Source organism: Eucyclogobius newberryi, unplaced genomic scaffold, assembly GCF_026437365.1.
Source record: "Eucyclogobius newberryi isolate DKJ021-1_F unplaced genomic scaffold, fEucNew1.0.hap1 SCAF_6, whole genome shotgun sequence".
Classification (NCBI taxonomy): Eukaryota; Metazoa; Chordata; class Actinopteri; order Gobiiformes; family Gobiidae; genus Eucyclogobius; species Eucyclogobius newberryi.
Window position 1 is genome coordinate 36,201,900 of NW_027316278.1, and position 110,344 is coordinate 36,312,243.

A 110,344-nucleotide genomic window follows, 5' to 3' on the forward strand; every position below is an offset into this window, starting at 1 on the left:
ATACACCAAATCCACTCCAGGCCCACACAAACCTTTAAAGGTTTACATTCAGAACATTATTGATGCATTACTGGCTGATCACTCCAAAAAACAAGAAAGGCGCTCAAGACCGGAGGGTGAAATGCCACAGAGACTCACAGAGCGTCATTGGCTTTGTCAAGCAGAGGGACGTCCAGACTGCGCCGTGTGCTCTGACCGCTCTCGTACCAAAGGCAGGCGGCAAACAAAGTACAGGTGCCGTCAGTGTGGCGTTGGCCTCTGTGCGGTTCCATGCAACGAGAGATACCATACGCTAAAAAACTTTAAATGCTGTCATTTGGATATGTAAAAGTGCAGGGTACCTTGACCCTGGATGGACATCTTTTCTGTGATGGCTCTCTCCTTTCTTCACTGCTTTCTCCACAACCTGCCTGGCACCAATGATGGATGTATAAGTTGGAAAAATAAAAAAAATGAAAAAAATACATAATAAATACCGTGTTTGTCATCATTTGGTCAGAACTTGTAATCAGGGCCCGAGTTTGAAGATGTGAGCAAAAGGGGTGAAAATGGGTTAAAATGTGAAAAAACACCAAAATGAGCAAAATGAAATAATCCCCCATCATCAGTGCACAGTTTGCCCCCAGAAAAGCACTCCCCTGGGGCCTGGAGGTGATCTGACCACCAGAATATAGTACCATATACCCCTGCTGGACTTAGAAAAAAAACCGAGCTTCCAGCCAATAGTACACTATACCCGAGGGACTCTGTCGTTTTTCGGCAATAGTACACTATACCCGAGGGACTCTGTCGTTTTTCGGCAATAGTACACTATACCCGAGGGACTCTGTCGTTTTTCGGCAATAGTACACTATACCCGAGGGACTCTGTCGTTTTTCGGCAATAGTACACTATACCCGAGCGACTCTGTCGTTTTTCGGCAATAGTACACTATATACCGTTGGACTTAGTCGTTTTTTGGGCTCGTGGGAATAAGCGTTCAGCTCAAAATTCCCGGGCTAAATCACGCTGCTCCCGAGAAATTCTTACGCTGCTCTCACGCGGAATGTGCAAAATGGTAATGCTGGGAGGGAGGGGCGGGCGGTTTTTGAGAATGACGTTTTTCGCAATCGAAACAGGTACATTTCCTGGTTGTGCGGCTACCGGGCAAGGAGCTCGTTTGACGGGCACACGAGAACCGCGATCGATGGGCCCCGTTCTGGTTTTATCCAGCTTCCAAGGCTCCTTCACAGCCGTAATGTCAAGTCATGGTTCGGAGGTGCGGAGGTGAGCGTCGGATCACGGAGGCTCTGAATGGAGCCCCGCGCTCCGCGCTCCTCCGGGCTCTAAGCGCCGCTCAGACCCGGCATGAGAGGGTCTATTTTCGGCTTGATTTTACCAGACTCCCGGGCACTTCCAGAAGCTTCCTGTTTGCTCTGATTGCTCGGGGCAGAGCACGGTGTCACGCTGACCACGGGCTGTACGCGGAGGTGAGAGCTGGTTGTAAGGCGGATCACGGAGGCTCTGAATGGAGCCCCGCGCTCCGCGCTCCTCCGGGCTCTAAGCGCCGCTCAGACCCGGCATGAGAGGGTCTATTTTCGGCTTGATTTTACCAGACTCCCGGGCACTTCCAGAAGCTTCATGTTTGCTCTGATTGCTCGGGGCAGAGCACGGTGTCACGCTGACCACGGGCTGTACGCGGAGGTGACCCGCTCCGTGATCTTAGCGCCGCCCAGACCCAGGGCCATCCACCCCGCACACGGCCAGACTTTGCCCGGCCAGGGAGCACCTTCTGCGGGTCGGAGGCTCCGGGTCGGAGCCCCTGGAGCCTGGAGCCCTCACCGGGCCCCGAACTCGGCTGCCGGAGGCAGTGCAGTGCCTCATGGATAAAAGGCACCCAGCCGTCCAACTCGTGTGAGGCGGAGCAGGGATCATCCATGAATCAACCATGAAAATGGTACAAATCATGGTTCTATGTATACCAGACAAGGAGCTTGGTCTATTGGCACTCAAGACCCGCCATCGTAGGGCCCCGTTCTGGTTTTATCCAGCGTCGAAGGCTCCTGCGCACTGCGGGTTTGTTTACATTTTGCGGCTGTGGTTTGCTCCGGCTAACCTCACGCCGGACACGTTGGAAGCGAGGCCGAGACAGAGGTCCCACCAGGCGCGGGGCTTCAGTCTGACTGGCTTCCCCCGCGCCTGGCCCCTTGTCTCCGGAGATGGGACCGTCACTCACCCCCGCACTGAAGGACGCGCGGCTTGAAGGATGATGGCTGCGCTTAGCCCCTGTGCCAGGGGCTCTGAGCCAGTCCCCTTCAGCCTCAACGCGTCCGGTGGGAACACAGTCCGGGTCCATTGTCACTCACCCCTGCGCAGAAGGACGCGCGGCTTGGAGGATGATGGCTGCGCTTAGCCCCTGGCACAGGGGCTCTGCACCAGTCCCCTTCAGCCTCAACGCGTCCGGTGGAACAACAGTCCAGGCCCTCTGTCACTCACCCCCGCACTGAAGGACGCGCGGCTTGAAGGATGATGGCTGTGCTTAGCCCCTGTGCCAGGGGCTCTGAGCCAGTCCCCTTCAGCCTCAACGCGTCCGGTGGGAACACAGTCCGGGTCCACTTTCACTCACCCCTGCGCAGAAGGACGCGCGGCTTGGAGGATGATGGCTGCGCTTAGCCCCTGGCACAGGGGCTCTGCACCAGTCCCCTTCAGCCTCAACGCGTCCGGTGGAACAACAGTCCAGGCCCACTGTCACTCACCCCCGCACTGAAGGACGCGCGGCTTGGAGGATGATGGCTGCGCTTAGCCCCTGTTACAGGGGCTCTGCGCCAGTCTCCTTCAGCCTCAACGCGTCCGACGGAACCACAGTCCGAGCCCATTGTCACTCACCCCCGCGCAGCAGGAGGCGCGGCTTGAAGGATGATGGCTGCGCTTAGCCCCTGGGCCCAAGGGCTCTGCGCCAGTCCCCTTCAGCCTCAACGTGTCCGATGGCTCTGCGCGGGGCGGGGGGCAGGGCCGGCGCATATTTTTGGTCCGACTCCGGTCCCTTCCTCGTCTCTGAGTTTGTCAAATGCAGCGCCTGTCCAGGGCTCACTTTGCTATCAACTGGCTGGTCACCGCCATCGTAGGGCCCCGTTCTGGTTTCATCCAGCTTCGAAGGCTCCTGCGCACTGCGGGGTTGTTGGCATTTGTGGTCCTGATTTGCGCTGGCTCACCCTTACGCTGGACACAGCGCCAGATGATATATTTGGTCCGACTCCGGTCCCTTCCTCGTCTCTGAGTTTGTCAAATGCAGCGCCTGTCCAGGGCTCACTTTGCTATCAACTGGCTGGTCACCGCCATCGTAGGGCCCCGTTCTGGTTTCATCCAGCTTCGAAGGCTCCTGCGCACTGCGGGGTTGTTGGCATTTGTGGTCCTGATTTGCGCTGGCTCACCCTTACGCTGGACACAGCGCCAGATGATATATTTGGTCCGACTCCGGTCCCTTCCTCGTCTCTGAGTTTGTCAAATGCAGCGCCTGTCCAGGGCTCACTTTGCTATCAACTGGCTGGTCACCGCCATCGTAGGGCCCCGTTCTGGTTTCATCCAGCTTCGAAGGCTCCTGCGCACTGCGGGGTTGTTGGCATTTGTGGTCCTGATTTGCGCTGGCTCACCCTCACGCTGGACACAGCGCCAGATGATATATTTGGTCCGACTCCGGTCCATTCCTCGTCTCTGAGTTTGTAAAATGCAGCTCCTGTCCAGGGCTCACTTTGCTATCAACTGGCTGGTCACCGCCATCGTAGGGCCCCGTTCTGGTTTCATCCAGCTTCGAAGGCTCCTGCGCACTGCGGGGTTGTTGGCATTTGTGGTCCAGAGCCCCGGCTCTAAATTAAACCTGTTACCCTAGTAGGCCGGCCTCCGGGTCCCCCTCTCTTCTTCGGTTATGGAGTACATTGGGCGCGGGGGCAGCCAGTGGAGGGCAAGGGCCCTGCCTCCAAGTGTGGTGTAGGGGACAGGGGAGCCAGGGCCTTGGGGTCCTGGTGCTTTTTATCTTTTAAAGTGGCTCAGAGTACCAAGGGCACGGACTTCCAGGGGGCTGCACCAAGGGTGTGTAGCTCGTGTTGGGGTGCTTAAGTGTGGGTACCCGGGGACGAAAGGTGGGCCGGGGCCGGCGCGAGCCTCTGTGGTGAGTGCTGGGCCGTTCCCTTGGTACTCCAGTCGGAGTACCAAGGGCACGGACTTCCATGGTATAGTACCAAGGGCACGGACCTCCAGGGGGCTGAAACAAGGGTGTGTAGCCCGTGTGGGGGTGCTTAAGTGTGGGTCCCCGGGTTCGAAGGGAGGGCCTGGTCCCCGGTGGTCATCCCCGGAGTCCCAGAGCCTGCAACCCGGGGAAGAGTGGCCCGTCCCCAGACTGAGTTTGGGGGAATGCGGGGTGGCTCTGGAGGGGCTCCAGGGGTTCCAGGGGGTGCTCAGTGGGGGCCATGCCCAGCCAGAGTGGCCCTTCCCCGGGGTGAGTCTGGAGGAGTGGGGGGTGGCTCTGGAGGTGCTCCGGGGGCTCCAGGGGTTCCAGGGGGTGCTCAGCGGAGGCCATGCCCAGCCAGAGTGGCCCTTCCCCGGGGTGAGTCTGGGGAGAGTGGGGGGTTGCTCTGGAGGTGCTCCGGGGGCTCCAGGGGGTGCTCAGTGGAGGCCATGCCCAGCCAGAGTGGCCCTTCCCCGGGCAGAGTCTGGAGGAGTGGGGGGTGGCTCTGGAGGTGCTCCGGGGGCTCCAGGGGGTGCTCAGTGGAGGCCATGCCCAGCCAGAGTGGCCCTTCCCCGGGCAGAATCTGGGGAGAGTGGGGGGTGGCTCTGGAGGTGCTCCGGGGGCTCCAGGGGTTCCAGGGGGTGCTCAGTGGGGGCCATGCCCAGCCAGAGTGGCCCTTCCCCGGGCATAGTCTGGGGAGAGTGGGGGTGGCTCTGGAGGTGCTCCGGGGGCTCCAGGGGGTGCTCAGTGGAGGCCATGCCCAGCCAGAGTGGCCCTTCCCCGGGCAGAATCTGGGGAGAGTGGGGGGTGGCTCTGGAGGTGCTCCGGGGGCTCCAGGGGTTCCAGGGGGTGCTCAGTGGGGGCCATGCCCAGCCAGAGTGGCCCTTCCCCGGGCATAGTCTGGGGAGAGTGGGGGGTGGCTCTGGAGGTGCTCCGGGGGCTCCAGGGGGTGCTCAGTGGAGGCCATGCCCAGCCAGAGTGGCCCTTCCCCGGGCAGAATCTGGGGAGAGTCGGGGGTGGCTCTGGAGGTGCTCCGGGGGCTCCAGGGGTTCCAGGGGGTGCTCAGCGGAGGCCATGCCCAGCCAGAGTGGCCCTTCCCCGGGGTGAGTCTGGGGAGAGTGGGGGGTGGCTCTGGAGGTGCTCCGGGGGCTCCAGGGGGTGCTCAGTGGAGGCCATGCCCAGCCAGAGTGGCCCTTCCCCGGGCAGAGTCTGGAGGAGTGGGGGGTGGCTCTGGAGGTGCTCCGGGGGCTCCAGGGGTTCCAGGGGGTGCTCAGTGGGGGCCATGCCCAGCCAGAGTGGCCCTTCCCCGGGCAAAGTCTGGAGGAGTGGGGGGTGGCTCTGGAGGGGTTCCAGGGGGTGCTCGGCGGAGGCCATGCCCAGCCAGAGTGGCCCTTCCCCGGGCATAGTCTGGGGAGAGTGGGGGGTGGCTCTGGAGGTGCTCCGGGGGCTCCAGGGGGTGCTCAGTGGAGGCCATGCCCAGCCAGAGTGGCCCTTCCCCGGGGTGAGTCTGGAGGAGTGGGGGGTGGCTCTGGAGGTGCTCCGGGGGCTCCAGGGGTTCCAGGGGGTGCTCAGTGGGGGCCATGCCCAGCCAGAGTGGCCCTTCCCCGGGCAAAGTCTGGTCGTGTGCGGGGTGGATGATCCCTGCTCCGCCTCACGCGAGTTCGAGACCGGCTGGGTGCCCTTTTATCCATGAGGCACTGCACTGCCTCCGGCAGCCGAGTTCGGGGCCCGGTGAGGGCTCCAGGCTCCAGGGGCTCCGACCCGGAGCCTCCGACCCGCAGAAGGTGCTCCCTGGCCGGGCAAAGTCTGGCCGTGTGCGGGGTGGATGATCCCTGCTCCGCCTCACGCGAGTTCGAGACCGGCTGGGTGCCCTTTTATCCATGAGGCACTGCACTGCCTCCGGCAGCCGAGTTCGGGGCCCGGTGAGGGCTCCAGGCTCCAGGGGCTCCGACCCGGAGCCTCCGACCCGCAGAAGGTGCTCCCTGGCCGGGCAAAGTCTGGCCGTGTGCGGGGTGGATGATCCCTGCTCCGCCTCACGCGAGTTCGAGACCGGCTGGGTGCCCTTTTATCCATGAGGCACTGCACTGCCTCCGGCAGCCGAGTTCGGGGCCCGGTGAGGGCTCCAGGCTCCAGGGGCTCCGACCCGGAGCCTCCGACCCGCAGAAGGTGCTCCCTGGCCGGGCAAAGTCTGGCCGTGTGCGGGGTGGATGATCCCTGCTCCGCCTCACGCGAGTTCGAGACCGGCTGGGTGCCCTTTTATCCAAGAATCAACTGGAGTGTGGAGCTTCTACGGGCCTCCAGGGGCACTGCCGACCCAGAGCTGTGCCCCGGCTTCAGTTCTCTGTATCTCAGGAAGTTTTTTATTTATACATTTATTTCATCCATAATCTCTGGCGCCTAAAGGGTTATCAGTCCTTGGGGCTTGGGGCTAGGCTTGGCGTTTGTCAAATATTTATTTATTTTTGTCCACCTTTATTTACAAAAAATACAGAAGATGGCAGCAGATGATAAGGTATTGAAACCAAAAACTCTGTATTCTAACCCTTTAAGCGCCAAAGTCGCAGAAATGCAACTTTACCGTACAAGGAAATTAATGAAATAATAGTAGAAAATGAATCACTTCAGTCATTGGTCGGTTCGGTGCAACTTCCCTTTATTAGCCAGGTATGATCCAGGGCAGATCCGGTAAGGAAAAAAATGGCTGGAGGAAGTACACGTGGCATGCAATTTACAGCAGATTCTGACTCTGAAGGGTATTATCTCCCCGAGAGTGACGATGGATTTCCAAGTGGAGATGAAGGGACTTCGAAACAACGGACAGGTGCAAAGGACAGACGGAGGCGAGGAACCAGTGGAACCAGTGGCTGCAGTAAAACTTGCCCGGTGGATGAGAGCTGGGACATGCTGAGAGAGGTCGAGGTATTTGAGGCATGGATCAAACCTTTTGAAGACCCAGTTGGCTACACAGGAGAGATGGATCTGACGGATGCTAATCCATTTGATATTCTGTCACTCTTTCTGACCGATCAGTTTTGGACTTTCATTACTGATGAGACAAATAGATATGCACATCAGTGTATGGCACCTATGATTCTGAAGCCACATTCAAGATTTCTTGAGTGGTATGATGTATCAGTCACCGAAATGAAAGCTTTCTTCGCTTTGCATCTCTCCATGGGCCTTGTTGAGAAACCTGAAATCGAGGATTACTGGGGAACATTTTGGCTTACACAAACGCCTGGATTTGGAAATGTAATGTCAAGAAACAGATTTGAAATCATTCTTTCGTTCTTTCATTTTGTCAACAATAATGATTATGTGAGAACAGGCGAGCCCGGGCACGATAAACTGTTCAAAGTCCGCCCAATAATAGATTTGATTATTCCCAAATTTGCAGCAGTTTACAGTCCAATCAAGGAGCTTTCTTTAGATGAAATGACAATAGCTTTCAAGGGGAGATCTTCACTAAAATGTTACTCTCCGAATAAACCTGACAAATATGGCTATAGAGTGTATGCCCTGAGTGAAAGCTGTTCAGGGTATGTTTTGCGCTGGTCAATGCACACTGGACAGTACAAAAATAATGCAAGCAACATCAGTGCAACACACGCAGTTGTCCGTGAGTTGGTTTCTCCCTTTACGGGCAAAGGACACGAGATTTACATGGACAGTTACTATACCTCGCCTGTAATTGCAAATGAATTAGCAGATTTGGAAACTGGACTGTGTGGAACGGTAAGGATTACCAGGTTGGGGATGCCAAAATGCCTTGGTAAAAGTGTCTTACAGCTGAAAAAAGGAGATGACCCAGTTTTTTGCAGAAAGGGAAAACTCCTGGCTTGTGCTTGGCACGATACTAAACGTCTCACCATGTTGTCCACAGTCCATGGAAATGATTGTGTTCAGAGGAGGATCCGATCCAAGACAGATGACACTGGCTTCCGTGACATCAAAAGACCTGTATGTGTCGACCAGTACAACGCCTACATGGGTGGAGTGGACACTGCTGACCAGAGGATGAAGACATACCTCTTTCCACACAGGTCCCGGAAATGGTATCATCGCATATTCAATGCCATTATAAGCATAAGTATTGTCAACTCACACATCATATACACCAAATCCACTCCAGGCCCACACAAACCTTTAAAGGTTTACATTCAGAACATTATTGATGCATTACTGGCTGATCACTCCAAAAAACAAGAAAGGCGCTCAAGACCGGAGGGTGAAATGCCACAGAGACTCACAGAGCGTCATTGGCTTTGTCAAGCAGAGGGACGTCCAGACTGCGCCGTGTGCTCTGACCGCTCTCGTACCAAAGGCAGGCGGCAAACAAAGTACAGGTGCCGTCAGTGTGGCGTTGGCCTCTGTGCGGTTCCATGCAACGAGAGATACCATACGCTAAAAAACTTTAAATGCTGTCATTTGGATATGTAAAAGTGCAGGGTACCTTGACCCTGGATGGACATCTTTTCTGTGATGGCTCTCTCCTTTCTTCACTGCTTTCTCCACAACCTGCCTGGCACCAATGATGGATGTATAAGTTGGAAAAATAAAAAAAATGAAAAAAATACATAATAAATACCGTGTTTGTCATCATTTGGTCAGAACTTGTAATCAGGGCCCGAGTTTGAAGATGTGAGCAAAAGGGGTGAAAATGGGTTAAAATGTGAAAAAACACCAAAATGAGCAAAATGAAATAATCCCCCATCATCAGTGCACAGTTTGCCCCCAGAAAAGCACTCCCCTGGGGCCTGGAGGTGATCTGACCACCAGAATATAGTACCATATACCCCTGCTGGACTTAGAAAAAAAACCGAGCTTCCAGCCAATAGTACACTATACCCGAGGGACTCTGTCGTTTTTCGGCAATAGTACACTATACCCGAGGGACTCTGTCGTTTTTCGGCAATAGTACACTATACCCGAGGGACTCTGTCGTTTTTCGGCAATAGTACACTATACCCGAGGGACTCTGTCGTTTTTCGGCAATAGTACACTATACCCGAGGGACTCTGTCGTTTTTCGGCAATAGTACACTATACCCGAGGGACTCTGTCGTTTTTCCGGGCCGTAGTATGAAGTTGTGAGCAAAAGGGGTGAAAATGGGTTAAAATGTGAAAAAACACCAAAATGAGCAAAATGAAATAATCCCCCATCATCAGTGCACTGTTTGCCCCCAGAAAAGCACTCCCCTGGGGCCTGGAGGTGATCTGACCATCAGAGTATAGCACCATATGCCCCTGAGGGACTTAGAGTAAAAACCGAAATAGTACACTATGCCTGAAAAGACTCTGTCGTTTTTCGGCAATAGTACACTATACCCGAGGGACTCTGTCGTTTTTCCGGGCCGTAGTATGAAGTTGTGAGCAAAAGGTGTGAAAATGGGTTAAAATGTGAAAAAACACCAAAATGAGCAAAATGAAATAATCCCCCATCATCAGTGCACTGTTTGCCCCCAGAAAAGCACTCCCCTGGGGCCTGGAGGTGATCTGACCATCATAGTATAGCACCATATGCCCCTGAGGGACTTAGAGTAAAAACCGAAATAGTACACTATACCTGAAAAGACTCTGTCATTTTTCGGCAATAGTACACTATACCCGAGGGACTCTGTCGTTTTTCGGCAATAGTACACTATACCCGAGGGACTCTGTCGTTTTTCGGCAATAGTACACTATACCCGAGGGACTCTGTCGTTTTTCCGGGCCGTAGTATGAAGTTGTGAGCAAAAGGGGTGAAAATGGGTTAAAATGTGAAAAAACACCAAAATGAGCAAAATGAAATAATCCCCCATAATCAGTGCACTGTTTGCCCCCAGAAAAGCACTCCCCTGGGGCCTGGAGGTGATCTGACCATCATAGTATAGCACCATATGCCCCTGAGGGACTTAGAGTAAAAACCCGAAATAGTACACTATGCCTGAAAAGACTCTGTCGTTTTTCGGCAATAGTACACTATACCCGAGGGACTCTGTCGTTTTTCCGGGCCGTAGTATGAAGTTGTGAGCAAAAGGGGTGAAAATGGGTTAAAATGTGAAAAAACACCAAAATGAGCAAAATGAAATAATCCCCCATCATCAGTGCACTGTTTGCCCCCAGAAAAGCACTCCCCTGGGGCCTGGAGGTGATCTGACCATCAGAGTATAGCACCATATGCCCCTGAGGGACTTAGAGTAAAAACCGAAATAGTACACTATACCTGAAAAGACTCTGTCATTTTTCGGCAATAGTACACTATACCCGAGCGACTCTGTCGTTTTTCCGGGCCGTAGTATGAAGTTGTGAGCAAAAGGGGTGAAAATGGGTTAAAATGTGAAAAAACACCAAAATGAGCAAAATGAAATAATCCCCCATCATCACTGCACTGTTTGCCCCCAGAAAAGCACTCCCCTGGGGCCTGGAGGTGATCTGACCATCATAGTATAGCACCATATGCCCCTGAGGGACTTAGAGTAAAAACCGAAATAGTACACTATACCTGAAAAGACTCTGTCATTTTTCGGCAATAGTACACTATACCCGAGCGACTCTGTCGTTTTTCCGGGCCGTAGTATGAAGTTGTGAGCAAAAGGGGTGAAAATGGGTTAAAATGTGAAAAAACACCAAAATGAGCAAAATGAAATAATCCCCCATCATCAGTGCACTGTTTGCCCCCAGAAAAGCACTCCCCTGGGGCCTGGAGGTGATCTGACCATCATAGTATAGCACCATATGCCCCTGAGGGACTTAGAGTAAAAACCGAAATAGTACACTATACCTGAAAAGACTCTGTCATTTTTCGGCAATAGTACACTATACCCGAGCGACTCTGTCGTTTTTCGGCAATAGTACACTATACCCGAGCGACTCTGTCGTTTTTCGGCAATAGTACACTATATACCGTTGGACTTAGTCGTTTTTTGGGCTCGTGGGAATAAGCGTTCAGCTCAAAATTCCCGGGCTAAATCACGCTGCTCCCGAGAAATTCTTACGCTGCTCTCACGCGGAATGTGCAAAATGGTAATGCTGGGAGGGAGGGGCGGGCGGTTTTTGAGAATGACGTTTTTCGCAATCGAAACAGGTACATTTCCTGGTTGTGCGGCTACCGGGCAAGGAGCTCGTTTGACGGGCACACGAGAACCGCGATCGATGGGCCCCGTTCTGGTTTTATCCAGCTTCCAAGGCTCCTTCACAGCCGTAATGTCAAGTCATGGTTCGGAGGTGCGGAGGTGAGCGTCGGATCACGGAGGCTCTGAATGGAGCCCCGCGCTCCGCGCTCCTCCGGGCTCTAAGCGCCGCTCAGACCCGGCATGAGAGGGTCTATTTTCGGCTTGATTTTACCAGACTCCCGGGCACTTCCAGAAGCTTCCTGTTTGCTCTGATTGCTCGGGGCAGAGCACGGTGTCACGCTGACCACGGGCTGTACGCGGAGGTGAGAGCTGGTTGTAAGGCGGATCACGGAGGCTCTGAATGGAGCCCCGCGCTCCTCCGGGCTCTAAGCGCCGCTCAGACCCGGCATGAGAGGGTCTATTTTCGGCTTGATTTTACCAGACTCCCGGGCACTTCCAGAAGCTTCCTGTTTGCTCTGATTGCTCGGGGCAGAGCACGGTGTCACGCTGACCACGGGCTGTACGCGGAGGTGAGAGCTGGTTGTAAGGCGGATCACGGAGGCTCTGAATGGAGCCCCGCGCTCCGCGCTCCTCCGGGCTCTAAGCGCCGCTCAGACCCGGCATGAGAGGGTCTATTTTCGGCTTGATTTTACCAGACTCCCGGGCACTTCCAGAAGCTTCATGTTTGCTCTGATTGCTCGGGGCAGAGCACGGTGTCACGCTGACCACGGGCTGTACGCGGAGGTGACCCGCTCCGTGATCTTAGCGCCGCCCAGACCCAGGGCCATCCACCCCGCACACGGCCAGACTTTGCCCGGCCAGGGAGCACCTTCTGCGGGTCGGAGGCTCCGGGTCGGAGCCCCTGGAGCCTGGAGCCCTCACCGGGCCCCGAACTCGGCTGCCGGAGGCAGTGCAGTGCCTCATGGATAAAAGGCACCCAGCCGTCCAACTCGCATGAGGCGGAGCAGGGATCATCCATGAATCAACCATGAAAATGGTACAAATCATGGTTCTATGTATACCAGACAAGGAGCTTGGTCTATTGGCACTCAAGACCCGCCATCGTAGGGCCCCGTTCTGGTTTTATCCAGCTTCGAAGGCTCCTGCGCACTGCGGGTTTGTTTACATTTTGCGGCTGTGGTTTGCTCCGGCTAACCTCACGCCGGACACGTTGGAAGCGAGGCCGAGACAGAGGTCCCACCAGGCGCGGGGCTTCAGTCTGACTGGCTTCCCCCGCGCCTGGCCCCTTGTCTCCGGAGATGGGACCGTCACTCACCCCCGCACTGAAGGACGCGCGGCTTGAAGGATGATGGCTGCGCTTAGCCCCTGTGCCAGGGGCTCTGAGCCAGTCCCCTTCAGCCTCAACGCGTCCGGTGGGAACACAGTCCGGGTCCACTGTCACTCACCCCTGCGCAGAAGGACGCGCGGCTTGGAGGATGATGGCTGCGCTTAGCCCCTGGCACAGGGGCTCTGCACCAGTCCCCTTCAGCCTCAACGCGTCCGGTGGAACAACAGTCCAGGCCCACTGTCACTCACCCCCGCACTGAAGGACGCGCGGCTTGGAGGATGATGGCTGCGCTTAGCCCCTGTTACAGGGGCTCTGCGCCAGTCTCCTTCAGCCTCAACGCGTCCGACGGAACCACAGTCCGAGCCCATTGTCACTCACCCCCGCGCAGCAGGAGGCGCGGCTTGAAGGATGATGGCTGCGCTTAGCCCCTGGGCCCAAGGGCTCTGCGCCAGTCCCCTTCAGCCTCAACGTGTCCGATGGCTCTGCGCGGGGCGGGGGGCAGGGCCGGCGCATATTTTTGGTCCGACTCCGGTCCCTTCCTCGTCTCTGAGTTTGTCAAATGCAGCGCCTGTCCAGGGCTCACTTTGCTATCAACTGGCTGGTCACCGCCATCGTAGGGCCCCGTTCTGGTTTCATCCAGCTTCGAAGGCTCCTGCGCACTGCGGGGTTGTTGGCATTTGTGGTCCTGATTTGCGCTGGCTCACCCTCACGCTGGACACAGCGCCAGATGATATATTTGGTCCGACTCCGGTCCCTTCCTCGTCTCTGAGTTTGTCAAATGCAGCTCCTGTCCAGGGCTCACTTTGCTATCAACTGGCTGGTCACCGCCATCGTAGGGCCCCGTTCTGGTTTCATCCAGCTTCGAAGGCTCCTGCGCACTGCGGGGTTGTTGGCATTTGTGGTCCAGAGCCCCGGCTCTAAATTAAACCTGTTACCCTAGTAGGCCGGCCTCCGGGTCCCCCTCTCTTCTTCGGTTATGGAGTACATTGGGCGCGGGGGCAGCCAGTGGAGGGCAAGGGCCCTGCCTCCAAGTGTGGTGTAGGGGACAGGGGAGCCAGGGCCTTGGGGTCCTGGTGCTTTTTATCTTTTAAAGTGGCTCAGAGTACCAAGGGCACGGACTTCCAGGGGGCTGCACCAAGGGTGTGTAGCTCGTGTTGGGGTGCGTAAGTGTGGGTACCCGGGGACGAAAGGTGGGCCGGGGCCGGCGCGAGCCTCTGTGGTGAGTGCTGGGCCGTTCCCTTGGTACTCCAGTCGGAGTACCAAGGGCACGGACTTCCATGGTATAGTACCAAGGGCACGGACCTCCAGGGGGCTGAAACAAGGGTGTGTAGCCCGTGTGGGGGTGCTTAAGTGTGGGTCCCCGGGTTCGAAGGGAGGGCCTGGTCCCCGGTGGTCATCCCCGGAGTCCCAGAGCCTGCAACCCGGGGAAGAGTGGCCCGTCCCCAGACTGAGTTTGGGGGAATGCGGGGTGGCTCTGGAGGGGCTCCAGGGGTTCCAGGGGGTGCTCAGTGGGGGCCATGCCCAGCCAGAGTGGCCCTTCCCCGGGGTGAGTCTGGAGGAGTGGGGGGTGGCTCTGGAGGTGCTCCGGGGGCTCCAGGGGTTCCAGGGGGTGCTCAGCGGAGGCCATGCCCAGCCAGAGTGGCCCTTCCCCGGGGTGAGTCTGGGGAGAGTGGGGGGTGGCTCTGGAGGTGCTCCGGGGGCTCCAGGGGGTGCTCAGTGGAGGCCATGCCCAGCCAGAGTGGCCCTTCCCCGGGGTGAGTCTGGAGGAGTGGGGGGTGGCTCTGGAGGTGCTCCGGGGGCTCCAGGGGGTGCTCAGTGGAGGCCATGCCCAGCCAGAGTGGCCCTTCCCCGGGCAGAATCTGGGGAGAGTGGGGGGTGGCTCTGGAGGTGCTCCGGGGGCTCCAGGGGCTCCAGGGGGTGCTCAGTGGAGGCCATGCCCAGCCAGAGTGGCCCTTCCCCGGGCAGAGTCTGGAGGAGTGGGGGGTGGCTCTGGAGGTGCTCCGGGGGCTCCAGGGGGTGCTCAGTGGAGGCCATGCCCAGCCAGAGTGGCCCTTCCCCGGGCAGAATCTGGGGAGAGTGGGGGGTGGCTCTGGAGGTGCTCCGGGGGCTCCAGGGGTTCCAGGGGGTGCTCAGTGGGGGCCATGCCCAGCCAGAGTGGCCCTTCCCCGGGCATAGTCTGGGGAGAGTGGGGGTGGCTCTGGAGGTGCTCCGGGGGCTCCAGGGGGTGCTCAGTGGAGGCCATGCCCAGCCAGAGTGGCCCTTCCCCGGGCAGAATCTGGGGAGAGTGGGGGGTGGCTCTGGAGGTGCTCCGGGGGCTCCAGGGGTTCCAGGGGGTGCTCAGTGGGGGCCATGCCCAGCCAGAGTGGCCCTTCCCCGGGCATAGTCTGGGGAGAGTGGGGGGTGGCTCTGGAGGTGCTCCGGGGGCTCCAGGGGGTGCTCAGTGGAGGCCATGCCCAGCCAGAGTGGCCCTTCCCCGGGCAGAATCTGGGGAGAGTGGGGGGTGGCTCTGGAGGTGCTCCGGGGGCTCCAGGGGTTCCAGGGGGTGCTCAGCGGAGGCCATGCCCAGCCAGAGTGGCCCTTCCCCGGGGTGAGTCTGGGGAGAGTGGGGGGTGGCTCTGGAGGTGCTCCGGGGGCTCCAGGGGGTGCTCAGTGGAGGCCATGCCCAGCCAGAGTGGCCCTTCCCCGGGCAGAGTCTGGAGGAGTGGGGGGTGGCTCTGGAGGTGCTCCGGGGGCTCCAGGGGGTGCTCAGTGGAGGCCATGCCCAGCCAGAGTGGCCCTTCCCCGGGCAGAGTCTGGAGGAGTGGGGGGTGGCTCTGGAGGTGCTCCGGGGGCTCCAGGGGTTCCAGGGGGTGCTCAGTGGGGGCCATGCCCAGCCAGAGTGGCCCTTCCCCGGGCAAAGTCTGGAGGAGTGGGGGGTGGCTCTGGAGGGGTTCCAGGGGGTGCTCGGCGGAGGCCATGCCCAGCCAGAGTGGCCCTTCCCCGGGCATAGTCTGGGGAGAGTGGGGGGTGGCTCTGGAGGTGCTCCGGGGGCTCCAGGGGGTGCTCAGTGGAGGCCATGCCCAGCCAGAGTGGCCCTTCCCCGGGGTGAGTCTGGAGGAGTGGGGGGTGGCTCTGGAGGTGCTCCGGGGGCTCCAGGGGTTCCAGGGGGTGCTCAGTGGGGGCCATGCCCAGCCAGAGTGGCCCTTCCTCGGGCAAAGTCTGGTCGTGTGCGGGGTGGATGATCCCTGCTCCGCCTCACGCGAGTTCGAGACCGGCTGGGTGCCCTTTTATCCATGAGGCACTGCACTGCCTCCGGCAGCCGAGTTCGGGGCCCGGTGAGGGCTCCAGGCTCCAGGGGCTCCGACCCGGAGCCTCCGACCCGCAGAAGGTGCTCCCTGGCCGGGCAAAGTCTGGCCGTGTGCGGGGTGGATGATCCCTGCTCCGCCTCACGCGAGTTCGAGACCGGCTGGGTGCCCTTTTATCCATGAGGCACTGCACTGCCTCCGGCAGCCGAGTTCGGGGCCCGGTGAGGGCTCCAGGCTCCAGGGGCTCCGACCCGGAGCCTCCGACCCGCAGAAGGTGCTCCCTGGCCGGGCAAAGTCTGGCCGTGTGCGGGGTGGATGATCCCTGCTCCGCCTCACGCGAGTTCGAGACCGGCTGGGTGCCCTTTTATCCATGAGGCACTGCACTGCCTCCGGCAGCCGAGTTCGGGGCCCGGTGAGGGCTCCAGGCTCCAGGGGCTCCGACCCGGAGCCTCCGACCCGCAGAAGGTGCTCCCTGGCCGGGCATAGTCTGGCCGTGAGCGGGGTGGATGATCCCTGCTCCGCCTCACGCGAGTTCGAGACCGGCTGGGTGCCCTTTTATCCAAGAATCAACTGGAGTTTGGAGCTTCTACGGGCCTCCAGGGGCACTGCCGACCCAGAGCTGTGCCCCGGCTTCAGTTCTCTGTATCTCAGGAAGTTTTTTATTTATACATTTATTTCATCCATAATCTCTGGCGCCTAAAGGGTTAAATGCCATCTTTTTGTCCTCTTGAGACACGGCTATACAGTTCAAAGGGCAGTCTAAATATTGCTGAAGGACATTGTTGTATTTGGTCTTTTAAGAAATACAAAATCTGTTTACGTAAAGAGCATCAAACTCACAGGGGCATCCGGGTATGAACCGTGGACCCGATAAAAGTACATGCTTCGAGCCGGATTTGAACCAGCGACCTAAGGATTACAGGATTGCAGACTACAGTCCTCCGCTCTTCCAACTGAGCTATCGAAGGTGACAGCACATAACCTAGTGTAAAAAACTATAGCCGTGCCAACCTGTGTCCGTGCTCTTGCCCTTACAGTCTCATGAACGTTTTCATGTAGTGTGAGCCCAGTCTTTGAGGTCATTTCAAGTCACACAGTAGATATAGTAGCTATAGTATATTCCGAGTGTGAAGAGGCTGGGATGAAAATCAGCACCTCCAAAACCGAGGCCATGGTTCTCAACCAGATAAAGGTGGCTTGCCGGGTGGGAAGAGCCAGTATCTATGGGTCAACATTCGGCCATCTCGTGGAAACTGGGCCGTTCCACCAAGGAAGATGCTTAAAGTCCAGAAGGCAGCTGGAGAATGTGGGCATCCTTCTCGCTTTCTCAGCAAGCACTGTAGCATTTGAGCTAATCCTCATCCCTTCTCCTTAGATCCCTTAAGAGCAGCTCAGGGGCTCTGCGTGTAGTCTAAAACTGAGTACCTCTGTTTCACCTGTATGTGGCTGATGTTACTATAACGCTGGACGTTTGCTGGATGTTCCTTGTGTTTTCTCCAAGAAAGAATTTGTGTTCCGTTTCCTGCTCTTTCTCGTGGATGATGTCTCAACATATTTATGGGGTCCATAGACAATGCTCTACCATTTGAACTCATCATGGAAAAAGATGGGAGAGAACTCACAGAAAGGACTGTTTACATTGGCTCATGTGCTCGCACTTACAGAGCCAATGTAAACATACAAAGTATGTTGAAGTAATCAGGGACACGTTAAGTGTCCTGTTGTTTAATGTGCTGAAGCAGTATCAGTATCAACCTTGTGGTACGCTCTTAAATTCTTTGGTGGAGCATAATAACAAGGTACTTATATCGACGAGGATGGGATTCGAACCCACGCGTGCAGAGCACAATGGATTAGCAGTCCATCGCCTTAACCACTCGGCCACCTCGTCAGTGCACATTCCTATATCCTATGGAAACGTGTTGGTGGAAGTAAAATTCCAACCAGACTAATGATTTATCCTTGGGTTTCACTTTCTTCCAAAAGGGTTACAGTAGATACACGAGGGCCATTTCATATTGCTGTGGTGCCCATGCAGCCCTGGCTGGTTACCAAAAGATGTCTGAAATCACAGGAGCTGCGTAATCTCGGTTGAGCCGTCCAAAGTTGGTGTGACTGAGACGAACTGAAGATGTCCTTTGAAAGATGGTCACACAGCTCTGAGACAGTCCCATTCAACAAACTGTACGTAGGAACACAGGTGATCCTTTCTTTGAATTCAAATCTCAAATATTTGTATTATTATTTCTTTTGCTGAGTGAAAACCGAAAGCTCCATTTGGTTTACTCCTGCATGAATACATAATGCCATTACCTTTGGATTTGAAAAACCAAACGATATTCATCTCACCACGTATTTAACATACATAACAAGGCAAGGTAAGGCAAGTTCTGTTGTAGAGCAAAATTCGTCCACAAAGCAATTCAAAGTGTTTTACACAACAGGAAAAGATGCAGTATTGATGAAAGAGTAAAACCGAATGGGCACTTCATTTTTTTATCTTGCATCTTAAAAATACAAATGGCCTACTAGTATAGGATTTTAACTCCCAGATTCTGAAGAAATAGTCACCTTGCATTAAAAAATGTCATTGCAAAGATGTTGCAAAAAATGGCTAAAATCTGCAAACAATGTGGATTTTCTTAAAGAAACCAAGAAAGAGGGCCTAGCACTGTACCAACTGAGCTATCGAAGGTGACAGAGGGGCACTAAGTGTTGAAAGCTACGGCCACAATAAATGTCTTAAATGCCATCTTTTTGTCCTCTTGAGACACGGCTATACAGTTCAAAGGGCAGTCTAAATATTGCTGAAGGACATTGTTGTATTTGGTCTTTTAAGAAATACAAAATCTGTTTACGTAAAGAGCATCAAACTCACAGGGGCATCCGGGTATGAACCGTGGACCCGATAAAAGTACATCCTTCGAGCCGGATTTGAACCAGCGACCTAAGGATTACAGGATTGCAGACTACAGTCCTCCGCTCTTCCAACTGAGCTATCGAAGGTGACAGCACATAACCTAGTGTAAAAAACTATAGCCGTGTATAGCCAACCTGTGTCCGTGCTCTTGCCCTTACAGTCTCATGAACGTTTTCATGTAGTGTGAGCCCAGTCTTTGAGGTCATTTCAAGTCACACAGTAGATATAGTAGCTATAGTATATTCCGAGTGTGAAGAGGCTGGGATGAAAATCAGCACCTCCAAAACCGAGGCCATGGTTCTCAACCAGATAAAGGTGGCTTGCCGGGTGGGAAGAGCCAGTATCTATGGGTCAACATTCGGCCATCTCGTGGAAACTGGGCCGTTCCACCAAGGAAGATGCTTAAAGTCCAGAAGGCAGCTGGAGAATGTGGGCATCCTTCTCGCTTTCTCAGCAAGCACTGTAGCATTTGAGCTAATCCTCATCCCTTCTCCTTAGATCCCTTAAGAGCAGCTCAGGGGCTCTGCGTGTAGTCTAAAACTGAGTACCTCTGTTTCACCTGTATGTGGCTGATGTTACTATAACGCTGGACGTTTGCTGGATGTTCCTTGTGTTTTCTCCAAGAAAGAATTTGTGTTCCGTTTCCTGCTCTTTCTCATGGATGATGTCTCAACATATTTATGGGGTCCATAGACAATGCTCTACCATTTGAACTCATCATGGAAAAAGATGGGAGAGAACTCACAGAAAGGACTGTTTACATTGGCTCATGTGCTCGCACTTACAGAGCCAATGTAAACATACAAAGTATGTTGAAGTAATCAGGGACACGTTAAGTGTCCTGTTGTTTAATGTGCTGAAGCAGTATCAGTATCAACCTTGTGGTACGCTCTTAAATTCTTTGGTGGAGTATAATAACACATTCCTATATCCTATGGAAACGTGTTGGTGGAAGTAAAATTCCAACCAGACTAATGATTTATCCTTGGGTTTCACTTTCTTCCAAAAGGGTTACAGTAGATACACGAGGGCCATTTCATATTGCTGTGGTGCCCATGCAGCCCTGGCTGGTTACCAAAAGATGTCTGAAATCACAGGAGCTGCGTAATCTCGGTTGAGCCGTCCAAAGTTGGTGTGACTGAGACGAACTGAAGATGTCCTTTGAAAGATGGTCACACAGCTCTGAGACAGTCCCATTCAACAAACTGTACGTAGGAACACAGGTGATCCTTTCTTTGAATTCAAATCTCAAATATTTGTATTATTATTTCTTTTGCTGAGTGAAAACCGAAAGCTCCATTTGGTTTACTCCTGCATGAATACATAATGCCATTACCTTTGGATTTGAAAAACCAAACGATATTCATCTCACCACGTATTTAACATACATAACAAGGCAAGGTAAGGCAAGTTCTGTTGTAGAGCAAAATTCGTCCACAAAGCAATTCAAAGTGTTTTACACAACAGGAAAAGATGCAGTATTGATGAAAGAGTAAAACCGAATGGGCACTTCATTTTTTTATCTTGCATCTTAAAAATACAAATGGCCTACTAGTATAGGATTTTAACTCCCAGATTCTGAAGAAATAGTCACCTTGCATTAAAAAATGTCATTGCAAAGATGTTGCAAAAAATGGCTAAAATCTGCAAACAATGTGGATTTTCTTAAAGAAACCAAGAAAGAGGGCCTAGCACTGTACCAACTGAGCTATCGAAGGTGACAGAGGGGCACTAAGTGTTGAAAGCTACGGCCACAATAAATGTCTTAAATGCCATCTTTTTGTCCTCTTGAGACACGGCTATACAGTTCAAAGGGCAGTCTAAATATTGCTGAAGGACATTGTTGTATTTGGTCTTTTAAGAAATACAAAATCTGTTTACGTAAAGAGCATCAAACTCACAGGGGCATCCGGGTATGAACCGTGGACCCGATAAAAGTACATCCTTCGAGCCGGATTTGAACCAGCGACCTAAGGATTACAGGATTGCAGACTACAGTCCTCCGCTCTTCCAACTGAGCTATCGAAGGTGACAGCACATAACCTAGTGTAAAAAACTATAGCCGTGTATAGCCAACCTGTGTCCGTGCTCTTGCCCTTACAGTCTCATGAACGTTTTCATGTAGTGTGAGCCCAGTCTTTGAGGTCATTTCAAGTCACACAGTAGATATAGTAGCTATAGTATATTCCGAGTGTGAAGAGGCTGGGATGAAAATCAGCACCTCCAAAACCGAGGCCATGGTTCTCAACCAGATAAAGGTGGCTTGCCGGGTGGGAAGAGCCAGTATCTATGGGTCAACATTCGGCCATCTCGTGGAAACTGGGCCGTTCCACCAAGGAAGATGCTTAAAGTCCAGAAGGCAGCTGGAGAATGTGGGCATCCTTCTCGCTTTCTCAGCAAGCACTGTAGCATTTGAGCTAATCCTCATCCCTTCTCCTTAGATCCCTTAAGAGCAGCTCAGGGGCTCTGCGTGTAGTCTAAAACTGAGTACCTCTGTTTCACCTGTATGTGGCTGATGTTACTATAACGCTGGACGTTTGCTGGATGTTCCTTGTGTTTTCTCCAAGAAAGAATTTGTGTTCCGTTTCCTGCTCTTTCTCATGGATGATGTCTCAACATATTTATGGGGTCCATAGACAATGCTCTACCATTTGAACTCATCATGGAAAAAGATGGGAGAGAACTCACAGAAAGGACTGTTTACATTGGCTCATGTGCTCGCACTTACAGAGCCAATGTAAACATACAAAGTATGTTGAAGTAATCAGGGACACGTTAAGTGTCCTGTTGTTTAATGTGCTGAAGCAGTATCAGTATCAACCTTGTGGTACGCTCTTAAATTCTTTGGTGGAGTATAATAACACATTCCTATATCCTATGGAAACGTGTTGGTGGAAGTAAAATTCCAACCAGACTAATGATTTATCCTTGGGTTTCACTTTCTTCCAAAAGGGTTACAGTAGATACACGAGGGCCATTTCATATTGCTGTGGTGCCCATGCAGCCCTGGCTGGTTACCAAAAGATGTCTGAAATCACAGGAGCTGCGTAATCTCGGTTGAGCCGTCCAAAGTTGGTGTGACTGAGACGAACTGAAGATGTCCTTTGAAAGATGGTCACACAGCTCTGAGACAGTACCATTCAACAAACTGTACGTAGGAACACAGGTGATCCTTTCTTTGAATTCAAATCTCAAATATTTGTATTATTATTTCTTTTGCTGAGTGAAAACCGAAAGCTCCATTTGGTTTACTCCTGCATGAATACATAATGCCATTACCTTTGGATTTGAAAAACCAAACGATATTCATCTCACCACGTATTTAACATACATAACAAGGCAAGGTAAGGCAAGTTCTGTTGTAGAGCAAAATTCGTCCACAAAGCAATTCAAAGTGTTTTACACAACAGGAAAAGATGCAGTATTGATGAAAGAGTAAAACCGAATGGGCACTTCATTTTTTTATCTTGCATCTTAAAAATACAAATGGCCTACTAGTATAGGATTTTAACTCCCAGATTCTGAAGAAATAGTCACCTTGCATTAAAAAATGTCATTGCAAAGATGTTGCAAAAAATGGCTAAAATCTGCAAACAATGTGGATTTTCTTAAAGAAACCAAGAAAGAGGGCCTAGCACTGTACCAACTGAGCTATCGAAGGTGACAGAGGGGCACTAAGTGTTGAAAGCTACGGCCACAATAAATGTCTTAAATGCCATCTTTTTGTCCTCTTGAGACACGGCTATACAGTTCAAAGGGCAGTCTAAATATTGCTGAAGGACATTGTTGTATTTGGTCTTTTAAGAAATACAAAATCTGTTTACGTAAAGAGCATCAAACTCACAGGGGCATCCGGGTATGAACCGTGGACCCGATAAAAGTACATCCTTCGAGCCGGATTTGAACCAGCGACCTAAGGATTACAGGATTGCAGACTACAGTCCTCCGCTCTTCCAACTGAGCTATCGAAGGTGACAGCACATAATCTAGTGTAAAAAACTATAGCCGTGTATAGCCAACCTGTGTCCGTGCTCTTGCCTTTACAGTCTCATGAACGTTTTCATGTAGTGTGAGCCCAGTCTTTGAGGTCATTTCAAGTCACACAGTAGATATAGTAGCTATAGTATATTCCGAGTGTGAAGAGGCTGGGATGAAAATCAGCACCTCCAAAACCGAGGCCATGGTTCTCAACCAGATAAAGGTGGCTTGCCGGGTGGGAAGAGCCAGTATCTATGGGTCAACATTCGGCCATCTCGTGGAAACTGGGCCGTTCCACCAAAGAAGATGCTTAAAGTCCAGAAGGCAGCTGGAGAATGTGGGCATCCTTCTCGCTTTCTCAGCAAGCACTGTAGCATTTGAGCTAATCCTCATCCCTTCTCCTTAGATCCCTTAAGAGCAGCTCAGGGGCTCTGCGTGTAGTCTAAAACTGAGTACCTCTGTTTCACCTGTATGTGGCTGATGTTACTATAACGCTGGACGTTTGCTGGATGTTCCTTGTGTTTTCTCCAAGAAAGAATTTGTGTTCCGTTTCCTGCTCTTTCTCATGGATGATGTCTCAACATATTTATGGGGTCCATAGACAATGCTCTACCATTTGAACTCATCATGGAAAAAGATGGGAGAGAACTCACAGAAAGGACTGTTTACATTGGCTCATGTGCTCGCACTTACAGAGCCAATGTAAACATACAAAGTATGTTGAAGTAATCAGGGACACGTTAAGTGTCCTGTTGTTTAATGTGCTGAAGCAGTATCAGTATCAACCTTGTGGTACGCCCTTAAATTCTTTGGTGGAGTATAATAACACATTCCTATATCCTATGGAAACGTGTTGGTGGAAGTAAAATTCCAACCAGACTAATGATTTATCCTTGGGTTTCACTTTCTTCCAAAAGGGTTACAGTAGATACACGAGGGCCATTTAATATTGCTGTGGTGCCCATGCAGCCCTGGCTGGTTACCAAAAGATGTCTGAAATCACAGGAGCTGCGTAATCTCGGTTGAGCCGTCCAAAGTTGGTGTGACTGAGACGAACTGAAGATGTCCTTTGAAAGATGGTCACACAGCTCTGAGACAGTCCCATTCAACAAACTGTACGTAGGAACACAGGTGATCCTTTCTTTGAATTCAAATCTCAAATATTTGTATTATTATTTCTTTTGCTGAGTGAAAACCGAAAGCTCCATTTGGTTTACTCCTGCATGAATACATAATGCCATTACCTTTGGATTTGAAAAACCAAACGATATTCATCTCACCACGTATTTAACATACATAACAAGGCAAGGTAAGGCAAGTTCTGTTGTAGAGCAAAATTCGTCCACAAAGCAATTCAAAGTGTTTTACACAACAGGAAAAGATGCAGTATTGATGAAAGAGTAAAACCGAATGGGCACTTCATTTTTTTATCTTGCATCTTAAAAATACAAATGGCCTACTAGTATAGGATTTTAACTCCCAGATTCTGAAGAAATAGTCACCTTGCATTAAAAAATGTCATTGCAAAGATGTTGCAAAAAATGGCTAAAATCTGCAAACAATGTGGATTTTCTTAAAGAAACCAAGAAAGAGGGCCTAGCACTGTACCAACTGAGCTATCGAAGGTGACAGAGGGGCACTAAGTGTTGAAAGCTACGGCCACAATAAATGTCTTAAATGCCATCTTTTTGTCCTCTTGAGACACGGCTATACAGTTCAAAGGGCAGTCTAAATATTGCTGAAGGACATTGTTGTATTTGGTCTTTTAAGAAATACAAAATCTGTTTACGTAAAGAGCATCAAACTCACAGGGGCATCCGGGTATGAACCGTGGACCCGATAAAAGTACATCCTTCGAGCCGGATTTGAACCAGCGACCTAAGGATTACAGGATTGCAGACTACAGTCCTCCGCTCTTCCAACTGAGCTATCGAAGGTGACAGCGCATAACCTAGTGTAAAAAACTATAGCCGTGTATAGCCAACCTGTGTCCGTGCTCTTGCCCTTACAGTCTCATGAACGTTTTCATGTAGTGTGAGCCCAGTCTTTGAGGTCATTTCAAGTCACACAGTAGATATAGTAGCTATAGTATATTCCGAGTGTGAAGAGGCTGGGATGAAAATCAGCACCTCCAAAACCGAGGCCATGGTTCTCAACCAGATAAAGGTGGCTTGCCGGGTGGGAAGAGCCAGTATCTATGGGTCAACATTCGGCCATCTCGTGGAAACTGGGCCGTTCCACCAAGGAAGATGCTTAAAGTCCAGAAGGCAGCTGGAGAATGTGGGCATCCTTCTCGCTTTCTCAGCAAGCACTGTAGCATTTGAGCTAATCCTCATCCCTTCTCCTTAGATCCCTTAAGAGCAGCTCAGGGGCTCTGCGTGTAGTCTAAAACTGAGTACCTCTGTTTCACCTGTATGTGGCTGATGTTACTATAACGCTGGACGTTTGCTGGATGTTCCTTGTGTTTTCTCCAAGAAAGAATTTGTGTTCCGTTTCCTGCTCTTTCTCATGGATGATGTCTCAACATATTTATGGGGTCCATAGACAATGCTCTACCATTTGAACTCATCATGGAAAAAGATGGGAGAGAACTCACAGAAAGGACTGTTTACATTGGCTCATGTGCTCGCACTTACAGAGCCAATGTAAACATACAAAGTATGTTGAAGTAATCAGGGACACGTTAAGTGTCCTGTTGTTTAATGTGCTGAAGCAGTATCAGTATCAACCTTGTGGTACGCTCTTAAATTCTTTGGTGGAGTATAATAACACATTCCTATATCCTATGGAAACGTGTTGGTGGAAGTAAAATTCCAACCAGACTAATGATTTATCCTTGGGTTTCACTTTCTTCCAAAAGGGTTACAGTAGATACACGAGGGCCATTTCATATTGCTGTGGTGCCCATGCAGCCCTGGCTGGTTACCAAAAGATGTCTGAAATCACAGGAGCTGCGTAATCTCGGTTGAGCCGTCCAAAGTTGGTGTGACTGAGACGAACTGAAGATGTCCTTTGAAAGATGGTCACACAGCTCTGAGACAGTCCCATTCAACAAACTGTACGTAGGAACACAGGTGATCCTTTCTTTGAATTCAAATCTCAAATATTTGTATTATTATTTCTTTTGCTGAGTGAAAACCGAAAGCTCCATTTGGTTTACTCCTGCATGAATACATAATGCCATTACCTTTGGATTTGAAAAACCAAACGATATTCATCTCACCACGTATTTAACATACATAACAAGGCAAGGTAAGGCAAGTTCTGTTGTAGAGCAAAATTCGTCCACAAAGCAATTCAAAGTGTTTTACACAACAGGAAAAGATGCAGTATTGATGAAAGAGTAAAACCGAATGGGCACTTCATTTTTTTATCTTGCATCTTAAAAATACAAATGGCCTACTAGTATAGGATTTTAACTCCCAGATTCTGAAGAAATAGTCACCTTGCATTAAAAAATGTCATTGCAAAGATGTTGCAAAAAATGGCTAAAATCTGCAAACAATGTGGATTTTCTTAAAGAAACCAAGAAAGAGGGCCTAGCACTGTACCAACTGAGCTATCGAAGGTGACAGAGGGGCACTAAGTGTTGAAAGCTACGGCCACAATAAATGTCTTAAATGCCATCTTTTTGTCCTCTTGAGACACGGCTATACAGTTCAAAGGGCAGTCTAAATATTGCTGAAGGACATTGTTGTATTTGGTCTTTTAAGAAATACAAAATCTGTTTACGTAAAGAGCATCAAACTCACAGGGGCATCCGGGTATGAACCGTGGACCCGATAAAAGTACATCCTTCGAGCCGGATTTGAACCAGCGACCTAAGGATTACAGGATTGCAGACTACAGTCCTCCGCTCTTCCAACTGAGCTATCGAAGGTGACAGCACATAACCTAGTGTAAAAAACTATAGCCGTGTATAGCCAACCTGTGTCCGTGCTCTTGCCCTTACAGTCTCATGAACGTTTTCATGTAGTGTGAGCCCAGTCTTTGAGGTCATTTCAAGTCACACAGTAGATATAGTAGCTATAGTATATTCCGAGTGTGAAGAGGCTGGGATGAAAATCAGCACCTCCAAAACCGAGGCCATGGTTCTCAACCAGATAAAGGTGGCTTGCCGGGTGGGAAGAGCCAGTATCTATGGGTCAACATTCGGCCATCTCGTGGAAACTGGGCCGTTCCACCAAGGAAGATGCTTAAAGTCCAGAAGGCAGCTGGAGAATGTGGGCATCCTTCTCGCTTTCTCAGCAAGCACTGTAGCATTTGAGCTAATCCTCATCCCTTCTCCTTAGATCCCTTAAGAGCAGCTCAGGGGCTCTGCGTGTAGTCTAAAACTGAGTACCTCTGTTTCACCTGTATGTGGCTGATGTTACTATAACGCTGGACGTTTGCTGGATGTTCCTTGTGTTTTCTCCAAGAAAGAATTTGTGTTCCGTTTCCTGCTCTTTCTCATGGATGATGTCTCAACATATTTATGGGGTCCATAGACAATGCTCTACCATTTGAACTCATCATGGAAAAAGATGGGAGAGAACTCACAGAAAGGACTGTTTACATTGGCTCATGTGCTCGCACTTACAGAGCCAATGTAAACATACAAAGTATGTTGAAGTAATCAGGGACACGTTAAGTGTCCTGTTGTTTAATGTGCTGAAGCAGTATCAGTATCAACCTTGTGGTACGCTCTTAAATTCTTTGGTGGAGTATAATAACACATTCCTATATCCTATGGAAACGTGTTGGTGGAAGTAAAATTCCAACCAGACTAATGATTTATCCTTGGGTTTCACTTTCTTCCAAAAGGGTTACAGTAGATACACGAGGGCCATTTCATATTGCTGTGGTGCCCATGCAGCCCTGGCTGGTTACCAAAAGATGTCTGAAATCACAGGAGCTGCGTAATCTCGGTTGAGCCGTCCAAAGTTGGTGTGACTGAGACGAACTGAAGATGTCCTTTGAAAGATGGTCACACAGCTCTGAGACAGTCCCATTCAACAAACTGTACGTAGGAACACAGGTGATCCTTTCTTTGAATTCAAATCTCAAATATTTGTATTATTATTTCTTTTGCTGAGTGAAAACCGAAAGCTCCATTTGGTTTACTCCTGCATGAATACATAATGCCATTACCTTTGGATTTGAAAAACCAAACGATATTCATCTCACCACGTATTTAACATACATAACAAGGCAAGGTAAGGCAAGTTCTGTTGTAGAGCAAAATTCGTCCACAAAGCAATTCAAAGTGTTTTACACAACAGGAAAAGATGCAGTATTGATGAAAGAGTAAAACCGAATGGGCACTTCATTTTTTTATCTTGCATCTTAAAAATACAAATGGCCTACTAGTATAGGATTTTAACTCCCAGATTCTGAAGAAATAGTCACCTTGCATTAAAAAATGTCATTGCAAAGATGTTGCAAAAAATGGCTAAAATCTGCAAACAATGTGGATTTTCTTAAAGAAACCAAGAAAGAGGGCCTAGCACTGTACCAACTGAGCTATCGAAGGTGACAGAGGGGCACTAAGTGTTGAAAGCTACGGCCACAATAAATGTCTTAAATGCCATCTTTTTGTCCTCTTGAGACACGGCTATACAGTTCAAAGGGCAGTCTAAATATTGCTGAAGGACATTGTTGTATTTGGTCTTTTAAGAAATACAAAATCTGTTTACGTAAAGAGCATCAAACTCACAGGGGCATCCGGGTATGAACCGTGGACCCGATAAAAGTACATCCTTCGAGCCGGATTTGAACCAGCGACCTAAGGATTACAGGATTGCAGACTACAGTCCTCCGCTCTTCCAACTGAGCTATCGAAGGTGACAGCACATAACCTAGTGTAAAAAACTATAGCCGTGTATAGCCAACCTGTGTCCGTGCTCTTGCCCTTACAGTCTCATGAACGTTTTCATGTAGTGTGAGCCCAGTCTTTGAGGTCATTTCAAGTCACACAGTAGATATAGTAGCTATAGTATATTCCGAGTGTGAAGAGGCTGGGATGAAAATCAGCACCTCCAAAACCGAGGCCATGGTTCTCAACCAGATAAAGGTGGCTTGCCGGGTGGGAAGAGCCAGTATCTATGGGTCAACATTCGGCCATCTCGTGGAAACTGGGCCGTTCCACCAAGGAAGATGCTTAAAGTCCAGAAGGCAGCTGGAGAATGTGGGCATCCTTCTCGCTTTCTCAGCAAGCACTGTAGCATTTGAGCTAATCCTCATCCCTTCTCCTTAGATCCCTTAAGAGCAGCTCAGGGGCTCTGCGTGTAGTCTAAAACTGAGTACCTCTGTTTCACCTGTATGTGGCTGATGTTACTATAACGCTGGACGTTTGCTGGATGTTCCTTGTGTTTTCTCCAAGAAAGAATTTGTGTTCCGTTTCCTGCTCTTTCTCATGGATGATGTCTCAACATATTTATGGGGTCCATAGACAATGCTCTACCATTTGAACTCATCATGGAAAAAGATGGGAGAGAACTCACAGAAAGGACTGTTTACATTGGCTCATGTGCTCGCACTTACAGAGCCAATGTAAACATACAAAGTATGTTGAAGTAATCAGGGACACGTTAAGTGTCCTGTTGTTTAATGTGCTGAAGCAGTATCAGTATCAACCTTGTGGTACGCTCTTAAATTCTTTGGTGGAGTATAATAACAAGGTACTTATATCGACGAGGATGGGATTCGAACCCACGCGTGCAGAGCACAATGGATTAGCAGTCCATCGCCTTAACCACTCGGCCACCTCGTCAGTGCACATTCCTATATCCTATGGAAACGTGTTGGTGGAAGTAAAATTCCAACCAGACTAATGATTTATCCTTGGGTTTCACTTTCTTCCAAAAGGGTTACAGTAGATACACGAGGGCCATTTCATATTGCTGTGGTGCCCATGCAGCCCTGGCTGGTTACCAAAAGATGTCTGAAATCACAGGAGCTGCGTAATCTCGGTTGAGCCGTCCAAAGTTGGTGTGACTGAGACGAACTGAAGATGTCCTTTGAAAGATGGTCACACAGCTCTGAGACAGTCCCATTCAACAAACTGTACGTAGGAACACAGGTGATCCTTTCTTTGAATTCAAATCTCAAATATTTGTATTATTATTTCTTTTGCTGAGTGAAAACCGAAAGCTCCATTTGGTTTACTCCTGCATGAATACATAATGCCATTACCTTTGGATTTGAAAAACCAAACGATATTCATCTCACCACGTATTTAACATACATAACAAGGCAAGGTAAGGCAAGTTCTGTTGTAGAGCAAAATTCGTCCACAAAGCAATTCAAAGTGTTTTACACAACAGGAAAAGATGCAGTATTGATGAAAGAGTAAAACCGAATGGGCACTTCATTTTTTTATCTTGCATCTTAAAAATACAAATGGCCTACTAGTATAGGATTTTAACTCCCAGATTCTGAAGAAATAGTCACCTTGCATTAAAAAATGTCATTGCAAAGATGTTGCAAAAAATGGCTAAAATCTGCAAACAATGTGGATTTTCTTAAAGAAACCAAGAAAGAGGGCCTAGCACTGTACCAACTGAGCTATCGAAGGTGACAGAGGGGCACTAAGTGTTGAAAGCTACGGCCACAATAAATGTCTTAAATGCCATCTTTTTGTCCTCTTGAGACACGGCTATACAGTTCAAAGGGCAGTCTAAATATTGCTGAAGGACATTGTTGTATTTGGTCTTTTAAGAAATACAAAATCTGTTTACGTAAAGAGCATCAAACTCACAGGGGCATCCGGGTATGAACCGTGGACCCGATAAAAGTACATCCTTCGAGCCGGATTTGAACCAGCGACCTAAGGATTACAGGAATGCAGACTACAGTCCTCCGCTCTTCCAACTGAGCTATCGAAGGTGACAGCACATAACCTAGTGTAAAAAACTATAGCCGTGTATAGCCAACCTGTGTCCGTGCTCTTGCCCTTACAGTCTCATGAACGTTTTCATGTAGTGTGAGCCCAGTCTTTGAGGTCATTTCAAGTCACACAGTAGATATAGTAGCTATAGTATATTCCGAGTGTGAAGAGGCTGGGATGAAAATCAGCACCTCCAAAACCGAGGCCATGGTTCTCAACCAGATAAAGGTGGCTTGCCGGGTGGGAAGAGCCAGTATCTATGGGTCAACATTCGGCCATCTCGTGGAAACTGGGCCGTTCCACCAAGGAAGATGCTTAAAGTCCAGAAGGCAGCTGGAGAATGTGGGCATCCTTCTCGCTTTCTCAGCAAGCACTGTAGCATTTGAGCTAATCCTCATCCCTTCTCCTTAGATCCCTTAAGAGCAGCTCAGGGGCTCTGCGTGTAGTCTAAAACTGAGTACCTCTGTTTCACCTGTATGTGGCTGATGTTACTATAACGCTGGACGTTTGCTGGATGTTCCTTGTGTTTTCTCCAAGAAAGAATTTGTGTTCCGTTTCCTGCTCTTTCTCATGGATGATGTCTCAACATATTTATGGGGTCCATAGACAATGCTCTACCATTTGAACTCATCATGGAAAAAGATGGGAGAGAACTCACAGAAAGGACTGTTTACATTGGCTCATGTGCTCGCACTTACAGAGCCAATGTAAACATACAAAGTATGTTGAAGTAATCAGGGACACGTTAAGTGTTGTTTAATGTGCTGAAGCAGTATCAGTATCAACCTTGTGGTACGCTCTTAAATTCTTTGGTGGAGTATAATAACAAGGTACTTATATCGACGAGGATGGGATTCGAACCCACGCGTGCAGAGCACAATGGATTAGCAGTCCATCGCCTTAACCACTCGGCCACCTCGTCAGTGCACATTCCTATATCCTATGGAAACGTGTTGGTGGAAGTAAAATTCCAACCAGACTAATGATTTATCCTTGGGTTTCACTTTCTTCCAAAAGGGTTACAGTAGATACACGAGGGCCATTTCATATTGCTGTGGTGCCCATGCAGCCCTGGCTGGTTACCAAAAGATGTCTGAAATCACAGGAGCTGCGTAATCTCGGTTGAGCCGTCCAAAGTTGGTGTGACTGAGACGAACTGAAGATGTCCTTTGAAAGATGGTCACACAGCTCTGAGACAGTCCCATTCAACAAACTGTACGTAGGAACACAGGTGATCCTTTCTTTGAATTCAAATCTCAAATATTTGTATTATTATTTCTTTTGCTGAGTGAAAACCGAAAGCTCCATTTGGTTTACTCCTGCATGAATACATAATGCCATTACCTTTGGATTTGAAAAACCAAACGATATTCATCTCACCACGTATTTAACATACATAACAAGGCAAGGTAAGGCAAGTTCTGTTGTAGAGCAAAATTCGTCCACAAAGCAATTCAAAGTGTTTTACACAACAGGAAAAGATGCAGTATTGATGAAAGAGTAAAACCGAATGGGCACTTCATTTTTTTATCTTGCATCTTAAAAATACAAATGGCCTACTAGTATAGGATTTTAACACCCAGATTCTGAAGAAATAGTCACCTTGCATTAAAAAATGTCATTGCAAAGATGTTGCAAAAAATGGCTAAAATCTGCAAACAATGTGGATTTTCTTAAAGAAACCAAGAAAGAGGGCCTAGCACTGTACCAACTGAGCTATCGAAGGTGACAGAGGGGCACTAAGTGTTGAAAGCTACGGCCACAATAAATGTCTTAAATGCCATCTTTTTGTCCTCTTGAGACACGGCTATACAGTTCAAAGGGCAGTCTAAATATTGCTGAAGGACATTGTTGTATTTGGTCTTTTAAGAAATACAAAATCTGTTTACGTAAAGAGCATCAAACTCACAGGGGCATCCGGGTATGAACCGTGGACCCAATAAAAGTACATCCTTCGAGCCGGATTTGAACCAGCGACCTAAGGATTACAGGATTGCAGACTACAGTCCTCCGCTCTTCCAACTGAGCTATCGAAGGTGACAGCGCATAACCTAGTGTAAAAAACTATAGCCGTGTATAGCCAACCTGTGTCCGTGCTCTTGCCCTTACAGTCTCATGAACGTTTTCATGTAGTGTGAGCCCAGTCTTTGAGGTCATTTCAAGTCACACAGTAGATATAGTAGCTATAGTATATTCCGAGTGTGAAGAGGCTGGGATGAAAATCAGCACCTCCAAAACCGAGGCCATGGTTCTCAACCAGATAAAGGTGGCTTGCCGGGTGGGAAGAGCCAGTATCTATGGGTCAACATTCGGCCATCTCGTGGAAACTGGGCCGTTCCACCAAGGAAGATGCTTAAAGTCCAGAAGGCAGCTGGAGAATGTGGGCATCCTTCTCGCTTTCTCAGCAAGCACTGTAGCATTTGAGCTAATCCTCATCCCTTCTCCTTAGATCCCTTAAGAGCAGCTCAGGGGCTCTGCGTGTAGTCTAAAACTGAGTACCTCTGTTTCACCTGTATGTGGCTGATGTTACTATAACGCTGGACGTTTGCTGGATGTTCCTTGTGTTTTCTCCAAGAAAGAATTTGTGTTCCGTTTCCTGCTCTTTCTCATGGATGATGTCTCAACATATTTATGGGGTCCATAGACAATGCTCTACCATTTGAACTCATCATGGAAAAAGATGGGAGAGAACTCACAGAAAGGACTGTTTACATTGGCTCATGTGCTCGCACTTACAGAGCCAATGTAAACATACAAAGTATGTTGAAGTAATCAGGGACACGTTAAGTGTTGTTTAATGTGCTGAAGCAGTATCAGTATCAACCTTGTGGTACGCTCTTAAATTCTTTGGTGGAGTATAATAACAAGGTACTTATATCGACGAGGATGGGATTCGAACCCATGCGTGCAGAGCACAATGGATTAGCAGTCCATCGCCTTAACCACTCGGCCACCTCGTCAGTGCACATTCCTATATCCTATGGAAAAGTGTTGGTGGAAGTAAAATTCCAACCAGACTAATGATTTATCCTTGGGTTTCACTTTCTTCCAAAAGGGTTACAGTAGATACACGAGGGCCATTTCATATTGCTGTGGTGCCCATGCAGCCCTGGCTGGTTACCAAAAGATGTCTGAAATCACAGGAGCTGCGTAATCTCGGTTGAGCCGTCCAAAGTTGGTGTGACTGAGACGAACTGAAGATGTCCTTTGAAAGATGGTCACACAGCTCTGAGACAGTCCCATTCAACAAACTGTACGTAGGAACACAGGTGATCCTTTCTTTGAATTCAAATCTCAAATATTTGTATTATTATTTCTTTTGCTGAGTGAAAACCGAAAGCTCCATTTGGTTTACTCCTGCATGAATACATAATGCCATTACCTTTGGATTTGAAAAACCAAACGATATTCATCTCACCACGTATTTAACATACATAACAAGGCAAGGTAAGGCAAGTTCTGTTGTAGAGCAAAATTCGTCCACAAAGCAATTCAAAGTGTTTTACACAACAGGAAAAGATGCAGTATTGATGAAAGAGTAAAACCGAATGGGCACTTCATTTTTTTATCTTGCATCTTAAAAATACAAATGGCCTACTAGTATAGGATTTTAACTCCCAGATTCTGAAGAAATAGTCACCTTGCATTAAAAAATGTCATTGCAAAGATGTTGCAAAAAATGGCTAAAATCTGCAAACAATGTGGATTTTCTTAAAGAAACCAAGAAAGAGGGCCTAGCACTGTACCAACTGAGCTATCGAAGGTGACAGAGGGGCACTAAGTGTTGAAAGCTACGGCCACAATAAATGTCTTAAATGCCATCTTTTTGTCCTCTTGAGACACGGCTATACAGTTCAAAGGGCAGTCTAAATATTGCTGAAGGACATTGTTGTATTTGGTCTTTTAAGAAATACAAAATCTGTTTACGTAAAGAGCATCAAACTCACAGGGGCATCCGGGTATGAACCGTGGACCCGATAAAAGTACATCCTTCGAGCCGGATTTGAACCAGCGACCTAAGGATTACAGGATTGCAGACTACAGTCCTCCGCTCTTCCAACTGAGCTATCGAAGGTGACAGCACATAACCTAGTGTAAAAAACTATAGCCGTGTATAGCCAACCTGTGTCCGTGCTCTTGCCCTTACAGTCTCATGAACGTTTTCATGTAGTGTGAGCCCAGTCTTTGAGGTCATTTCAAGTCACACAGTAGATATAGTAGCTATAGTATATTCCGAGTGTGAAGAGGCTGGGATGAAAATCAGCACCTCCAAAACCGAGGCCATGGTTCTCAACCAGATAAAGGTGGCTTGCCGGGTGGGAAGAGCCAGTATCTATGGGTCAACATTCGGCCATCTCGTGGAAACTGGGCCGTTCCACCAAGGAAGATGCTTAAAGTCCAGAAGGCAGCTGGAGAATGTGGGCATCCTTCTCGCTTTCTCAGCAAGCACTGTAGCATTTGAGCTAATCCTCATCCCTTCTCCTTAGATCCCTTAAGAGCAGCTCAGGGGCTCTGCGTGTAGTCTAAAACTGAGTACCTCTGTTTCACCTGTATGTGGCTGATGTTACTATAACGCTGGACGTTTGCTGGATGTTCCTTGTGTTTTCTCCAAGAAAGAATTTGTGTTCCGTTTCCTGCTCTTTCTCATGGATGATGTCTCAACATATTTATGGGGTCCATAGACAATGCTCTACCATTTGAACTCATCATGGAAAAAGATGGGAGAGAACTCACAGAAAGGACTGTTTACATTGGCTCATGTGCTCGCACTTACAGAGCCAATGTAAACATACAAAGTATGTTGAAGTAATCAGGGACACGTTAAGTGTTGTTTAATGTGCTGAAGCAGTATCAGTATCAACCTTGTGGTACGCTCTTAAATTCTTTGGTGGAGTATAATAACAAGGTACTTATATCGACGAGGATGGGATTCGAACCCATGCGTGCAGAGCACAATGGATTAGCAGTCCATCGCCTTAACCACTCGGCCACCTCGTCAGTGCACATTCCTATATCCTATGGAAAAGTGTTGGTGGAAGTAAAATTCCAACCAGACTAATGATTTATCCTTGGGTTTCACTTTCTTCCAAAAGGGTTACAGTAGATACACGAGGGCCATTTCATATTGCTGTGGTGCCCATGCAGCCCTGGCTGGTTACCAAAAGATGTCTGAAATCACAGGAGCTGCGTAATCTCGGTTGAGCCGTCCAAAGTTGGTGTGACTGAGACGAACTGAAGATGTCCTTTGAAAGATGGTCACACAGCTCTGAGACAGTCCCATTCAACAAACTGTACGTAGGAACACAGGTGATCCTTTCTTTGAATTCAAATCTCAAATATTTGTATTATTATTTCTTTTGCTGAGTGAAAACCGAAAGCTCCATTTGGTTTACTCCTGCATGAATACATAATGCCATTACCTTTGGATTTGAAAAACCAAACGATATTCATCTCACCACGTATTTAACATACATAACAAGGCAAGGTAAGGCAAGTTCTGTTGTAGAGCAAAATTCGTCCACAAAGCAATTCAAAGTGTTTTACACAACAGGAAAAGATGCAGTATTGATGAAAGAGTAAAACCGAATGGGCACTTCATTTTTTTATCTTGCATCTTAAAAATACAAATGGCCTACTAGTATAGGATTTTAACTCCCAGATTCTGAAGAAATAGTCACCTTGCATTAAAAAATGTCATTGCAAAGATGTTGCAAAAAATGGCTAAAATCTGCAAACAATGTGGATTTTCTTAAAGAAACCAAGAAAGAGGGCCTAGCACTGTACCAACTGAGCTATCGAAGGTGACAGAGGGGCACTAAGTGTTGAAAGCTACGGCCACAATAAATGTCTTAAATGCCATCTTTTTGTCCTCTTGAGACACGGCTATACAGTTCAAAGGGCAGTCTAAATATTGCTGAAGGACATTGTTGTATTTGGTCTTTTAAGAAATACAAAATCTGTTTACGTAAAGAGCATCAAACTCACAGGGGCATCCGGGTATGAACCGTGGACCCGATAAAAGTACATCCTTCGAGCCGGATTTGAACCAGCGACCTAAGGATTACAGGATTGCAGACTACAGTCCTCCGCTCTTCCAACTGAGCTATCGAAGGTGACAGCACATAACCTAGTGTAAAAAACTATAGCCGTGTATAGCCAACCTGTGTCCGTGCTCTTGCCCTTACAGTCTCATGAACGTTTTCATGTAGTGTGAGCCCAGTCTTTGAGGTCATTTCAAGTCACACAGTAGATATAGTAGCTATAGTATATTCCGAGTGTGAAGAGGCTGGGATGAAAATCAGCACCTCCAAAACCGAGGCCATGGTTCTCAACCAGATAAAGGTGGCTTGCCGGGTGGGAAGAGCCAGTATCTATGGGTCAACATTCGGCCATCTCGTGGAAACTGGGCCGTTCCACCAAGGAAGATGCTTAAAGTCCAGAAGGCAGCTGGAGAATGTGGGCATCCTTCTCGCTTTCTCAGCAAGCACTGTAGCATTTGAGCTAATCCTCATCCCTTCTCCTTAGATCCCTTAAGAGCAGCTCAGGGGCTCTGCGTGTAGTCTAAAACTGAGTACCTCTGTTTCACCTGTATGTGGCTGATGTTACTATAACGCTGGACGTTTGCTGGATGTTCCTTGTGTTTTCTCCAAGAAAGAATTTGTGTTCCGTTTCCTGCTCTTTCTCATGGATGATGTCTCAACATATTTATGGGGTCCATAGACAATGCTCTACCATTTGAACTCATCATGGAAAAAGATGGGAGAGAACTCACAGAAAGGACTGTTTACATTGGCTCATGTGCTCGCACTTACAGAGCCAATGTAAACATACAAAGTATGTTGAAGTAATCAGGGACACGTTAAGTGTTGTTTAATGTGCTGAAGCAGTATCAGTATCAACCTTGTGGTACGCTCTTAAATTCTTTGGTGGAGTATAATAACAAGGTACTTATATCGACGAGGATGGGATTCGAACCCATGCGTGCAGAGCACAATGGATTAGCAGTCCATCGCCTTAACCACTCGGCCACCTCGTCAGTGCACATTCCTATATCCTATGGAAAAGTGTTGGTGGAAGTAAAATTCCAACCAGACTAATGATTTATCCTTGGGTTTCACTTTCTTCCAAAAGGGTTACAGTAGATACACGAGGGCCATTTCATATTGCTGTGGTGCCCATGCAGCCCTGGCTGGTTACCAAAAGATGTCTGAAATCACAGGAGCTGCGTAATCTCGGTTGAGCCGTCCAAAGTTGGTGTGACTGAGACGAACTGAAGATGTCCTTTGAAAGATGGTCACACAGCTCTGAGACAGTCCCATTCAACAAACTGTACGTAGGAACACAGGTGATCCTTTCTTTGAATTCAAATCTCAAATATTTGTATTATTATTTCTTTTGCTGAGTGAAAACCGAAAGCTCCATTTGGTTTACTCCTGCATGAATACATAATGCCATTACCTTTGGATTTGAAAAACCAAACGATATTCATCTCACCACGTATTTAACATACATAACAAGGCAAGGTAAGGCAAGTTCTGTTGTAGAGCAAAATTCGTCCACAAAGCAATTCAAAGTGTTTTACACAACAGGAAAAGATGCAGTATTGATGAAAGAGTAAAACCGAATGGGCACTTCATTTTTTTATCTTGCATCTTAAAAATACAAATGGCCTACTAGTATAGGATTTTAACTCCCAGATTCTGAAGAAATAGTCACCTTGCATTAAAAAATGTCATTGCAAAGATGTTGCAAAAAATGGCTAAAATCTGCAAACAATGTGGATTTTCTTAAAGAAACCAAGAAAGAGGGCCTAGCACTGTACCAACTGAGCTATCGAAGGTGACAGAGGGGCACTAAGTGTTGAAAGCTACGGCCACAATAAATGTCTTAAATGCCATCTTTTTGTCCTCTTGAGACACGGCTATACAGTTCAAAGGGCAGTCTAAATATTGCTGAAGGACATTGTTGTATTTGGTCTTTTAAGAAATACAAAATCTGTTTACGTAAAGAGCATCAAACTCACAGGGGCATCCGGGTATGAACCGTGGACCCGATAAAAGTACATCCTTCGAGCCGGATTTGAACCAGCGACCTAAGGATTACAGGATTGCAGACTACAGTCCTCCGCTCTTCCAACTGAGCTATCGAAGGTGACAGCACATAACCTAGTGTAAAAAACTATAGCCGTGTATAGCCAACCTGTGTCCGTGCTCTTGCCCTTACAGTCTCATGAACGTTTTCATGTAGTGTGAGCCCAGTCTTTGAGGTCATTTCAAGTCACACAGTAGATATAGTAGCTATAGTATATTCCGAGTGTGAAGAGGCTGGGATGAAAATCAGCACCTCCAAAACCGAGGCCATGGTTCTCAACCAGATAAAGGTGGCTTGCCGGGTGGGAAGAGCCAGTATCTATGGGTCAACATTCGGCCATCTCGTGGAAACTGGGCCGTTCCACCAAGGAAGATGCTTAAAGTCCAGAAGGCAGCTGGAGAATGTGGGCATCCTTCTCGCTTTCTCAGCAAGCACTGTAGCATTTGAGCTAATCCTCATCCCTCCTCCTTAGATCCCTTAAGAGCAGCTCAGGGGCTCTGCGTGTAGTCTAAAACTGAGTACCTCTGTTTCACCTGTATGTGGCTGATGTTACTATAACGCTGGACGTTTGCTGGATGTTCCTTGTGTTTTCTCCAAGAAAGAATTTGTGTTCCGTTTCCTGCTCTTTCTCATGGATGATGTCTCAACATATTTATGGGGTCCATAGACAATGCTCTACCATTTGAACTCATCATGGAAAAAGATGGGAGAGAACTCACAGAAAGGACTGTTTACATTGGCTCATGTGCTCGCACTTACAGAGCCAATGTAAACATACAAAGTATGTTGAAGTAATCAGGGACACGTTAAGTGTCCTGTTGTTTAATGTGCTGAAGCAGTATCAGTATCAACCTTGTGGTACGCTCTTAAATTCTTTGGTGGAGTATAATAACAAGGTACTTATATCGACGAGGATGGGATTCGAACCCACGCGTGCAGAGCACAATGGATTAGCAGTCCATCGCCTTAACCACTCGGCCACCTCGTCAGTGCACATTCCTATATCCTATGGAAACGTGTTGGTGGAAGTAAAATTCCAACCAGACTAATGATTTATCCTTGGGTTTCACTTTCTTCCAAAAGGGTTACAGTAGATACACGAGGGCCATTTCATATTGCTGTGGTGCCCATGCAGCCCTGGCTGGTTACCAAAAGATGTCTGAAATCACAGGAGCTGCGTAATCTCGGTTGAGCCGTCCAAAGTTGGTGTGACTGAGACGAACTGAAGATGTCCTTTGAAAGATGGTCACACAGCTCTGAGACAGTCCCATTCAACAAACTGTACGTAGGAACACAGGTGATCCTTTCTTTGAATTCAAATCTCAAATATTTGTATTATTATTTCTTTTGCTGAGTGAAAACCGAAAGCTCCATTTGGTTTACTCCTGCATGAATACATAATGCCATTACCTTTGGATTTGAAAAACCAAACGATATTCATCTCACCACGTATTTAACATACATAACAAGGCAAGGTAAGGCAAGTTCTGTTGTAGAGCAAAATTCGTCCACAAAGCAATTCAAAGTGTTTTACACAACAGGAAAAGATGCAGTATTGATGAAAGAGTAAAACCGAATGGGCACTTCATTTTTTTATCTTGCATCTTAAAAATACAAATGGCCTACTAGTATAGGATTTTAACTCCCAGATTCTGAAGAAATAGTCACCTTGCATTAAAAAATGTCATTGCAAAGATGTTGCAAAAAATGGCTAAAATCTGCAAACAATGTGGATTTTCTTAAAGAAACCAAGAAAGAGGGCCTAGCACTGTACCAACTGAGCTATCGAAGGTGACAGAGGGGCACTAAGTGTTGAAAGCTACGGCCACAATAAATGTCTTAAATGCCATCTTTTTGTCCTCTTGAGACACGGCTATACAGTTCAAAGGGCAGTCTAAATATTGCTGAAGGACATTGTTGTATTTGGTCTTTTAAGAAATACAAAATCTGTTTACGTAAAGAGCATCAAACTCACAGGGGCATCCGGGTATGAACCGTGGACCCGATAAAAGTACATCCTTCGAGCCGGATTTGAACCAGCGACCTAAGGATTACAGGAATGCAGACTACAGTCCTCCGCTCTTCCAACTGAGCTATCGAAGGTGACAGCACATAACCTAGTGTAAAAAACTATAGCCGTGTATAGCCAACCTGTGTCCGTGCTCTTGCCCTTACAGTCTCATGAACGTTTTCATGTAGTGTGAGCCCAGTCTTTGAGGTCATTTCAAGTCACACAGTAGATATAGTAGCTATAGTATATTCCGAGTGTGAAGAGGCTGGGATGAAAATCAGCACCTCCAAAACCGAGGCCATGGTTCTCAACCAGATAAAGGTGGCTTGCCGGGTGGGAAGAGCCAGTATCTATGGGTCAACATTCGGCCATCTCGTGGAAACTGGGCCGTTCCACCAAGGAAGATGCTTAAAGTCCAGAAGGCAGCTGGAGAATGTGGGCATCCTTCTCGCTTTCTCAGCAAGCACTGTAGCATTTGAGCTAATCCTCATCCCTTCTCCTTAGATCCCTTAAGAGCAGCTCAGGGGCTCTGCGTGTAGTCTAAAACTGAGTACCTCTGTTTCACCTGTATGTGGCTGATGTTACTATAACGCTGGACGTTTGCTGGATGTTCCTTGTGTTTTCTCCAAGAAAGAATTTGTGTTCCGTTTCCTGCTCTTTCTCATGGATGATGTCTCAACATATTTATGGGGTCCATAGACAATGCTCTACCATTTGAACTCATCATGGAAAAAGATGGGAGAGAACTCACAGAAAGGACTGTTTACATTGGCTCATGTGCTCGCACTTACAGAGCCAATGTAAACATACAAAGTATGTTGAAGTAATCAGGGACACGTTAAGTGTTGTTTAATGTGCTGAAGCAGTATCAGTATCAACCTTGTGGTACGCTCTTAAATTCTTTGGTGGAGTATAATAACAAGGTACTTATATCGACGAGGATGGGATTCGAACCCACGCGTGTAGAGCACAATGGATTAGCAGTCCATCGCCTTAACCACTCGGCCACCTCGTCAGTGCACATTCCTATATCCTATGGAAACGTGTTGGTGGAAGTAAAATTCCAACCAGACTAATGATTTATCCTTGGGTTTCACTTTCTTCCAAAAGGGTTACAGTAGATACACGAGGGCCATTTCATATTGCTGTGGTGCCCATGCAGCCCTGGCTGGTTACCAAAAGATGTCTGAAATCACAGGAGCTGCGTAATCTCGGTTGAGCCGTCCAAAGTTGGTGTGACTGAGACGAACTGAAGATGTCCTTTGAAAGATGGTCACACAGCTCTGAGACAGTCCCATTCAACAAACTGTACGTAGGAACACAGGTGATCCTTTCTTTGAATTCAAATCTCAAATATTTGTATTATTATTTCTTTTGCTGAGTGAAAACCGAAAGCTCCATTTGGTTTACTCCTGCATGAATACATAATGCCATTACCTTTGGATTTGAAAAACCAAACGATATTCATCTCACCACGTATTTAACATACATAACAAGGCAAGGTAAGGCAAGTTCTGTTGTAGAGCAAAATTCGTCCACAAAGCAATTCAAAGTGTTTTACACAACAGGAAAAGATGCAGTATTGATGAAAGAGTAAAACCGAATGGGCACTTCATTTTTTTATCTTGCATCTTAAAAATACAAATGGCCTACTAGTATAGGATTTTAACACCCAGATTCTGAAGAAATAGTCACCTTGCATTAAAAAATGTCATTGCAAAGATGTTGCAAAAAATGGCTAAAATCTGCAAACAATGTGGATTTTCTTAAAGAAACCAAGAAAGAGGGCCTAGCACTGTACCAACTGAGCTATCGAAGGTGACAGAGGGGCACTAAGTGTTGAAAGCTACGGCCACAATAAATGTCTTAAATGCCATCTTTTTGTCCTCTTGAGACACGGCTATACAGTTCAAAGGGCAGTCTAAATATTGCTGAAGGACATTGTTGTATTTGGTCTTTTAAGAAATACAAAATCTGTTTACGTAAAGAGCATCAAACTCACAGGGGCATCCGGGTATGAACCGTGGACCCAATAAAAGTACATCCTTCGAGCCGGATTTGAACCAGCGACCTAAGGATTACAGGATTGCAGACTACAGTCCTCCGCTCTTCCAACTGAGCTATCGAAGGTGACAGCACATAACCTAGTGTAAAAAACTATAGCCGTGTATAGCCAACCTGTGTCCGTGCTCTTGCCCTTACAGTCTCATGAACGTTTTCATGTAGTGTGAGCCCAGTCTTTGAGGTCATTTCAAGTCACACAGTAGATATAGTAGCTATAGTATATTCCGAGTGTGAAGAGGCTGGGATGAAAATCAGCACCTCCAAAACCGAGGCCATGGTTCTCAACCAGATAAAGGTGGCTTGCCGGGTGGGAAGAGCCAGTATCTATGGGTCAACATTCGGCCATCTCGTGGAAACTGGGCCGTTCCACCAAGGAAGATGCTTAAAGTCCAGAAGGCAGCTGGAGAATGTGGGCATCCTTCTCGCTTTCTCAGCAAGCACTGTAGCATTTGAGCTAATCCTCATCCCTTCTCCTTAGATCCCTTAAGAGCAGCTCAGGGGCTCTGCGTGTAGTCTAAAACTGAGTACCTCTGTTTCACCTGTATGTGGCTGATGTTACTATAACGCTGGACGTTTGCTGGATGTTCCTTGTGTTTTCTCCAAGAAAGAATTTGTGTTCCGTTTCCTGCTCTTTCTCATGGATGATGTCTCAACATATTTATGGGGTCCATAGACAATGCTCTACCATTTGAACTCATCATGGAAAAAGATGGGAGAGAACTCACAGAAAGGACTGTTTACATTGGCTCATGTGCTCGCACTTACAGAGCCAATGTAAACATACAAAGTATGTTGAAGTAATCAGGGACACGTTAAGTGTTGTTTAATGTGCTGAAGCAGTATCAGTATCAACCTTGTGGTACGCTCTTAAATTCTTTGGTGGAGTATAATAACAAGGTACTTATATCGACGAGGATGGGATTCGAACCCATGCGTGCAGAGCACAATGGATTAGCAGTCCATCGCCTTAACCACTCGGCCACCTCGTCAGTGCACATTCCTATATCCTATGGAAAAGTGTTGGTGGAAGTAAAATTCCAACCAGACTAATGATTTATCCTTGGGTTTCACTTTCTTCCAAAAGGGTTACAGTAGATACACGAGGGCCATTTCATATTGCTGTGGTGCCCATGCAGCCCTGGCTGGTTACCAAAAGATGTCTGAAATCACAGGAGCTGCGTAATCTCGGTTGAGCCGTCCAAAGTTGGTGTGACTGAGACGAACTGAAGATGTCCTTTGAAAGATGGTCACACAGCTCTGAGACAGTCCCATTCAACAAACTGTACGTAGGAACACAGGTGATCCTTTCTTTGAATTCAAATCTCAAATATTTGTATTATTATTTCTTTTGCTGAGTGAAAACCGAAAGCTCCATTTGGTTTACTCCTGCATGAATACATAATGCCATTACCTTTGGATTTGAAAAACCAAACGATATTCATCTCACCACGTATTTAACATACATAACAAGGCAAGGTAAGGCAAGTTCTGTTGTAGAGCAAAATTCGTCCACAAAGCAATTCAAAGTGTTTTACACAACAGGAAAAGATGCAGTATTGATGAAAGAGTAAAACCGAATGGGCACTTCATTTTTTTATCTTGCATCTTAAAAATACAAATGGCCTACTAGTATAGGATTTTAACTCCCAGATTCTGAAGAAATAGTCACCTTGCATTAAAAAATGTCATTGCAAAGATGTTGCAAAAAATGGCTAAAATCTGCAAACAATGTGGATTTTCTTAAAGAAACCAAGAAAGAGGGCCTAGCACTGTACCAACTGAGCTATCGAAGGTGACAGAGGGGCACTAAGTGTTGAAAGCTACGGCCACAATAAATGTCTTAAATGCCATCTTTTTGTCCTCTTGAGACACGGCTATACAGTTCAAAGGGCAGTCTAAATATTGCTGAAGGACATTGTTGTATTTGGTCTTTTAAGAAATACAAAATCTGTTTACGTAAAGAGCATCAAACTCACAGGGGCATCCGGGTATGAACCGTGGACCCGATAAAAGTACATCCTTCGAGCCGGATTTGAACCAGCGACCTAAGGATTACAGGATTGCAGACTACAGTCCTCCGCTCTTCCAACTGAGCTATCGAAGGTGACAGCACATAACCTAGTGTAAAAAACTATAGCCGTGTATAGCCAACCTGTGTCCGTGCTCTTGCCCTTACAGTCTCATGAACGTTTTCATGTAGTGTGAGCCCAGTCTTTGAGGTCATTTCAAGTCACACAGTAGATATAGTAGCTATAGTATATTCCGAGTGTGAAGAGGCTGGGATGAAAATCAGCACCTCCAAAACCGAGGCCATGGTTCTCAACCAGATAAAGGTGGCTTGCCGGGTGGGAAGAGCCAGTATCTATGGGTCAACATTCGGCCATCTCGTGGAAACTGGGCCGTTCCACCAAGGAAGATGCTTAAAGTCCAGAAGGCAGCTGGAGAATGTGGGCATCCTTCTCGCTTTCTCAGCAAGCACTGTAGCATTTGAGCTAATCCTCATCCCTTCTCCTTAGATCCCTTAAGAGCAGCTCAGGGGCTCTGCGTGTAGTCTAAAACTGAGTACCTCTGTTTCACCTGTATGTGGCTGATGTTACTATAACGCTGGACGTTTGCTGGATGTTCCTTGTGTTTTCTCCAAGAAAGAATTTGTGTTCCGTTTCCTGCTCTTTCTCATGGATGATGTCTCAACATATTTATGGGGTCCATAGACAATGCTCTACCATTTGAACTCATCATGGAAAAAGATGGGAGAGAACTCACAGAAAGGACTGTTTACATTGGCTCATGTGCTCGCACTTACAGAGCCAATGTAAACATACAAAGTATGTTGAAGTAATCAGGGACACGTTAAGTGTCCTGTTGTTTAATGTGCTGAAGCAGTATCAGTATCAACCTTGTGGTACGCTCTTAAATTCTTTGGTGGAGTATAATAACAAGGTACTTATATCGACGAGGATGGGATTCAAACCCACGCGTGCAGAGCACAATGGATTAGCAGTGCATCGCCTTAACCACTCGGCCACCTCGTCAGTGCACATTCCTATATCCTATGGAAACGTGTTGGTGGAAGTAAAATTCCAACCAGACTAATGATTTATCCTTGGGTTTCACTTTCTTCCAAAAGGGTTACAGTAGATACACGAGGGCCATTTCATATTGCTGTGGTGCCCATGCAGCCCTGGCTGGTTACCAAAAGATGTCTGAAATCACAGGAGCTGCGTAATCTCGGTTGAGCCGTCCAAAGTTGGTGTGACTGAGACGAACTGAAGATGTCCTTTGAAAGATGGTCACACAGCTCTGAGACAGTCCCATTCAACAAACTGTACGTAGGAACACAGGTGATCCTTTCTTTGAATTCAAATCTCAAATATTTGTATTATTATTTCTTTTGCTGAGTGAAAACCGAAAGCTCCATTTGGTTTACTCCTGCATGAATACATAATGCCATTACCTTTGGATTTGAAAAACCAAACGATATTCATCTCACCACGTATTTAACATACATAACAAGGCAAGGTAAGGCAAGTTCTGTTGTAGAGCAAAATTCGTCCACAAAGCAATTCAAAGTGTTTTACACAACAGGAAAAGATGCAGTATTGATGAAAGAGTAAAACCGAATGGGCACTTCATTTTTTTATCTTGCATCTTAAAAATACAAATGGCCTACTAGTATAGGATTTTAACTCCCAGATTCTGAAGAAATAGTCACCTTGCATTAAAAAATGTCATTGCAAAGATGTTGCAAAAAATGGCTAAAATCTGCAAACAATGTGGATTTTCTTAAAGAAACCAAGAAAGAGGGCCTAGCACTGTACCAACTGAGCTATCGAAGGTGACAGAGGGGCACTAAGTGTTGAAAGCTACGGCCACAATAAATGTCTTAAATGCCATCTTTTTGTCCTCTTGAGACACGGCTATACAGTTCAAAGGGCAGTCTAAATATTGCTGAAGGACATTGTTGTATTTGGTCTTTTAAGAAATACAAAATCTGTTTACGTAAAGAGCATCAAACTCACAGGGGCATCCGGGTATGAACCGTGGACCCGATAAAAGTACATCCTTCGAGCCGGATTTGAACCAGCGACCTAAGGATTACAGGATAGCAGACTACAGTCCTCCGCTCTTCCAACTGAGCTATCGAAGGTGACAGCACATAACCTAGTGTAAAAAACTATAGCCGTGTATAGCCAACCTGTGTCCGTACTCTTGCCCTTACAGTCTCATGAACGTTTTCATGTAGTGTGAGCCCAGTCTTTGAGGTCATTTCAAGTCACACAGTAGATATAGTAGCTATAGTATATTCCGAGTGTGAAGAGGCTGGGATGAAAATCAGCACCTCCAAAACCGAGGCCATGGTTCTCAACCAGATAAAGGTGGCTTGCCGGGTGGGAAGAGCCAGTATCTATGGGTCAACATTCGGCCATCTCGTGGAAACTGGGCCGTTCCACCAAGGAAGATGCTTAAAGTCCAGAAGGCAGCTGGAGAATGTGGGCAATCTTCTCGCTTTCTCAGCAAGCACTGTAGCATTTGAGCTAATCCTCATCCCTTCTCCTTAGATCCCTTAAGAGCAGCTCAGGGGCTCTGCGTGTAGTCTAAAACTGAGTACCTCTGTTTCACCTGTATGTGGCTGATGTTACTATAACGCTGGACGTTTGCTGGATGTTCCTTGTGTTTTCTCCAAGAAAGAATTTGTGTTCCGTTTCCTGCTCTTTCTCATGGATGATGTCTCAACATATTTATGGGGTCCATAGACAATGCTCTACCATTTGAACTCATCATGGAAAAAGATGGGAGAGAACTCACAGAAAGGACTGTTTACATTGGCTCATGTGCTCGCACTTACAGAGCCAATGTAAACATACAAAGTATGTTGAAGTAATCAGGGACACGTTAAGTGTCCTGTTGTTTAATGTGCTGAAGCAGTATCAGTATCAACCTTGTGGTACGCTCTTAAATTCTTTGGTGGAGTATAATAACACATTCCTATATCCTATGGAAACGTGTTGGTGGAAGTAAAATTCCAACCAGACTAATGATTTATCCTTGGGTTTCACTTTCTTCCAAAAGGGTTACAGTAGATACACGAGGGCCATTTCATATTGCTGTGGTGCCCATGCAGCCCTGGCTGGTTACCAAAAGATGTCTGAAATCACAGGAGCTGCGTAATCTCGGTTGAGCCGTCCAAAGTTGGTGTGACTGAGACGAACTGAAGATGTCCTTTGAAAGATGGTCACACAGCTCTGAGACAGTCCCATTCAACAAACTGTACGTAGGAACACAGGTGATCCTTTCTTTGAATTCAAATCTCAAATATTTGTATTATTATTTCTTTTGCTGAGTGAAAACCGAAAGCTCCATTTGGTTTACTCCTGCATGAATACATAATGCCATTACCTTTGGATTTGAAAAACCAAACGATATTCATCTCACCACGTATTTAACATACATAACAAGGCAAGGTAAGGCAAGTTCTGTTGTAGAGCAAAATTCGTCCACAAAGCAATTCAAAGTGTTTTACACAACAGGAAAAGATGCAGTATTGATGAAAGAGTAAAACCGAATGGGCACTTCATTTTTTTATCTTGCATCTTAAAAATACAAATGGCCTACTAGTATAGGATTTTAGCACCCAGATTCTGAAGAAATAGTCACCTTGCATTAAAAAATGTCATTGCAAAGATGTTGCAAAAAATGGCTAAAATCTGCAAACAATGTGGATTTTCTTAAAGAAACCAAGAAAGAGGGCCTAGCACTGTACCAACTGAGCTATCGAAGGTGACAGAGGGGCACTAAGTGTTGAAAGCTACGGCCACAATAAATGTCTTAAATGCCATCTTTTTGTCCTCTTGAGACACGGCTATACAGTTCAAAGGGCAGTCTAAATATTGCTGAAGGACATTGTTGTATTTGGTCTTTTAAGAAATACAAAATCTGTTTACGTAAAGAGCATCAAACTCACAGGGGCATCCGGGTATGAACCGTGGACCCAATAAAAGTACATCCTTCGAGCCGGATTTGAACCAGCGACCTAAGGATTACAGGATTGCAGACTACAGTCCTCCGCTCTTCCAACTGAGCTATCGAAGGTGACAGCACATAACCTAGTGTAAAAAACTATAGCCGTGTATAGCCAACCTGTGTCCGTGCTCTTGCCCTTACAGTCTCATGAACGTTTTCATGTAGTGTGAGCCCAGTCTTTGAGGTCATTTCAAGTCACACAGTAGATATAGTAGCTATAGTATATTCCGAGTGTGAAGAGGCTGGGATGAAAATCAGCACCTCCAAAACCGAGGCCATGGTTCTCAACCAGATAAAGGTGGCTTGCCGGGTGGGAAGAGCCAGTATCTATGGGTCAACATTCGGCCATCTCGTGGAAACTGGGCCGTTCCACCAAGGAAGATGCTTAAAGTCCAGAAGGCAGCTGGAGAATGTGGGCATCCTTCTCGCTTTCTCAGCAAGCACTGTAGCATTTGAGCTAATCCTCATCCCTTCTCCTTAGATCCCTTAAGAGCAGCTCAGGGGCTCTGCGTGTAGTCTAAAACTGAGTACCTCTGTTTCACCTGTATGTGGCTGATGTTACTATAACGCTGGACGTTTGCTGGATGTTCCTTGTGTTTTCTCCAAGAAAGAATTTGTGTTCCGTTTCCTGCTCTTTCTCATGGATGATGTCTCAACATATTTATGGGGTCCATAGACAATGCTCTACCATTTGAACTCATCATGGAAAAAGATGGGAGAGAACTCACAGAAAGGACTGTTTACATTGGCTCATGTGCTCGCACTTACAGAGCCAATGTAAACATACAAAGTATGTTGAAGTAATCAGGGACACGTTAAGTGTTGTTTAATGTGCTGAAGCAGTATCAGTATCAACCTTGTGGTACGCCCTTAAATTCTTTGGTGGAGTATAATAACAAGGTACTTATATCGACGAAGATGGGATTCGAACCCACGCGTGCAGAGCACAATGGATTAGCAGTCCATCGCCTTAACCACTCGGCCACCTCGTCAGTGCACATTCCTATATCCTATGGAAACGTGTTGGTGGAAGTAAAATTCCAACCAGACTAATGATTTATCCTTGGGTTTCACTTTCTTCCAAAAGGGTTACAGTAGATACACGAGGGCCATTTCATATTGCTGTGGTGCCCATGCAGCCCTGGCTGGTTACCAAAAGATGTCTGAAATCACAGGAGCTGCGTAATCTCGGTTGAGCCGTCCAAAGTTGGTGTGACTGAGACGAACTGAAGATGTCCTTTGAAAGATGGTCACACAGCTCTGAGACAGTCCCATTCAACAAACTGTACGTAGGAACACAGGTGATCCTTTCTTTGAATTCAAATCTCAAATATTTGTATTATTATTTCTTTTGCTGAGTGAAAACCGAAAGCTCCATTTGGTTTACTCCTGCATGAATACATAATGCCATTACCTTTGGATTTGAAAAACCAAACGATATTCATCTCACCACGTATTTAACATACATAACAAGGCAAGGTAAGGCAAGTTCTGTTGTAGAGCAAAATTCGTCCACAAAGCAATTCAAAGTGTTTTACACAACAGGAAAAGATGCAGTATTGATGAAAGAGTAAAACCGAATGGGCACTTCATTTTTTTATCTTGCATCTTAAAAATACAAATGGCCTACTAGTATAGGATTTTAACTCCCAGATTCTGAAGAAATAGTCACCTTGCATTAAAAAATGTCATTGCAAAGATGTTGCAAAAAATGGCTAAAATCTGCAAACAATGTGGATTTTCTTAAAGAAACCAAGAAAGAGGGCCTAGCACTGTACCAACTGAGCTATCGAAGGTGACAGAGGGGCACTAAGTGTTGAAAGCTACGACCACAATAAATGTCTTAAATGCCATCTTTTTGTCCTCTTGAGACACGGCTATACAGTTCAAAGGGCAGTCTAAATATTGCTGAAGGACATTGTTGTATTTGGTCTTTTAAGAAATACAAAATCTGTTTACGTAAAGAGCATCAAACTCACAGGGGCATCCGGGTATGAACCGTGGACCCGATAAAAGTACATCCTTCGAGCCGGATTTGAACCAGCGACCTAAGGATTACAGGATTGCAGACTACAGTCCTCCGCTCTTCCAACTGAGCTATCGAAGGTGACAGCACATAACCTAGTGTAAAAAACTATAGCCGTGTATAGCCAACCTGTGTCCGTACTCTTGCCCTTACAGTCTCATGAACGTTTTCATGTAGTGTGAGCCCAGTCTTTGAGGTCATTTCAAGTCACACAGTAGATATAGTAGCTATAGTATATTCCGAGTGTGAAGAGGCTGGGATGAAAATCAGCACCTCCAAAACCGAGGCCATGGTTCTCAACCAGATAAAGGTGGCTTGCCGGGTGGGAAGAGCCAGTATCTATGGGTCAACATTCGGCCATCTCGTGGAAACTGGGCCGTTCCACCAAGGAAGATGCTTAAAGTCCAGAAGGCAGCTGGAGAATGTGGGCATCCTTCTCGCTTTCTCAGCAAGCACTGTAGCATTTGAGCTAATCCTCATCCCTTCTCCTTAGATCCCTTAAGAGCAGCTCAGGGGCTCTGCGTGTAGTCTAAAACTGAGTACCTCTGTTTCACCTGTATGTGGCTGATGTTACTATAACGCTGGACGTTTGCTGGATGTTCCTTGTGTTTTCTCCAAGAAAGAATTTGTGTTCCGTTTCCTGCTCTTTCTCATGGATGATGTCTCAACATATTTATGGGGTCCATAGACAATGCTCTACCATTTGAACTCATCATGGAAAAAGATGGGAGAGAACTCACAGAAAGGACTGTTTACATTGGCTCATGTGCTCGCACTTACAGAGCCAATGTAAACATACAAAGTATGTTGAAGTAATCAGGGACACGTTAAGTGTTGTTTAATGTGCTGAAGCAGTATCAGTATCAACCTTGTGGTACGCTCTTAAATTCTTTGGTGGAGTATAATAACAAGGTACTTAAATCGACGAGGATGGGATTCGAACCCATGCGTGCAGAGCACAATGGATTAGCAGTCCATCGCCTTAACCACTCGGCCACCTCGTCAGTGCACATTCCTATATCCTATGGAAAAGTGTTGGTGGAAGTAAAATTCCAACCAGACTAATGATTTATCCTTGGGTTTCACTTTCTTCCAAAAGGGTTACAGTAGATACACGAGGGCCATTTCATATTGCTGTGGTGCCCATGCAGCCCTGGCTGGTTACCAAAAGATGTCTGAAATCACAGGAGCTGCGTAATCTCGGTTGAGCCGTCCAAAGTTGGTGTGACTGAGACGAACTGAAGATGTCCTTTGAAAGATGGTCACACAGCTCTGAGACAGTCCCATTCAACAAACTGTACGTAGGAACACAGGTGATCCTTTCTTTGAATTCAAATCTCAAATATTTGTATTATTATTTCTTTTGCTGAGTGAAAACCGAAAGCTCCATTTGGTTTACTCCTGCATGAATACATAATGCCATTACCTTTGGATTTGAAAAACCAAACGATATTCATCTCACCACGTATTTAACATACATAACAAGGCAAGGTAAGGCAAGTTCTGTTGTAGAGCAAAATTCGTCCACAAAGCAATTCAAAGTGTTTTACACAACAGGAAAAGATGCAGTATTGATGAAAGAGTAAAACCGAATGGGCACTTCATTTTTTTATCTTGCATCTTAAAAATACAAATGGCCTACTAGTATAGGATTTTAACTCCCAGATTCTGAAGAAATAGTCACCTTGCATTAAAAAATGTCATTGCAAAGATGTTGCAAAAAATGGCTAAAATCTGCAAACAATGTGGATTTTCTTAAAGAAACCAAGAAAGAGGGCCTAGCACTGTACCAACTGAGCTATCGAAGGTGACAGAGGGGCACTAAGTGTTGAAAGCTACGGCCACAATAAATGTCTTAAATGCCATCTTTTTGTCCTCTTGAGACACGGCTATACAGTTCAAAGGGCAGTCTAAATATTGCTGAAGGACATTGTTGTATTTGGTCTTTTAAGAAATACAAAATCTGTTTACGTAAAGAGCATCAAACTCACAGGGGCATCCGGGTATGAACCGTGGACCCGATAAAAGTACATCCTTCGAGCCAGATTTGAACCAGCGACCTAAGGATTACAGGATTGCAGACTACAGTCCTCCGCTCTTCCAACTGAGCTATCGAAGGTGACAGCACATAACCTAGTGTAAAAAACTATAGCCGTGTATAGCCAACCTGTGTCCGTGCTCTTGCCCTTACAGTCTCATGAACGTTTTCATGTAGTGTGAGCCCAGTCTTTGAGGTCATTTCAAGTCACACAGTAGATATAGTAGCTATAGTATATTCCGAGTGTGAAGAGGCTGGGATGAAAATCAGCACCTCCAAAACCGAGGCCATGGTTCTCAACCAGATAAAGGTGGCTTGCCGGGTGGGAAGAGCCAGTATCTATGGGTCAACATTCGGCCATCTCGTGGAAACTGGGCCGTTCCACCAAGGAAGATGCTTAAAGTCCAGAAGGCAGCTGGAGAATGTGGGCATCCTTCTCGCTTTCTCAGCAAGCACTGTAGCATTTGAGCTAATCCTCATCCCTTCTCCTTAGATCCCTTAAGAGCAGCTCAGGGGCTCTGCGTGTAGTCTAAAACTGAGTACCTCTGTTTCACCTGTATGTGGCTGATGTTACTATAACGCTGGACGTTTGCTGGATGTTCCTTGTGTTTTCTCCAAGAAAGAATTTGTGTTCCGTTTCCTGCTCTTTCTCATGGATGATGTCTCAACATATTTATGGGGTCCATAGACAATGCTCTACCATTTGAACTCATCATGGAAAAAGATGGGAGAGAACTCACAGAAAGGACTGTTTACATTGGCTCATGTGCTCGCACTTACAGAGCCAATGTAAACATACAAAGTATGTTGAAGTAATCAGGGACACGTTAAGTGTCCTGTTGTTTAATGTGCTGAAGCAGTATCAGTATCAACCTTGTGGTACGCTCTTAAATTCTTTGGTGGAGTATAATAACACATTCCTATATCCTATGGAAACGTGTTGGTGGAAGTAAAATTCCAACCAGACTAATGATTTATCCTTGGGTTTCACTTTCTTCCAAAAGGGTTACAGTAGATACACGAGGGCCATTTCATATTGCTGTGGTGCCCATGCAGCCCTGGCTGGTTACCAAAAGATGTCTGAAATCACAGGAGCTGCGTAATCTCGGTTGAGCCGTCCAAAGTTGGTGTGACTGAGACGAACTGAAGATGTCCTTTGAAAGATGGTCACACAGCTCTGAGACAGTCCCATTCAACAAACTGTACGTAGGAACACAGGTGATCCTTTCTTTGAATTCAAATCTCAAATATTTGTATTATTATTTCTTTTGCTGAGTGAAAACCGAAAGCTCCATTTGGTTTACTCCTGCATGAATACATAATGCCATTACCTTTGGATTTGAAAAACCAAACGATATTCATCTCACCACGTATTTAACATACATAACAAGGCAAGGTAAGGCAAGTTCTGTTGTAGAGCAAAATTCGTCCACAAAGCAATTCAAAGTGTTTTACACAACAGGAAAAGATGCAGTATTGATGAAAGAGTAAAACCGAATGGGCACTTCATTTTTTTATCTTGCATCTTAAAAATACAAATGGCCTACTAGTATAGGATTTTAACTCCCAGATTCTGAAGAAATAGTCACCTTGCATTAAAAAATGTCATTGCAAAGATGTTGCAAAAAATGGCTAAAATCTGCAAACAATGTGGATTTTCTTAAAGAAACCAAGAAAGAGGGCCTAGCACTGTACCAACTGAGCTATCGAAGGTGACAGAGGGGCACTAAGTGTTGAAAGCTACGGCCACAATAAATGTCTTAAATGCCATCTTTTTGTCCTCTTGAGACACGGCTATACAGTTCAAAGGGCAGTCTAAATATTGCTGAAGGACATTGTTGTATTTGGTCTTTTAAGAAATACAAAATCTGTTTACGTAAAGAGCATCAAACTCACAGGGGCATCCGGGTATGAACCGTGGACCCGATAAAAGTACATCCTCCGAGCCGGATTTGAACCAGCGACCTAAGGATTACAGGATTGCAGACTACAGTCCTCCGCTCTTCCAACTGAGCTATCGAAGGTGACAGCATATAACCTAGTGTAAAAAACTATAGCCGTGTATAGCCAACCTGTGTCCGTACTCTTGCCCTTACAGTCTCATGAACGTTTTCATGTAGTGTGAGCCCAGTCTTTGAGGTCATTTCAAGTCACACAGTAGATATAGTAGCTATAGTATATTCCGAGTGTGAAGAGGCTGGGATGAAAATCAGCACCTCCAAAACCGAGGCCATGGTTCTCAACCAGATAAAGGTGGCTTGCCGGGTGGGAAGAGCCAGTATCTATGGGTCAACATTCGGCCATCTCGTGGAAACTGGGCCGTTCCACCAAGGAAGATGCTTAAAGTCCAGAAGGCAGCTGGAGAATGTGGGCATCCTTCTCGCTTTCTCAGCAAGCACTGTAGCATTTGAGCTAATCCTCATCCCTTCTCCTTAGATCCCTTAAGAGCAGCTCAGGGGCTCTGCGTGTAGTCTAAAACTGAGTACCTCTGTTTCACCTGTATGTGGCTGATGTTACTATAACGCTGGACGTTTGCTGGATGTTCCTTGTGTTTTCTCCAAGAAAGAATTTGTGTTCCGTTTCCTGCTCTTTCTCATGGATGATGTCTCAACATATTTATGGGGTCCATAGACAATGCTCTACCATTTGAACTCATCATGGAAAAAGATGGGAGAGAACTCACAGAAAGGACTGTTTACATTGGCTCATGTGCTCGCACTTACAGAGCCAATGTAAACATACAAAGTATGTTGAAGTAATCAGGGACACGTTAAGTGTCCTGTTGTTTAATGTGCTGAAGCAGTATCAGTATCAACCTTGTGGTACGCTCTTAAATTCTTTGGTGGAGTATAATAACAAGGTACTTATATCGACGAGGATGGGATTCGAACCCACGCGTGCAGAGCACAATGGATTAGCAGTCCATCGCCTTAACCACTCGGCCACCTCGTCAGTGCACATTCCTATATCCTATGGAAACGTGTTGGTGGAAGTAAAATTCCAACCAGACTAATGATTTATCCTTGGGTTTCACTTTCTTCCAAAAGGGTTACAGTAGATACACAAGGGCCATTTCATATTGCTGTGGTGCCCATGCAGCCCTGGCTGGTTACCAAAAGATGTCTGAAATCACAGGAGCTGCGTAATCTCGGTTGAGCCGTCCAAAGTTGGTGTGACTGAGACGAACTGAAGATGTCCTTTGAAAGATGGTCACACAGCTCTGAGACAGTCCCATTCAACAAACTGTACGTAGGAACACAGGTGATCCTTTCTTTGAATTCAAATCTCAAATATTTGTATTATTATTTCTTTTGCTGAGTGAAAACCGAAAGCTCCATTTGGTTTACTCCTGCATGAATACATAATGCCATTACCTTTGGATTTGAAAAACCAAACGATATTCATCTCACCACGTATTTAACATACATAACAAGGCAAGGTAAGGCAAGTTCTGTTGTAGAGCAAAATTCGTCCACAAAGCAATTCAAAGTGTTTTACACAACAGGAAAAGATGCAGTATTGATGAAAGAGTAAAACCGAATGGGCACTTCATTTTTTTATCTTGCATCTTAAAAATACAAATGGCCTACTAGTATAGGATTTTAACACCCAGATTCTGAAGAAATAGTCACCTTGCATTAAAAAATGTCATTGCAAAGATGTTGCAAAAAATGGCTAAAATCTGCAAACAATGTGGATTTTCTTAAAGAAACCAAGAAAGAGGGCCTAGCACTGTACCAACTGAGCTATCGAAGGTGACAGAGGGGCACTAAGTGTTGAAAGCTACGGCCACAATAAATGTCTTAAATGCCATCTTTTTGTCCTCTTGAGACACGGCTATACAGTTCAAAGGGCAGTCTAAATATTGCTGAAGGACATTGTTGTATTTGGTCTTTTAAGAAATACAAAATCTGTTTACGTAAAGAGCATCAAACTCACAGGGGCATCCGGGTATGAACCGTGGACCCAATAAAAGTACATCCTTCGAGCCGGATTTGAACCAGCGACCTAAGGATTACAGGATTGCAGACTACAGTCCTCCGCTCTTCCAACTGAGCTATCGAAGGTGACAGCACATAACCTAGTGTAAAAAACTATAGCCGTGTATAGCCAACCTGTGTCCGTGCTCTTGCCCTTACAGTCTCATGAACGTTTTCATGTAGTGTGAGCCCAGTCTTTGAGGTCATTTCAAGTCACACAGTAGATATAGTAGCTATAGTATATTCCGAGTGTGAAGAGGCTGGGATGAAAATCAGCACCTCCAAAACCGAGGCCATGGTTCTCAACCAGATAAAGGTGGCTTGCCGGGTGGGAAGAGCCAGTATCTATGGGTCAACATTCGGCCATCTCGTGGAAACTGGGCCGTTCCACCAAGGAAGATGCTTAAAGTCCAGAAGGCAGCTGGAGAATGTGGGCATCCTTCTCGCTTTCTCAGCAAGCACTGTAGCATTTGAGCTAATCCTCATCCCTTCTCCTTAGATCCCTTAAGAGCAGCTCAGGGGCTCTGCGTGTAGTCTAAAACTGAGTACCTCTGTTTCACCTGTATGTGGCTGATGTTACTATAACGCTGGACGTTTGCTGGATGTTCCTTGTGTTTTCTCCAAGAAAGAATTTGTGTTCCGTTTCCTGCTCTTTCTCATGGATGATGTCTCAACATATTTATGGGGTCCATAGACAATGCTCTACCATTTGAACTCATCATGGAAAAAGATGGGAGAGAACTCACAGAAAGGACTGTTTACATTGGCTCATGTGCTCGCACTTACAGAGCCAATGTAAACATACAAAGTATGTTGAAGTAATCAGGGACACGTTAAGTGTCCTGTTGTTTAATGTGCTGAAGCAGTATCAGTATCAACCTTGTGGTACGCTCTTAAATTCTTTGGTGGAGTATAATAACACATTCCTATATCCTATGGAAACGTGTTGGTGGAAGTAAAATTCCAACCAGACTAATGATTTATCCTTGGGTTTCACTTTCTTCCAAAAGGGTTACAGTAGATACACGAGGGTCATTTCATATTGCTGTGGTGCCCATGCAGCCCTGGCTGGTTACCAAAAGATGTCTGAAATCACAGGAGCTGCGTAATCTCGGTTGAGCCGTCCAAAGTTGGTGTGACTGAGACGAACTGAAGATGTCCTTTGAAAGATGGTCACACAGCTCTGAGACAGTCCCATTCAACAAACTGTACGTAGGAACACAGGTGATCCTTTCTTTGAATTCAAATCTCAAATATTTGTATTATTATTTCTTTTGCTGAGTGAAAACCGAAAGCTCCATTTGGTTTACTCCTGCATGAATACATAATGCCATTACCTTTGGATTTGAAAAACCAAACGATATTCATCTCACCACGTATTTAACATACATAACAAGGCAAGGTAAGGCAAGTTCTGTTGTAGAGCAAAATTCGTCCACAAAGCAATTCAAAGTGTTTTACACAACAGGAAAAGATGCAGTATTGATGAAAGAGTAAAACCGAATGGGCACTTCATTTTTTTATCTTGCATCTTAAAAATACAAATGGCCTACTAGTATAGGATTTTAACTCCCAGATTCTGAAGAAATAGTCACCTTGCATTAAAAAATGTCATTGCAAAGATGTTGCAAAAAATGGCTAAAATCTGCAAACAATGTGGATTTTCTTAAAGAAACCAAGAAAGAGGGCCTAGCACTGTACCAACTGAGCTATCGAAGGTGACAGAGGGGCACTAAGTGTTGAAAGCTACGGCCACAATAAATGTCTTAAATGCCATCTTTTTGTCCTCTTGAGACACGGCTATACAGTTCAAAGGGCAGTCTAAATATTGCTGAAGGACATTGTTGTATTTGGTCTTTTAAGAAATACAAAATCTGTTTACGTAAAGAGCATCAAACTCACAGGGGCATCCGGGTATGAACCGTGGACCCGATAAAAGTACATCCTCCGAGCCGGATTTGAACCAGCGACCTAAGGATTACAGGATTGCAGACTACAGTCCTCCGCTCTTCCAACTGAGCTATCGAAGGTGACAGCACATAACCTAGTGTAAAAAACTATAGCCGTGTATAGCCAACCTGTGTCCGTGCTCTTGCCCTTACAGTCTCATGAACGTTTTCATGTAGTGTGAGCCCAGTCTTTGAGGTCATTTCAAGTCACACAGTAGATATAGTAGCTATAGTATATTCCGAGTGTGAAGAGGCTGGGATGAAAATCAGCACCTCCAAAACCGAGGCCATGGTTCTCAACCAGATAAAGGTGGCTTGCCGGGTGGGAAGAGCCAGTATCTATGGGTCAACATTCGGCCATCTCGTGGAAACTGGGCCGTTCCACCAAGGAAGATGCTTAAAGTCCAGAAGGCAGCTGGAGAATGTGGGCATCCTTCTCGCTTTCTCAGCAAGCACTGTAGCATTTGAGCTAATCCTCATCCCTTCTCCTTAGATCCCTTAAGAGCAGCTCAGGGGCTCTGCGTGTAGTCTAAAACTGAGTACCTCTGTTTCACCTGTATGTGGCTGATGTTACTATAACGCTGGACGTTTGCTGGATGTTCCTTGTGTTTTCTCCAAGAAAGAATTTGTGTTCCGTTTCCTGCTCTTTCTCATGGATGATGTCTCAACATATTTATGGGGTCCATAGACAATGCTCTACCATTTGAACTCATCATGGAAAAAGATGGGAGAGAACTCACAGAAAGGACTGTTTACATTGGCTCATGTGCTCGCACTTACAGAGCCAATGTAAACATACAAAGTATGTTGAAGTAATCAGGGACACGTTAAGTGTCCTGTTGTTTAATGTGCTGAAGCAGTATCAGTATCAACCTTGTGGTACGCTCTTAAATTCTTTGGTGGAGTATAATAACAAGGTACTTATATCGACGAGGATGGGATTCGAACCCACGCGTGCAGAGCACAATGGATTAGCAGTCCATCGCCTTAACCACTCGGCCACCTCGTCAGTGCACATTCCTATATCCTATGGAAACGTGTTGGTGGAAGTAAAATTCCAATCAGACTAATGATTTATCCTTGGGTTTCACTTTCTTCCAAAAGGGTTACAGTAGATACACGAGGGCCATTTCATATTGCTGTGGTGCCCATGCAGCCCTGGCTGGTTACCAAAAGATGTCTGAAATCACAGGAGCTGCGTAATCTCGGTTGAGCCGTCCAAAGTTGGTGTGACTGAGACGAACTGAAGATGTCCTTTGAAAGATGGTCACACAGCTCTGAGACAGTCCCATTCAACAAACTGTACGTAGGAACACAGGTGATCCTTTCTTTGAATTCAAATCTCAAATATTTGTATTATTATTTCTTTTGCTGAGTGAAAACCGAAAGCTCCATTTGGTTTACTCCTGCATGAATACATAATGCCATTACCTTTGGATTTGAAAAACCAAACGATATTCATCTCACCACGTATTTAACATACATAACAAGGCAAGGTAAGGCAAGTTCTGTTGTAGAGCAAAATTCGTCCACAAAGCAATTCAAAGTGTTTTACACAACAGGAAAAGATGCAGTATTGATGAAAGAGTAAAACCGAATGGGCACTTCATTTTTTTATCTTGCATCTTAAAAATACAAATGGCCTACTAGTATAGGATTTTAACACCCAGATTCTGAAGAAATAGTCACCTTGCATTAAAAAATGTCATTGCAAAGATGTTGCAAAAAATGGCTAAAATCTGCAAACAATGTGGATTTTCTTAAAGAAACCAAGAAAGAGGGCCTAGCACTGTACCAACTGAGCTATCGAAGGTGACAGAGGGGCACTAAGTGTTGAAAGCTACGGCCACAATAAATGTCTTAAATGCCATCTTTTTGTCCTCTTGAGACACGGCTATACAGTTCAAAGGGCAGTCTAAATATTGCTGAAGGACATTGTTGTATTTGGTCTTTTAAGAAATACAAAATCTGTTTACGTAAAGAGCATCAAACTCACAGGGGCATCCGGGTATGAACCGTGGACCCGATAAAAGTACATCCTCCGAGCCGGATTTGAACCAGCGACCTAAGGATTACAGGATTGCAGACTACAGTCCTCCGCTCTTCCAACTGAGCTATCGAAGGTGACAGCACATAACCTAGTGTAAAAAACTATAGCCGTGTATAGCCAACCTGTGTCCGTGCTCTTGCCCTTACAGTCTCATGAACGTTTTCATGTAGTGTGAGCCCAGTCTTTGAGGTCATTTCAAGTCACACAGTAGATATAGTAGCTATAGTATATTCCGAGTGTGAAGAGGCTGGGATGAAAATCAGCACCTCCAAAACCGAGGCCATGGTTCTCAACCAGATAAAGGTGGCTTGCCGGGTGGGAAGAGCCAGTATCTATGGGTCAACATTCGGCCATCTCGTGGAAACTGGGCCGTTCCACCAAGGAAGATGCTTAAAGTCCAGAAGGCAGCTGGAGAATGTGGGCATCCTTCTCGCTTTCTCAGCAAGCACTGTAGCATTTGAGCTAATCCTCATCCCTTCTCCTTAGATCCCTTAAGAGCAGCTCAGGGGCTCTGCGTGTAGTCTAAAACTGAGTACCTCTGTTTCACCTGTATGTGGCTGATGTTACTATAACGCTGGACGTTTGCTGGATGTTCCTTGTGTTTTCTCCAAGAAAGAATTTGTGTTCCGTTTCCTGCTCTTTCTCATGGATGATGTCTCAACATATTTATGGGGTCCATAGACAATGCTCTACCATTTGAACTCATCATGGAAAAAGATGGGAGAGAACTCACAGAAAGGACTGTTTACATTGGCTCATGTGCTCGCACTTACAGAGCCAATGTAAACATACAAAGTATGTTGAAGTAATCAGGGACACGTTAAGTGTCCTGTTGTTTAATGTGCTGAAGCAGTATCAGTATCAACCTTGTGGTACGCTCTTAAATTCTTTGGTGGAGTATAATAACAAGGTACTTATATCGACGAGGATGGGATTCGAACCCACGCGTGCAGAGCACAATGGATTAGCAGTCCATCGCCTTAACCACTCGGCCACCTCGTCAGTGCACATTCCTATATCCTATGGAAACGTGTTGGTGGAAGTAAAATTCCAATCAGACTAATGATTTATCCTTGGGTTTCACTTTCTTCCAAAAGGGTTACAGTAGATACACGAGGGCCATTTCATATTGCTGTGGTGCCCATGCAGCCCTGGCTGGTTACCAAAAGATGTCTGAAATCACAGGAGCTGCGTAATCTCGGTTGAGCCGTCCAAAGTTGGTGTGACTGAGACGAACTGAAGATGTCCTTTGAAAGATGGTCACACAGCTCTGAGACAGTCCCATTCAACAAACTGTACGTAGGAACACAGGTGATCCTTTCTTTGAATTCAAATCTCAAATATTTGTATTATTATTTCTTTTGCTGAGTGAAAACCGAAAGCTCCATTTGGTTTACTCCTGCATGAATACATAATGCCATTACCTTTGGATTTGAAAAACCAAACGATATTCATCTCACCACGTATTTAACATACATAACAAGGCAAGGTAAGGCAAGTTCTGTTGTAGAGCAAAATTCGTCCACAAAGCAATTCAAAGTGTTTTACACAACAGGAAAAGATGCAGTATTGATGAAAGAGTAAAACCGAATGGGCACTTCATTTTTTTATCTTGCATCTTAAAAATACAAATGGCCTACTAGTATAGGATTTTAACACCCAGATTCTGAAGAAATAGTCACCTTGCATTAAAAAATGTCATTGCAAAGATGTTGCAAAAAATGGCTAAAATCTGCAAACAATGTGGATTTTCTTAAAGAAACCAAGAAAGAGGGCCTAGCACTGTACCAACTGAGCTATCGAAGGTGACAGAGGGGCACTAAGTGTTGAAAGCTACGGCCACAATAAATGTCTTAAATGCCATCTTTTTGTCCTCTTGAGACACGGCTATACAGTTCAAAGGGCAGTCTAAATATTGCTGAAGGACATTGTTGTATTTGGTCTTTTAAGAAATACAAAATCTGTTTACGTAAAGAGCATCAAACTCACAGGGGCATCCGGGTATGAACCGTGGACCCGATAAAAGTACATCCTTCGAGCCGGATTTGAACCAGCGACCTAAGGATTACAGGATTGCAGACTACAGTCCTCCGCTCTTCCAACTGAGCTATCGAAGGTGACAGCACATAACCTAGTGTAAAAAACTATAGCCGTGTATAGCCAACCTGTGTCCGTGCTCTTGCCCTTACAGTCTCATGAACGTTTTCATGTAGTGTGAGCCCAGTCTTTGAGGTCATTTCAAGTCACACAGTAGATATAGTAGCTATAGTATATTCCGAGTGTGAAGAGGCTGGGATGAAAATCAGCACCTCCAAAACCGAGGCCATGGTTCTCAACCAGATAAAGGTGGCTTGCCGGGTGGGAAGAGCCAGTATCTATGGGTCAACATTCGGCCATCTCGTGGAAACTGGGCCGTTCCACCAAGGAAGATGCTTAAAGTCCAGAAGGCAGCTGGAGAATGTGGGCATCCTTCTCGCTTTCTCAGCAAGCACTGTAGCATTTGAGCTAATCCTCATCCCTTCTCCTTAGATCCCTTAAGAGCAGCTCAGGGGCTCTGCGTGTAGTCTAAAACTGAGTACCTCTGTTTCACCTGTATGTGGCTGATGTTACTATAACGCTGGACGTTTGCTGGATGTTCCTTGTGTTTTCTCCAAGAAAGAATTTGTGTTCCGTTTCCTGCTCTTTCTCATGGATGATGTCTCAACATATTTATGGGGTCCATAGACAATGCTCTACCATTTGAACTCATCATGGAAAAAGATGGGAGAGAACTCACAGAAAGGACTGTTTACATTGGCTCATGTGCTCGCACTTACAGAGCCAATGTAAACATACAAAGTATGTTGAAGTAATCAGGGACACGTTAAGTGTCCTGTTGTTTAATGTGCTGAAGCAGTATCAGTATCAACCTTGTGGTACGCTCTTAAATTCTTTGGTGGAGTATAATAACACATTCCTATATCCTATGGAAACGTGTTGGTGGAAGTAAAATTCCAACCAGACTAATGATTTATCCTTGGGTTTCACTTTCTTCCAAAAGGGTTACAGTAGATACACGAGGGTCATTTCATATTGCTGTGGTGCCCATGCAGCCCTGGCTGGTTACCAAAAGATGTCTGAAATCACAGGAGCTGCGTAATCTCGGTTGAGCCGTCCAAAGTTGGTGTGACTGAGACGAACTGAAGATGTCCTTTGAAAGATGGTCACACAGCTCTGAGACAGTCCCATTCAACAAACTGTACGTAGGAACACAGGTGATCCTTTCTTTGAATTCAAATCTCAAATATTTGTATTATTATTTCTTTTGCTGAGTGAAAACCGAAAGCTCCATTTGGTTTACTCCTGCATGAATACATAATGCCATTACCTTTGGATTTGAAAAACCAAACGATATTCATCTCACCACGTATTTAACATACATAACAAGGCAAGGTAAGGCAAGTTCTGTTGTAGAGCAAAATTCGTCCACAAAGCAATTCAAAGTGTTTTACACAACAGGAAAAGATGCAGTATTGATGAAAGAGTAAAACCGAATGGGCACTTCATTTTTTTATCTTGCATCTTAAAAATACAAATGGCCTACTAGTATAGGATTTTAACTCCCAGATTCTGAAGAAATAGTCACCTTGCATTAAAAAATGTCATTGCAAAGATGTTGCAAAAAATGGCTAAAATCTGCAAACAATGTGGATTTTCTTAAAGAAACCAAGAAAGAGGGCCTAGCACTGTACCAACTGAGCTATCGAAGGTGACAGAGGGGCACTAAGTGTTGAAAGCTACGGCCACAATAAATGTCTTAAATGCCATCTTTTTGTCCTCTTGAGACACGGCTATACAGTTCAAAGGGCAGTCTAAATATTGCTGAAGGACATTGTTGTATTTGGTCTTTTAAGAAATACAAAATCTGTTTACGTAAAGAGCATCAAACTCACAGGGGCATCCGGGTATGAACCGTGGACCCGATAAAAGTACATCCTCCGAGCCGGATTTGAACCAGCGACCTAAGGATTACAGGATTGCAGACTACAGTCCTCCGCTCTTCCAACTGAGCTATCGAAGGTGACAGCACATAACCTAGTGTAAAAAACTATAGCCGTGTATAGCCAACCTGTGTCCGTGCTCTTGCCCTTACAGTCTCATGAACGTTTTCATGTAGTGTGAGCCCAGTCTTTGAGGTCATTTCAAGTCACACAGTAGATATAGTAGCTATAGTATATTCCGAGTGTGAAGAGGCTGGGATGAAAATCAGCACCTCCAAAACCGAGGCCATGGTTCTCAACCAGATAAAGGTGGCTTGCCGGGTGGGAAGAGCCAGTATCTATGGGTCAACATTCGGCCATCTCGTGGAAACTGGGCCGTTCCACCAAGGAAGATGCTTAAAGTCCAGAAGGCAGCTGGAGAATGTGGGCATCCTTCTCGCTTTCTCAGCAAGCACTGTAGCATTTGAGCTAATCCTCATCCCTTCTCCTTAGATCCCTTAAGAGCAGCTCAGGGGCTCTGCGTGTAGTCTAAAACTGAGTACCTCTGTTTCACCTGTATGTGGCTGATGTTACTATAACGCTGGACGTTTGCTGGATGTTCCTTGTGTTTTCTCCAAGAAAGAATTTGTGTTCCGTTTCCTGCTCTTTCTCATGGATGATGTCTCAACATATTTATGGGGTCCATAGACAATGCTCTACCATTTGAACTCATCATGGAAAAAGATGGGAGAGAACTCACAGAAAGGACTGTTTACATTGGCTCATGTGCTCGCACTTACAGAGCCAATGTAAACATACAAAGTATGTTGAAGTAATCAGGGACACGTTAAGTGTCCTGTTGTTTAATGTGCTGAAGCAGTATCAGTATCAACCTTGTGGTACGCTCTTAAATTCTTTGGTGGAGTATAATAACAAGGTACTTATATCGACGAGGATGGGATTCGAACCCACGCGTGCAGAGCACAATGGATTAGCAGTCCATCGCCTTAACCACTCGGCCACCTCGTCAGTGCACATTCCTATATCCTATGGAAACGTGTTGGTGGAAGTAAAATTCCAATCAGACTAATGATTTATCCTTGGGTTTCACTTTCTTCCAAAAGGGTTACAGTAGATACACGAGGGCCATTTCATATTGCTGTGGTGCCCATGCAGCCCTGGCTGGTTACCAAAAGATGTCTGAAATCACAGGAGCTGCGTAATCTCGGTTGAGCCGTCCAAAGTTGGTGTGACTGAGACGAACTGAAGATGTCCTTTGAAAGATGGTCACACAGCTCTGAGACAGTCCCATTCAACAAACTGTACGTAGGAACACAGGTGATCCTTTCTTTGAATTCAAATCTCAAATATTTGTATTATTATTTCTTTTGCTGAGTGAAAACCGAAAGCTCCATTTGGTTTACTCCTGCATGAATACATAATGCCATTACCTTTGGATTTGAAAAACCAAACGATATTCATCTCACCACGTATTTAACATACATAACAAGGCAAGGTAAGGCAAGTTCTGTTGTAGAGCAAAATTCGTCCACAAAGCAATTCAAAGTGTTTTACACAACAGGAAAAGATGCAGTATTGATGAAAGAGTAAAACCGAATGGGCACTTCATTTTTTTATCTTGCATCTTAAAAATACAAATGGCCTACTAGTATAGGATTTTAACACCCAGATTCTGAAGAAATAGTCACCTTGCATTAAAAAATGTCATTGCAAAGATGTTGCAAAAAATGGCTAAAATCTGCAAACAATGTGGATTTTCTTAAAGAAACCAAGAAAGAGGGCCTAGCACTGTACCAACTGAGCTATCGAAGGTGACAGAGGGGCACTAAGTGTTGAAAGCTACGGCCACAATAAATGTCTTAAATGCCATCTTTTTGTCCTCTTGAGACACGGCTATACAGTTCAAAGGGCAGTCTAAATATTGCTGAAGGACATTGTTGTATTTGGTCTTTTAAGAAATACAAAATCTGTTTACGTAAAGAGCATCAAACTCACAGGGGCATCCGGGTATGAACCGTGGACCCGATAAAAGTACATCCTTCGAGCCGGATTTGAACCAGCGACCTAAGGATTACAGGATTGCAGACTACAGTCCTCCGCTCTTCCAACTGAGCTATCGAAGGTGACAGCACATAACCTAGTGTAAAAAACTATAGCCGTGTATAGCCAACCTGTGTCCGTGCTCTTGCCCTTACAGTCTCATGAACGTTTTCATGTAGTGTGAGCCCAGTCTTTGAGGTCATTTCAAGTCACACAGTAGATATAGTAGCTATAGTATATTCCGAGTGTGAAGAGGCTGGGATGAAAATCAGCACCTCCAAAACCGAGGCCATGGTTCTCAACCAGATAAAGGTGGCTTGCCGGGTGGGAAGAGCCAGTATCTATGGGTCAACATTCGGCCATCTCGTGGAAACTGGGCCGTTCCACCAAGGAAGATGCTTAAAGTCCAGAAGGCAGCTGGAGAATGTGGGCATCCTTCTCGCTTTCTCAGCAAGCACTGTAGCATTTGAGCTAATCCTCATCCCTTCTCCTTAGATCCCTTAAGAGCAGCTCAGGGGCTCTGCGTGTAGTCTAAAACTGAGTACCTCTGTTTCACCTGTATGTGGCTGATGTTACTATAACGCTGGACGTTTGCTGGATGTTCCTTGTGTTTTCTCCAAGAAAGAATTTGTGTTCCGTTTCCTGCTCTTTCTCATGGATGATGTCTCAACATATTTATGGGGTCCATAGACAATGCTCTACCATTTGAACTCATCATGGAAAAAGATGGGAGAGAACTCACAGAAAGGACTGTTTACATTGGCTCATGTGCTCGCACTTACAGAGCCAATGTAAACATACAAAGTATGTTGAAGTAATCAGGGACACGTTAAGTGTCCTGTTGTTTAATGTGCTGAAGCAGTATCAGTATCAACCTTGTGGTACGCTCTTAAATTCTTTGGTGGAGTATAATAACACATTCCTATATCCTATGGAAACGTGTTGGTGGAAGTAAAATTCCAACCAGACTAATGATTTATCCTTGGGTTTCACTTTCTTCCAAAAGGGTTACAGTAGATACACGAGGGTCATTTCATATTGCTGTGGTGCCCATGCAGCCCTGGCTGGTTACCAAAAGATGTCTGAAATCACAGGAGCTGCGTAATCTCGGTTGAGCCGTCCAAAGTTGGTGTGACTGAGACGAACTGAAGATGTCCTTTGAAAGATGGTCACACAGCTCTGAGACAGTCCCATTCAACAAACTGTACGTAGGAACACAGGTGATCCTTTCTTTGAATTCAAATCTCAAATATTTGTATTATTATTTCTTTTGCTGAGTGAAAACCGAAAGCTCCATTTGGTTTACTCCTGCATGAATACATAATGCCATTACCTTTGGATTTGAAAAACCAAACGATATTCATCTCACCACGTATTTAACATACATAACAAGGCAAGGTAAGGCAAGTTCTGTTGTAGAGCAAAATTCGTCCACAAAGCAATTCAAAGTGTTTTACACAACAGGAAAAGATGCAGTATTGATGAAAGAGTAAAACCGAATGGGCACTTCATTTTTTTATCTTGCATCTTAAAAATACAAATGGCCTACTAGTATAGGATTTTAACTCCCAGATTCTGAAGAAATAGTCACCTTGCATTAAAAAATGTCATTGCAAAGATGTTGCAAAAAATGGCTAAAATCTGCAAACAATGTGGATTTTCTTAAAGAAACCAAGAAAGAGGGCCTAGCACTGTACCAACTGAGCTATCGAAGGTGACAGAGGGGCACTAAGTGTTGAAAGCTACGGCCACAATAAATGTCTTAAATGCCATCTTTTTGTCCTCTTGAGACACGGCTATACAGTTCAAAGGGCAGTCTAAATATTGCTGAAGGACATTGTTGTATTTGGTCTTTTAAGAAATACAAAATCTGTTTACGTAAAGAGCATCAAACTCACAGGGGCATCCGGGTATGAACCGTGGACCCGATAAAAGTACATCCTCCGAGCCGGATTTGAACCAGCGACCTAAGGATTACAGGATTGCAGACTACAGTCCTCCGCTCTTCCAACTGAGCTATCGAAGGTGACAGCACATAACCTAGTGTAAAAAACTATAGCCGTGTATAGCCAACCTGTGTCCGTGCTCTTGCCCTTACAGTCTCATGAACGTTTTCATGTAGTGTGAGCCCAGTCTTTGAGGTCATTTCAAGTCACACAGTAGATATAGTAGCTATAGTATATTCCGAGTGTGAAGAGGCTGGGATGAAAATCAGCACCTCCAAAACCGAGGCCATGGTTCTCAACCAGATAAAGGTGGCTTGCCGGGTGGGAAGAGCCAGTATCTATGGGTCAACATTCGGCCATCTCGTGGAAACTGGGCCGTTCCACCAAGGAAGATGCTTAAAGTCCAGAAGGCAGCTGGAGAATGTGGGCATCCTTCTCGCTTTCTCAGCAAGCACTGTAGCATTTGAGCTAATCCTCATCCCTTCTCCTTAGATCCCTTAAGAGCAGCTCAGGGGCTCTGCGTGTAGTCTAAAACTGAGTACCTCTGTTTCACCTGTATGTGGCTGATGTTACTATAACGCTGGACGTTTGCTGGATGTTCCTTGTGTTTTCTCCAAGAAAGAATTTGTGTTCCGTTTCCTGCTCTTTCTCATGGATGATGTCTCAACATATTTATGGGGTCCATAGACAATGCTCTACCATTTGAACTCATCATGGAAAAAGATGGGAGAGAACTCACAGAAAGGACTGTTTACATTGGCTCATGTGCTCGCACTTACAGAGCCAATGTAAACATACAAAGTATGTTGAAGTAATCAGGGACACGTTAAGTGTCCTGTTGTTTAATGTGCTGAAGCAGTATCAGTATCAACCTTGTGGTACGCTCTTAAATTCTTTGGTGGAGTATAATAACAAGGTACTTATATCGACGAGGATGGGATTCGAACCCACGCGTGCAGAGCACAATGGATTAGCAGTCCATCGCCTTAACCACTCGGCCACCTCGTCAGTGCACATTCCTATATCCTATGGAAACGTGTTGGTGGAAGTAAAATTCCAACCAGACTAATGATTTATCCTTGGGTTTCACTTTCTTCCAAAAGGGTTACAGTAGATACACGAGGGCCATTTCATATTGCTGTGGTGCCCATGCAGCCCTGGCTGGTTACCAAAAGATGTCTGAAATCACAGGAGCTGCGTAATCTCGGTTGAGCCGTCCAAAGTTGGTGTGACTGAGACGAACTGAAGATGTCCTTTGAAAGATGGTCACACAGCTCTGAGACAGTCCCATTCAACAAACTGTACGTAGGAACACAGGTGATCCTTTCTTTGAATTCAAATCTCAAATATTTGTATTATTATTTCTTTTGCTGAGTGAAAACCGAAAGCTCCATTTGGTTTACTCCTGCATGAATACATAATGCCATTACCTTTGGATTTGAAAAACCAAACGATATTCATCTCACCACGTATTTAACATACATAACAAGGCAAGGTAAGGCAAGTTCTGTTGTAGAGCAAAATTCGTCCACAAAGCAATTCAAAGTGTTTTACACAACAGGAAAAGATGCAGTATTGATGAAAGAGTAAAACCGAATGGGCACTTCATTTTTTTATCTTGCATCTTAAAAATACAAATGGCCTACTAGTATAGGATTTTAACTCCCAGATTCTGAAGAAATAGTCACCTTGCATTAAAAAATGTCATTGCAAAGATGTTGCAAAAAATGGCTAAAATCTGCAAACAATGTGGATTTTCTTAAAGAAACCAAGAAAGAGGGCCTAGCACTGTACCAACTGAGCTATCGAAGGTGACAGAGGGGCACTAAGTGTTGAAAGCTACGACCACAATAAATGTCTTAAATGCCATCTTTTTGTCCTCTTGAGACACGGCTATACAGTTCAAAGGGCAGTCTAAATATTGCTGAAGGACATTGTTGTATTTGGTCTTTTAAGAAATACAAAATCTGTTTACGTAAAGAGCATCAAACTCACAGGGGCATCCGGGTATGAACCGTGGACCCGATAAAAGTACATCCTCCGAGCCGGATTTGAACCAGCGACCTAAGGATTACAGGATTGCAGACTACAGTCCTCCGCTCTTCCAACTGAGCTATCGAAGGTGACAGCACATAACCTAGTGTAAAAAACTATAGCCGTGTATAGCCAACCTGTGTCCGTGCTCTTGCCCTTACAGTCTCATGAACGTTTTCATGTAGTGTGAGCCCAGTCTTTGAGGTCATTTCAAGTCACACAGTAGATATAGTAGCTATAGTATATTCCGAGTGTGAAGAGGCTGGGATGAAAATCAGCACCTCCAAAACCGAGGCCATGGTTCTCAACCAGATAAAGGTGGCTTGCCGGGTGGGAAGAGCCAGTATCTATGGGTCAACATTCGGCCATCTCGTGGAAACTGGGCCGTTCCACCAAGGAAGATGCTTAAAGTCCAGAAGGCAGCTGGAGAATGTGGGCATCCTTCTCGCTTTCTCAGCAAGCACTGTAGCATTTGAGCTAATCCTCATCCCTTCTCCTTAGATCCCTTAAGAGCAGCTCAGGGGCTCTGCGTGTAGTCTAAAACTGAGTACCTCTGTTTCACCTGTATGTGGCTGATGTTACTATAACGCTGGACGTTTGCTGGATGTTCCTTGTGTTTTCTCCAAGAAAGAATTTGTGTTCCGTTTCCTGCTCTTTCTCATGGATGATGTCTCAACATATTTATGGGGTCCATAGACAATGCTCTACCATTTGAACTCATCATGGAAAAAGATGGGAGAGAACTCACAGAAAGGACTGTTTACATTGGCTCATGTGCTCGCACTTACAGAGCCAATGTAAACATACAAAGTATGTTGAAGTAATCAGGGACACGTTAAGTGTCCTGTTGTTTAATGTGCTGAAGCAGTATCAGTATCAACCTTGTGGTACGCTCTTAAATTCTTTGGTGGAGTATAATAACAAGGTACTTATATCGACGAGGATGGGATTCGAACCCACGCGTGCAGAGCACAATGGATTAGCAGTCCATCGCCTTAACCACTCGGCCACCTCGTCAGTGCACATTCCTATATCCTATGGAAACGTGTTGGTGGAAGTAAAATTCCAACCAGACTAATGATTTATCCTTGGGTTTCACTTTCTTCCAAAAGGGTTACAGTAGATACACGAGGGCCATTTCATATTGCTGTGGTGCCCATGCAGCCCTGGCTGGTTACCAAAAGATGTCTGAAATCACAGGAGCTGCGTAATCTCGGTTGAGCCGTCCAAAGTTGGTGTGACTGAGACGAACTGAAGATGTCCTTTGAAAGATGGTCACACAGCTCTGAGACAGTCCCATTCAACAAACTGTACGTAGGAACACAGGTGATCCTTTCTTTGAATTCAAATCTCAAATATTTGTATTATTATTTCTTTTGCTGAGTGAAAACCGAAAGCTCCATTTGGTTTACTCCTGCATGAATACATAATGCCATTACCTTTGGATTTGAAAAACCAAACGATATTCATCTCACCACGTATTTAACATACATAACAAGGCAAGGTAAGGCAAGTTCTGTTGTAGAGCAAAATTCGTCCACAAAGCAATTCAAAGTGTTTTACACAACAGGAAAAGATGCAGTATTGATGAAAGAGTAAAACCGAATGGGCACTTCATTTTTTTATCTTGCATCTTAAAAATACAAATGGCCTACTAGTATAGGATTTTAACTCCCAGATTCTGAAGAAATAGTCACCTTGCATTAAAAAATGTCATTGCAAAGATGTTGCAAAAAATGGCTAAAATCTGCAAACAATGTGGATTTTCTTAAAGAAACCAAGAAAGAGGGCCTAGCACTGTACCAACTGAGCTATCGAAGGTGACAGAGGGGCACTAAGTGTTGAAAGCTACGACCACAATAAATGTCTTAAATGCCATCTTTTTGTCCTCTTGAGACACGGCTATACAGTTCAAAGGGCAGTCTAAATATTGCTGAAGGACATTGTTGTATTTGGTCTTTTAAGAAATACAAAATCTGTTTACGTAAAGAGCATCAAACTCACAGGGGCATCCGGGTATGAACCGTGGACCCGATAAAAGTACATCCTTCGAGCCGGATTTGAACCAGCGACCTAAGGATTACAGGATTGCAGACTACAGTCCTCCGCTCTTCCAACTGAGCTATCGAAGGTGACAGTACATAACCTAGTGTAAAAAACTATAGCCGTGTATAGCCAACCTGTGTCCGTACTCTTGCCCTTACAGTCTCATGAACGTTTTCATGTAGTGTGAGCCCAGTCTTTGAGGTCATTTCAAGTCACACAGTAGATATAGTAGCTATAGTATATTCCGAGTGTGAAGAGGCTGGGATGAAAATCAGCACCTCCAAAACCGAGGCCATGGTTCTCAACCAGATAAAGGTGGCTTGCCGGGTGGGAAGAGCCAGTATCTATGGGTCAACATTCGGCCATCTCGTGGAAACTGGGCCGTTCCACCAAGGAAGATGCTTAAAGTCCAGAAGGCAGCTGGAGAATGTGGGCATCCTTCTCGCTTTCTCAGCAAGCACTGTAGCATTTGAGCTAATCCTCATCCCTTCTCCTTAGATCCCTTAAGAGCAGCTCAGGGGCTCTGCGTGTAGTCTAAAACTGAGTACCTCTGTTTCACCTGTATGTGGCTGATGTTACTATAACGCTGGACGTTTGCTGGATGTTCCTTGTGTTTTCTCCAAGAAAGAATTTGTGTTCCGTTTCCTGCTCTTTCTCATGGATGATGTCTCAACATATTTATGGGGTCCATAGACAATGCTCTACCATTTGAACTCATCATGGAAAAAGATGGGAGAGAACTCACAGAAAGGACTGTTTACATTGGCTCATGTGCTCGCACTTACAGAGCCAATGTAAACATACAAAGTATGTTGAAGTAATCAGGGACACGTTAAGTGTTGTTTAATGTGCTGAAGCAGTATCAGTATCAACCTTGTGGTACGCTCTTAAATTCTTTGGTGGAGTATAATAACAAGGTACTTATATCGACGAGGATGGGATTCGAACCCATGCGTGCAGAGCACAATGGATTAGCAGTCCATCGCCTTAACCACTCGGCCACCTCGTCAGTGCACATTCCTATATCCTATGGAAAAGTGTTGGTGGAAGTAAAATTCCAACCAGACTAATGATTTATCCTTGGGTTTCACTTTCTTCCAAAAGGGTTACAGTAGATACACGAGGGCCATTTCATATTGCTGTGGTGCCCATGCAGCCCTGGCTGGTTACCAAAAGATGTCTGAAATCACAGGAGCTGCGTAATCTTGGTTGAGCCGTCCAAAGTTGGTGTGACTGAGACGAACTGAAGATGTCCTTTGAAAGATGGTCACACAGCTCTGAGACAGTCCCATTCAACAAACTGTACGTAGGAACACAGGTGATCCTTTCTTTGAATTCAAATCTCAAATATTTGTATTATTATTTCTTTTGCTGAGTGAAAACCGAAAGCTCCATTTGGTTTACTCCTGCATGAATACATAATGCCATTACCTTTGGATTTGAAAAACCAAACGATATTCATCTCACCACGTATTTAACATACATAACAAGGCAAGGTAAGGCAAGTTCTGTTGTAGAGCAAAATTCGTCCACAAAGCAATTCAAAGTGTTTTACACAACAGGAAAAGATGCAGTATTGATGAAAGAGTAAAACCGAATGGGCACTTCATTTTTTTATCTTGCATCTTAAAAATACAAATGGCCTACTAGTATAGGATTTTAACTCCCAGATTCTGAAGAAATAGTCACCTTGCATTAAAAAATGTCATTGCAAAGATGTTGCAAAAAATGGCTAAAATCTGCAAACAATGTGGATTTTCTTAAAGAAACCAAGAAAGAGGGCCTAGCACTGTACCAACTGAGCTATCGAAGGTGACAGAGGGGCACTAAGTGTTGAAAGCTACGGCCACAATAAATGTCTTAAATGCCATCTTTTTGTCCTCTTGAGACACGGCTATACAGTTCAAAGGGCAGTCTAAATATTGCTGAAGGACATTGTTGTATTTGGTCTTTTAAGAAATACAAAATCTGTTTACGTAAAGAGCATCAAACTCACAGGGGCATCCGGGTATGAACCGTGGACCCGATAAAAGTACATCCTTCGAGCCGGATTTGAACCAGCGACCTAAGGATTACAGGATTGCAGACTACAGTGTAAAAAACTATAGCCGTGTATAGCCAACCTGTGTCCGTGCTCTTGCCCTTACAGTCTCATGAACGTTTTCATGTAGTGTGAGCCCAGTCTTTGAGGTCATTTCAAGTCACACAGTAGATATAGTAGCTATAGTATATTCCGAGTGTGAAGAGGCTGGGATGAAAATCAGCACCTCCAAAACCGAGGCCATGGTTCTCAACCAGATAAAGGTGGCTTGCCGGGTGGGAAGAGCCAGTATCTATGGGTCAACATTCGGCCATCTCGTGGAAACTGGGCCGTTCCACCAAGGAAGATGCTTAAAGTCCAGAAGGCAGCTGGAGAATGTGGGCATCCTTCTCGCTTTCTCAGCAAGCACTGTAGCATTTGAGCTAATCCTCATCCCTTCTCCTTAAATCCCTTAAGAGCAGCTCAGGGGCTCTGCGTGTAGTCTAAAACTGAGTACCTCTGTTTCACCTGTATGTGGCTGATGTTACTATAACGCTGGACGTTTGCTGGATGTTCCTTGTGTTTTCTCCAAGAAAGAATTTGTGTTCCGTTTCCTGCTCTTTCTCATGGATGATGTCTCAACATATTTATGGGGTCCATAGACAATGCTCTACCATTTGAACTCATCATGGAAAAAGATGGGAGAGAACTCACAGAAAGGACTGTTTACATTGGCTCATGTGCTCGCACTTACAGAGCCAATGTAAACATACAAAGTATGTTGAAGTAATCAGGGACACGTTAAGTGTCCTGTTGTTTAATGTGCTGAAGCAGTATCAGTATCAACCTTGTGGTACGCTCTTAAATTCTTTGGTGGAGTATAATAACAAGGTACTTATATCGACGAGGATGGGATTCAAACCCACGCGTGCAGAGCACAATGGATTAGCAGTCCATCGCCTTAACCACTCGGCCACCTCGTCAGTGCACTTTCCTATATCCTATGGAAACGTGTTGGTGGAAGTAAAATTCCAACCAGACTAATGATTTATCCTTGGGTTTCACTTTCTTCCAAAAGGGTTACAGTAGATACACGAGGGCCATTTCATATTGCTGTGGTGCCCATGCAGCCCTGGCTGGTTACCAAAAGATGTCTGAAATCACAGGAGCTGCGTAGTCTCGGTTGAGCCGTCCAAAGTTGGTGTGACTGAGACGAACTGAAGATGTCCTTTGAAAGATGGTCACACAGCTCTGAGACAGTCCCATTCAACAAACTGTACGTAGGAACACAGGTGATCCTTTCTTTGAATTCAAATCTCAAATATTTGTATTATTATTTCTTTTGCTGAGTGAAAACCGAAAGCTCCATTTGGTTTACTCCTGCATGAATACATAATGCCATTACCTTTGGATTTGAAAAACCAAACGATATTCATCTCACCACGTATTTAACATACATAACAAGGCAAGGTAAGGCAAGTTCTGTTGTAGAGCAAAATTCGTCCACAAAGCAATTCAAAGTGTTTTACACAACAGGAAAAGATGCAGTATTGATGAAAGAGTAAAACCGAATGGGCACTTCATTTTTTTATCTTGCATCTTAAAAATACAAATGGCCTACTAGTATAGGATTTTAACTCCCAGATTCTGAAGAAATAGTCACCTTGCATTAAAAAATGTCATTGCAAAGATGTTGCAAAAAATGGCTAAAATCTGCAAACAATGTGGATTTTCTTAAAGAAACCAAGAAAGAGGGCCTAGCACTGTACCAACTGAGCTATCGAAGGTGACAGAGGGGCACTAAGTGTTGAAAGCTACGGCCACAATAAATGTCTTAAATGCCATCTTTTTGTCCTCTTGAGACACGGCTATACAGTTCAAAGGGCAGTCTAAATATTGCTGAAGGACATTGTTGTATTTGGTCTTTTAAGAAATACAAAATCTGTTTACGTAAAGAGCATCAAACTCACAGGGGCATCCGGGTATGAACCGTGGACCCGATAAAAGTACATCCTTCGAGCCGGATTTGAACCAGCGACCTAAGGATTACAGGAATGCAGACTACAGTCCTCCGCTCTTCCAACTGAGCTATCGAAGGTGACAGCACATAACCTAGTGTAAAAAACTATAGCCGTGTATAGCCAACCTGTGTCCGTGCTCTTGCCCTTACAGTCTCATGAACGTTTTCATGTAGTGTGAGCCCAGTCTTTGAGGTCATTTCAAGTCACACAGTAGATATAGTAGCTATAGTATATTCCGAGTGTGAAGAGGCTGGGATGAAAATCAGCACCTCCAAAACCGAGGCCATGGTTCTCAACCAGATAAAGGTGGCTTGCCGGGTGGGAAGAGCCAGTATCTATGGGTCAACATTCGGCCATCTCGTGGAAACTGGGCCGTTCCACCAAGGAAGATGCTTAAAGTCCAGAAGGCAGCTGGAGAATGTGGGCATCCTTCTCGCTTTCTCAGCAAGCACTGTAGCATTTGAGCTAATCCTCATCCCTTCTCCTTAGATCCCTTAAGAGCAGCTCAGGGGCTCTGCGTGTAGTCTAAAACTGAGTACCTCTGTTTCACCTGTATGTGGCTGATGTTACTATAACGCTGGACGTTTGCTGGATGTTCCTTGTGTTTTCTCCAAGAAAGAATTTGTGTTCCGTTTCCTGCTCTTTCTCATGGATGATGTCTCAACATATTTATGGGGTCCATAGACAATGCTCTACCATTTGAACTCATCATGGAAAAAGATGGGAGAGAACTCACAGAAAGGACTGTTTACATTGGCTCATGTGCTCGCACTTACAGAGCCAATGTAAACATACAAAGTATGTTGAAGTAATCAGGGACACGTTAAGTGTCCTGTTGTTTAATGTGCTGAAGCAGTATCAGTATCAACCTTGTGGTACGCTCTTAAATTCTTTGGTGGAGTATAATAACACATTCCTATATCCTATGGAAACGTGTTGGTGGAAGTAAAATTCCAACCAGACTAATGATTTATCCTTGGGTTTCACTTTCTTCCAAAAGGGTTACAGTAGATACACGAGGGCCATTTCATATTGCTGTGGTGCCCATGCAGCCCTGGCTGGTTACCAAAAGATGTCTGAAATCACAGGAGCTGCGTAGTCTCGGTTGAGCCGTCCAAAGTTGGTGTGACTGAGACGAACTGAAGATGTCCTTTGAAAGATGGTCACACAGCTCTGAGACAGTCCCATTCAACAAACTGTACGTAGGAACACAGGTGATCCTTTCTTTGAATTCAAATCTCAAATATTTGTATTATTATTTCTTTTGCTGAGTGAAAACCGAAAGCTCCATTTGGTTTACTCCTGCATGAATACATAATGCCATTACCTTTGGATTTGAAAAACCAAACGATATTCATCTCACCACGTATTTAACATACATAACAAGGCAAGGTAAGGCAAGTTCTGTTGTAGAGCAAAATTCGTCCACAAAGCAATTCAAAGTGTTTTACACAACAGGAAAAGATGCAGTATTGATGAAAGAGTAAAACCGAATGGGCACTTCATTTTTTTATCTTGCATCTTAAAAATACAAATGGCCTACTAGTATAGGATTTTAACTCCCAGATTCTGAAGAAATAGTCACCTTGCATTAAAAAATGTCATTGCAAAGATGTTGCAAAAAATGGCTAAAATCTGCAAACAATGTGGATTTTCTTAAAGAAACCAAGAAAGAGGGCCTAGCACTGTACCAACTGAGCTATCGAAGGTGACAGAGGGGCACTAAGTGTTGAAAGCTACGGCCACAATAAATGTCTTAAATGCCATCTTTTTGTCCTCTTGAGACACGGCTATACAGTTCAAAGGGCAGTCTAAATATTGCTGAAGGACATTGTTGTATTTGGTCTTTTAAGAAATACAAAATCTGTTTACGTAAAGAGCATCAAACTCACAGGGGCATCCGGGTATGAACCGTGGACCCGATAAAAGTACATCCTTCGAGCCGGATTTGAACCAGCGACCTAAGGATTACAGGAATGCAGACTACAGTCCTCCGCTCTTCCAACTGAGCTATCGAAGGTGACAGCACATAACCTAGTGTAAAAAACTATAGCCGTGTATAGCCAACCTGTGTCCGTGCTCTTGCCCTTACAGTCTCATGAACGTTTTCATGTAGTGTGAGCCCAGTCTTTGAGGTCATTTCAAGTCACACAGTAGATATAGTAGCTATAGTATATTCCGAGTGTGAAGAGGCTGGGATGAAAATCAGCACCTCCAAAACCGAGGCCATGGTTCTCAACCAGATAAAGGTGGCTTGCCGGGTGGGAAGAGCCAGTATCTATGGGTCAACATTCGGCCATCTCGTGGAAACTGGGCCGTTCCACCAAGGAAGATGCTTAAAGTCCAGAAGGCAGCTGGAGAATGTGGGCATCCTTCTCGCTTTCTCAGCAAGCACTGTAGCATTTGAGCTAATCCTCATCCCTTCTCCTTAGATCCCTTAAGAGCAGCTCAGGGGCTCTGCGTGTAGTCTAAAACTGAGTACCTCTGTTTCACCTGTATGTGGCTGATGTTACTATAACGCTGGACGTTTGCTGGATGTTCCTTGTGTTTTCTCCAAGAAAGAATTTGTGTTCCGTTTCCTGCTCTTTCTCATGGATGATGTCTCAACATATTTATGGGGTCCATAGACAATGCTCTACCATTTGAACTCATCATGGAAAAAGATGGGAGAGAACTCACAGAAAGGACTGTTTACATTGGCTCATGTGCTCGCACTTACAGAGCCAATGTAAACATACAAAGTATGTTGAAGTAATCAGGGACACGTTAAGTGTCCTGTTGTTTAATGTGCTGAAGCAGTATCAGTATCAACCTTGTGGTACGCTCTTAAATTCTTTGGTGGAGTATAATAACACATTCCTATATCCTATGGAAACGTGTTGGTGGAAGTAAAATTCCAACCAGACTAATGATTTATCCTTGGGTTTCACTTTCTTCCAAAAGGGTTACAGTAGATACACGAGGGCCATTTCATATTGCTGTGGTGCCCATGCAGCCCTGGCTGGTTACCAAAAGATGTCTGAAATCACAGGAGCTGCGTAATCTCGGTTGAGCCGTCCAAAGTTGGTGTGACTGAGACGAACTGAAGATGTCCTTTGAAAGATGGTCACACAGCTCTGAGACAGTCCCATTCAACAAACTGTACGTAGGAACACAGGTGATCCTTTCTTTGAATTCAAATCTCAAATATTTGTATTATTATTTCTTTTGCTGAGTGAAAACCGAAAGCTCCATTTGGTTTACTCCTGCATGAATACATAATGCCATTACCTTTGGATTTGAAAAACCAAACGATATTCATCTCACCACGTATTTAACATACATAACAAGGCAAGGTAAGGCAAGTTCTGTTGTAGAGCAAAATTCGTCCACAAAGCAATTCAAAGTGTTTTACACAACAGGAAAAGATGCAGTATTGATGAAAGAGTAAAACCGAATGGGCACTTCATTTTTTTTATCTTGCATCTTAAAAATACAAATGGCCTACTAGTATAGGATTTTAACTCCCAGATTCTGAAGAAATAGTCACCTTGCATTAAAAAATGTCATTGCAAAGATGTTGCAAAAAATGGCTAAAATCTGCAAACAATGTGGATTTTCTTAAAGAAACCAAGAAAGAGGGCCTAGCACTGTACCAACTGAGCTATCGAAGGTGACAGAGGGGCACTAAGTGTTGAAAGCTACGGCCACAATAAATGTCTTAAATGCCATCTTTTTGTCCTCTTGAGACACGGCTATACAGTTCAAAGGGCAGTCTAAATATTGCTGAAGGACATTGTTGTATTTGGTCTTTTAAGAAATACAAAATCTGTTTACGTAAAGAGCATCAAACTCACAGGGGCATCCGGGTATGAACCGTGGACCCGATAAAAGTACATCCTTCGAGCCGGATTTGAACCAGCGACCTAAGGATTACAGGATTGCAGACTACAGTCCTCCGCTCTTCCAACTGAGCTATCGAAGGTGACAGCACATAACCTAGTGTAAAAAACTATAGCCGTGTATAGCCAACCTGTGTCCGTGCTCTTGCCCTTACAGTCTCATGAACGTTTTCATGTAGTGTGAGCCCAGTCTTTGAGGTCATTTCAAGTCACACAGTAGATATAGTAGCTATAGTATATTCCGAGTGTGAAGAGGCTGGGATGAAAATCAGCACCTCCAAAACCGAGGCCATGGTTCTCAACCAGATAAAGGTGGCTTGCCGGGTGGGAAGAGCCAGTATCTATGGGTCAACATTCGGCCATCTCGTGGAAACTGGGCCGTTCCACCAAGGAAGATGCTTAAAGTCCAGAAGGCAGCTGGAGAATGTGGGCATCCTTCTCGCTTTCTCAGCAAGCACTGTAGCATTTGAGCTAATCCTCATCCCTTCTCCTTAGATCCCTTAAGAGCAGCTCAGGGGCTCTGCGTGTAGTCTAAAACTGAGTACCTCTGTTTCACCTGTATGTGGCTGATGTTACTATAACGCTGGACGTTTGCTGGATGTTCCTTGTGTTTTCTCCAAGAAAGAATTTGTGTTCCGTTTCCTGCTCTTTCTCATGGATGATGTCTCAACATATTTATGGGGTCCATAGACAATGCTCTACCATTTGAACTCATCATGGAAAAAGATGGGAGAGAACTCACAGAAAGGACTGTTTACATTGGCTCATGTGCTCGCACTTACAGAGCCAATGTAAACATACAAAGTATGTTGAAGTAATCAGGGACACGTTAAGTGTTGTTTAATGTGCTGAAGCAGTATCAGTATCAACCTTGTGGTACGCTCTTAAATTCTTTGGTGGAGTATAATAACAAGGTACTTATATCGACGAGGATGGGATTCGAACCCATGCGTGCAGAGCACAATGGATTAGCAGTCCATCGCCTTAACCACTCGGCCACCTCGTCAGTGCACATTCCTATATCCTATGGAAAAGTGTTGGTGGAAGTAAAATTCCAACCAGACTAATGATTTATCCTTGGGTTTCACTTTCTTCCAAAAGGGTTACAGTAGATACACGAGGGCCATTTCATATTGCTGTGGTGCCCATGCAGCCCTGGCTGGTTACCAAAAGATGTCTGAAATCACAGGAGCTGCGTAATCTCGGTTGAGCCGTCCAAAGTTGGTGTGACTGAGACGAACTGAAGATGTCCTTTGAAAGATGGTCACACAGCTCTGAGACAGTCCCATTCAACAAACTGTACGTAGGAACACAGGTGATCCTTTCTTTGAATTCAAATCTCAAATATTTGTATTATTATTTCTTTTGCTGAGTGAAAACCGAAAGCTCCATTTGGTTTACTCCTGCATGAATACATAATGCCATTACCTTTGGATTTGAAAAACCAAACGATATTCATCTCACCACGTATTTAACATACATAACAAGGCAAGGTAAGGCAAGTTCTGTTGTAGAGCAAAATTCGTCCACAAAGCAATTCAAAGTGTTTTACACAACAGGAAAAGATGCAGTATTGATGAAAGAGTAAAACCGAATGGGCACTTCATTTTTTTATCTTGCATCTTAAAAATACAAATGGCCTACTAGTATAGGATTTTAACACCCAGATTCTGAAGAAATAGTCACCTTGCATTAAAAAATGTCATTGCAAAGATGTTGCAAAAAATGGCAAAAATCTGCAAACAATGTGGATTTTCTTAAAGAAACCAAGAAAGAGGGCCTAGCACTGTACCAACTGAGCTATCGAAGGTGACAGAGGGGCACTAAGTGTTGAAAGCTACGGCCACAATAAATGTCTTAAATGCCATCTTTTTGTCCTCTTGAGACACGGCTATACAGTTCAAAGGGCAGTCTAAATATTGCTGAAGGACATTGTTGTATTTGGTCTTTTAAGAAATACAAAATCTGTTTACGTAAAGAGCATCAAACTCACAGGGGCATCCGGGTATGAACCGTGGACCCAATAAAAGTACATCCTTCGAGCCGGATTTGAACCAGCGACCTAAGGATTACAGGATTGCAGACTACAGTCCTCCGCTCTTCCAACTGAGCTTTCGAAGGTGACAGCACATAACCTAGTGTAAAAAACTATAGCCGTGTATAGCCAACCTGTGTCCGTGCTCTTGCCCTTACAGTCTCATGAACGTTTTCATGTAGTGTGAGCCCAGTCTTTGAGGTCATTTCAAGTCACACAGTAGATATAGTAGCTATAGTATATTCCGAGTGTGAAGAGGCTGGGATGAAAATCAGCACCTCCAAAACCGAGGCCATGGTTCTCAACCAGATAAAGGTGGCTTGCCGGGTGGGAAGAGCCAGTATCTATGGGTCAACATTCGGCCATCTCGTGGAAACTGGGCCGTTCCACCAAGGAAGATGCTTAAAGTCCAGAAGGCAGCTGGAGAATGTGGGCATCCTTCTCGCTTTCTCAGCAAGCACTGTAGCATTTGAGCTAATCCTCATCCCTTCTCCTTAGATCCCTTAAGAGCAGCTCAGGGGCTCTGCGTGTAGTCTAAAACTGAGTACCTCTGTTTCACCTGTATGTGGCTGATGTTACTATAACGCTGGACGTTTGCTGGATGTTCCTTGTGTTTTCTCCAAGAAAGAATTTGTGTTCCGTTTCCTGCTCTTTCTCATGGATGATGTCTCAACATATTTATGGGGTCCATAGACAATGCTCTACCATTTGAACTCATCATGGAAAAAGATGGGAGAGAACTCACAGAAAGGACTGTTTACATTGGCTCATGTGCTCGCACTTACAGAGCCAATGTAAACATACAAAGTATGTTGAAGTAATCAGGGACACGTTAAGTGTTGTTTAATGTGCTGAAGCAGTATCAGTATCAACCTTGTGGTACGCTCTTAAATTCTTTGGTGGAGTATAATAACAAGGTACTTATATCGACGAGGATGGGATTCGAACCCATGCGTGCAGAGCACAATGGATTAGCAGTCCATCGCCTTAACCACTCGGCCACCTCGTCAGTGCACATTCCTATATCCTATGGAAACGTGTTGGTGGAAGTAAAATTCCAACCAGACTAATGATTTATCCTTGGGTTTCACTTTCTTCCAAAAGGGTTACAGTAGATACACGAGGGCCATTTCATATTGCTGTGGTGCCCATGCAGCCCTGGCTGGTTACCAAAAGATGTCTGAAATCACAGGAGCTGCGTAATCTCGGTTGAGCCGTCCAAAGTTGGTGTGACTGAGACGAACTGAAGATGTCCTTTGAAAGATGGTCACACAGCTCTGAGACAGTCCCATTCAACAAACTGTACGTAGGAACACAGGTGATCCTTTCTTTGAATTCAAATCTCAAATATTTGTATTATTATTTCTTTTGCTGAGTGAAAACCGAAAGCTCCATTTGGTTTACTCCTGCATGAATACATAATGCCATTACCTTTGGATTTGAAAAACCAAACGATATTCATCTCACCACGTATTTAACATACATAACAAGGCAAGGTAAGGCAAGTTCTGTTGTAGAGCAAAATTCGTCCACAAAGCAATTCAAAGTGTTTTACACAACAGGAAAAGATGCAGTATTGATGAAAGAGTAAAACCGAATGGGCACTTCATTTTTTTTATCTTGCATCTTAAAAATACAAATGGCCTACTAGTATAGGATTTTAACTCCCAGATTCTGAAGAAATAGTCACCTTGCATTAAAAAATGTCATTGCAAAGATGTTGCAAAAAATGGCTAAAATCTGCAAACAATGTGGATTTTCTTAAAGAAACCAAGAAAGAGGGCCTAGCACTGTACCAACTGAGCTATCGAAGGTGACAGAGGGGCACTAAGTGTTGAAAGCTACGGCCACAATAAATGTCTTAAATGCCATCTTTTTGTCCTCTTGAGACACGGCTATACAGTTCAAAGGGCAGTCTAAATATTGCTGAAGGACATTGTTGTATTTGGTCTTTTAAGAAATACAAAATCTGTTTACGTAAAGAGCATCAAACTCACAGGGGCATCCGGGTATGAACCGTGGACCCGATAAAAGTACATCCTTCGAGCCGGATTTGAACCAGCGACCTAAGGATTACAGGATTGCAGACTACAGTCCTCCGCTCTTCCAACTGAGCTATCGAAGGTGACAGCACATAACCTAGTGTAAAAAACTATAGCCGTGTATAGCCAACCTGTGTCCGTGCTCTTGCCCTTACAGTCTCATGAACGTTTTCATGTAGTGTGAGCCCAGTCTTTGAGGTCATTTCAAGTCACACAGTAGATATAGTAGCTATAGTATATTCCGAGTGTGAAGAGGCTGGGATGAAAATCAGCACCTCCAAAACCGAGGCCATGGTTCTCAACCAGATAAAGGTGGCTTGCCGGGTGGGAAGAGCCAGTATCTATGGGTCAACATTCGGCCATCTCGTGGAAACTGGGCCGTTCCACCAAGGAAGATGCTTAAAGTCCAGAAGGCAGCTGGAGAATGTGGGCATCCTTCTCGCTTTCTCAGCAAGCACTGTAGCATTTGAGCTAATCCTCATCCCTTCTCCTTAGATCCCTTAAGAGCAGCTCAGGGGCTCTGCGTGTAGTCTAAAACTGAGTACCTCTGTTTCACCTGTATGTGGCTGATGTTACTATAACGCTGGACGTTTGCTGGATGTTCCTTGTGTTTTCTCCAAGAAAGAATTTGTGTTCCGTTTCCTGCTCTTTCTCATGGATGATGTCTCAACATATTTATGGGGTCCATAGACAATGCTCTACCATTTGAACTCATCATGGAAAAAGATGGGAGAGAACTCACAGAAAGGACTGTTTACATTGGCTCATGTGCTCGCACTTACAGAGCCAATGTAAACATACAAAGTATGTTGAAGTAATCAGGGACACGTTAAGTGTTGTTTAATGTGCTGAAGCAGTATCAGTATCAACCTTGTGGTACGCTCTTAAATTCTTTGGTGGAGTATAATAACAAGGTACTTATATCGACGAGGATGGGATTCGAACCCATGCGTGCAGAGCAAGTAAAATTCCAACCAGACTAATGATTTATCCTTGGGTTTCACTTTCTTCCAAAAGGGTTACAGTAGATACACGAGGGCCATTTCATATTGCTGTGGTGCCCATGCAGCCCTGGCTGGTTACCAAAAGATGTCTGAAATCACAGGAGCTGCGTAATCTCGGTTGAGCCGTCCAAAGTTGGTGTGACTGAGACGAACTGAAGATGTCCTTTGAAAGATGGTCACACAGCTCTGAGACAGTCCCATTCAACAAACTGTACGTAGGAACTCAGGTGATCCTTTCTTTGAATTCAAATCTCAAATATTTGTATTATTATTTCTTTTGCTGAGTGAAAACCGAAAGCTCCATTTGGTTTACTCCTGCATGAATACATAATGCCATTACCTTTGGATTTGAAAAACCAAACGATATTCATCTCACCACGTATTTAACATACATAACAAGGCAAGGTAAGGCAAGTTCTGTTGTAGAGCAAAATTCGTCCACAAAGCAATTCAAAGTGTTTTACACAACAGGAAAAGATGCAGTATTGATGAAAGAGTAAAACCGAATGGGCACTTCATTTTTTTATCTTGCATCTTAAAAATACAAATGGCCTACTAGTATAGGATTTTAACACCCAGATTCTGAAGAAATAGTCACCTTGCATTAAAAAATGTCATTGCAAAGATGTTGCAAAAAATGGCTAAAATCTGCAAACAATGTGGATTTTCTTAAAGAAACCAAGAAAGAGGGCCTAGCACTGTACCAACTGAGCTATCGAAGGTGACAGAGGGGCACTAAGTGTTGAAAGCTACGGCCACAATAAATGTCTTAAATGCCATCTTTTTGTCCTCTTGAGACACGGCTATACAGTTCAAAGGGCAGTCTAAATATTGCTGAAGGACATTGTTGTATTTGGTCTTTTAAGAAATACAAAATCTGTTTACGTAAAGAGCATCAAACTCACAGGGGCATCCGGGTATGAACCGTGGACCCAATAAAAGTACATCCTTCGAGCCGGATTTGAACCAGCGACCTAAGGATTACAGGATTGCAGACTACAGTCCTCCGCTCTTCCAACTGAGCTATCGAAGGTGACAGCACATAACCTAGTGTAAAAAACTATAGCCGTGTATAGCCAACCTGTGTCCGTGCTCTTGCCCTTACAGTCTCATGAACGTTTTCATGTAGTGTGAGCCCAGTCTTTGAGGTCATTTCAAGTCACACAGTAGATATAGTAGCTATAGTATATTCCGAGTGTGAAGAGGCTGGGATGAAAATCAGCACCTCCAAAACCGAGGCCATGGTTCTCAACCAGATAAAGGTGGCTTGCCGGGTGGGAAGAGCCAGTATCTATGGGTCAACATTCGGCCATCTCGTGGAAACTGGGCCGTTCCACCAAGGAAGATGCTTAAAGTCCAGAAGGCAGCTGGAGAATGTGGGCATCCTTCTCGCTTTCTCAGCAAGCACTGTAGCATTTGAGCTAATCCTCATCCCTTCTCCTTAGATCCCTTAAGAGCAGCTCAGGGGCTCTGCGTGTAGTCTAAAACTGAGTACCTCTGTTTCACCTGTATGTGGCTGATGTTACTATAACGCTGGACGTTTGCTGGATGTTCCTTGTGTTTTCTCCAAGAAAGAATTTGTGTTCCGTTTCCTGCTCTTTCTCATGGATGATGTCTCAACATATTTATGGGGTCCATAGACAATGCTCTACCATTTGAACTCATCATGGAAAAAGATGGGAGAGAACTCACAGAAAGGACTGTTTACATTGGCTCATGTGCTCGCACTTACAGAGCCAATGTAAACATACAAAGTATGTTGAAGTAATCAGGGACACGTTAAGTGTTGTTTAATGTGCTGAAGCAGTATCAGTATCAACCTTGTGGTACGCTCTTAAATTCTTTGGTGGAGTATAATAACAAGGTACTTATATCGACGAGGATGGGATTCGAACCCATGCGTGCAGAGCACAATGGATTAGCAGTCCATCGCCTTAACCACTCGGCCACCTCGTCAGTGCACATTCCTATATCCTATGGAAAAGTGTTGGTGGAAGTAAAATTCCAACCAGACTAATGATTTATCCTTGGGTTTCACTTTCTTCCAAAAGGGTTACAGTAGATACACGAGGGCCATTTCATATTGCTGTGGTGCCCATGCAGCCCTGGCTGGTTACCAAAAGATGTCTGAAATCACAGGAGCTGCGTAATCTCGGTTGAGCCGTCCAAAGTTGGTGTGACTGAGACGAACTGAAGATGTCCTTTGAAAGATGGTCACACAGCTCTGAGACAGTCCCATTCAACAAACTGTACGTAGGAACACAGGTGATCCTTTCTTTGAATTCAAATCTCAAATATTTGTATTATTATTTCTTTTGCTGAGTGAAAACCGAAAGCTCCATTTGGTTTACTCCTGCATGAATACATAATGCCATTACCTTTGGATTTGAAAAACCAAACGATATTCATCTCACCACGTATTTAACATACATAACAAGGCAAGGTAAGGCAAGTTCTGTTGTAGAGCAAAATTCGTCCACAAAGCAATTCAAAGTGTTTTACACAACAGGAAAAGATGCAGTATTGATGAAAGAGTAAAACCGAATGGGCACTTCATTTTTTTATCTTGCATCTTAAAAATACAAATGGCCTACTAGTATAGGATTTTAACTCCCAGATTCTGAAGAAATAGTCACCTTGCATTAAAAAATGTCATTGCAAAGATGTTGCAAAAAATGGCTAAAATCTGCAAACAATGTGGATTTTCTTAAAGAAACCAAGAAAGAGGGCCTAGCACTGTACCAACTGAGCTATCGAAGGTGACAGAGGGGCACTAAGTGTTGAAAGCTACGGCCACAATAAATGTCTTAAATGCCATCTTTTTGTCCTCTTGAGACACGGCTATACAGTTCAAAGGGCAGTCTAAATATTGCTGAAGGACATTGTTGTATTTGGTCTTTTAAGAAATACAAAATCTGTTTACGTAAAGAGCATCAAACTCACAGGGGCATCCGGGTATGAACCGTGGACCCGATAAAAGTACATCCTTCGAGCCGGATTTGAACCAGCGACCTAAGGATTACAGGAATGCAGACTACAGTCCTCCGCTCTTCCAACTGAGCTATCGAAGGTGACAGCACATAACCTAGTGTAAAAAACTATAGCCGTGTATAGCCAACCTGTGTCCGTGCTCTTGCCCTTACAGTCTCATGAACGTTTTCATGTAGTGTGAGCCCAGTCTTTGAGGTCATTTCAAGTCACACAGTAGATATAGTAGCTATAGTATATTCCGAGTGTGAAGAGGCTGGGATGAAAATCAGCACCTCCAAAACCGAGGCCATGGTTCTCAACCAGATAAAGGTGGCTTGCCGGGTGGGAAGAGCCAGTATCTATGGGTCAACATTCGGCCATCTCGTGGAAACTGGGCCGTTCCACCAAGGAAGATGCTTAAAGTCCAGAAGGCAGCTGGAGAATGTGGGCATCCTTCTCGCTTTCTCAGCAAGCACTGTAGCATTTGAGCTAATCCTCATCCCTTCTCCTTAGATCCCTTAAGAGCAGCTCAGGGGCTCTGCGTGTAGTCTAAAACTGAGTACCTCTGTTTCACCTGTATGTGGCTGATGTTACTATAACGCTGGACGTTTGCTGGATGTTCCTTGTGTTTTCTCCAAGAAAGAATTTGTGTTCCGTTTCCTGCTCTTTCTCATGGATGATGTCTCAACATATTTATGGGGTCCATAGACAATGCTCTACCATTTGAACTCATCATGGAAAAAGATGGGAGAGAACTCACAGAAAGGACTGTTTACATTGGCTCATGTGCTCGCACTTAAAGAGCCAATGTAAACATACAAAGTATGTTGAAGTAATCAGGGACACGTTAAGTGTCCTGTTGTTTAATGTGCTGAAGCAGTATCAGTATCAACCTTGTGGTACGCTCTTAAATTCTTTGGTGGAGTATAACAACAAGGTACTTATATCGACGAGGATGGGATTCGAACCCACGCGTGCAGAGCACAATGGATTAGCAGTCCATCGCCTTAACCACTCGGCCACCTCGTCAGTGCACATTCCTATATCCTATGGAAACGTGTTGGTGGAAGTAAAATTCCAACCAGACTAATGATTTATCCTTGGGTTTCACTTTCTTCCAAAAGGGTTACAGTAGATACACGAGGGCCATTTCATATTGCTGTGGTGCCCATGCAGCCCTGGCTGGTTACCAAAAGATGTCTGAAATCACAGGAGCTGCGTAATCTCGGTTGAGCCGTCCAAAGTTGGTGTGACTGAGACGAACTGAAGATGTCCTTTGAAAGATGGTCACACAGCTCTGAGACAGTCCCATTCAACAAACTGTACGTAGGAACACAGGTGATCCTTTCTTTGAATTCAAATCTCAAATATTTGTATTATTATTTCTTTTGCTGAGTGAAAACCGAAAGCTCCATTTGGTTTACTCCTGCATGAATACATAATGCCATTACCTTTGGATTTGAAAAACCAAACGATATTCATCTCACCACGTATTTAACATACATAACAAGGCAAGGTAAGGCAAGTTCTGTTGTAGAGCAAAATTCGTCCACAAAGCAATTCAAAGTGTTTTACACAACAGGAAAAGATGCAGTATTGATGAAAGAGTAAAACCGAATGGGCACTTCATTTTTTTATCTTGCATCTTAAAAATACAAATGGCCTACTAGTATAGGATTTTAACTCCCAGATTCTGAAGAAATAGTCACCTTGCATTAAAAAATGTCATTGCAAAGATGTTGCAAAAAATGGCTAAAATCTGCAAACAATGTGGATTTTCTTAAAGAAACCAAGAAAGAGGGCCTAGCACTGTACCAACTGAGCTATCGAAGGTGACAGAGGGGCACTAAGTGTTGAAAGCTACGGCCACAATAAATGTCTTAAATGCCATCTTTTTGTCCTCTTGAGACACGGCTATACAGTTCAAAGGGCAGTCTAAATATTGCTGAAGGACATTGTTGTATTTGGTCTTTTAAGAAATACAAAATCTGTTTACGTAAAGAGCATCAAACTCACAGGGGCATCCGGGTATGAACCGTGGACCCGATAAAAGTACATCCTTCGAGCCGGATTTGAACCAGCGACCTAAGGATTACAGGATTGCAGACTACAGTCCTCCGCTCTTCCAACTGAGCTATCGAAGGTGACAGCACATAACCTAGTGTAAAAAACTATAGCCGTGTATAGCCAACCTGTGTCCGTGCTCTTGCCCTTACAGTCTCATGAACGTGTTCATGTAGTGTGAGCCCAGTCTTTGAGGTCATTTCAAGTCACACAGTAGATATAGTAGCTATAGTATATTCCGAGTGTGAAGAGGCTGGGATGAAAATCAGCACCTCCAAAACCGAGGCCATGGTTCTCAACCAGATAAAGGTGGCTTGCCGGGTGGGAAGCCCCAGTATCTATGGGTCAACATTCGGCCATCTCGTGGAAACTGGGCCGTTCCACCAAGGAAGATGCTTAAAGTCCAGAAGGCAGCTGGAGGATGTGGGCATCCTTCTCGCTTTCTCAGCAAGCACTGTAGCATTTGAGCTAATCCTCATCCCTTCTCCTTAGATCCCTTAAGAGCAGCTCAGGGGCTCTGCGTGTAGTCTAAAACTGAGTACCTCTGTTTCACCTGTATGTGGCTGATGTTACTATAACGCTGGACGTTTGCTGGATGTTCCTTGTGTTTTCTCCAAGAAAGAATTTGTGTTCCGTTTCCTGCTCTTTCTCATGGATGATGTCTCAACATATTTATGGGGTCCATAGACAATGCTCTACCATTTGAACTCATCATGGAAAAAGATGGCTCATGTGCTCGCACTTACAGAGCCAATGTAAACATACAAAGCCCTGAAGTAATCAGGGACACGTTAAGTGTCCTGTTGTTTAATGTGCTGAAGCAGTATCAGTATCAACCTTGTGGTACGCTCTTAAATTCTTTGGTGGAGTATAATAACAAGGTACTTACATCGACGAGGATGGGATTCGAACCCACGCGTGCAGAGCACAATGGATTAGCAGTCCATCACCTTAACCACTCGGCCACCTCGTCAGTGCACATTCCTATATCCTATGGAAACGTGTTGGTGGAAGTAAAATTCCAACCAGACTAATGATTTATCCTTGGGTTTCACTTTCTTCCAAAAGGGTTACAGTAGATACACGAGGGCCATTTCATATTGCTGTGGTGCCCATGCAGCCCTGGCTGGTTACCAAAAGATATCTGAAATCACAGGAGCTGCGTAATCTCGGTTGAGCCGTCCAAAGTTGGTGTGACTGAGACGAACTGAAGATGTCCTTTGAAAGATGGTCACACAGCTCTGAGACAGTCCCATTCAACAAACTGTACGTAGGAACACAGGTGATCCTTTCTTTGAATTCAAATCTCAAATATTTGTATTATTATTTCTTTTGCTGAGTGAAAACCGAAAGCTCCATTTGGTTTACTCCTGCATGAATACATAATGCCATTACCTTTGGATTTGAAAAACCAAACGATATTCATCTCACCACGTATTTAACATACATAACAAGGCAAGGTAAGGCAAGTTCTGTTGTAGAGCAAAATTCGTCCACAAAGCAATTCAAAGTGTTTTACACAACAGGAAAAGATGCAGTATTGATGAAAGAGTAAAACCGATTGGGCACTTCATTTTTTTTATCTTGCATCTTAAAAATACAAATGGCCTACTAGTATAGGATTTTAACACCCAGATTCTGAAGAAATAGTCACCTTGCATTAAAAAATGTCATTGCAAAGATGTTGCAAAAAATGGCTAAAATCTGCAAACAATGTGGATTTTCTTATATATGGAAACGTGTTGGTGAAGTAAAATTCCAACAAAACTAATGATTTATTAGGGTGAGACTCATGGTCCAGCATAGATGTGAATTTTATCCAGGACCCTTCTGTCCCCCACCCCCTGCACTGAGTCCAGAGCAAAGCCCAGGACGGAGCTGGACTTCTTGATGACTTTGTCCAGCTTCTTCCTCTTCCTCTCTGTGATGCTGCTGCTCCAGCAGACAACACCTACAGGAGCTAGCTAGGAGTAGATCTCCTTGATATACTGAATGCTTTTTCTGGTTTATTTTTGTTAGGTGTGATACACATTTGATGTGATGCCACTTTTAATGAAACCTGTATTTTTTGGTAATATTTTAAAAAGAATGTATACATTATGCTATTTTGATGATAAGTGATACAGATCATACGTATTCCATCTGTTATTAATTTTATTCATGCTGTACACTTAGTTGATGTTAATTTATCGTCATAGGGTTCAAAATAAGCGGTATCGCATCGCAAAATGCGACGCAATTTCACCGCGGTGAAGTTAGTTTCATGTTGGACGTTGGACATTCGCCTCCGCAACTGGAGCGGGAGCTTCCTCTGAGTGTGCCCCGCCTGCAGTAGCTCGACGCGGGGTGTCGAAGTGCCGCTTGTTACGCCAGTTAGGGACGGACTCTAAAGTACCGTTTGTTTAAAAATGTGTTATCTTAAAAAATATGAAACGTATTTATATTTAAAAAAAACAACAATATTGAGTATGAATCCAAGTTGCTAATATTAGATGCAATAGTCCTTTTGGGCTGCAAAATTAACCCTTTGTAGATTTTTTAAAAAAAAATTTCGTCAAAAATCAAGGATTCTTATCAATAGCTCCTAAGTCAGCTGACCTACAAAGTCAAACCCAAGTGATTATAGTAGTTGTGGTCTCCAGGTATCACACACACCTTTTACTTTTTCAAATTAACCCTTTGTAGATTTTTAAGGAATATTTTTCGTCAAAAAACAAGGATTCTTTTCAATAGCTCCTAAGTCAGCAAACCTAGAAAGTCAAACCCAAGTGATTATAGTAGTTGTGGTCTCCAGGTATCACGCACACCTTTTACTTTTTCAAATTAACCCTTTGTAGATTTTTAAGGAATATTTTTCGTCAAAAAACAAGGATTCTTTTCAATAGCTCCTAAGTTAGCAAACCTAGATAGTAAAAGCTAAGTGATTATAGTAGTTGTGGTCTCCAGGTATCACACACACCTTTTACTTTTTCAAATTAACCCTTTGTAGATTTTTAAGGAATATTTTTCGTCAAAAAACAAGGATTCTTTTCAATAGCTCCTAAGTCAGCAAACCTAGAAAGTCAAACCCAAGTGATTATAGTAGTTTGAGTCTCCAGGTATCACGCACACCTTTTACTTTTTCAAATTAACCCTTTGTAGATTTTTAAGGAATATTTTTCGTCAAAAAACAAGGATTCTTTTCAATAGCTCCTAAGTTAGCATACCTAGATAGTAAAAGCTAAGTGATTATAGTAGTTGTGGTCTCCAGGTATCACGTACACCTTTTACTTTTTCAATTTAACCCTTTGTTGATTTTTAAGGAATATTTTTTGTCAAAAAACAAGGATTCTTTTCAATAGCTCCTAAGTCAGCAAACCTAGAAAGTCAAACCCAAGTGATTATAGTAGTTATAGTAGTTGTGGTCTCCAGGTATCACGCACACCTTTTACTTTTTCAAATTAACCCTTTGTAGATTTTTAAGGAATATTTTTCGTCAAAAAACAAGGATTCTTTTCAATAGCTCCTAAATCAGCTGACCTAGAAAGTCAAACCCAAGTTATTATAATAGTAGGTGAAATAAGAACAAAATAGGGACAAAACAGGAACAAAACAGGAACAAAACGGGACGGCAAAATAGGCACAATACAGGATCAGAACAGAGCAGGAACAAAACAAAAAGAAGCCAAGAAGGAACTAAACAGCAGAGGGGGGCGTGCCCAAGCCGCTGCGGACCACCACAGGAGACCTGCAATATTACCAGTGGAATTACTACATTCAATCGAAACTGATCTAAATAAATTCTCGGCACATACCGGGCATGGTTGACGGAGTAGCACACAAGACTTCCTTAGCTGCTCAATGGGATCGCTCCACACCACAGGCTGCATCCAAACTGAGTGGACCAGCGCACGCAACGTTGGCCAGCTGTTGCCGCACAACAGCGCCTTCGCCGCAATCTGCGGCGCGTGGTCATGGACAAGGCGTTAAAAGCCAAACGGGTGTACTTGACCGGTGTATCTGGGGCAAACCGGGATTTAGGAGCGTTGAAACTGAATGACTGAGGAGAATTGGGAGTTCATTACCTGCTAGGTGATTTGCCAGAGCCCCGAACTGGATAATGGGTGCCTGTGGCACTGCAGCGGCACTACCGGAAGAATTTAATTCATGAATTTGTGAAATGAATGAATTGAAGCCGCGGGATTGTCATTACCTGGAATGGAGGACAGAGTGGCCAACAACCAAGGCGAGTGTGTGGGCGAAACAAGAGGCGGATGAGGAGGGCGCGCTTAAATTGTCTGCCAGCTGAGCGCCACGGAGCGGCAGGTAATCTCTACAGCCCATATTGCCACATTCCACCCCCCCCGAAATGCATCGTCGCCCCGACGATGAAACACAACTTAACACCAAGGCCTAAAAACTGCTTGTGTCAGCCTGGAGGATGACACAGGAGCACCTTGGCCGGATGGTTGTTCAACTAGGGACCTTGGAATACGGTGGGGATTTAGGTATTGGCCAGCGGTCGTGCGAGTGGACCGGCGTACAGATGCCTCGCTGAAGCCAGAATTGGCCACAGGGTCAATTGCTGGCGGAGCCTGGTCAGTGACCACGGTGGGGAGAGCAACTAATGGTTCTTGAGCACTCGACATGTGTAATGGGACGTGGGAGGAGTTTTGGGGCACAACTGTTGGCTGCCGCACCGGCGGCTGTAAAAACAAATCATCCTCAAATGACTGTTCATCTTCTACGATTGGTGCTACAGGTGCATCCGGAGGATTCACACCAGGGACAGTGGCAGGGGAGTCACTGCAAAGCAGGGCCTTCAACAGGGATCGGTGGACCCTTTTTACCTTGGTTTGTTGATCCACAGGAGCCACCGTGTACACCACACCATCTTCCCTTGGGGCTTGCAGGACAACATAGGTTGAGGACCCCACAGGTCTTGGGTCTTCCGACAACCCCTAGCACTGTAATCGCGAAGTAGCACCAGCTGGTCTTCCTTAAACGGCACATCTCTGACCCGTTGGTCATGATTTGCCTTTCTCCGTGAGGCCGTCAGACGCAATCTTTCTCTTGCCCCGTTGAAAGCCACCTGAAGACGCGTCTGGTGCTCTTTTCACCCACTGTTACGAACTTAGAGATTCTGTAGGGGTGTCAGCTCCCTGGGCAGTGGGAGTCAGCACCCTCTCCTGGTTGCCAGGTGATTCTCTCCACTGCAGGTCCCTCCTAACACACCTTAGGATCGTTTGGGTTGAGTGGAGCCAGCCTAGATATAAGGGAGGCTGGTGGGAGCAGTCTCTCTCTCTCTCTCGCCACGCCCCAAGACTGGTTGCTGTACTGTGTGGCAGCACAGTTTAATTCTGTTTATTTTTGCACATTTTCATTGCAACGATACATATCACACTACACTTAGTTAGTTGCCATCTACACAGATACATTAGTTTCTTTTGTCAGGGCCTGATTGTTTATAATAAAAATATACTATTAATTATTGTGAGCGCCGTGTGGACTCCCCTCTTTGTTTGGCTGCCGTTGAGCCAGGTGGTCGTAACACCCACTCATGCACACTTCCCCCCCCACGGGGTCTTGCACCCTACCCAAAAAGAAATCAATAGGCAGACGTGGTTCTTGCCCAAATATCAGGAAGAATGGAGACTCACCAGTGGACTGGTGGAGAGTGGTGTTATATGCGTAGAGCACCTGGGGTAAGCAACCACTCCAGTCCCTCTTACGGGATGCAGGAAGAGCATGCAACATATTGTGAAGTGTTCGATTGAACCGCTCACACTGCCCATTTCCTGCTGGGTGGTACGGAGTAAGATAAGACAAGATAAGATATTCCTTTATTGTCCCACATGGGGAAATTTCATTGATGCAACGCAGGTAGATACAGCGGTAGATACAGAAGAAAAGAACAGATCACTTATAGGAAGTTTGAAAAACACTTTCAGTAGAAGATCTCTTATAAACAAAAACTCCCATTACCCAACAAGGGATGGAGGGGAAAATAATAAAGATAAAAATAAATAAATAAATACATAAATACCATTGCATGTGATCACGACAGTAATTGCACATGAATATGTGTCACGACGGCACATATTGCACATATGACGGAATTGCACATTGTTAAGTCAGTATTGCGAGTGTTCAGGACTAACAGTGTTTGTTATAAAGTCTGATAGCAGCAGGAAGGAAAGACCTGCGAAACCTTTCCTTCACACAGCGAGGGTGGATCAGTCTCTCACTGAAGCTGCTCTCCAGAGCGGACTGCAGGGGGTGGCACTCATGGTCAAGCATAGATGTGAATCCAGCCAGGACCCTTCTGTCCCCCACCTCCTGCACCGAGTCCAGAGCGCAGCCCAGGACGGAGCTGGACTTCTTGATGACTTTGTCCAGCCTCCTCCTCTCCCTCTCTGCGATGCTGCTGCTCCAGCAGGCCACACCGTACAGGAGGGCTGATGCCACCACAGAGTCATAGAAGGTCTTCAGGAGTGGCCCTGTCACTCCAAAAGACCTGAGTCTCCTCAGGAGGTAGAGCCGACTCTGGCTCCTCCTGTACAGTGCGTCTGTGTTATGAGGCCAGTCCAGTTTGTGGTTCAGATGAACACCCAGGTACTTGTATGAGTCCACTCTCTCAATGTCCCTTCCCTGGATGTTCACTGGTAAGGGGGCAGTGGGGTGGCGTCTGCGGAAATCCACCACCATCTCCTTGGTCTTCCCCGCGTTGATGAGGAGGTGGTTCCGCTGACACCAGTCCACAAAGTACTGCGCCAGTCCCCTGTACTCTGCATCATCGTCGTCCGTGATGAGTCCGATGATGGCAGAGCCATCAGAGAACTTCTGCAGTGTCGTGTCTGAAGTCTGCAGTGTAAAGGGTGAAGAGAAAGGGTGCGAGGACAGTGCCCTGGGGCGCCCCCCACACTGCAGGTCTGTGTGTCAGACACACAGTCCCGTGCTCTCACAAACTGGGGTTGGTCCGTGAGGTAGTCCAGGATCCACTCTGCCAGGTCATACTCCACACCAGCAGTCTCCAGCTTGTCCCTCAGGAGCTGATGGTGTTGAAGGGGCTGGAAAGATCGAAGAACAGGATCCTCACAGAACTGCCAGGCTTTTCCAGGTGAGAGAGAAGGCGGTGCAGCAGGGAGATGATGGCGTCCTCCACTCCAGTGCCAGGCCGCTATGCAAACTGCAGCGGGTCCATGACTGAGCTCACGGTGGAGCGGAGGTGGTCCAGGACCAGCCGCTCCAGTGTCTTCATCAGATGGGACGTGAGAGCCACCGGCCTGAAGCTGTTGAGGTCTTTGGCGCACGGTGTCTTGGGCACAGGTACCAGACAGGAGGTCTTCCAGACCTGTGTTATCACCCTCAGCTTCAGGCTCATGTTGAAGACATGCTCCATAACTCCACAGAGTTCATCTGCGCAGGACTTAAGGAGCCTGGGGCTGATGCCGTCAGGTCCTGCTGCCTTCCTCACTTTAATCCTCTTCAGCTCACTCCTCACCTGTGCTGCTGTGACAGTCAGTGGTTGGCAGGGGGACTGTGTGCTGGGGGGATGGGTGAGTCCAGGCGAAGTGGGGAGCTGATGGTCCGGGGCGGAGAAATGAAGAGGAACGGATGCAGGGCATTGTCCAGCTGTGGAAGAGGGAGCATGCAGCTGTGCAGGGGGAGGGGCGGGTGACCAATCAAATCTCAAGAAGTGAGCATTTAAATCATTCACCCACTGTAGATCCCCCTCTGTCTGGGCAGGGGGGATTTTGAAGCCCGAGATGGTTTTCAGGCTTCTCCACACTCCCTGAATGTTCTTCTGCTGCAGCTGCTCCTCCATCCTCCTCTTGTAACCGGCTTCAGCCTGCCTGATCTTCCTCCTCAGCTTTTTCTGCACAGTCCTCAGCTCCTCCTTGTTCCCTGACCTGAAGGCTCTCTTCTTCTCCTTCAGCAGAGCCTTCAGTTCACGGGTAATCGATGGCTTGTTGTTTGGAAAACACTGCACCGTCCGGGAGGGAACAATGTTCTCAAAACAGAAGTTGATGTAGTCCGTGATGCACTCTCTGATGGTGTTGATGTCCTCCCCATGGCCGTAAAGCTCAGTCCAGGCAGTGGTGCTGAAGCAGTCCCTCAGAGCCTCCTCGCTCTCAGCAGACCACATCCTCACCACACGGGACACCACAGGCTGCCTGCGCATGATGGGTTCATACACAGGCCTCAGATGTACAAGGTTGTGGTCCGAGCTGCCCAGGGGAGGGAGGGGGGAAGAAGGATAAGCCTCTTTGGTGTTGGCAAAAAACAAGTCCAATGTTCTATTGTTCCTGGTGGGGCAGGTGACATACTGGGTGTATGTTGGTAGAACAGAAGAGGGAGAAGCGTGGTTAAAGTCACCAGAGACGAGGAAGAGAGCCTGTGGATGCTGTGTTTGCAGCCTACAAGTGCAGGAGAGCAGTGCTTCACAAGCATATTCAGCATTGGCAGACAGGGCCACATAGACTACGATCAAAATTACATGCGAGAACTCCCGGGGCAGATAATATGGCCTCATGCCAATAGCCAATAGTTCAATATCCGAGACTTTGTAATCTCATACAGCTTACACAACTGCTGGATGAGAGTGCTCTCAAAGTTTCGTCCCTGGTCCGAGTGTATGCGTGCCGGCACACCAAACTTTGCAAACCACTCTGTGACCAGGACTTGCGCCACAGTGGAAGCGTGCTTGTTGCGGGTTGGAACTACAAGTGTGTATTTGCTAAAAACGTCAGTCATGACCAGCACGTTTTCCAGACTACCTCCCGTGACATACCTGGCCAATAGCACCGGGAACACAGCAAGGCCAGAGTCCTCTCTATTCCTTGGTGTCCATGCTCCTGATGGACCTGGGTGAGGACATTCTGGACCAAGGCTTTAGGCAGAAGGAGTTGATACACAGCCCCACCACCGTCAGGACGAAACACCTGCCGATACAGCAGCCCCTCTAACTCTACCAGGCGGTCCCACTGGGCCAGCACTAAGAGGGCAGTCGAAGAGAGGGCTCGTCGCTCTTCACGAGTGGGCTGTCGATTTTGTTGCCAAAAGGTCAGGATCTCCTGTATGGCGGGGTCAGACTGCTGAAGCTCGCGGAGGTCAGCAGGGGCAACTTGCGGTAGAAAAGTCACAAGGGACTGTGTTGCCTGTGTAACAATTCCTTGTAGGGCTTGTTTTAACTGCCCAGGCAGACATGTGCCCCTGTAACCCTAACCCAACAATATTTTAATTCAAAATCAAAAGAGGCAAACTGGGCGGCCCTGCGCTGCTCAACAGCTCCCAGTGTGTCTGAGGAGGGATGACTCAGGGGATTGTTGTCCATATAGATCACGCATTTGTGTCCTAGCAGTTACTCCCTGAATTTCTCAGTCAGGGCCCACTTAAGGCTTAAGGGCCAACAACTCTAGCTTCATGGAGCTGTAGTTGGACATGTTGCGCTCAGTCGGGCGCAGGCCTCGACTGGCGTACGGAAGAGGTTGCACCTTCCCTTCCTGGGAGAGCACTGCCCCCAATCCAGCATGACTTGCACCAACCTCCAGAATGAATGGGAGGGAGAAGTCAGCGTAGGCAAAGTACCTTTGCGGCCCCCGCTAAGGCCTCAAAGCTCTGCTGACATTCTGTGGTCCAGGGTCCAGTAGCACAGGCCGTTTCCTTGACCGTTTATCAGTCAGTTCAGCAACTCTACGGTGTTTGCTAACTGCTAAAATAATCCTTGATTTTTGGCGGAAAACATTCCTTAAAATTCAAAAAGGGTTAAATTGAAAAAGTAAAAGGTGTGCGTGTTACCTGGAGACTCAATCTACTATAATAACTTGGGTTTGACTTTCTAGGTCAGCTGACTTAGGAGCTATTGAAAAGAATCCTTTTCTTTTGACAAAAAATATTCCTTAAAAATCTACAAAGGGTTAATATGAAAAATTAAAAGGTGTGCGTGATACCTGGAGACCACAACTACTATAATCACTTAGCATTTACTATCTAGGTTTGCTAACTTAGGAGCTATTGAAAAGAATCCTTGTTTTTTGACGAAAAATATTCCTTAAAAATCTACAAAGGGTTAAATTGAAAAAGTAAAATGTGTGCGTTATACCTGGAGACCACAACTACTATAATCACTTGGGTTTGACTTTCTAGGTCAGCTGACTTAGGAGCTATTGAAGAGAATCCTTGATTTTTGAAAAAAATATTCCTTAAAAATCAACAAAGGATCAATTTGAAAAAGTAAAAGGTGTGCGTGATACCTGGACAGTCAATCTACTATAATAACTTGGGATTGACTTTCTAGGTTACCCGATTTAGGAGCTATTGAAAAGAATCCTTGATTTTTGACGAAAAATATTCCTTAAAAATCTACAAAGAGTTAATTTGAAAAAGTAAAAGGTGTACGTGATACCTGGAGACCACAACTACTATAATCACTTGGGTTTGACTTTCTAGGTCAGCTGACTTAGGAGCTATTTAAGAGAATCCTTGATTTTTGACGAAAAATATTCCTTAAAAATCTACAAAGGGTTAATTTGAAAAAGTAAAAGGTATACGTGATACCTGGAGACCACAACTACTATAATCACTTGGGTTTGACTCTCTAGGTCAGCTGACTTAGGAGCTATTGAAAAGAATCCTTTTCTTTTGACAAAAAATATTCCTTAAAAATCTACAAAGGGTTAATATGAAAAATTAAAAGGTGTGCGTGATACCTGGAGACCACAACTACTATAATCACTTAGCATTTACTATCTAGGTTTGCTAACTTAGGAGCTATTGAAAAGAATCCTTGTTTTTTGACGAAAAATATTCCTTAAAAATCTACAAAGGGTTAAATTGAAAAAGTAAAATGTGTGCGTTATACCTGGAGACCACAACTACTATAATCACTTGGGTTTGACTTTCTAGGTCAGCTGACTTAGGAGCTATTGAAGAGAATCCTTGATTTTTGAAAAAAATATTCCTTAAAAATCAACAAAGGATCAATTTGAAAAAGTAAAAGGTGTGCGTGATACCTGGACAGTCAATCTACTATAATAACTTGGGATTGACTTTCTAGGTTACCCGATTTAGGAGCTATTGAAAAGAATCCTTGATTTTTGACGAAAAATATTCCTTAAAAATCTACAAAGAGTTAATTTGAAAAAGTAAAAGGTGTACGTGATACCTGGAGACCACAACTACTATAATCACTTGGGTTTGACTTTCTAGGTCAGCTGACTTAGGAGCTATTTAAGAGAATCCTTGATTTTTGACGAAAAATATTCCTTAAAAATCTACAAAGGGTTAATTTGAAAAAGTAAAAGGTATACGTGATACCTGGAGACCACAACTACTATAATCACTTGGGTTTGACTCTCTAGGTCAGCTGACTTAGGAGCTATTGAAAAGAATCCTTGTTTTTTGACGAAAAATATTCCTTAAAAATCTACAAAGGGTTAAATTGAAAAAGTAAAAGGTGTGCGTTATACCTGGAGACCACAACTACTATAATCACTTGGGTTTTGACTTTCTAGGTCAGCTGACTTAGGAGCTATTGAAGAGAATCCTTGATTTTTGACAAAAAATATTCCTTTAAAATCTACAAAGAGTTAATTTGAAAAAGTAAAAGGTGTGCGTGATACCTGGAGACTCAAACAACTATAATCACTTAGCGTTTACTATCTAGGCTAGCTGATTTAGGAGCTATTGAAAAGAATCCTTTTTTTTTGACGAAAAATATTCCTTAAAAATCTACAAAGGGTTAATTTGAAAAAGTAAAAGGTGTGCGTGATACCTGGAGACCACAACTACTATAATCACTTAGCTTTTACTATCTAGGTTTGCTAACTTAGGAGCTATTGAAAAGAATCCTTGTTTTTTGACGAAAAATATTTCTTAAAAATCTACAAAGGGTTAAATTGAAAAAGTAAAAGGTGTGCGTTATACCTGGAGACCACAACTACTATAATCACTTGGGTTTGACTTTCTAGGTCAGCTGACTTAGGAGCTATTGAAAAGAATCCTTGTTTTTTTGACGAAAAATATTCCTTAAAAATCTATAAAGGTTAAATTGAAAAAGTAAAAGGTGTGCGTGATACCTGGAGACTCAAACTACTATAATCACTTAGCGTTTACTATCTAGGTTCGCTCATTTAGGAGCTATTGAAAATAATCCTTGTTTTTTAACAAAAAATATTCTTTAAAAATCTACAAAGGGTTAATTTTTTAGCCCAAAAGGACTATGACATCTAGGATTAGCAACTTGGATTCATGCTCAATGTTGTTGTTTTTTTGTTTTTTTTATAAATATGTTTATATTTTTTAAGATAACAAACGGTACTTTAGAGACGGTCCCTAACTGGCGCACCAAGCGGCACTTCAGCGCGCAGCTCCCTGTTTCGAGCTACTGCAGGCGGGGCACACTCAGAGGAAGCTCCCGCTCTAGTTGCGGAGGCGAATATCCAACGTCCAACGTGAAACTAACTTCAACCGCGGTCGCAATTTCTCTCAATTGCGGTGCATTCGTCTGAAAAAAGTATTTTTGTATCGCAGCTTTTGCGATACAAAAAATTGAGTTCAATTGTGTAAACAAAGCGCCTAAAAAAGTACTGATCACTCATCAATCAATTGTCAACAACGGCATGACACATGTAGGACGCTGTGTTGACTTTACGAGGTCCCGTCTGAAAACAGGAGAGCGCACGGAGCCACCCGCGCGGGCAGGAGGAGCCACCCGCGCGTGCAAGAGGAGCCGAGCCACCCGCGCGTGCAGGAGAAGCCGCCCGCGCGCGCAGGGCGACGAGGGGCTTTGAGACCGTGAAAGCCGCCCTGCGCGCGTGGGTGGCTCCTCCCGCTCATCTTCATGACGATTCTGGTGGTGATATGTAACTTGTGAGTGTAAAAAAAATCAATATGTAAATGAGATTCATGCAAATGGTCTGATGATGATGAAATGGAAGAAAGTTGTAAATAAGGCCATTTGACTTGGTGTTGATTTTCAAGCATTCTGTTTTATTTTGAAATGTGTGTAAAAGGGTTAGATTAGATTAGGGTTAGAAAATGTGTTAAGGATTTTTTTAAATAGAATTTTTACAAATACATTTGAAATAAATAATCTTGTTACATCAATGGAAAATATTGATTGTTCGTGTTTTGCTATGCAATTATCAAATTGCTATACAAATTTGAAAAAGCGTATGGATTGTTTAGCAGCATTGCTATACAAGTGAAAATCCTTAATCTGAGCCCTGCGTCATATGCTACTCTTTCTTCGTAACTCCATGTTCTTACTATCTCTGTGTCAACAGTGCGAACCAAAACTGGAGTGAGTAACAGTGAAAAGAGCAGAAAACCCAAAACTCAGAGAGTGCAACACCAACCGAGTGCCAATAGAGGGCAGAAGACTAAGCGCTGGGGCAGCAGTAGCTCATCCTCTCAGATCAACTCTACATCAAGGTTTATTCTGCCACTGTTATAAATTTGCATTTGAGTTAATTTTTAGATATATTTTGTGGCTTGTGGTTTGCACAAAGAAAAAAATACAATCTTACTCAAGCAGGATTTAATGAAACAAAAAAACCTCTGATGTTTTTGATATGGTTACAGTTGAAAAAACATGATTTGCATAATTTCAAATTATAAACGCATATACATCCATGATCTTATCATTATATTATCAGGGGAAAAACACATTATATATGTTATATTGTTGTCAGTGTCATGTTACCAGTAGTTCAGCTTGAACCTTTTGCAGTGCTGCTTTGTCCCATGTGTACACTGTGTTAACATCAGCTGCCCCCTTTCGCTGAGGTTTGGAATAAACCCATAGGGGGCGCTGGGTCGCCGCCCCACCTGACCTGACTGCCTGTTTTTATTTTATTTTATTTTTTAAATAATCTCTCATTTTGAAAAAATAACCTGTGTTAATTAGATGCTATTGATGATTTTGCTTTATGGGTTTAGAACTCTCCAGAATTATATTTACATATTTACTTTCAAGTTCCACATTTAAAACGTGAACGCTTGTAATAGGCTGTCTTTCCGGGGCGCTTTTTCGATCAGCCCATTGTGCTGTATTTAAGCCAATGGCTCCCCTGTTGCGAGGCAAAAAAGAATACATATCCGCCAATCATCGTCGAGGAATTTGATGGGTTCGGGGCGCTGAAGACTAGCGCCCCAAACAGGGCCGGCCCAAGCCTTCAGGGGGCCCTAAGCAAAAACATTTTTGGGGGCCCCTCACCACGTCATCAGTATTAGTTTTATTGCCATTGTCAGTTAACAATTCACATATGGGAACTTTCTTCAACGCAAACAAAGCGCACCAAAACTCCAGGGCATCAGTTTGCCAGTTAGTTTATTCTCAGCACCTCACAAGCTCAAATATTGATAGCTTAAATCCCACAATGCAACTTTGTATTCTTAATATAATAATATACTTAATTACTCAATACAATATTGGCTATGAAAAATAATTATGGTCAAATTGATTCAATTTAACTGAAAATGTAAAAGTAATAGTTATCCTTACTAATTTATCTTTTACAGCTCCCAACTGTTCCTGCTTGCCAAAGTGACAAAACAAGTTACATTCAATTAAACAAATGGCATAAGCATTGCTTGATTAACAATTGACACTGATAAAACAGTGCAAACATGTTATTCCCAGAGAATGAACAGAACTAGAAGTGAAGGTCCAAACCTAGCTATAGTGAAGAGACTGCGTTTCTGCAACTTTGCCACTTTTATATAAAAATATATAGTATTATTCTATAACAGACGTAATCATAATATGTCTGGTTATTTTTCACTATCAATTTATTATAATTTATAACGAATAGTCTAATGATGCTTTTTAAATAAATTGAAATGTTTTATTGCTCTATTAAAAGTGAATTACAATATAAATGTTGGTTCTGATCAGAACATCACACACTGGACTCCTGCATGAAACAATGCTGCGATGTGATTGGCTGATGGACCTTACATGCATACACCTTTATGTTCCTCTCATTCCACGTTAAGAAGTCAAAGTAAAACAGACATCACGAGTCACGATTGATCTCACACATGGTGATGTGAGAGAGAGGGACGCAAACTCAAACCCGCTCATCTCTAACTGAGGCTGCACAGGGGCCTGGGACAGGGGCCCGGGACAGGGCCTAAAAAAAAATCACCAGCCGCCACTGCACAAATCCCAGGAAACGTCGGACACCTTCCTTGTCTGTAGGTGGCGGCATGCACCTAACAGCCTCAGTTTTAGCTGGGTCAGGTTTGAGTCCATCAGCTATTATTAAATGCCCCACATAAGGCACAGCTGACTGACGAATGTGGCATTTATTAAAGTGTGGTCTCAAATTGTAGCTTGTGGCTCTCTCCACCACCTTCGTCAGTATACTGTCATGTTCTTCCAGTGTTGGTGCTGCGACAAGGATATCATCCATTATGCCAGTAGCTCCATCAATTCCCTCCAGCATCTGGTCCATGATGCGCTGAAATATCTCGGGCGCACTTTTGAGTATCACTGAGATTTTTGATTTGTTCTTTTCAATCTGATATTTTATAAAGTGTAAAATGTAATTTTATGTCAAATGTATTTTCTCACAAATAGTATCTGCCTCTATATTATCATTAACAAAAGTGGAAATAAAATGTGTTTACTTAATTAATTCAAAATATGTCCATACAGACAAAAACACGGTCATGTCAAATAGCCCCCCCTGTATTTTGCACCACCAGCCGCCACTGACATTAAGAGGAAATAAAATACAAACAATTGTTGGTGTTTCATAAAACAGCTTCTAAGTGGCATTAGTTACCCTGAACTACATGTGTAACATTTAAAATTTTTATTTTTAATCTTCACAGACATTATTGCTATATGGAGACTTATCATTTATAGCATTCTTTCATAGTTTTTTTAATAACAAAAGCATATTTTTATCAATAGAAGTTAAACGATACTTAATGCTTAGCGTTAGCCTTTTGCAAGTGTAGTAATTAATAAGCATTTAATATTGTAATGCAATGTAATGCCTTTCATTGTTATTGCATACTGGACACACGCACACACACACACTCCAAATTCGTGCTCTGTCTGCTTGTGTCTGCTTCTCCCCCAACTTCTCTGTCTGGGTCAAGGGTCACATCTCATGACCATATTAGGAAGTGGAAGGTACAGCCTGGTACGGCTGGTGCCAGAGAAGATCCACCTTTTTATGAATATTCATATTCTTTGTCCTGTGTGTGAGAGGCCCCCAGATGAGGAGCACAGATGTCTGATGGGAACTTGTGAGGGACAGGACATGCGTTTTTAATCTGTTAGTTTTGTAATCGTAGGGAATAAATACTTTTATTTTAACAACCGAATCTTGTCTTGTTATTCTCAGCATATTAGAACCTTTAGTGTGTATGTTGTCATGGTAACGGAGCACGGAGTTTGACAGATCACATGTCTCGGCTCGGATTGATACGAAATCAGCCGCTTTTACTTCAACACGAATAAAGCCAGCAAACAGTTGAGCAGCTCATTCTGAGTCGTTTTTGACGTACCTTTTGTACACAGACGTCTGTAGATGCAGTTTTAAGACGTAAACACGGAAAACACGGCGTGCAGCACTTCCGCGTACGGCGCTACGTCTCTAGCGTAAAAAGCATAGCTCCATGGCGTAACTACTACGTTCAAATGGGCGCTTTCTGGAGCGCCCATCAGTCGCTATTTTCCTATGGCAAAAGCCATAGTGACGTAGTCCCATTTGATTGGCTAAAAATCCCCATTGCTTTTCTATGGGACTCTGGGGTGCTTTTCAAACAGCCCCACGGGAACATAGAAAAGTGACGCAGGCTGCGCCACGCAGCAGACCACATGGCGCGCATATATATATATGTGTGTATGTGTGTGGATATATAGTATTATTTTACACATTTACACTAATAAGAATATGAGATATTTCTGAATAAATTATATTTTTTTAGACACAAAAAAAATGTACGTAGTTGGCAGATTGACAGGGGGGGCGGCGCCCCAGCGCCCTTAATGGACCAGCCGCTGCTGGAGACAAGTCTCAAAATAAGGTCTAGTGCCTCCGCTGTTGTGCCACTCAATACATTCTCCCGGAGGTCCACTGCTGCAACAGGCTTTATTTTGTGGTTTGAGTATGTTCTGAGCACTCTTTTAAGGTCTTCAGCTCACCTGTGTGCTCCAAGAATTGGTAACAGTTCAGAGTCGGTGTGTTACATTTTGCACCTGTATCTATTCTAAACTGCACTTTCTGAGACAAAATGTCAATGTACACCGACCACTTGTCCTCTGCCAATGTCACTACTGTGACTAACTCTGTTGTAAAGTTAATGTCCAGTATTTCCTCTTCATACATGTCATTTGTTGACTCCACATTTACTGCACTTACTGACAGACTAATGCCCAGAGGTTTAGTTTGTGACCGCATGAGCAAGTGGAGCCTTTTGCTGGGCACTTACCTTGGCTCCATTTGTGTGTACCACATTTCGAACTATTTCTTGATTTGCTTTGCACATTTTGTTTTGGTTGTGTTTTTGTTGGGTTGTTTTTTCTGAACGTGACTGTATGCTTTTTGTTCTGTGCCTTAAACTTTGGTTTGCTTGACACTGTATCCTCCTCTCTTACAATTCTCATCTGTGTTTGTGACATTTCGAACTGTTGGGAGATTTCTATGGCTTCAGCCAGTGTCAGCTCCTCACCTTTGTCAAGCAGCCTCTCTTGGACACATTTTTCTTTCACGGCAGCGATAATGGCGTCTATTAACATGTTGTCTGAGTCAGCATACTCACAGTCCAATAATAACAGTCTCAAATCCTTCACAAAATGATTAAATGTTTCAGTTGCACCTTGTTTTACTCTGTTTGAAACGATGCCTGGCGATCCACTTATTTTTACGAGGTCTGATGTAGCCTGAAAACTTGTCGAGGACTTTGACGGGGTCATCTTTTATGCATCTTTTTCGCCGTCAGCCCACTCGAGCGTTTTGTAGACTTCTTTCCCTTGTTCGCCAATCCACATACCGATCCAGCCTGCCTTCTGCTTGGATTCCAACGCAGACATAGGACCCTCGAACACGAAGCTAACGTGGCTCCGAAACCTCAGGAACACTTGATACAAATCTGCTGCGTCCCAGTCAATCTTCTGATGATTAAACTGCATCATCATGGCTACGCAGGTACCTTCTGACACCATGTAATATGTAAGTTTAGCCGAGCCAGGTACGAGGCGAGAGTGTCTTCAGGATAGTAGTAAGATAAGATAAGATATTCCTTTATTGTCCCACATGGGGAAATTTCATTGATGCAACGCAGGTAGATGCAGAGGTAGATACAGAAGAACAGAAAAAAAAAAACACTTTCAGTAGAAGATCTCCTATAAATAAAAACTCCCATAGACAAAACCCAACAAGGGATGGAGGGGAAAAAATAATAAAGATAAAAATAAATAAATACATAAATACCATTGCATGTGATCACGACAGTAATTGCACATGAATATGTGTCACGACAGTAATTGCACATGAATATGTGTCACGACAGTAATTGCACATGAATATGTGTCACGATGGCACATGGATTGCACATGAATTTCACAGTAATTGCACATGAATCACAACAGTAATTGCACATATGACAGAATTGCACATCAGTATTAGGTTAGGTCAGTATTGCGAGTGTTCAGGACTAACAGTTTTTGTTATAAAGTCTGACAGCAGCAGGAAGGAAAGACCTGCGAAACCTCTCCTTCACACAGCGAGGGTGGATCAGTCTGTCACTGAAGCTGCTCTCCAGAGCGGACAGAGTGTCCTGCAGGGGGTGACACTCATGGTCCAGCATAGATGTGAATCTAGCCAGGACCCTTCTGTCCCCCACCTCCTGCACCGAGTCCAGAGCACAGCCCAGGACGGAGCTGGACTTCTTGATGACTCTGTCCAGCTTCTTCCTCTCCCTCTCTGTGATGCTGCTGCTCCAGCAGGCCACACCGTACAGGAGGGCTGATGCACCACAGAGTCATAGAAGGTCTTCAGGAGTGGCCCTGTCACTCCAAAAGATCTGAGTCTCCTCAGGAGGGACATAACAGGCGATTGTGCAATAGACAATACATTACAATTATTTTTTACTTTTTATAAAGAGTATAAGAGCTTTTCTAAGAGCTTTTCTATAAGAGTGTTTTTTTTTTTTTAGTTTTTTATAAGTTATTTGTATTTTATTATTTACTTCTGTACCTACTTTGTGTTGCAACAATGGAATTTCCCCATTGTGGGACAAATAAAGGGTTATCTTATCTATATAGTGTTCTGATATTTAAACCTATGCATCCACAGTTTTAAGGCTGCGGCTCGTTCACGTCACATACACGCGCTGATTGGTCTGGACGGTTACCGTTCTGACCAATCAGCTCCAGAGCTGGGCTAGAGCTGCGC

The 110,344-nt window shown here is 44.9% G+C and overlaps 62 non-coding genes across 62 annotated transcripts; all 62 read right to left on the reverse strand.

The window, feature by feature from the left end:
* Positions 1 to 16,747: 16,747 nt before the first annotated feature.
* On the reverse strand, positions 16,748 to 16,834 carry trnay-gua (transfer RNA tyrosine (anticodon GUA)). The gene is given in 2 exon segments: positions 16,748 to 16,783; positions 16,798 to 16,834. It is a non-coding gene; the product is annotated as a tRNA-Tyr (tRNA).
* Positions 16,835 to 17,675: 841 nt separating this feature from the next.
* On the reverse strand, positions 17,676 to 17,757 carry trnas-gcu (transfer RNA serine (anticodon GCU)). Its single transcript has one exon. It is a non-coding gene; the product is annotated as a tRNA-Ser (tRNA).
* Positions 17,758 to 18,785: 1,028 nt separating this feature from the next.
* Positions 18,786 to 18,872, reverse strand: trnay-gua (transfer RNA tyrosine (anticodon GUA)). Its single transcript is given in 2 exon segments — positions 18,786 to 18,821; positions 18,836 to 18,872. It is a non-coding gene; the product is annotated as a tRNA-Tyr (tRNA).
* A 1,856-nt stretch (positions 18,873 to 20,728) lies between these two features.
* Positions 20,729 to 20,815, reverse strand: trnay-gua (transfer RNA tyrosine (anticodon GUA)). The gene is given in 2 exon segments: positions 20,729 to 20,764; positions 20,779 to 20,815. It is a non-coding gene; the product is annotated as a tRNA-Tyr (tRNA).
* Positions 20,816 to 22,671: 1,856 nt separating this feature from the next.
* On the reverse strand, positions 22,672 to 22,758 carry trnay-gua (transfer RNA tyrosine (anticodon GUA)). The gene is given in 2 exon segments: positions 22,672 to 22,707; positions 22,722 to 22,758. It is a non-coding gene; the product is annotated as a tRNA-Tyr (tRNA).
* Positions 22,759 to 24,614: 1,856 nt separating this feature from the next.
* Positions 24,615 to 24,701, reverse strand: trnay-gua (transfer RNA tyrosine (anticodon GUA)). The gene is given in 2 exon segments: positions 24,615 to 24,650; positions 24,665 to 24,701. It is a non-coding gene; the product is annotated as a tRNA-Tyr (tRNA).
* A 1,856-nt stretch (positions 24,702 to 26,557) lies between these two features.
* Positions 26,558 to 26,644, reverse strand: trnay-gua (transfer RNA tyrosine (anticodon GUA)). The gene is given in 2 exon segments: positions 26,558 to 26,593; positions 26,608 to 26,644. It is a non-coding gene; the product is annotated as a tRNA-Tyr (tRNA).
* Positions 26,645 to 28,500: 1,856 nt separating this feature from the next.
* trnay-gua (transfer RNA tyrosine (anticodon GUA)) lies at positions 28,501 to 28,587 on the reverse strand. The gene is given in 2 exon segments: positions 28,501 to 28,536; positions 28,551 to 28,587. It is a non-coding gene; the product is annotated as a tRNA-Tyr (tRNA).
* Positions 28,588 to 29,433: 846 nt separating this feature from the next.
* trnas-gcu (transfer RNA serine (anticodon GCU)) lies at positions 29,434 to 29,515 on the reverse strand. The gene has a single exon. It is a non-coding gene; the product is annotated as a tRNA-Ser (tRNA).
* A 1,028-nt stretch (positions 29,516 to 30,543) lies between these two features.
* trnay-gua (transfer RNA tyrosine (anticodon GUA)) lies at positions 30,544 to 30,630 on the reverse strand. The gene is given in 2 exon segments: positions 30,544 to 30,579; positions 30,594 to 30,630. It is a non-coding gene; the product is annotated as a tRNA-Tyr (tRNA).
* Positions 30,631 to 31,471: 841 nt separating this feature from the next.
* trnas-gcu (transfer RNA serine (anticodon GCU)) lies at positions 31,472 to 31,553 on the reverse strand. The gene has a single exon. It is a non-coding gene; the product is annotated as a tRNA-Ser (tRNA).
* A 1,028-nt stretch (positions 31,554 to 32,581) lies between these two features.
* trnay-gua (transfer RNA tyrosine (anticodon GUA)) lies at positions 32,582 to 32,668 on the reverse strand. The gene is given in 2 exon segments: positions 32,582 to 32,617; positions 32,632 to 32,668. It is a non-coding gene; the product is annotated as a tRNA-Tyr (tRNA).
* Positions 32,669 to 33,509: 841 nt separating this feature from the next.
* Positions 33,510 to 33,591, reverse strand: trnas-gcu (transfer RNA serine (anticodon GCU)). The gene has a single exon. It is a non-coding gene; the product is annotated as a tRNA-Ser (tRNA).
* A 1,028-nt stretch (positions 33,592 to 34,619) lies between these two features.
* On the reverse strand, positions 34,620 to 34,706 carry trnay-gua (transfer RNA tyrosine (anticodon GUA)). The gene is given in 2 exon segments: positions 34,620 to 34,655; positions 34,670 to 34,706. It is a non-coding gene; the product is annotated as a tRNA-Tyr (tRNA).
* Positions 34,707 to 35,547: 841 nt separating this feature from the next.
* Positions 35,548 to 35,629, reverse strand: trnas-gcu (transfer RNA serine (anticodon GCU)). The gene has a single exon. It is a non-coding gene; the product is annotated as a tRNA-Ser (tRNA).
* A 1,028-nt stretch (positions 35,630 to 36,657) lies between these two features.
* On the reverse strand, positions 36,658 to 36,744 carry trnay-gua (transfer RNA tyrosine (anticodon GUA)). Its single transcript is given in 2 exon segments — positions 36,658 to 36,693; positions 36,708 to 36,744. It is a non-coding gene; the product is annotated as a tRNA-Tyr (tRNA).
* An 841-nt stretch (positions 36,745 to 37,585) lies between these two features.
* Positions 37,586 to 37,667, reverse strand: trnas-gcu (transfer RNA serine (anticodon GCU)). Its single transcript has one exon. It is a non-coding gene; the product is annotated as a tRNA-Ser (tRNA).
* A 1,028-nt stretch (positions 37,668 to 38,695) lies between these two features.
* Positions 38,696 to 38,782, reverse strand: trnay-gua (transfer RNA tyrosine (anticodon GUA)). Its single transcript is given in 2 exon segments — positions 38,696 to 38,731; positions 38,746 to 38,782. It is a non-coding gene; the product is annotated as a tRNA-Tyr (tRNA).
* An 846-nt stretch (positions 38,783 to 39,628) lies between these two features.
* trnas-gcu (transfer RNA serine (anticodon GCU)) lies at positions 39,629 to 39,710 on the reverse strand. The gene has a single exon. It is a non-coding gene; the product is annotated as a tRNA-Ser (tRNA).
* A 1,028-nt stretch (positions 39,711 to 40,738) lies between these two features.
* On the reverse strand, positions 40,739 to 40,825 carry trnay-gua (transfer RNA tyrosine (anticodon GUA)). The gene is given in 2 exon segments: positions 40,739 to 40,774; positions 40,789 to 40,825. It is a non-coding gene; the product is annotated as a tRNA-Tyr (tRNA).
* An 841-nt stretch (positions 40,826 to 41,666) lies between these two features.
* Positions 41,667 to 41,748, reverse strand: trnas-gcu (transfer RNA serine (anticodon GCU)). Its single transcript has one exon. It is a non-coding gene; the product is annotated as a tRNA-Ser (tRNA).
* A 1,028-nt stretch (positions 41,749 to 42,776) lies between these two features.
* trnay-gua (transfer RNA tyrosine (anticodon GUA)) lies at positions 42,777 to 42,863 on the reverse strand. Its single transcript is given in 2 exon segments — positions 42,777 to 42,812; positions 42,827 to 42,863. It is a non-coding gene; the product is annotated as a tRNA-Tyr (tRNA).
* Positions 42,864 to 43,704: 841 nt separating this feature from the next.
* On the reverse strand, positions 43,705 to 43,786 carry trnas-gcu (transfer RNA serine (anticodon GCU)). Its single transcript has one exon. It is a non-coding gene; the product is annotated as a tRNA-Ser (tRNA).
* Positions 43,787 to 44,814: 1,028 nt separating this feature from the next.
* On the reverse strand, positions 44,815 to 44,901 carry trnay-gua (transfer RNA tyrosine (anticodon GUA)). Its single transcript is given in 2 exon segments — positions 44,815 to 44,850; positions 44,865 to 44,901. It is a non-coding gene; the product is annotated as a tRNA-Tyr (tRNA).
* Positions 44,902 to 45,747: 846 nt separating this feature from the next.
* On the reverse strand, positions 45,748 to 45,829 carry trnas-gcu (transfer RNA serine (anticodon GCU)). The gene has a single exon. It is a non-coding gene; the product is annotated as a tRNA-Ser (tRNA).
* A 1,028-nt stretch (positions 45,830 to 46,857) lies between these two features.
* Positions 46,858 to 46,944, reverse strand: trnay-gua (transfer RNA tyrosine (anticodon GUA)). Its single transcript is given in 2 exon segments — positions 46,858 to 46,893; positions 46,908 to 46,944. It is a non-coding gene; the product is annotated as a tRNA-Tyr (tRNA).
* A 1,856-nt stretch (positions 46,945 to 48,800) lies between these two features.
* trnay-gua (transfer RNA tyrosine (anticodon GUA)) lies at positions 48,801 to 48,887 on the reverse strand. The gene is given in 2 exon segments: positions 48,801 to 48,836; positions 48,851 to 48,887. It is a non-coding gene; the product is annotated as a tRNA-Tyr (tRNA).
* Positions 48,888 to 49,728: 841 nt separating this feature from the next.
* Positions 49,729 to 49,810, reverse strand: trnas-gcu (transfer RNA serine (anticodon GCU)). Its single transcript has one exon. It is a non-coding gene; the product is annotated as a tRNA-Ser (tRNA).
* Positions 49,811 to 50,838: 1,028 nt separating this feature from the next.
* trnay-gua (transfer RNA tyrosine (anticodon GUA)) lies at positions 50,839 to 50,925 on the reverse strand. Its single transcript is given in 2 exon segments — positions 50,839 to 50,874; positions 50,889 to 50,925. It is a non-coding gene; the product is annotated as a tRNA-Tyr (tRNA).
* Positions 50,926 to 51,766: 841 nt separating this feature from the next.
* trnas-gcu (transfer RNA serine (anticodon GCU)) lies at positions 51,767 to 51,848 on the reverse strand. The gene has a single exon. It is a non-coding gene; the product is annotated as a tRNA-Ser (tRNA).
* Positions 51,849 to 52,876: 1,028 nt separating this feature from the next.
* On the reverse strand, positions 52,877 to 52,963 carry trnay-gua (transfer RNA tyrosine (anticodon GUA)). The gene is given in 2 exon segments: positions 52,877 to 52,912; positions 52,927 to 52,963. It is a non-coding gene; the product is annotated as a tRNA-Tyr (tRNA).
* Positions 52,964 to 54,819: 1,856 nt separating this feature from the next.
* On the reverse strand, positions 54,820 to 54,906 carry trnay-gua (transfer RNA tyrosine (anticodon GUA)). Its single transcript is given in 2 exon segments — positions 54,820 to 54,855; positions 54,870 to 54,906. It is a non-coding gene; the product is annotated as a tRNA-Tyr (tRNA).
* An 846-nt stretch (positions 54,907 to 55,752) lies between these two features.
* Positions 55,753 to 55,834, reverse strand: trnas-gcu (transfer RNA serine (anticodon GCU)). Its single transcript has one exon. It is a non-coding gene; the product is annotated as a tRNA-Ser (tRNA).
* A 1,028-nt stretch (positions 55,835 to 56,862) lies between these two features.
* On the reverse strand, positions 56,863 to 56,949 carry trnay-gua (transfer RNA tyrosine (anticodon GUA)). The gene is given in 2 exon segments: positions 56,863 to 56,898; positions 56,913 to 56,949. It is a non-coding gene; the product is annotated as a tRNA-Tyr (tRNA).
* Positions 56,950 to 58,805: 1,856 nt separating this feature from the next.
* Positions 58,806 to 58,892, reverse strand: trnay-gua (transfer RNA tyrosine (anticodon GUA)). The gene is given in 2 exon segments: positions 58,806 to 58,841; positions 58,856 to 58,892. It is a non-coding gene; the product is annotated as a tRNA-Tyr (tRNA).
* An 846-nt stretch (positions 58,893 to 59,738) lies between these two features.
* Positions 59,739 to 59,820, reverse strand: trnas-gcu (transfer RNA serine (anticodon GCU)). The gene has a single exon. It is a non-coding gene; the product is annotated as a tRNA-Ser (tRNA).
* Positions 59,821 to 60,848: 1,028 nt separating this feature from the next.
* Positions 60,849 to 60,935, reverse strand: trnay-gua (transfer RNA tyrosine (anticodon GUA)). Its single transcript is given in 2 exon segments — positions 60,849 to 60,884; positions 60,899 to 60,935. It is a non-coding gene; the product is annotated as a tRNA-Tyr (tRNA).
* An 846-nt stretch (positions 60,936 to 61,781) lies between these two features.
* trnas-gcu (transfer RNA serine (anticodon GCU)) lies at positions 61,782 to 61,863 on the reverse strand. Its single transcript has one exon. It is a non-coding gene; the product is annotated as a tRNA-Ser (tRNA).
* Positions 61,864 to 62,891: 1,028 nt separating this feature from the next.
* trnay-gua (transfer RNA tyrosine (anticodon GUA)) lies at positions 62,892 to 62,978 on the reverse strand. The gene is given in 2 exon segments: positions 62,892 to 62,927; positions 62,942 to 62,978. It is a non-coding gene; the product is annotated as a tRNA-Tyr (tRNA).
* A 1,856-nt stretch (positions 62,979 to 64,834) lies between these two features.
* On the reverse strand, positions 64,835 to 64,921 carry trnay-gua (transfer RNA tyrosine (anticodon GUA)). The gene is given in 2 exon segments: positions 64,835 to 64,870; positions 64,885 to 64,921. It is a non-coding gene; the product is annotated as a tRNA-Tyr (tRNA).
* Positions 64,922 to 65,767: 846 nt separating this feature from the next.
* trnas-gcu (transfer RNA serine (anticodon GCU)) lies at positions 65,768 to 65,849 on the reverse strand. The gene has a single exon. It is a non-coding gene; the product is annotated as a tRNA-Ser (tRNA).
* Positions 65,850 to 66,877: 1,028 nt separating this feature from the next.
* trnay-gua (transfer RNA tyrosine (anticodon GUA)) lies at positions 66,878 to 66,964 on the reverse strand. Its single transcript is given in 2 exon segments — positions 66,878 to 66,913; positions 66,928 to 66,964. It is a non-coding gene; the product is annotated as a tRNA-Tyr (tRNA).
* Positions 66,965 to 68,820: 1,856 nt separating this feature from the next.
* trnay-gua (transfer RNA tyrosine (anticodon GUA)) lies at positions 68,821 to 68,907 on the reverse strand. Its single transcript is given in 2 exon segments — positions 68,821 to 68,856; positions 68,871 to 68,907. It is a non-coding gene; the product is annotated as a tRNA-Tyr (tRNA).
* Positions 68,908 to 69,753: 846 nt separating this feature from the next.
* Positions 69,754 to 69,835, reverse strand: trnas-gcu (transfer RNA serine (anticodon GCU)). Its single transcript has one exon. It is a non-coding gene; the product is annotated as a tRNA-Ser (tRNA).
* Positions 69,836 to 70,863: 1,028 nt separating this feature from the next.
* Positions 70,864 to 70,950, reverse strand: trnay-gua (transfer RNA tyrosine (anticodon GUA)). Its single transcript is given in 2 exon segments — positions 70,864 to 70,899; positions 70,914 to 70,950. It is a non-coding gene; the product is annotated as a tRNA-Tyr (tRNA).
* An 846-nt stretch (positions 70,951 to 71,796) lies between these two features.
* trnas-gcu (transfer RNA serine (anticodon GCU)) lies at positions 71,797 to 71,878 on the reverse strand. The gene has a single exon. It is a non-coding gene; the product is annotated as a tRNA-Ser (tRNA).
* A 1,028-nt stretch (positions 71,879 to 72,906) lies between these two features.
* trnay-gua (transfer RNA tyrosine (anticodon GUA)) lies at positions 72,907 to 72,993 on the reverse strand. The gene is given in 2 exon segments: positions 72,907 to 72,942; positions 72,957 to 72,993. It is a non-coding gene; the product is annotated as a tRNA-Tyr (tRNA).
* An 841-nt stretch (positions 72,994 to 73,834) lies between these two features.
* trnas-gcu (transfer RNA serine (anticodon GCU)) lies at positions 73,835 to 73,916 on the reverse strand. The gene has a single exon. It is a non-coding gene; the product is annotated as a tRNA-Ser (tRNA).
* Positions 73,917 to 75,828: 1,912 nt separating this feature from the next.
* On the reverse strand, positions 75,829 to 75,910 carry trnas-gcu (transfer RNA serine (anticodon GCU)). Its single transcript has one exon. It is a non-coding gene; the product is annotated as a tRNA-Ser (tRNA).
* Positions 75,911 to 76,938: 1,028 nt separating this feature from the next.
* Positions 76,939 to 77,025, reverse strand: trnay-gua (transfer RNA tyrosine (anticodon GUA)). The gene is given in 2 exon segments: positions 76,939 to 76,974; positions 76,989 to 77,025. It is a non-coding gene; the product is annotated as a tRNA-Tyr (tRNA).
* A 1,856-nt stretch (positions 77,026 to 78,881) lies between these two features.
* On the reverse strand, positions 78,882 to 78,968 carry trnay-gua (transfer RNA tyrosine (anticodon GUA)). Its single transcript is given in 2 exon segments — positions 78,882 to 78,917; positions 78,932 to 78,968. It is a non-coding gene; the product is annotated as a tRNA-Tyr (tRNA).
* A 1,857-nt stretch (positions 78,969 to 80,825) lies between these two features.
* trnay-gua (transfer RNA tyrosine (anticodon GUA)) lies at positions 80,826 to 80,912 on the reverse strand. The gene is given in 2 exon segments: positions 80,826 to 80,861; positions 80,876 to 80,912. It is a non-coding gene; the product is annotated as a tRNA-Tyr (tRNA).
* An 841-nt stretch (positions 80,913 to 81,753) lies between these two features.
* Positions 81,754 to 81,835, reverse strand: trnas-gcu (transfer RNA serine (anticodon GCU)). The gene has a single exon. It is a non-coding gene; the product is annotated as a tRNA-Ser (tRNA).
* Positions 81,836 to 82,863: 1,028 nt separating this feature from the next.
* On the reverse strand, positions 82,864 to 82,950 carry trnay-gua (transfer RNA tyrosine (anticodon GUA)). The gene is given in 2 exon segments: positions 82,864 to 82,899; positions 82,914 to 82,950. It is a non-coding gene; the product is annotated as a tRNA-Tyr (tRNA).
* Positions 82,951 to 83,791: 841 nt separating this feature from the next.
* Positions 83,792 to 83,873, reverse strand: trnas-gcu (transfer RNA serine (anticodon GCU)). Its single transcript has one exon. It is a non-coding gene; the product is annotated as a tRNA-Ser (tRNA).
* Positions 83,874 to 84,902: 1,029 nt separating this feature from the next.
* trnay-gua (transfer RNA tyrosine (anticodon GUA)) lies at positions 84,903 to 84,989 on the reverse strand. Its single transcript is given in 2 exon segments — positions 84,903 to 84,938; positions 84,953 to 84,989. It is a non-coding gene; the product is annotated as a tRNA-Tyr (tRNA).
* A 1,867-nt stretch (positions 84,990 to 86,856) lies between these two features.
* trnay-gua (transfer RNA tyrosine (anticodon GUA)) lies at positions 86,857 to 86,943 on the reverse strand. Its single transcript is given in 2 exon segments — positions 86,857 to 86,892; positions 86,907 to 86,943. It is a non-coding gene; the product is annotated as a tRNA-Tyr (tRNA).
* An 841-nt stretch (positions 86,944 to 87,784) lies between these two features.
* Positions 87,785 to 87,866, reverse strand: trnas-gcu (transfer RNA serine (anticodon GCU)). Its single transcript has one exon. It is a non-coding gene; the product is annotated as a tRNA-Ser (tRNA).
* Positions 87,867 to 88,894: 1,028 nt separating this feature from the next.
* trnay-gua (transfer RNA tyrosine (anticodon GUA)) lies at positions 88,895 to 88,981 on the reverse strand. The gene is given in 2 exon segments: positions 88,895 to 88,930; positions 88,945 to 88,981. It is a non-coding gene; the product is annotated as a tRNA-Tyr (tRNA).
* An 846-nt stretch (positions 88,982 to 89,827) lies between these two features.
* On the reverse strand, positions 89,828 to 89,909 carry trnas-gcu (transfer RNA serine (anticodon GCU)). The gene has a single exon. It is a non-coding gene; the product is annotated as a tRNA-Ser (tRNA).
* A 1,028-nt stretch (positions 89,910 to 90,937) lies between these two features.
* Positions 90,938 to 91,024, reverse strand: trnay-gua (transfer RNA tyrosine (anticodon GUA)). Its single transcript is given in 2 exon segments — positions 90,938 to 90,973; positions 90,988 to 91,024. It is a non-coding gene; the product is annotated as a tRNA-Tyr (tRNA).
* Positions 91,025 to 91,835: 811 nt separating this feature from the next.
* On the reverse strand, positions 91,836 to 91,917 carry trnas-gcu (transfer RNA serine (anticodon GCU)). Its single transcript has one exon. It is a non-coding gene; the product is annotated as a tRNA-Ser (tRNA).
* Between the last annotated feature and the right edge of the window lie 18,427 nt (positions 91,918 to 110,344).